At 38.7% G+C, this 120,240-nt stretch overlaps 5 protein-coding genes across 7 annotated transcripts; 3 read left to right on the forward strand and 2 right to left on the reverse strand.

Moving 5' to 3' along the window:
- Positions 1-7,480: 7,480 nt before the first annotated feature.
- On the reverse strand, positions 7,481-12,540 carry ogg1 (8-oxoguanine DNA glycosylase). The gene is made up of 8 exons (XM_060882087.1): positions 12,360-12,540; positions 11,671-11,807; positions 10,393-10,754; positions 8,991-9,170; positions 8,724-8,902; positions 8,358-8,505; positions 8,087-8,136; positions 7,481-7,846 (listed from the first exon to the last, which is right to left on the reverse strand). The coding sequence occupies exons 2-8, from the start codon at positions 11,778-11,780 to the stop codon at positions 7,700-7,702; spliced, it is 1,176 nt and encodes a 391-aa protein (XP_060738070.1). The 5' UTR covers positions 11,781-11,807; positions 12,360-12,540; the 3' UTR covers positions 7,481-7,699.
- Positions 12,541-12,961: 421 nt separating this feature from the next.
- Positions 12,962-23,457, forward strand: qars1 (glutaminyl-tRNA synthetase 1). Its single transcript, XM_060881902.1, has 23 exons — positions 12,962-13,125; positions 13,725-13,875; positions 14,825-14,934; positions 15,725-15,800; positions 15,895-15,959; positions 16,040-16,093; positions 16,195-16,255; positions 17,454-17,522; positions 17,701-17,786; positions 17,889-17,975; positions 18,064-18,163; positions 18,418-18,496; positions 19,021-19,260; positions 19,350-19,442; positions 19,659-19,796; positions 20,281-20,368; positions 20,468-20,614; positions 20,700-20,801; positions 20,887-20,979; positions 21,642-21,769; positions 21,941-22,007; positions 22,127-22,252; positions 23,198-23,457. Exons 1-23 carry the CDS (start codon positions 13,015-13,017, stop codon positions 23,246-23,248), a joined length of 2,322 nt encoding a protein of 773 aa, XP_060737885.1. The 5' UTR covers positions 12,962-13,014; the 3' UTR covers positions 23,249-23,457.
- Positions 23,458-23,831: 374 nt separating this feature from the next.
- mtor (mechanistic target of rapamycin kinase) lies at positions 23,832-102,988 on the forward strand. 2 transcript variants are annotated; one of them, XM_060881901.1, is made up of 59 exons: positions 23,832-23,957; positions 24,459-24,543; positions 24,808-24,959; positions 25,513-25,621; positions 25,952-26,184; positions 26,644-26,844; positions 27,373-27,507; positions 27,654-27,929; positions 28,348-28,456; positions 28,736-28,919; positions 29,068-29,196; positions 29,753-29,997; positions 30,175-30,390; positions 31,058-31,263; positions 31,680-31,802; positions 32,092-32,175; positions 32,602-32,694; positions 33,595-33,729; positions 34,667-34,796; positions 38,489-38,739; positions 39,126-39,209; positions 40,418-40,585; positions 44,084-44,196; positions 45,505-45,667; positions 46,167-46,259; positions 46,695-46,841; positions 47,992-48,134; positions 48,440-48,602; positions 49,705-49,850; positions 71,451-71,526; positions 73,725-73,864; positions 76,404-76,504; positions 76,838-76,953; positions 78,750-78,827; positions 79,658-79,765; positions 81,432-81,557; positions 83,465-83,596; positions 85,048-85,163; positions 89,701-89,818; positions 90,328-90,525; positions 91,796-91,896; positions 92,076-92,172; positions 92,259-92,357; positions 92,746-92,868; positions 93,465-93,647; positions 93,767-93,901; positions 95,170-95,344; positions 96,751-96,886; positions 97,144-97,291; positions 97,410-97,532; positions 97,723-97,805; positions 98,014-98,086; positions 98,173-98,247; positions 100,846-100,981; positions 101,514-101,579; positions 101,727-101,813; positions 102,007-102,087; positions 102,453-102,558; positions 102,714-102,988. In XM_060881901.1, exons 3-59 carry the CDS (start codon positions 24,840-24,842, stop codon positions 102,727-102,729), a joined length of 7,551 nt encoding a protein of 2,516 aa, XP_060737884.1. In that variant the 5' UTR covers positions 23,832-23,957; positions 24,459-24,543; positions 24,808-24,839; the 3' UTR covers positions 102,730-102,988. The 2 variants fall into 2 exon arrangements, with proteins under 2 accessions (XP_060737884.1, XP_060737883.1); XM_060881900.1 differs by having other exon boundaries at positions 24,459-24,526.
- Positions 54,775-57,499, reverse strand: angptl7 (angiopoietin-like 7). Its single transcript, XM_060882387.1, has 5 exons — positions 56,948-57,499; positions 55,883-55,983; positions 55,601-55,795; positions 55,315-55,510; positions 54,775-55,239 (listed from the first exon to the last, which is right to left on the reverse strand). The coding sequence occupies exons 1-5, from the start codon at positions 57,315-57,317 to the stop codon at positions 55,070-55,072; spliced, it is 1,032 nt and encodes a 343-aa protein (XP_060738370.1). The 5' UTR covers positions 57,318-57,499; the 3' UTR covers positions 54,775-55,069.
- Positions 102,989-104,988: 2,000 nt separating the features above from the next.
- On the forward strand, positions 104,989-119,021 carry exosc10 (exosome component 10). Of its 2 annotated transcripts, none has more exons than XM_060881824.1 (25): positions 104,989-105,118; positions 106,763-106,899; positions 107,183-107,306; positions 107,517-107,618; positions 107,774-107,927; positions 108,181-108,289; positions 108,405-108,480; positions 108,593-108,703; positions 108,854-108,997; positions 109,694-109,884; positions 109,958-110,114; positions 111,290-111,438; positions 111,995-112,045; positions 112,644-112,755; positions 113,216-113,263; positions 113,373-113,448; positions 115,366-115,478; positions 116,309-116,401; positions 116,495-116,563; positions 117,104-117,197; positions 117,282-117,355; positions 117,759-117,981; positions 118,473-118,534; positions 118,616-118,689; positions 118,807-119,021. In XM_060881824.1, exons 1-25 carry the CDS (start codon positions 104,999-105,001, stop codon positions 118,835-118,837), a joined length of 2,694 nt encoding a protein of 897 aa, XP_060737807.1. In that variant the 5' UTR covers positions 104,989-104,998; the 3' UTR covers positions 118,838-119,021. The 2 variants fall into 2 exon arrangements, with proteins under 2 accessions (XP_060737807.1, XP_060737808.1); XM_060881825.1 differs by having other exon boundaries at positions 115,369-115,478.
- Positions 119,022-120,240: the final 1,219 nt, after the last annotated feature.

Consider the following 120,240-nt stretch of genomic DNA (forward strand, 5'->3'; position numbering starts at 1 on the left):
AAGGTGCAAAGTTTTTAAATTTTTTTAACTTTTTATTCTTGTAAATATTTTTTGTAATGTAAGACTATACATGGAATATCATTGGACAATGTACAGTGTTCTCTTGTTAGGAAATATGCATGTGCATATGAGCATGTAGGGAAGGTGAATCGTGTGTGTGTCTATGTCTGTGTGTGTTTGTGTCTATGCGAAAGAGAAAAGAATGGGGTCAATAAAATGAAAAAACCGAGGTATTCATAGACCTACACAAAAAAGCTTAGCAGTCCAAGCCCACCAACAGTGTGTGACACACTCACACACTCACACACACATCTGTTATTATAACCACTGCGAATCTGCCTAGTTAGCGCTAGAGAAAAACAGCTTAAGACAGAACAATCAGACCCACATGGAGACACGCCGTACTCCTACCAGGAATGAACAAGCACACACGCACATACACGCTACTAGCATATCCTAGAAAAAAAGTGGCCATCTGGTAGACAGACAGGGCCTTATTCAGTAATATCTAGCAGGAGGTGCAAGGTTGGCTAGAGCAGAGGCCTCACAAAAAAAAAAAACATGTCTCAATTAGGCTGTTAGAATTTTAACCACAGTCACTACAGGTGGATTTAGTTATTCCATCTCCCTGCTGAAAAACAATCAAAAAAATCCTTTCGAACCACAGTAAAAGGGCTTGCAGACCACCGCAGAACGAAGCACTGGCACTGAAACCCGGTGGCAAGAGTTGAAGAAAAAGTGAGGGCTGAGAACTTCTGAGATATTCCACATGAAAGTACAGTTTTATATTCCTTACGTACTGTGTTTTTCCTTTACATTCAAATCAATGTGCAGTTATTTTAAAGTGCAGATTTGAAAACTAAGGCCTTGGATTGTTAAGCCTAGGTGGACTTTTGAAAGATAACACTGAGAAGTCTTGCATTAGATTATTACTCATATTAAAGTTTAACATACTGTAATGTATATTAATCTCCCGATTTTCAAATCCATCACCAGTTTATTTTTCTTTATTTTTATTTTAGTTTGTATCTACTGAGATGTCAAAAATCATGGAAAGAGGAGAGATGGAAAGTCTCAGTAATGGAAGACTATAGTAGTCACAAACTATTTTTCTAAACTTCACCAAAGGCAAAGAATGGTAACCCTTATCTCGTAACAAACTACATTTGAACATTATATAAAGTTAACATTTAAAATTAAATTACTTTTTAGTGGGTTGCCACCTCACTGCTTCAAGCCCAAGTATGAGCATAAGCTCAGTTTACAGTCTGTGTCCTTGTGGGTTTTCTCCAAGTTTTCTATTTTTTTCTTCCATCTCACAAGTTGGTGGACTGGGGGTGATAAATTGCCCCAAGATGTGAAAGAGTGTGTGTATGATGCCCTGAGATGTTCTGGTGTGCCATACAGAGTGTACTCGCAAGCATTAGCATAAAACCATTACTAAAATTGAGGGTTAATAGTATAGCAGGCAGTCAAATAATTTTCAATCTAAGGGATCTTTTTCCATCCATCCATCCATCCATCCATCCATCCATCCAGCCATCCATCTAGCCATCCATCCATTTTCTCTACAGGATCACAGGGAACATGGAACCTACCCAATAAACTCAAGGCACAAGGTAGGGTGCTAATTCACCCCAGGGTGAACAGGGTGCTAATTCACTGCAGGGCACAATCTCACACACACACTCACACACCCATTCTCACACTACGGACAATTTAAAGATGCCATTCAACCTATAGCACATGTCTTTGGACTGGGGAGTACACTGGAGTACCTGGTGCCAACCCTGGAGATGCAAAGCAAACATGCTGACCACTAAGCCCCAGATAGCACATAGTAATAATGTTAAATAATTATTAATATATATAAAAATAATATTAATATTCTACTCCCTGTAGATTCTACTCCCTGTAGAACATCCTATAAGCATGTTAAATGATGGTGCCAATACGTCACTTTATATATACTGTATATTTATTCAATCAACAAGAATAGAGAGCCCTAACGCATTATATTTCATGCTCTATTTAATTCAAATAAAAGGACAGCTAAAACAATATAAATTTTTCCAATATATAACAATTTCTGCTTTGGTGAGGCAATTTTGAAAAGAAAAAACATGCAAGATTGCAGCTGTAAACGATTGAAAGAAAGATGGAAAGAAAGACTAGCAGACAAGAGTATAAATTGCATGCCAATCTAATGTGATTCTAAAATAAAGTACAAACCCTTTCATGCCTTTTCATGCTCAGTTGTGGCTCTGTTTGTCTGCCTGTGTTAGTGCTAGTGTGTTTAATTATGTCTCTTTGCTATTTTGCACTTGCTTCTGGTCAAGTGGTGGAAAGTCCTGAGGTACTTGCACAGCTAAATTACAAACCAAGAGAAAGGATTCTGTCCTTGGCCAGGAGACACAGACAGCTCAAGTATCTGGGAAATATCTTTGATTACTGTCTCCTTTCAAGCTCATTTCTGCAACATGAGCTAGCTGGACACTGGCAAAGGGTGTTGTTTATTTTAGCACCACTAAAGCCTTGTATGGGCTCAGCCTTACATAACTGAGTGACCAGACTCTGCTCTACCAATATACGAATGTCAAAAACATGTTTATACAATATTGTGCAAGAGTCTTAATACATTTTGTCCTTGAAGTTTATTTTGTCTTCTGCATTAAGTGTTCCAGTGGAACAGATCAACATTTACAAGTCCAAACATTTATCTTCCAATTTTTTTGTATGCTGCTGAAGAAACAGAAGAACCAGAAGTAAGACTGGTAATCGGTAAAGAAGAATGGTGGCAGGTTCTCACAGAAGCAACCAGTCAATTTCCATATAAACATGTATGACAGTGTGTGAGTAAAGCAGTGCAATTTTAAAGACAATTGTTTATCATGATATTGATCATTTATCAGTATTATTGAGGGTAATTTATTCCACAATGGTGAATATTTTGAAATTATTTTAATATGCATTTCACAGATTTATTTTTTTTTTTTTTTTACAAGAACCTAAGACCTTATGCACCATACTGTGTTTGTGTGCAGGCTTCCGTGTTAATTCAGTCTCCAAGCCATGTTCTATTCTTATTTTCATTCCAAGTCTCTCTCTGCCCTATAGTCAATTTTGGTCTCATGCCAGATTCAACTAGACTGAAGCTGAGTCACTACTTTATACAAATGACTACACACACACACACACACACGCACACACACACACACAGCTATTTATATACTGTATTCACATTGTCACACTAAGCAAATGCAAAGGAGTCATAAATAAAATTAACACTAATTAAACTCACCCTGTCCAGGTATTAGGTGTGACGGCTATTTCCACCCGTTGCAGTATTATACTTCTTCTATTACAGCGTAATAGCGTGTGTAATCACCATGGTATCTGAAATGGCTAAACATCACAGTGACACAAACACAGCTACTTGTTAAGATAAACACCCTGCCAGCTTCTAAGGCCAATATATACAGACTTGAGCTGTGTGACAAGCTTTTAAATGATTGTAAAACTCAAATCAAGAGCTTTCAAACCAGCACACATACACACCCACACACAATAAACAACATGTGCAAGCAATAGAAATTTTATGTAGCTTGTGGTGAAAAAAGAAAAAATTAGCATAGTATCCTAATTCCTTTCTTTCACTTTGCATGTACTGATTTATTATACATCACTAACACTTAGTGGTTAAGGTGTCGGGCTACCAATCGAAAGGTTGTGAGTTTGATTCCTACATCCATCAAGCTGCCACTGCTGGGTCCCTGAGTAAGCCTTAACCCTTAACCCTCAATTGCTCAGTTGTATATATATATATATATATATATATATATATATATATATATATATATATATATATATATATATAAAAAAAGAGATAAAAATGTAAGTCGCTCTGGATAAGGGTGTCTGCTAAATGCTGTAAATGTAAATGTAACACTTCAGTTTTGATTTTGTAGCCCACTTTGCACCTGGTTTTATTAAGTTAAAAGGCAGAATATATTTTTAAAGATCTATAGCCAGTTTTTTCTGATGACTATGGAATACTTTCATTTCATTAGATGTTTCTATATACTTTTTCAGGTTTATTTATTTATATCTCCTGCTCACACGAGTCATGATTCAATGGACTAGGGTAAATATTATTCAGGAGGGGAGGAGGGGTCTCAAAATCAGTGCAGTCCATTGCAGATGGAAAAAAAACAATATTTAAAAAAGTACTACCTGGTCTAATTGTTCTCATATTGGGGTTTGGGGATCCTCGAGTCAACTATCCTTCAACATGTCGTCTGTGATATTTACATTTACAGCATTTAGCAGACGCCCTTATCCAGAGCGACTTACATTTTTATCTCATTTTTATACAACTGAGCAATTGAGGGTTAAGGGCCTTGCTCAGGGGCCCAGCAGTGGCAACCTGGTGGACATGGGAATCAAACTCACAACCTTCCGATTGGTAGTCCAGCACCTTAACCACTATATGCATTGTAATGCATTTGATATGCATTTACTGTCCACTTTATTAGAAAGTCCTATAATCTATATAGTTCTAGACTGACAGGAGTGAAACTTTGTGTGTTCTTCTGCTGTTGTAGCCCATCCTCCTTAAGGTTTGATGTTTTGTGCATGCTGAGACCAGTAGTTATATAAGTTGGCATAACCTTACAGTTACATTTATGGCAATTGGCAGACACCCTTATATTACATTTTATCTTATTTACACAAATGAGCAGTTGAGGTTTAAGGGCCAGAAGTGGCAGCTTTGTGGTCCTGGGATTTGAACTAGCAAACTTTGTATCAGTAGTCCAACAGGATTAATCATTGTGTCAGCTTTAACCAGTCTAGCCATTCTCTTCTGACCTCTCTCATCAACAGCAAGCTACAAACCTGTACTTATTTGTCTAGTTTAGACTCCTGAGAAGAGCTCATATGACACCAACATCTAAACCATGGCCAAAGTAACTGTTTGATTAAATGGTGTTTAATCTAAATGTCAGCAACTTAAAAAAGCAACTAGGACTATAAACATATTGACCCTAATGTGTTGGTGGAGAATCGAGGAATAAAAAAGTTCTATGGTACCAACTGAAGAACCCCACACCTGAGACAGTTGTTTTGAATGACAACTTGGTACTTTGAAGCTTTTCTACTTTTATATGCAAGGGATAGAAGAGCATAAAATATTTTGTCTGTAAAATGATCCACTTTTAGACACAAATTACACATCTTGGATTTGAAGCATTAGTAGAATATCCTGATTATCCCACTATTTTCACTGGATTGTTGATGTAGGAATATGATTCTTGCTTATGGTTCCAGCTTAGCAGTTAGGATACAGTTCTGACAAGTTCAGCCGAAAAAGTTTAAGAATGGGAACAAGTTTGTTTGGGCAGGTGGTGGCTCAGTGGTTGAGCTCTCAGCTTGTGAATGGAAGATTGTTAGTTCGGGTCCAAGGACTTCCCAGCGTGTTGCTCGTGGGCTATCGATCAAAGTTTTCAACCCTCAAATATTCAGCTGTGCTCTGGATTGTATCATGTATTCATTTGATCACATTGGATAAGTATTTCTGAAATGAATAAAGGTAAATTGACAGAGGAGGCAACAAATGAATCTTGTTTGCTTCCTGACCTCGGTGTACAAGCCAGTTGCTATGTTGCAAAAATATTTGAACTGAGGTAATGTTTGAACAGTAATCAGTCAAGAGAGCCGACTGCATCCAAGCATGATGGTGTAAAATGTGAGTAGAGAAAAACTCAGAGGACAAGGCCGAGTCTTTGATCTTTAGTGCCTCATAGTGGACTTTGCGGGTATACACAAGCATTCAAAAGTTTTTCTAGCCAGAAATATTTGACGCCAAACCAAATTACAGGCCTTGATACAAAGGAGGCAAAAAAAATTTAAAAAAAACTTTTGTGCGAATGGAATTCAGTCTGGGACAAGTGTGCTGTTGTTGTTGTTACTTTACTTAAAATAATTCGGATTGAAAGTATGTAGATCATTAACTGATCCATATATGCGTGCACACATACAACAAACAAGAAATCAGCTCTCTAGCTCCCTAGCTGGTGAATCCGTCTACACGATACACTGATTCACCAGGTAGCGATCTAGAGAACTGAATGAGACACAGCCAGAGTGTATTCCGGTAGACTTAATCCCTCTTTACTCACATACTCATCCGTCATTTTAGTAGAAACTCGTTTACCGACAGTATTGGAAGTCACTGTTGTGCGTATTGATGCACATTCGTTATCATAGTTCTTTGTAGTGTAATTTTATACACATTTATGGTGTAACTGCATGTTGACTCCATTGGGTGCTACTGTACCTTGGTATTATCACTATGGGCTATGGAGAGTATTGAGTTAGTGAGCGTCATGAGCGGCTGGTGTGTTCCACAATAAATATAACAAGCATTTGTAGAAATAGAATCTATAGAATTTGAAGAAGACAGAATTCATGTGTATGAACGAGAGTGAGGGAAGTAGAACAGTGAGGTTACAGGGGGCCGAGGTGCAGGAGTTTAAGTATTTTGGGTCAACCATCCAGTGAGATGGGGAGTGCAGAAAAGAGGTGAAGAGGCGAGTGCAGGTGGGTTGGAGTGGGTGGAGAAAAGTGTCAGGGTGTTGTGTGACAAAAAAGTGTCAGCAAGACTCAAAGGAAAGGTGTACAAGACAGTAGTGAGACCAGCTATGCTGTATGGGTTAAAGACTGTAGCAGTGAGGTAAAGACATGAGGCAGAGATGGAGGTAACAGAAATGAGGATGGTGAGATTCTCTTTAGGAGTGACGAGCATGGACAGGATTAGCAACGAGCACATCAGAGGGACAGATCAGGTTGGCTGTTTTGGGACAAGGTCAGAGAGGCAAGATTGAGATGGTTTGGACATGTACAGAGAAGGGAGATGGTTATATTGGTAGAAGGATGTTGGAGATGGAGCTGCCAGGTAAGAGGTCAAGAGCAAGGCCAAAGAGGAGATATATGGATGTGTTAAAAGAGAACATGAAGGCAATTAGTGCGAGAGTAGAGGATACTGAGGATAGAGTTAGGTAGAGACGTCTCTTTGGGTGTTTACAAAGGACATTTTTACAAAGGGCCTCACTACATTTGCAACAAAATAAGAGTAAAAGAATAGGAAGGTCGGATAAGCGGTAGAAAATGAGTGAGTGAAAGTGAGAGAATAGGAAAGTAAAAGTGCAGTCACAGCATATTATTTTTGTTTTATCGCTCTAAAGACAGAGGCTAGTGCATTTACCAGGTAAAATGCCATAAATCACATCAGCACATTTATGAATATGCTTTTCTGTTGAACAAACTTGATTATTTTTCAAGTGTAGTTTTCTGGTTTCTCCAAAATTGCCATAGCGAAGACTCATAACCTGTAAAAGCTACAGAAAAACTGTAGATGTCGGCATTGTCTGCGACACGCATATACGCTCTGCAACGAATAATGCTGACACAAAACACATGCTGGTTTTAGATCATTTTTATACAAAATCATTTTCCCCACATACAACAATAGCTGTATTATACATAGAGTTTCCTCAAACACCAAAATTCAGTACAAAGAATATGTGCTTTTTGGCAGCACAAGCAGTCATTTAGACTAAGAACTGACTTCATGCCAGGGTTTTCCTTCCAGTCATTTAGTAATAACTGTTTAAAAGACAGGTAAACTAGACTGCTGATCTTAGTCTCCTTTCTTTTTCACATTCCCTGCCTTTTGACAGATTGTATTCTTTTTCTTTACTACCTGCTTTGCTTGATTCTTTTCTTCTTTTATGGTTGGGATTTCTTTCAGCTGCTGGAACTTTTTTAGATCGGCACAGAACAAAACCTGAGAGAGAGAGAGAGAAAGACAGAGACTGAGTCAATACAGAGAAACAGAGAAAGAGCGTGTGTGTGTGTGTGTGTGTGTGTGAGAGAGAGATTGACAACACAAAGTAGCTCAAATAAAAGCCAATAAATGATTAAAAGGACAAAGCGAAATAAAACGATACACATGTATTCAAAGGAACAGCACAAACCAATACAGAAAAAGTTAAGGCAGTTGGAAGATTTTTTTTTTTTTACTTACTGAGTGAGCCCAGCCAGCATATGAGCCCCAAAGCTTTCTGAAAAAATCCCCTGCAAAATATAAAAATATATGCAAGGATTTTCACTGAAATTAAAAAGATAGCCATTGTAGACAGATGCTGTAGTTTCAGTCAGATGCTGGTATAGAATGTTATTGAGTACACTATAATTTAAGTTGAATTATACTGCCCATAGTAACATCAACATCATTTCAGTATTCAGTTAGACACTGAAAATAGCAGTAAAGCTAATGTGACTGTTGTTTTACTCACCGATTTCTTTGTAGACTTTATTGGTCAGCGTCTTCTGTTTAGTTCCTGCAGCACAGCTGTAGTCACGCCTTACAATCTGCCACACATGAGTATCTACAGGAACGGCTTCAGACTTGTCCAGGGACATTAAACACACACAGTCGGCTACCTAGACGTCACACATCCATACACACAAAGTTTGTAGTATAATAGTTATACTGCAGAAACATGGACATTCACAGATAAAGAGAAATATCAGTAGTCTAGCAAACAGCTGCTTTTTTTTTATCACATTTAATTTGCGATTCCTGTTTCTTTATTCAGTGATCTCAGCAAAGATATTTGCCTAGTTCTGGCAAACATTACAACACGTAAATGAATAGCTACCTTTGGGCCAACACCAGGGAGTGTAAGGAGAGCAGCTCTGGCCTCCAGATAGGGGATGTTACGGAGATCATGAAGCCACTTAGGACCATGAGAGCTCATAATCAGGTGTGCACTTCCCTGTAGGAAACGAGCTCGGTAGCCAAAGCCCAAATCCCGTAGCTGTGCCTCTACACTTCTCTCTGTCTCACACACACAACTCAATCAAATATGTACATACTACTGACCAGAAAAAGGGCATTAATGTATGCGGTAATGAAAGCGTGTTACCTGCTAAAGCCTCTATGGAGGGGAAGTCGTGATACTGTGTGCCATCGAGCTGGCAGAGTGCAGTCCCAAGTGTGCCACACAAACGCTCGACCATCCCCTGAATCCGAGAGATGTGATTATTCGAGCTGCAGATGAACGAGAAGAGACACTCCACAGGATCCTGTCGCAACATGCGCACTCCTACCACAAATACATGTTCTTATCAGCCATAAACCAATGACAGGTGATGTGAATAATATTGATTACCATGTTACCATGGTACCAGTCATGAGGTGGGTAAAATTAGACAGCAAGCAAGCAGTCTTTGAATAGGGCCAAATTGTGGTTGCATCAGAGCATCTCCAAAACAGCAGGTCTTGTGGGGTGTTCCTAAAAGTGGTTCAATGAAGGACAACTGAAGCTCTGCAGTCGCAAGACTCATTAATGCACATGGAGAGCAAAGGCTAGCCTACAGTATGCATGGGGAACTTACCTCATGAGGAGATGGCACCAGGATGTAATATGGGAAGAAGGCTAACTGGTGGAGGCAGAGTGATTGTCAGGACTCAGCCCGGACTTTTTGGCCATGTGCATTTGTTATTGTTTCTTGTCACGTGTCTGCCCCGCCTTCGTCTGCTCCTCCCTGTCGTCACACCTGATCCATATTGTGTCATCATTGTCTTTTATATTTAAGTGAACCATTATTAGTTACGTTTACCCTTCGTTATGTCTAGTCATTGTTAAGTGTCGTCATTTGTATTGTTTCAGTGATCGTCTTTTCTGTCTTTGTCTTCTTTATTTATTAAACCCCTTTCATTTGAAGCTATCCTGCGTACGGGTCTGTCTCCTTCCTTCCTGGTTGTGACAGTGATGCTCTGGGCAATGTTCTCCTGCGAAACCTCTGATGTTTCTTTTAAACATACAACCTACCTAAGCATAGTTTCAGACCAAGTATCCCCTACTGGCCTCTTTCAGCAGGATAAAGCTCCCTGCCACGCAGCAAGAAATGTTCAGCAACAGTTTGAGTACCTTAACAAAAGAGTTCAAGGTGTTGTCTTGACCTCCAAATTCCATATATCTCAGTTTGATCAAGCATCTGTGGGATGTGCTGGAAAAACAACATGCAAGACTTAAAGGATCTGTGGCTAAAGTCTTGATGCCAGATATCAAAGCACACCTTTCAAAGTCTTTCAACCTTTCATGGAGTCCATGCCTTGATGGGTCAGAGCTGTTTTGGTGGTACAATGGGGGTGTTCATTTATTATTAAGCAAGTGGATTTAATGTTATGGCTGATTGGTGTAAATGAATATTGAGATCCTCATAGAACATGGAGCAAATTTTAGTCTTGTAGGTGACTGTCAAATGTTATCAATCATAGTATGTTGTGGTATGAACCTAATGCAATCAGTATGCACAGCTTACCTGAGAAGATGTTGCCTATGAGCCTGAAGTGTCGATCTGCATCACCCCATTCTTTATACAAATCTTCCAGGTTAACACTTAGCTGGAAATAGTCTCTTAACATCTCCTCGTCTTTGGCATCCTGCTCGGAGTTCGACACGCAAAGGCTCTTTTCATTCTCTTCCACCTTTACCTTAGTCATTTCTTTAAACCTCTTTCCTGACTCTTGGGAGTTCTCTGCTTTCCTTTTCCGTCCATCAGCGTTACCCGGATCCTCCTGGCGTCTGTACACATGGTACCATAAAGTGTCGTTGGTCTGAGTTAGCGTCCACACTCGTCCTCCCATCACTCCTGTCCAGTGGCCTTCGCCTGTCTCATGCCATCTGGGAGAATTAACAGTTCACACAAAGTTGCACTATTTTTAACATAACACAGGGTTGTTTTCAGTAGGAACACATTGGCAGAGAGAACAACGCAGTACATTTCCTAAGCTATGTTGTTTCATACTCAGACTTAATACAGATTCATATCAGCTTTCTGACTTGCTAGGATGTAATTAAGTGTCATCAGTTATAGATGAAATATTTAGTGCCATTTGAAATGTATAACATGTATAACATGTTATTTGAGTGAAGAATTATTTCTTTTTTGCTTCTTACTGCTAATTATTATGTAAGAATATAATGTAATAAAACATGTCAAGGTGTAAATTTCCGTTTACATTCCAGTAATGTTGTACAATAGCAGCTGTATTCATCTCTTCCCTTAACAACCTAAAATGTTACATAAACATCTCCTTACAGGAAACTTCACATATCAAAAATATACTGTTTTTATCTTTGTAAAGCAGCAATATGTTCATTATTATAATTAGATTTGGAAAAAAAACGGTCTGTCTCTGTGAATGAGCTTTAACTGAAAAACAAAAACAAAAAACAACAACTATTATTTTTTAACAAGTGCATTAATGAAAACCTGTGATTTAGATTACAGTGGTCAATACTCTCTCTCTGTATCTATCTATCTATATACATACATACATATACTGTATATATATATATATATATATATATATATATATATATATATATATATATATATATATATATATATATATACACGCTACTAAAATGTCAGATGATGTATGTGAGTAAAGAGGGATTAAGTCTGATGTGGATATGTATTCACTATATGTGTGTGTGTGTATATATATATATATATATATATATATATATATATATATATATATATATATATATGCATAGTGAATACATATCCACTTTGTGATACATATTTTACCTGAAAGTTTGTCCACATCCCAGTGTCAGGTCCAGGCGAAGTTCAGACTTGGGGCAGGAAAGACAGCGCCATGCTGTGGCCCCCAAAGAGAGCAAAGCATGCTGGGACATCTTTCTGTTCCACCTTAATGGAGTGCCCTAAATCCAGTTCAAATAGTCTCAGTTAAAGGTTTTGGATTATTATTTTTCCTCTTTCAAACCACCGACAACATGCGATCAATATGATTCACGACAATAGTCACAAGTGCAGTCGCTGTACATTTTCCGTTTCTTAAAAATCACTTATGAGCCCTAAGTTGCGGTATTAGAATATTAGGAAGGGTGTAAGGGAGCGTCTATAAAGTGACTGATACGATGTCAATGTAAACACAAACATGCATTGAGTACCGTAAAGGCAGTTATCCCCAAAGGAGTTTTCTCACCCATGTAATACTTTTCTCCTAAGGTTACGGCTTAAACCATCGGGTTTTTTTTTTATCTATCTCTTTTCCAACTTTGTCGAATTATTAATAAGGTCATAAATCGTCCTACTGCGCCTTTAATCTTCTTTCATTCTTGACTCGAGCCCCATTGTTAATAAACTGCCTAGAAACGTTAAAGAATTATCAGCAAACACTTAGATGAAGTGTTGACTAGCCGTTGAAAAAGCGTATTTCTGACAAATAATATCAAGATTTAGATTTTACTCACGTGTGTGATTTGTGTTCAAACCTTATGAATGAGTTTGGACGAAACATTAATAAACCCTGCGAAATCTCCGAATTAATTTTATTTATTTTATAGCAGCCCACAACATGATTTTTGTACTTTCTATGATTTGTTTTTATCTTCACTAGCCATCGTAAAGTAACTGATGTAACTCTGGTGTAAGATTTGGTATAGCTGGTAAACATTGCTGTAAAATTCCTTGTGATTGGACAAGCTTTGTAGAAAATAATTCATGATTGGCTCTTTTGTCCCTTCCTGAATACTGTGGCTTGTGTCTTTCCCACCCGCATTCCGAAAAACCGTACCGTCTACCAATAACCAAAGGACAATATACGAATCGGTGGAGTTAGTTGAATTTTATTTTGGGGGAATTGTCACCTTGTAAACACTGTTTTTTATTTACTTTTGAGAGTCACAAACAGCTGGAACCAAATTTCTTGTGTGCGTCAACACACTTAAATAAACCTAATTCTGATTCTAATACTGATACTGATTCTGAGACTGATTGGTTTAACAGCCAATCAGATTGCAGGTCTGAGCACAGGAGGCGGGACTTGACAGAAAGTACGTGGGAAAAGAAAACGAATTATTTCTCTCGCATTTTCAGTTTTTCTTGACGGTGGCGTGCGTGTGCAACATGGAGGATTTGGTGGCTCTTTTTACCTCAGTCGGGCTCAGTGAGCAGAAAGCCAAGGAGACGATAAAAAATGAGCAACTTAGTTCAGCTCTCAGAGACGCTATTATACAGGTAAGTTTGAGAAACACACCGGCACGAGGTTGGACCTCGCGCGCGTGGGCATTGCGCGCGTGGGCATAGCCCGGCTGCAGAGCTAGCTAGTTAGGCTAACATCTGTTCTGTCAGCTGTCACTATGCATCATGATTTCAATAGAACCAATATTAATAAAACTTATGTAAATTCTAGTCATTATTGTCCGTCTTAGGTTTTTGTTGTTGTGGTGGTTGGTTTTTATGTACATAATGAATATTGTTATGATATAATTAAACAATGAAAACAAATGTAACTTTTACTTTCAGTTTTTTACCCTGATGAATATTGTAGCTAGTTTTTTTTTTTCCCAGAGTCTTGGGTTAATTTCAAGTGTTTTACAAAAAAAGTGCTCTTTTATGATAATTAGTTCTCTTTAGTTTAATTTCAGGAATATATTTCATTGATCAGAATCAGGTTTAATGACACACACCAGGAGTTTGGTTCCAGCAGCTGTTAAACAAAATAAAATTATTTTCTTAATGAATATCAGTGATTTGAATTTGTTGGCAATTCAATGAAATGTGTGTCATCGATCAGTACGAGGAAAACTTATTTTAAAGCTTTGTTTTTCCTATAGGCCCAGAAGCTGTTGGGATCCAAAGAAGTGGACAAAGCCATTGGGAACCTACTTTACAGCTTATCATCCCGTCTACGAGACACCGGGCGCTTGAATTTCTTGACCGGTTATATTGTCGAGCGCAAGATCACAACAGACCTGCAGTTGTCAGGTGTGCATATAGTTCTCAATCACTCTCAAAGCTGTTAATGGTGGACTGGTATTGTTAGTACTTATCACATCGCTGTTATAAACAGGATGACAAAGTGGTGCCAGGACGTTCTGTGATTCTTATGGCAGATAACATGTCAGAGGTGACAGCAGAGGTAGTAATGGAACGTGTTTTCAACAGGAGCAGACAGCGCAGCCAAAGGATTTTAAGTCCACTGTGTCTCTTGTATGGAGAAACTATGGTTGCTGTCAATATGAGTCATTATGAAGAGGATTGTGAATTACTGGGTTGTCACAGGTAGCAACAAAAGAAACGAGAACCACCGTAGCAAGGACTGAATTAAACGTAGACGTTAAAAGTAAACGTTTAACTGTCCAATCGTTCGTTGTTACTGCTCCTGAAATCATTATGCCGTAACAAACCTGGTGCAGTTTTGTGGGACAATGATGATGCATTTATTTTATTCCTGTTAGAAGTTTGTGGCTTCACAGCCATACTGATATTATAGGAGGGACATTACTAGTACAGTTACAGTGGTGTTTAATAGAAAGGGGAAAAAAATCATTGTTCTCAAAAATGTTCCCACAAAAGAGCAAGTAATTTTTTTTCTTTCTCACTATTTTCCAGTGACCATTACTATATTAAAGAAATACAGCATAAATGTATTAGGCTCTGTTACAGCAGAAATGTGGCTTGGCTGGATGGCAATCTATGCCATGATAAACTTTGTAAGCTATTTGAGATCAGCTTATATGAGGAAGTAAGGGTTAGGAATGGTACAGAATAAAGGAATAAAGCATCGCTGCATCGCCCTTTTAAGGGAGATATCAGAGCAACATCTTGGATGCCACTGAAGATGGATGGCATGTTGATGATAAAGAATATTAACACTGAAAACACTGATACAACAGTGCCAGCTGTTTAACTTTGTTCTTCTGTCTGTTTGCAGCTGCATTAGACTTTGTGAAGGGCCACCCTGAGAATCCTCTGGACCAGAAGGCATTTGAGACTTCCTGTGGAGTGGGAGTTGTTGTCACGCCAGAGCAGATTGAAGATGAGGTTAGTTAGCTCACATTCAGCGTTATGTACGTGTTCGGGTGCTGCAGTCTATCTGACTGCTTTTGCATGAGCATTTTGGTGTTTCCTGAATTCACCACACAACCTACCAGTCAGAGGCCTCTGTCAGTTCTGACAGTGTTGAGTCTTTATTATTCAGAGCTGTTATAAATCTTCAGTTATAAGCCGATAAGGGAAATTCCCAGTGATTTAAAGAAAAGTCAAGTAATATGACTGGCTTGATATCACCATTAATTAGCTATTAAGCAGTAATATATCATGGAAACCAGGAAATCAAAAGGACACAAAAGTTTTTCTGTTTAGAGTTTAGCTTCGAGCCCTAAACATAGAATTGATTTACTGTGTGAGCTTTTATGTACTTAGTCCATATTAAAGTTGTCTACGGGATAATTGAATTTTTTTTTTAATCCCAGACGTAGCTGGAATTCTGAACAATCCCACTCCGGTTATTGGGTTGTGCAACACTGCAGCCCGTATGCTCCCATGTTAATATATGTATGTTCCACCTCCTTTATAGTAATAACTCTCTCCTCTGACTGAGCTAGGTTCCTTCCAACACCCAACTCTGCTTTAGTTTTAAATTATATTTGAAGTGGTGGTTAAAAATGCATCTAATTCCGACTTGCCTACAATTTACCAGCAATGTTAAAGACAGTTTATTGACATGATTCCCTCGTAAAATGAAACAGCTCCTCTGTGTTTAATACATACTGTACACAGAATATTTCACTCTGTCTGGGGATTCATTCGTGCTTGTTTACTGTTTCCTCAGGTTGAGTTGATCATCAGAAAGCACAAACAGCAGCTGTTGGCGGAGCGATATCGCTTCAACATGGGACTCCTCATTGGTGAAAACCTCTATATTTTTCTTTCCATTCATACAGCTATCATCAATCGAGATAGAAGTACAACTGTAACTGATTCTGATTGCTGATCCTCTAGGTGAAGCAAGAGCTGCTCTTAAATGGGCAGATGGGAAGATCCTAAAAAATGAAGTCGATATGCAGGTGAGCATTTACACTATTCGAGTCCAAAATGCTGAGCTCAGCAGATGTTTTGTTTTCATCATGCTTTCTTCTCTATGCAGGTCTTGCACCTCCTGGGTCCTAAAACTGTGGCAGACCTGGAGAAAAAACCCAAGGTACATGTCACGGTCATAAAAAATTATGCATGATGCATTTGTAACTTTCAAAATAGATTTAATGTTGTTTGTGTGTCTGTGTGTGTTTTTGTGTTGAATAGGCAGCAAAAGCCAAACCAGTAGAGGAGAAGAAGAAGGTTGAGAATGATGTGTGTGTGAACGGTGAGTCACTGGAGTTGTTTCTCCAAATGGTGCAAAGCCATAACAAAGGAAATATTGTGTTTATATTTGATATGTTTATAAAGTTAAAGATATGAGAAAATGTGCCCCAACTTTATTTTTATGTGTAAGGTGAAATCTTGTCTTAAGCATATTCTACATGCATCTTGTAATTACATACATCTCTGTTTGTCGAAGAAGGTCTTTCTTTAAATATGCAATAGTTCATAAACGTTGAGAGAAAATGTTTGCTCTATTTCCTGCTCTTTTTGTTTTCACTGCAGCAATCCAGGCATTTTGCTGTGCTTTGTTTGTTAAAAAATGACACTAATTTAGCGTTAATTTAAATTTAGCCCTCTCTGATTAAATCATGATAGCGCTCTCATAATAAAAGGTGTCTGGAGAATGGTTCTTCACTAGCGTTTTGGATAACGTTTACTGTTCACTGGATGTGTGCTAGGAATTGCATTCTATATAGTCTATTTCAGTAAAGAAAAGCTTCCGGGTTCATTTGGTACAAAATGTTCGTGCATCGTTGATGTGCTGGTATGGTAGAAATGTACCACAACAAGTACCTAGTCACGTATGTTGTGTAAAAAGAAGCTGGATTTTAATACTTGGTTTACAGCCAAAATTCGGGTTAATAATGTTAAAGGTGGGGTGTACGATGTTTGAAAGCCAATGTTGACATTTGAAATCCCCAAAACAAACACGCCTTTAACCCAAATGGGTGTCACCCCTGTTTTGATAGCTCCGCCCACACATAAATAAGCAACCCAGGCAACTATTATGGCGGAACCTGCTGGGGCTGCTGGCCGAGGGGATATTTTTATCAGTAAATGAACTCGATGAGTAATACTATGGTAATACAGGTCAAATGTGTTTTTGTAGTACCGTGTGTTGTACCGTGAAAGGTTTAGCTCTGTTTCACATGGAAGAAGACTTTCAACACCTAGAACCCGAGGCAGAGGTAACGGCAGGTATCTGCCATGTCAATGTATCAATCGCTTTCGGTTAATGTCATACATGCGCACTGAACACTCTCTCCGCTGCATATTGACAAGACACGCCCCTTTCTTCTCATTGGCTACACGTTTGTTTTGTTAGTCGTCCCGACTCAGTTTTCTGAAGCATTTTTTCAAACATCGTGCACCCCACCTTTAATGGCAAATGAATTGATGTGGTGTGTATTTGTTCACAGGTGTTAAAGTAGAGGGGAAATCTCTGATGGAGCAGCTCAGAGGAGAAGCTCTCAAGTTCCATAAACCAGGTGTCTGAAAGCTTCAGCTCATTCCTTAAACACCCGTTTCCAAAAAACTACACTGATATATCTAAAGCATATAATGTGTTTATTTATTAAAGATTAGATTGGACATGTTGGAGCCTTGTGCTGCATATATGAGTAAACACAGAAAAGTGAAGTTGAATGTCCTGCTGTGTATTTTTAGGTGAGAATTACAAAACTGAAGGTTATGTTGTGACACCAAACACCATGAACCTGCTGAAGAAGCACCTGGAAGAAACTGGAGGACAGGTGTGTGTGTGTGTGTGGCTGACTGGGTATAGGACGTTTTATAGGAAAAATGCTTCACTGTTCCTTATCTGTTTGCTGTGTTTTTTTTTTTTTTATGTATAGATTCGGACCCGGTTCCCTCCTGAACCTAATGGCATTCTTCACATCGGCCATGCCAAAGCTATTAACTTCAACTTTGGTTATGCTGCGGTACTGCTTTACAAATATATGTATACACACACACACACAATGTGTCAGTATTTTATATTTATTTATGTTTTTTTACTTGTTTCTGCAGGCAAATAATGGCATCTGCTTCCTACGCTATGATGACACAAACCCAGAGAAAGAAGAGGAGAAATATTTCACTGCCATTAAAGAGATGGTGGAGTGGCTGGGTGTGTTTCTCAAGCTCCTTTCAGTTTTGCAATAAATATGTCAGTTATGGCATCCTAAAGCCAACAAACATTTACTGGTTTGCGTGCATGAAATCTTTGGAGCATTTGACATTCTCACACACCCATGTTTCCTGTATCAGATCCAATAGTTTCAGATACGATGAAGAGTTTAGCAAATTAGGTTTATAGTATTGTATTAAGTCGAATTCAAGCTCAAGCAGTTTATTTTTTTGTCTGTGTCTGTTGTTTTCCAGGCTATAAGCCTTATGATATTACTTATGCCTCTGATCACTTCGGGAAGCTATACGAACTCGGTGTGGACCTTATACGCAGGTGAACAAAACCACCACACACACGCACACACACACTCCAGTAAAAGGCTGCCAAAGAATACAGACGACTACTTTATATATTCTTTAATGGAAATAAAATGAACTTGATAAGAAACTTTTACTATTTAATAATTAAAGGAAACAAAATTCAGCAAATACTTTGTTGAATATGTTCATATCCCTGTTCAGTATGAAGTAGAACCATGTCTGGCTGTAATTACAGCTAAATTATAACTTTATACGTCTGGATCCTTAAGAGCTTGTCTTTAATTGAACCATTTGAACATATTCAGCTTCTTTGTGTAGAGACACTCCAGTGTAGCCTTGGCAGAGTCTTTGTGGAGATTGGATCAGGTTTTGCCTGTTTGGCCTTCAAAGAATTTCTCAATTACAGATAAACAAAACATCTCCAAAACATGATGCAACCACCATCATGTTTTTCTGGATGATGAGCATTTTTTTTTAGATGGTTTTAGATGTTTTGGCAAAATTGATGTTAATAGGTAACGTATGTGTCCTTGTCAGGGGTCATGCATATGTGTGCCACCAGCGCACCGAGGAGCTGAAGGGCCACAATGCGCCGCTCTCACCATGGCGGGATCGACCTGTGGAGGAATCCATCGTTCTCTTTGAGAGAATGAAGAAGGGCCTGTTTGCAGAGGGCGAGGCCACACTCCGCATGAAGATGGTCATGGAGGATGGCAAAATGGACCCAGTGGCTTTCCGCATCAAATACACACCACACCACAGAACAGGAGACACCTGGTACAAACATGGGAACCTCATGCACATTTGGATTTTTTTAATAAATGAAACAATCTGTGATTCACCTTCTCACATTCTTATCTCTCCAGGTGTATTTATCCTACATATGACTACACCCACTGCCTGTGCGACTCATTTGAAAACATCACACACTCGCTGTGCACCAAAGAGTTTCAGGCTAGGTAAGTGCAGCAGTGAAGGAGGACATAATAGTGGATTTAAAAATATAGCGACTTGGAGTTTCTGAAACATACAGTGGGGTCCAAAATTCTGACAGCACTAGTGAAATATAGTGAAATCCCAGCATTACGTTATTACGTCTACAATGATAATGCCTCTGGCCTACAGTATAAAGGGAATGTAACTGACATGTTGTGTATGTTCTTTCTCATTCTCAGGCGCTCATCATATTTCTGGCTGTGCAATGCTCTGGACTTGTACTGTCCTGTGCAGTGGGAATACGGCAGACTTAACTTTACCTACACGGTCGTCTCTAAGAGGAAGATCATCAGACTGGTGGAGACTGGGGTTGTCAGGTAAGATAAGTCCCCATTGTTGGCTGTTCTCATGTTCTTTTACTGATTTCTTCATTTGTTTTTTTTTCTTGAATACATTTAACTTTCACAGGTAATGGCTATATTTAGCATTAGACAAAACTCCATGCTCAGAATAATCAAAGCTATGTAGTATTACTGATGTTACATAACATTACTTTTATGGCATTTTGTAGATGCCTTTATTCAGAGCGACTTAAAATTTTATATTATTTTTATACAACTGAACAATTATGGGTTAAGGGCCTTGATTAATGGCCCAGCAGCGGACACTTGGTTTTTGGACCTGGGATTTGAACTTCCAACCTTCCTCTCAGTGGTCCAACGCTAGCCGCTAAGCTATCACATCCCACATAATGTGGTGCCTTTGGACTTTTGTTATCTTGGCTATTGCATAATCTCTATTAATTAATGAAAGCGAGTTGAGTTTCATCTTCAGGTCATATATCATTTGGTGTTTCTGTAGAGACTGGGATGACCCACGCCTCTTCACACTCACTGCCCTCAGGAGACGAGGGTTTCCCCCAGAGGCCATCAACAACTTCTGTGCCCGTGTAAGAGAGCAAATAAACCGTTTTTTCTGATTAGTGAATTCACATATACCATTGGATGGTAAAAATATATATTTTCTTCATACCTCATTTTTCATTTAGGTGGGTGTGACTGTTGCTCAGACAACCACCGAGCCCCACATGTTAGAAGCATGTGTGAGAGATGTTCTTAATGACACTGCACCGAGAGTCATGGCTGTCCTAGATCCTCTCAAAGTGACCATCACCAATCTGCCTGCTGCCGCAAAGGTCTATATATACAAAGCATGATGTCTGTGAGTGAGATGCTTCACATACAGTATTATTGTAACCTAATCCTATTTTTGGCTCACAGACTGAGATCCGTGTTCCAGACTTCCCTGCAGATGAGAGTAAGGGTAGCCATGTGGTTCCCTTCTCCAAAACAATCTTCATTGAGCAGAGCGATTTCAGAGAGGTGAGAGTGAGCGAGAATTGAGGTAGAAATGAGGAAAACATAGACTTTTTGCTGTATGTGTTGAAGTATATTTGTTTCCTGTTAGGTAATGGAGAAGGGCTATAAGCGTCTGACTCCCGAACAGCCAGTAGGTCTGAGGCATGCCGGCTATGTCATCTCCGTGCAGCGTGTCATCAAGGTGAACCATGACTTACAGAACATATCCGATATGTTTCCTTTATTTAGACTTCAGAGTGGTTGAATGTAAGAATATTTTGTACATATTTTTTTTTTTAGATGTGATTCTCTAATGAAGCCCAAATATTGACTCTCATTAACAGTTTAGTATGTTTTTAGTTAGTCCAGAAGGCAAAGCCTAATTGTGCATGAATCCTTATTGTATCACTCATAGTTTGATTATCTGTTTATCTGTAACAACACCACAGAACATGATTGCTTTGTTACATTTACTTAAACTCTGTTGAACTATACAAAGTGATTTCCCCACAACTTACTTTTGTTTGCACGTTTCTTGCTCAGAAAGTGCAAAATCCTCATTCACTGAAGAGCACTCACACTCAAATGTTTTTGTATAAAATATCATATATATCAGCCTGACTGCACTAATCTAAATTTATTTAGCACTTTGGTCTGAGCTGCTGTTCTAGAAAATGTATTCATAGGTGCTGACCAATCAGATTTGAGAATTCAGCTTCTCTGCGGTGCAAATAAAATCAGGAAGACTATTCAGCAATAAATCAATTTGACATGTATGAGAAGGCTTTGGGAATGTTTTTTCTGTACAAGCATGATTTGTGCATCACTTATACAAAATGTTGTGGTGATCTGTTTTGTTGACAGGATGACAATGGTAAAGTGGTGGAGCTGGAGGTGACGTGCACCAGCACAGACACTACCGACAAACCCAAAGCCTTCATCCACTGGGTCTGCGATCCCCTGACATGCGAAGTGCGCCTTTATGAGCGTCTGTAAGTGTGTGACTCGGTGTGACCCATGGGCTGATGATTTGCTCATACAAATCATGATAATATAATATACACCCCATGTGTAGAACCTTGTATCACTTTATGTTCCTGTTACCAAATCTTTTCTCATGTGAGTCAGTGTGTGTTTTTTTTTTTTTTCTTTTTTCTTGTTAGCTTCCTTCATAAAAACCCAGAGGACACATCTGAAGTGCCTAACGGCTTTCTGAGTGACATCAATCCTGTGAGTGTTGATCCTAAATCCACTGATTTTGATTCAGCACTGCTGTCCAAATAAAGCTATGTACTTTTTACAGTCATCTATTAATAATTTCTTATTTGCATTTATTTCTTTTATTACAGAATTCACTGCATGTGATTGAAAGTGCCTTAATTGACCGCTCAGTAAGCAAGGCTAAAGTCTTAGATAAATTCCAATTCGAGAGAGTGGGTTATTTCTCCCTGGACCCAGATAGCACAGCCGATAAGGTAAGACTAAGCAACGCACAGAAAAGTAGAACAAGAACAATAGAAATGTAAAACTTGATTTAAAGCAGCACTACACTGTTATTAAAGCACTTGTATTGATACCTGATCTTTCCTGATACCTCCATAAACGTCTGATCATGGCTTAGTTCCACACACAGCCTTTCACTCAGGCATTTTACAACTTGAATCAAAAGAAATGCTGCTTTCAATGTGGTTTTCAGTATCTGTTGTATCCCTAGCATTTGTCTAAACCGGGTTCTTAAATAATTTGCATGCAGAAGCTTTTAACTAAAAAAACCCCACAAACTCTTACAATACAATAATATTTTAGCTTTTTATTTATTGACATTACTTAAAGACTGACTTATGACTTTTTGCATGATTAGGGTTAAAAAAAAAAACCATTCAATTCAAGTGACCAGTCCAACTGACTAAATCAAGTAAAGTAGTAATAGTAGATTTCCGTCCATGTAATAAATGAAAAAAAATCCTGAACACCAACCATGCTTCCCAGACTTTATGAACCATAGACTCAAGGATGTTACCAAAGCAGGTTCACACTAAATACCATGAAATATCTTCTTGAGTCATTTTACAGTAGCCATATTTTTAGATTGAATTCGGTTTGACATACTTAACACGTGACGATGTCAACCTGCGATCACTGGCTCTGATAGTGATGAAATATTTATTTTAGATATGTAATATTCGTGAATACCTCGGGGTGTAAGTAATACACCAAAACGACCTTCTCTGGAAGAAAACAATGTTTATTAGCTGTGGTTTAAGACCAAGCTGTAACACGTATTGGAACCGTACATCTCAGTAGGTGTTTATCATTTGAACCACAAGGTTATGCTACTCTATGTACACAATGATAGTGTTGTCATTAGTCAGGTCTCTAAAAGAACATACTCGGGATTTTTGTCTGTTTTGTTTCCTCAGCTGGTTTTCAACAGGACGGTTACGCTCAAGGAGGATCCTGGGAAAATCTGATCGCTCCTCAGGACCAAAGAGCAACGTTTTATGTATGCTGGACTACTTCACTGTGCAGAAGCAGCATATCAATTGTATTAGTAGTGTTTAACTGGAACTAGCCTGGTTTTGTACAGTGTTGGCAATGACACTTACATATGCAATGTTCTTGTCTATCAGGTTGAACTCCTTTCATATGTATGGGGAAAAGAACTTTGGAATAAACTATATTTAATAATATTAAAAAAAAAAAAAAAACACTTTGTGTATGTATTTTGTGTGCAAATCCATGTGAGTCAATTGTTAAGGAAAAATGAATGAATGAAAGAATGAATGAGGATTTGATTGAGCTCTATGTTCTTGTATACATTCCTAACAATTCTGCTCGAATATTCTAGGTGTATTAAAATCTTTAACTTTAGTAGTATTTTCAGGCAGAAAAACGAGGTGTTTATTTGCAGTATTTGACTACTTTTTTGAATAACTGAATAACCTTCATGTTTTCAGACGACGGTCATTGGACAAATCCACCGCTAAGTCAACACTGTTCTCTAACGACTTCCTTCGTCGTTTTTCGGGTTCACACAAGTTTATTGGTTGACCCGGCTGTCAATCATTCTCAAACTTTCAGCCCATTAGTCAATTCAGTGTTGCTGCTTAACCCCGCCCCGGTATTCCTCTGCAGGCTTCCCCTGCGAGGAGAATATCTCCAGAGGAAAACATAATAAAAGTAAGATATGCAACTTATTCCGTTGTCGCTTTTCATATGTCATTGATTCAGACACAAATACATTTATACACGCCGTGTTAACCTCGCTGAAAGGGTTTCTACATAACCAGCAGTCAATGTGCATCCTCTTGCTAACCGCGAATTACGCTAAGCTAGTTAGCATACATGTTTGTGGCTAGTCTTTGCTCAGGTTTATAAAAACGCCGGTGATGAATTTGACGCTTAGAGATTCCTCTACACGTCCTTTTGCATATATACGTGTTTTACTGTTTTGTAAATACTCTGTGTAACGCTGCTGCACAGTTTAGCTGAGCCTAGCTAGCATCTGAACTAATAACAATATGAGAATGACAGCGTGATGCATAAGAAAGTTGCAGCTACACTGGCAGTGTTTACATTTAGCAACAATGCAAACTTAACACGAAGGTGTAACTGTTGTATCTGTATATAACATGCTTTTAAGAGCACCACGTTATTAGAGTAACATTTCTTGCTTTGCAGAAATCTTTCAAACCTTCCCAGTGACGTGTCAACTGAACCATAACAAGAATATAATAATCACATATAAGGTACAGAGTCATTCAAGGTTTGTGGTTAGTTTCCTTCTGAAGGTTCTCTCAATATAATATTAATATATATATATATATATATATATATCAATATATAATCAATAGAAAATATCAATTCCATTTATTCTTAGTCTAGAATTAAGCATGGATGTCAGATATTATTGCCACAATACAAAATTTCTTTCTGTTGGCTTGTTGAACGAAGTGCTTTTATCATTAGTCGTTTGATTATGAGGTGGATCTTTGGTGAGAGTGAATAAAAATGTCTGCATGGGTTGCAGAGGCTGCGGCTCGTGGCACCGCTGTCCCCAGGATGTCCGGCACAGGTACAGTGCTGCAGCAATTCGTGAGTGGTCTTAAGAGCCGGAATGAGGACACGCGTGCCAAAGCTGCTAAGGACCTTCAGCATTATGTGACCACAGAACTGAGAGAAGTATTCAACGTCATACAGCTTTATCTCACTTACTCACTCACTCACTCACACTCACTCTCAAACTCACTCTGTCACTCACTCACACTCTCACTCTCAAACTCACTCTGTCACTCACTCACACTCTCAAACTCACTCATTCACTCACTCACACTCTCACTCTCAAACTCATTCATTCACTCACTCACTCACTCATTCTCAAACTCACCCTGTCACTCACTCACTCTCACTCACTAAGTGCTACAGAAAAGTTCTTGTCTTAGATGATTATATGATGTTTTTTGCATTATTGAATCAAAAAAGATCACAAGTTTTTTGTGTAAAAAAAAAAATTTCACAAAAAAACTTGAAAGCAAATTACCAAAGCGTTTTGTTTCATGCTGCTGACCTTTGTGTAGTACTGTATATCTTATCTCCATATATCTCCACAGTATGTTATTTTAAATGTTTTTTTTTCTATGAAATATCATATATGTATCTTATTTTCCAACATTTTTGTGTTTAATGTGGACTTGAGCGCACACTAATTCTTGCATGTATATTGTTTCCCTTAAAGCTGAGCCAAGAAGAAGCCACCACTTTTTACGATGAGTTAAACCACCACATATTCGAGCTGGTCTCCAGCTCGGATGTGAATGAGAAAAAAGGAGGTATTCTTGCCATAGGTATGTCGAGCTTACCTGAATTATTTTTTTAATGACTATAGGTAGATTGTCAAGCAAATCTTAGGTTCCTTATGAAATCATTTTGTCTTGTAACAGTAACATTTAATGGAACTATAACTTAGCAATTGTTTGTTAACTCTTGTACATTAAGATTTATTACATTTGCACAGAATAGGGCATTATTATTATTATTATTATTAATATTATTATTATTAATATTATTACACGTAGGCCTCTTATTCACATGATAACCAAATTTGAACATTTTGAGCATGAACCATTACCAGTGCAGTTCTAATAATTTCTTTGTCAATGTACCATCCTGTTCAGTGAGCTTGATCGGAGTGGAAGGAGGCAATGCCACCCGGATCAGCCGATTTGCCAACTACCTGCGTAACCTCCTGCCTTCCAGTGACTCGGTAGTCATGGAGATGGCCTCCAAAGCCATGGGGCACCTATCTATGGCAGGAGACACCTTCACTGCAGAGTACGTGGAGTTTGAGGTGAAGCGGGCTCTGGAGTGGCTTGGAGCGGACAGGAACGAGGGCCGGCGCCACGCAGCGGTAGGTGAAAAATACTGGACTGACCCAATCTCGAATGTTTATTTATGCATGTTCACAAGGAGTAACTGATCAACTAGTATATTAACATTTAGAATTAAAATGTGACCTTTATTAGCTTACAAGAAAGATCAATTTCTTTCATCATATTTTCACTTTATTTATACTTCACATTACTCACAATGTCATTTGACTAACTGTTAATAATTGTGGCAGTGGCATTTAGCCCATGCTTTGAGCTGTGCATCATTAATCTTCGTAAGATACACAACACTGGTCTCAGCACAATCGTTTGAGTAGGTAGTGACACACTGAGCTGTACACCAAATGCTCAGTTTGTACACCCATGGCCCTCAAAAGCTAGCACACCAACATAGTGCGGCTTCACATCACTCTTACAGCTTAGCTCTCGTTACGTGATGGAACGAGAACCTCATATTAACTTTGTTTTTTCATTTGCAGGTGCTAGTGTTGCGGGAACTGGCCGTCAGTGCACCCACGTTCTTCTTTCAACAAGTTCAACCGTTCTTTGACAACATCTTCTATGCAGTGTGGGACTCTAAGCAGGCTATACGTGAGGGAGCAGTGTCCGCTCTCAGAGCCTGTCTCATCCTCACCACACAGAGAGAGACCAAGGAAATGCAGAAACCTCAGTGGTACAAGGTGAGCTCTCACCACTCCACAGGGCATGGTGGAAGAGTACATTTCTATAATACACTGCTTGGATTTTTGGGGGTGTGACTTTATAGAGACCACTAAAGTGATAAGGTGGATTTGTTTGGAATTGCGTTTCAGCTAATTCCAGTCCATTTAAAGATTGAATGAGAATTTTCCCCATTTGTATCTAAGGACTGTTGCTCTTGCTGTTTATTTTATAATGTTTGTTTTCTTTCTTTAAACCTGTCTCCTGCTCTGTTTCCACTTTCATTGACTTGCAACTTTAAATAAAGCACATTGAAATAAATGAACTAGGATTAAGGGTGTGAAATATTGAGCAAGCTAATAAAGCACCTGCCATTTGGTTTCAACAGCAAACCTAATAATAAAAGGAAGCTAAAATAGGTTTGGTAAATGATTTTACCAAGAAAATGCAAACATTTACACTGTAAAGTGTATACATGGTTGTATGTTAACTCTTTAGATTTTACAGGTGTTTAAATAAATTCCGTTTCGGATAATTCTGGTCCATAGCAAACCTTCGAAGAAGCAGAGAAAGGGTTTGATGAGACGTTGGCTAAAGAGAAAGGCATGAACAAGGATGACAGATGCCATGGTGCCCTGCTGATTCTGAATGAGCTGGTTCGCATCAGCAGCATGGAGGGCGAGGTATTTGTCTGAAATTCCTCTTAGTTATATTACAAATCATAGTTTAGTATTGTGCATAAAAGTCCATGTCTGTCATCTTATGTCATCTACTCTTCATTTCTAACTCACCGTTCTCACACACTGCGAATTTTACCTCTCTTCTTTAGCGTTTGCGGGAAGACATGGATGAAATCACGCAGCAGCAGCTGGTTCATGATAAGTACTGCAAAGAGTTGATGGCCTTTGGGGCCAAGCCACGTCATATCACACCCTTCACCAGCTTCCAGTCGGTGCAGCCTCCCCAATCCAATGCCTTGCTTGGGCTCCTGGGTTACAGCAGCCAACAGTGTTTCCTCAGCTTCGGTGCTGTGCCCGTTCCCTCTAAGAGCACGCTGGTGGAGAGCCGTTACTGTCGTGAGCTGATGGAGGAGCGCTTTGATCAAGTGCGTTCACGTTCACACAGAAATCACCTTGTCACGTTGCCATAACATTAAGCATCAGCATCCCATCACCAATCTCTCTATTCTGTCTCTTAAAGTGAATCAGACACTGTTTGTCATACTGTTTAGAAACTGCTAAATAAAACCTCGTCTCTCCTGAAGACTTTATTTGGCGATAATTTTGGCGATGGTTAATATAAACCTATGCTATGAATAACAGCTGGAACTATTGTCCGAGCCATTCTGTTACCAATCATAATTGCAAATTCATCAATGAGTGAATAAAAGAGCCTTAACTATGTACGCCGAATGATTATTATCCAGATTCTGCCCCTTCTCGTCTTATTTTCTGCATTTTGTCCTCAAAGACAGACTTTCCTGTATGTCACTTGTTTTACATGCTCACTTGCTGTTTTATCAGGTGTGCCGTTGGGTGCTGAAGTACAGGACCACTAAAAATCCTCTCATCCAGATGACTATCCTCAATCTATTGCCTCGTCTCGCAGCCTTCCAGCCCCATACCTTCACAGGTATTGAACTTGATTACTCTAAGAAATCTCTCTAATGTTATGTTTTATTATTCAAAACAGTGACTAGCACTGGTTTACAATTAGGATTAAGTTGGAAGTATCTGATACCAAAGCTTCCTTTCTGTGAGTGTATAAAGCAGAGCTGTAATTCTAAATCCATGTCCATAAAGTTTACAGGGCGTCCTGCAATATATATTGATCTGGTGCCAATGACGATGGATGTTAAGGCTGTCAGTAGAGTTAGCTTTTAGTATCATATCTTTAAATCTCTGGTTTTAGATCAGTATTTGTCCGACACGATGAGTCACCTGCTGGGCTGTCTGAAAAAAGAGAAAGAGCGCACAGCAGCATTCCAGGCCCTCGGGCTATTAGTGGTGGCCGTGAGGACTGAGATTCAGCCCTACCTTTCCAAGATCCTCGAGATTATTAAAGCAGCCCTGCCACCGAAGGACTTTGCACATAAGTAAGAACTGTTAAACTCCCCTCTACGATGTCTACTTTTTAAGGATTTTATTTTTATTTGACTTTTCTGCTTAGGCTAGGAAAGAGTAAATGACATTATATTGTGAAAACGGCATATGCGAACCCTTACCCTTGTCTTATTCTTTCAGGAGACAGAAGACCATGCAAGTAGACGCCACCGTCTTCACCTGTATCAGCATGCTGTCTAGAGCTATGGGACCCAGTATTCATCAAGATATCAAGGAGCTTCTAGAGCCGATGTTAGCTGTTGGACTTAGGTAATAATCACAGTGAATCGCCATAAAATCAACTTATGCAGTCCATCATGCAAGAATCCCTAATGACCAAGAATAGTCAATGTCTCTCTCACACTGACTGTTGGTTGGCACATGCATGGATGAAAGTTTTATTTCTGTCTAGTTAGTATTAGCTAGTTGCTAGTAAACACATTTGGATACTTTGGCTGTTTTAGAACTACACTACAGTGTTATAATCACTTACAGATGATTACGGCTGTATTTGTGATCTGAACAAAGTAGATTTTATTGTTCTAGTTTTGTAAGTGATACCTGATGAAAAATTATCAAAGCCCAAAAAAACAAAGACATAAATCTTTGATTTTTAAACGATATTGTATGACATTACAATGACACTAGAAAACTTTACTGAAATAAATAATTTTTTAATTAATTATGACACTCATAACTCATGATGTGTAAATGATGACGTTTTTCTGAACATCATACTTTAAACATGTATTAATGCTATTTGTCCTCAACTGAGTATTATGTACTGTATGATGCTGACTGCAGTTCTCTCTGTCCTCTGTCCTAGCCCTGCTCTGACAGCCGTACTGTACGACCTGAGCCGACAAATCCCTCAACTTAAGAAAGATATCCAGGACGGATTGCTTAAGATGCTGTCACTGGTGCTGATGCACAAGCCACTACGGCACCCTGGCATGCCCAAAGGCCTTGCACACCAGCTGGCCTCACCCAGCCTCACCAACATCCCTGAGGCCAGTGATGTGGGCAGCATTACACTAGCTCTGCGCACCCTGGGCAGCTTTGAGTTTGAGGGTAGAACATGTTTCTCATATCCATTAAACCATAAATGTTCTCACAATAGTAGTCAGAAGGAAATGATGCAACTTTGGTAGTACATTACCATAGTCCACTGAAAATAAACCACATGAAAAAGGCTTAATTTGTGAAATCAGCCAGCATTAACTTATCTTATCTCTTGCTTTGTTTTAGGTCATTCATTAACACAGTTTGTGCGGCACTGTGCCGACCATTTTCTGAACAGCGAGCACAAAGAAATCCGCATGGAGGCAGCACGAACTTGCTCACGTCTCCTCACTCCTTCCATCCACCTTATCAGTGGGCACGGCCACGTGGTCAGCCAGACGGCTGTGCAGGTGGTAGCTGACGTCCTCAGCAAACTGCTGGTAGTAGGCATCACAGATCCAGGTGGGAAAGGCTTTAATTGTAGCTGTAGGTTACTCTGTTGTTAACAGCAGAGTTGTAGGGCAAAGTAAATTTCTTTTTTTTTTTTTAAATTAGATCATTATACCTAATGTATGCCCAGATTAAGAAAGAAAGGACAGACATGCCACTTTACTGCTCCAGACTTAGGGTCATACGCCTGAATACTCTTGTTTAAAAAGAAAAGGTCTGAATTAAATTAGATTTGAAGATTTAAAAATAGAGTGGAAAAAGGAACTACAACAGGAAATTAAGAAATGCCTTAGTGGTAATCAGGAATGTGACAGTATACGGAAATCTAAAATTCCTGTAGTTGTTGTAGTTTCTATGATGAATTTAATGTCACGAAAACATCCAGTAAAATGATTTTTATACTGTTGGCTTCGAATGGTTCTGTTAGCACAACTTTCGATCCTACTGGTCTTTTTTTTTTTCTTCAGTGCCCAAAAATTTAGTAATGTCTTACTAAAGCTTTTTTCTGTCATTAATCCTTTTAGTTTTGAAAATTTGGCTGTATTTGCAGTGTATTAAGGAGGCGTGTTACTCCTCTTTGAAAATGAGTTTTCAGCATATGACCGTTCTACCCTGGAATTTTCAGTGCTTCATTTCTGGCTTATCACTTACTCTGTTTCCCATTTCACAATTTTTCCAGATCCCGACATTCGTTACTGTGTGTTGGCGTCCCTGGACGAACGCTTCGACGCCCACCTGGCACAAGCCGAGAACCTGCAGGCTCTTTTTGTGGCACTGAATGATGAAGTGTTTGAGATTCGAGAGCTGGCCATCTGTACAATCGGCCGCCTCAGCAGCATGAACCCAGCCTTTGTCATGCCCTTTCTGCGGAAGATGCTCATTCAGGTAGCGAATCTTGTTTTAAATAAACCCTACTTTGTGTGATTCTGTCTTTCACTGTTCTGAAATGAGGTACTAACACGTTAACGCATTCATTTAAACACCACTCATACTTTGCGGAAGGCATGTTGAAAAGTTTTTGTTATTGGTGTGTAGTTTTTTGAGCTGCCAGCAGATGGGGTTATGGTTCAACTAACTTTATGCCAGCGACGAATATTATGGCAACTTAGTTGCGGTAACATAGTGTGCTTCTTTTTCATTTCCCCATACTGACTTAGGTGGTATTATGCCCTCGACCTGTAAGGTAATCATGATATGAATTAGGAGCATACTTCACATATGGATAATGCTTATAGTAACACAGACATTTGGATTATTGTCATGGTAACATACTGTCCTCCTTTCTCATTGCTCTTTTTCAGATCTTGACTGAGCTGGAGCACAGCGGTGTTGGCCGGAACAAAGAGCAGAGCGCTCGCATGCTCGGCCATCTCGTGTCCAATGCCCCCCGGCTCATCAGGCCCTACATGGAGCCCATTCTCAAAGTATAATCATTTAACATGTACCACACTATACCAATATTGTGATAACTGTTTATTTATGTATATTTTTCTAGCTATTATACTGGACTGGTTTAAACATTAATGTGATATAATTTCTTGCCTTTCACCATGAAGGTTATACTAAGTGAGTGTGTGTGTGTCTGTGTGTATTTTCCATATTTTTTGTATAGTTAGATATAGATCAAAGTATTGCTCACTGAAACTTTCTGTTGTTCGATTTGATATTATTTATGAATGAGCTAACTCAATTTTACGATTGCTTTCCATATAGGCACTCATCCTAAAGCTGAAGGATCCAGACCCTAACCCTGGTGTAGTCATTAGCGTCCTCGCTACCATTGGGGAGTTGGCTCAGGTATGGACCTTTCACTGCTTGCTGACCCTGTGACCTGTCACGCTATGTAAATGATCCCATATGCTGTACTGATCAGGTGAGCTACTGTATGTAGCAGGGGCACGAGGACATCAGGATTAGAGTTGTAATTGTACAGATGATTCAGACAGACATGTAGGAGAGTAACGGTGAGGAAGAGGAGGTTTAAGAGAATTGGGAGAGTAGTCCTTGTTTGTGGTTGACAAAACAATATGTAATGTCTGCAATCTAAGGGTTTGAGGAGTAAACATGTATTAAGTAAAGTAATTTCTCCTGAATTCCATTATGATTTTTAAACCTGTTGAAGGCATAGTTTTTTGGAAAAATTTTAAAAGTAATCTCTTGCTTGTAACTGACCGAGTGTGTATGTGTGTGTGTGTGTGTGTGTGTGCTCCTTTATGGTGGCAGGTGAGTGGTCTGGAGATGAGAAAGTGGATGGATGAGCTTTTCCCCATCATCATGGACATGCTTCAGGACTCATCCTCCTTGGCCAAAAGACAGGTATGCTTAGGGTTTGGAACAGTTTTAAACCGATGATACAGCAGAATCTGCCATTTGTTTCAGAATGACATTAAACAGTGGGAAATCAGTTTCAGGTTCATTCACTTTTTTTCTTTGTAATTGTTTCATTTGTGCTGTGAAGCTATTTATATACGCAGGTCGACATATTCTTAATTCGCACTAAATTAAACAGTGCTGTTAGTCACGGCATGCTTATTATGAGTGGTATATTGCTTTCCCCCACTTCTCACCTCTCCGTGGCAGAGCTCCCATTGTAAAGCTTGGCCAAATAACTAAACCGCATTTAGCTGTTGCTTGGCACCAACTTCAGAGCAGGGAAACTGTAGCAGTTAACATAACTATGATAAGGTCCAGTTCCCACATTAATAACTTTCTCTACTAAAGCAGTCACAGGCGTCATAAAGCCAAGGTGATTTAAGTGAGTTTGGGTTTTTTGAAGGAAAACACAAGCCAAAGAGAAAAAAAAAAAAACCCTCACTTCTTACTTACGTCTTTTGGTTTCTCTGTGAGTTTCTTTGTATAAACAAAAAACGATCATAAATACTCACCTAATAGTTCTTTCTAGAATTTATTTGCTTGTTGTCTGGTGTGTGCTTTAAGAAATAAAAGGTATTGAGGCATGCAGGTAAAGGAAAATCAATGCTGTTTTTGCTACCACATCCTAAAGTGATTTTATTCCTCTTAAAGCACATTTTTGTAGCAAAGTCATCATGTTCTGCTTTTAATCCACTTATGGTTACATATAATGCTGTATGTTCGTGAGGCAGTTTTGTTCCCTTTGTCACTTTTGTTGTAACTGTTTTTTTCCTCTCACTTGAAAGTAATCAGCTTCTCACATAACCATGCAGTAATCTTCATCACATTTTTGTTACCCACCAGGTGGCGCTGTGGACACTGGGCCAGCAGGTGGCCAGTACGGGCTATGTGGTGGAACCTTACAGGAAGTATCCCTCTTTGCTGGAGGTGCTACTCAACTTCCTAAAAACAGAGCAGAACCAGGGCATCAGGCGAGAGGTGAGAAATGCATGCGAGAAATGGCAATTACTGAAAACCAGCGACCTTGAAAAAGTAGCTTCTTGTGAAAATATCCTGGGGGTTTTTCTGATACTGATCTAATTGATCTGCTACAACTGGATTAATATCTGTTTTGAAATTATTTATACTGGTATCGTATTAAAAAAAAGGTCTACAGTGCTGAATGTGCTTGTGAACACACACACACACACACACACACACACACACACACACACTCACACATACCTCTCCCAGTGTGTTAATCAGTCCAAACATCCATTGTAAACAAGACCTTTTTACCTTTATAAAATTCCACCTAGCAACTCTGTTAGAACCCTTGATGACCCTCATTAACGTTTTTTTGCCACTCTGGTGGTGGGACAAACTGCTCGAGATTCTGATTGGTGTCAAAAAACATGTTGCGTTATTAGTACACTTAACTTTTACGTTAATATCTAAGATGAAGCTTTAAGACGATACTTTAATTAAACAATACATACAATAACACTGTTATTACAATAGCACTTTCCTTTCACTATTTCACCTAACACTTTTATTTCATTATCCAAAATAACAGTCTATTTTTACTTAAGTATATCTCTAGAATGCTCTTTGTTGATAATCTAGTATATATATCTAGAATATATTGTATACTGTTATCTAGAATAACCCAACAGGAGTTCGCTTAACTTTTACTTCTCATGTCTTAACTATGATTATGTATTTATACCACTCAAGCAGAATCCTTCTCCCATTCTTCACTTTGTAGCAATCCCTCATTACTAAAATAAAGTGCTGTATGTCAGCATTATACATTACATATACCTGAAACTCCTGATTCGTAGTGTAACACGAGTAGAACGAGTAGTTCAGATACAGCACGTTGTAATGTCGAGGGAAATCGGCTTTGTTTTGAAACGCTGCTTTTCTTTCCCAGGCCATCCGTGTGCTAGGCCTTCTCGGCGCCCTGGACCCCTATAAGCATAAGGTCAACATTGGCATGATTGACCAATCACGCGATGCTTCTGCTGTGAGTCTGTCAGAATCAAAGTCCAGTCAAGACTCAGGTAAACACAGCTTTAGGTACAGCTTAAGCTGCATTTAAAAAAGCCCAATTCCATAGGAATGCTGTTCTTAATAGTTAACACAAGCTAGTAGTTGATTTGATCGGGCATCTTAGTGGTGCTTTCCCAACACTGTAGGCTCCTGTATTGGTATTGTGCGTAATCCGGTCATGTTCGTATCCTGAAAAGCTTACGTGTGCTTGTAACAACATTTTGTAAACTATGCACCTTTATATTGACACAATAATAGAATAATACACACTGATTACTCTCTTCGCTGTTTTAAGCTCTTTTTTATGTAGGCCTTAGGTACATTCATTCATTTAGGTGGCTAGGTTCTTGTTCGAAGCTTAAGAAAATTCTACGCATTGTCACTTCACCAGGTGCAGAACATGACACGCACGCAACCAACATGTCCCAACATCTATACCACAAATCATTGTAATTCAGCTAACTGGCATCTTAGCTCTTTGGTCTTTAACAAGAAACTTCAGGTTCTTTCCCCCCAGAACATTTCAAAAAGCCGGACCACAGAAGTGTGGAGTTAAAAGCTTTTTCTGAAAGCCGTTATGTAAATACTAGTGAAGGGCTACATTAATCAACTGCGCTGTAGATTTGCAGAAAACTACGCAAATGTTTTCCATGTTTTGTGATGGAACATTCAGTTTATCGCTTGTCAGACGAGGAGCATAGCTTAGAGCTTACACACGATGGGTGACACTAGACATTGCTGTGGTTGGCAAGTTGCTCTTTAAGGGCCAGATTTAGAGTTGATAAATTAAGTTTGAAAGCTATGTCAATATTTACACAGGGAAGATTTTCCTGATCCAGATCCAGACTTGCACATGTGCTGTAGTTAATTGGTTGAGTGCCCCATTAAAATCATGAAAATGACCTTTGTGTAGTTCACACGTTTTCTTGAGTTGAGGCATAAAAATCACGTCTAGACCACACAACCACATTTTTCAAGCAAAAAAACAGTTGGGGTTAAACCTGAAAATAATTATGTAGATAGATAATTGTACTGACTTCAAGTATCTGTGGTTTGAAGGATAAGCTGAGCTCCTCTTATGGCTCAAGTTAATCAATGAAAAAATAAATGTCTTTCTTTAATCCAGATCCAAAAAAATCCAGATCACAGAAGTGCAGAGATACGTTTTAGTGTGTTTACAGAATGAAAATCAACTTCATATTCAAGAAAATAAATACACATAACTGATAGATGACTCGTTTCATACTCCACCCCGCGAGCGCATCTCACGCAACTGTCTTAATACATAGCATATACGTGTCTGTTGTTCTATATGAGGTCTGAATAAAGCTGTGTGCAATCTTTATTCTCTATCACTTCCTTACTACGCGTGCCTAACACAGCTCTGGATACGGCCCAAAGCACTTCACTCTGTCTTCTTGTGGTGTAGAGAGCTAATGGTTTTAACAGTGGGGCTACATAAAGGAGCAGGAAGTAGGAGATATCTCCCCTCAGAGAGATAGGGTTTCAGTAAAGGGCAGTGTCTGGGGCACTCTTTCAGCATGTGCTGCTGCTGCTACTGCCTGGAATACTGCTTTTAAAATGCTCACACTTTTCCCTCATATTTGAAAGTCTGTGCACTGGCTGCTCTCCACATTTCAGAGAGGAGCCATGTGAAATAAGAACGAATGTGAGTTATGTCAGGTCTACTGCTGAGAGAAGGAAGAATGCACTCAGTGATGGCTCTGATGGTTACAGAGCCAAGCTACACCTGGGAAGAAGTGTCTTCTGAAAGATCTTTTAAACGTGCAGGCTTTATATATTGCTCGACTTCATCTGCCCGATCTGAGAAATAAAACTAGATGATTGAATATATTACACTTTTATCTTACTGGTGGTTTAAATATCCAGCCAACAGCACTCAAGATGGGCTAAAGAACATTAAATACACATCTGTTGTAGCTGTTGTATTAATAATCAACTGTAGAGAATTCAAATGAAACAAACAAACAAAAATTATCATTGGGTTTCAAATTAAAAAATGTTTATTTTAGGAATTCAATTTTTTTTTTTTAATTCCCTTACTTAGTAATTTAAATAAAGGCTTGGAAATCTATTTTGTAATATTTTTTAATCAATGTAATTATTTGTAATTGTTCGTTTGTCCCTCATACAAGTGTTTTGCAGTAATTTCAGGACAGAGTACATCGTATGATATTATATCATAGAGAGATATTTCTCTCTTTCTCTTTCTTGTGCTTTATCATATAGTAAGCGCTTAGATCAGTCTCTGCTATTGCTTCAATGTATTGGCTTGATTGGTAGATGTTTGTAGGGCTCTGCTATTTTCTTTGCTTCCATATTGTATTTCATTGCCTTTTGTCATCATCCTTCTGTTTCCACCATTTCATTGGCCACATCAAACTTTCTTCCACCGTTTTTTTGGCACCCTGGAGTCTAATATTCTAACCTCAGTGAAAACTGAGCACCTGCGATCCTCTAACTCCAATTTTACTAACTTTCCCATCAGCCAGACACAACACTGTTCACGCCAACATCAAACGCCTCAGTGATTTTTAAAGGGCACTGTGTGTTGTGTGTGGGAAATGCATGAGGAGATGAAGTCATAGAAGCATACAAGCACTTATTTAACGTGCACACGAGGCCAGGCTGACATTTATACAACCGCAGGAAGCATCAGCCGCAAACCGCACCACCTCTTGGGTTGCACCGTCGTGAAGGCGCAAACCCCTTCTCAGCGTCCACTTTATCCCCCATGCAAGAGCAGGAGCATTCACAGATCGCTCAGAGCGCACAGCCTGTGCAGATTTATTACTGCCTTAGCTGAAGGTAATGAGGTTTAGGGTAACATTTATTGCAGTGCCTAAGGCTGCCACTCACAAGCCATTGAGCTGAAGTGTCTCCATCACGTCAGACGCGCGAATGTTTAACGGGGCAACGGCAGTGAGAAGGAAAAAATTTGCCTTAACGTCATCGATCTGTTGTTCCTCAAGGTTCTGCAGAGCTTTAATAATCTCTAACGTTAAACATTCTGATTTTGAACAGTTGTGGAATTTTAGAAATGAAGTTAAGCCTTTCATTAAACATTAAACAACATTTAACCAGTGAAAGAACAGAAATACTTCGGTGCTGCTTGTTTCACGTTACACCATAAAGTGCCTTTGACAGGTGTGGGCTCATGGGGGAGATTTCAAGCAGAAGTTCTTGTCCAGCTGCTTTGTTTGACTTTATGCTGTAAAATGAAAGAAGAGTGAAAGAGAGAGAGAGAGCAGATAGTTCATGACTCTCACTGTGTGCTGAGGCAACCATTTTATAACTCAGATATACAAAATATTTCTGTCTGCTTGGCTCCTCACATCCGAAGACGATTAATTCAATAAAGCCAAAAAAAAAAAAAAAGAGAGAGAAATCCATTTCAGACGTTTCTATACTGTAGGCTTTCTGCAAAGATCAGTCCTGTGTCATAAAATCTGAGAGCTATAATGGTGTAACTCATATAGATTCTCGAGATGTGCTACTTCCTTAACATCACAAGACACCTGTATGTACTTGAGTGTATTAACACTAAACAAATGCCTACAAATGACTAGCATGATGTAAATTGTTCTTTCCGTGTGTTTCATTCTGTGTCACACTCAAGACTGGTCAGCCGATTAAACTTACTCATGTGCATGTTTTTGTGTCTGCGTGTTCACCTCTTTAGCCGACTACAGCACCAGCGAAATGCTGGTAAACATGGGCAATTTACCTCTGGACGAGTTTTACCCGGCTGTTGCCATAGTGACGCTAATGCGCATCCTGCGCGACCCGTCGCTGTCCAACCACCACACCATGGTGGTGCAGGCTGTTACCTTCATTTTTAAGTCACTGGGCCTGAAGTGTGTACAGTTCTTGCCTCAGGTCATGCCCACGTTCCTCAACGTCATTCGAGTGTGTGACACCAGCATAAAAGAAGTAAGCATCCAGTTTACACGGTCACAGAACAGGTGCAGTGTATTCGGAATTATTTAAAACCGTTCTTTGAATTTCAGTTTAATTATGTACTTGATGTATATTTCATCATCTTTTTTTAACTCCCAGTGAAATATGAATGCAAGTGTAACATTTATCAATGCTTTTTTTGTAAGACCGTTTCAGGCTGAAAACATTTCTGACCTTTGTTAGTCATCTGTCTTATTCCTTTTTTTTTTTTATGTAAAGTGGTTGTTAAATTTCTTTTAAAAAAAAAATTGTAGACCCATTTTTGTATGCATCAGAGAACCATGTGTTATTTCTGAAATCATTAGAACTGAGATCTGAGTCTCTATATTTAATTACACCTGTTCTTTGCCCCCTCTTAGTTAGTTCCTCTCCTGGGTATGGTGGTGTGCTTCGTCAAGATCCACATCCGCCCGTACATGGACGACATTGTCACCCTGATTCGAGTAAGTGACTCATCACCTTAACATCTTTGATTTGTCTTCTAAGGTACATGTGCAGTTTTTTTTCCCAAATGAGACGAGGCACCAGACACTACTAAGCTTTCATGCATGTGTGACTATAAAAACGAAATGCCTCTGTTCTTCTTGTTCCGTTTCCTAGTGCTCTTTGTCGGGGGTCTCACTTAACACCTTTATACAGCTCTACAGTAACAGATTAAAAAGCTTAGATGGTTCCTTTTTTTTATTTACTCATCCAGATGCAGAAAGCAGGAATTGCTATTGCAGATTTGCAATAAAAATTATGCTGGGGGTTTAGAGGTTTCTAACAGCAGCCAGCAGTCGCCTGGCCAAAGATTTTGACAGTTTTATAAGGCGTATGACTCACTGTTTCCACCCCTCATCTGTTCTTTGCTTTTTTCAAAAGGATCATTTACGCTTTTGGTTAATAAAGTGGCATCAGGTGTAAAAGTAAAGCTAACCTATATTACTGAACACCTGGCCTGGCCCTCACTGTCAGTGACCTAAAAATGTTCAGTGCAGATATTACCTTTATTCCAGTCTGACCGTGATCCTTCACACCTATTCATTTTCCAACTTCTGTATGTGGATCAGAGAGAATTTGAAATGGTTGACTGAGGGACATGTACTTGTAAAAGCACTCTTACTCATTGGTCAGATATATAACAGTTGAGAACATTAAAAGTACCTTTGTCAAGTGGAGATCAAGATGAAAGATGTCACCCAACCGTGGTCCAGATGTATCCAGAACATCTTAGACTTTTCCACAGTGCTATTGGTCTGTCCATGGTGCCCATTTTAGTGACTTACTGTACAGATAAAATTAGCTCATATCTATAGAAAACTGGTCCACCAACCTAAAACACACCGCATGTTTGATTTACGTCCTGCAGTTGAGTTGAATCACCAGAGTTTGTGTAGAAGAACAGACCAGGACCACTTTATAATCTGACGTTTGTTTAGCTCTGTGCCTCAGTGTTGTCAATTCACCCAACTACTAATTTTGTTCTAAACACGAGAAAGAACATGAAAATGAGCTGAATCACATTTCCAGGTTCCTTTTACCCAAGTTTTTCAATATAATTGGCTATAATAACTGCAGTAACTCAGCATTTCATCTGTTAGAACCAGATAACTGTTAGTTTTTAAAAGAGTGCACACAGTCTTCTTTTCCTCATCTTTTGTACCTGCAGGAATACTGGACCCCCAACAACCCAATGCAGAACACAATCATCCTGCTGATCGAACAGATAGTCGTGGCTCTGGGAGGAGAGTTCAAGCTGTACTTGCCACAGCTGATCCCACACATGCTGCGCGTCTTCATGCACGACGGCAGTCCCGGGCGGAGCGTCACCATGAAGGTAAAGATTTGCACAAACATATACACAAGCATAAATTAAAGCACATATAGGGTTAAACATTTATAACTCCAGCTGGACAACATGCTCCTGGTCATCATTTACAACTGAAATAACAACTGAACCCTGCTGCTTCAGGCTTTCAGCTGCATGATTCTTCTCTTCCTATGAACTGGCTAATTGATAGAACACTTCTGACATGTAAATGCAAATAATAGGATGGTTTATAGTCCTTCTAGTGTACTGGGAAAATAAAACAGCATTTAGACAAATGCTTGGATTTCTCAAAGAAGTTCTGCTTAACAGCCATGTGGACTCATTTTGTTTTACAATCTAAATGTTTCATCAGCAGATAAAGCATTTATTACAGTCCTAGATGAATATTTATTTTCTGTCACTACCTCAGTGGCTTGCTTATTGAAACGATAAGCTTCTGGCCACCGACTGCAATCTGATCGTACTGTATATCCTCACGTGCTGGTTTCCACTGAAAAAAGATCTCAGCATCCTGCCTAAAAAAGATTTCCTAAAGTCTTGTTTGATACATTTAAAGGGTTAAAGAGATAAGCTCATGAGAGGTACGTCAAGACCACTTTAGTTGTCTGCATCTTCCGAGTAGGAGGTTATTGGAAAGGTAAAAAAAAAAAAGGTACGTGTGCAGCTGAGGTATTAGTGTGGTATAAGCAAAGGTTAGAAGTCTGGCATGCGAGATGAACTGGCAGTAACAGGTCAGTATTCCTGTTTCAGCTTGATTTTACAACCTAGAAATGTACTCTTGGTTACGTAGCTAGCTGAACATCTAGCTAGCTTATTGGGTATTCTGCATGTTGTTTTTTTTGCTGAGTGATTTGAAAATATCTATATATTTGATTTGTCCAATTATATTCTTACTCTACACAGGCTGAGCTCGAGAGATTTTGTCACATAAATTTTAATAATGGCATCAAAACATTGGCGTAAGGCAGAATCAATGTCGAATACATCTGGGAACTGTAAATGACATAAACACTACATTCACCTAAAACCAGGTGAACTCAGTGCACCGTGTTCCCCAAACTCATATTCTGTTGCCAAACTCAATAAACGTATTTTATTTTGATGGTCTGCTACCTTATTTCCATATTACAGATATTCTGTTCTGATAATGTTGTTTTTTTTTGGAATACCGTAACCTCAGTATCGAGAACACATGGTCCTTTTTTCTTATGTATCTATTCAAATATTTGTAGCCCTTTTACCGCAGACAATGTAACAGGCAGATTTTATTTTTTATATATCTTACTGTATTTCCAGACTAGCTCTCCTTGGTTCCTGATGCGCATTCGCTATGGCCATTACGGACAGACAGATGAGTGGTTTATAATGGAAATCTGGAATAGTTTTGTGCAATTGATGCAATTTTTTTAGTACTTTGACTCCCACATGTGAAACCTCACGGAGATCGTGTGCTTTTTCTAGGGTGACTGGTGCACTGATGTCATGGATGCCATTAGATTCTTAAAGCTCTTCTAATACAGCAAACATAAATATTCTGCATTAAATCACTGTTGTTTTGGTTATTGTCTAGTGAAAGCTGTACTGTCCAGGGATGAACTCAGTGTTCAGAAATACAGACCACTGATTGTTTAAATCTGCATTCAGTCATTGATAGCAAATATTACAAATATCTATCAAATTTTTCCAAAGTCAGCTAATCAATTTTACTGGACCAACCGTAAGGACCTTTTTTCTCTTTGACTATAGAATTACATTTTTGGCTGTTTTTCTTCCCTCTTGTTTAATTTTTAGTCTCTCCTTGATGAGCATCAGCAGTCTGCTAAGATTAGCTTTCTGCTGTTTCGTGCCAATATGTAAGCTGCTAACCGAATAAACATTTGTGTCAGCTAGCTAGCTAGAAAATCATTCAAACAAAACTTCATACTTTCAGTTTATTCAGATTTTTTATAAATTACACCAACAGCAGGCTCCAGTAGATTTCAAGATAAAGTGTGAGTACGTCTAAATTTTGCGTGTGAGTTATGTTCATTTCCGAGACTGTGGAAAAGATTATCAAAATTTTATCAAATGATCAGTTAAGTGTTACAGTGAGACATTTGATCCTTTGTTTTGATAAAACATTAAATTTGAGCAGGAATTGGTAAAAAATTCATTGTTGTATTTTAATGAAGTTTTAGAGCAAGCCAGACTTCTGTGTAACCTTAAAGCACCTGTAACGCAAGCTTACAAAATTTATAGAATTCTCCTTATATATTTGCGTTTAGCTTTCAATCATGAGGTGACTGAAGAAGTTTTGAACAAGCACAAACCTCCAGAACAGCTTCACAGCTTCAAGGTCTCTTACACGGTACAGGAGGGACGAACACTCTTCTTCCAGAAATATTCCCTCAGTTGGTGTTTTGATAATGGTGATGGAGAGCACTGTCTAATGGAGCTTATTATTTAGATCATTTTCATCCTCATCAAACAAACATTCAGTAAGCTTTAATGCTCTGTGGATGGGTCATCTTGAAGGTGTTCAGTGAGAATAACTTGATTAGAAGTGGCACTCATTGGCCACTGATTGGACAATCAACTTCACACTTGAGATCACAGATTTAAGATGTTGGGATGTCGTGCCAGAAGAGCACAAAAAAAAAAAAATTAACAACGTGGCTTGCAGAAAAAAAGACTTCAAAGCAGCAGGGAGAATATCATAGGCTCCAAGTGCTCCGTAATCAGCAGGCGTCTAGAGAAGATCTACACCCCACCACTGCTCAGATAGAATATCAGCCACACACGGGACATAGACACGCAAGACTGCAGGCCAATTCAACAAACCCAGTGTCTACAATTATTTAACCTCACATGTATACAGAATGTCCCCTGACATGACACTTAATACAATAGAGTGTGTACAGTGGCAGGGCTTCTTGTCTGGACAGGACAGTGGTCTGGCAGGGAGCTCCTGCATCACAGGGAATGTCTGGGCCACCTTGAAACACGCTTGGAGTTACGCACAAGTTGATGTGCAGGGAAAAAAAAAACAGCTGAGGTTGTGGCATGTGACCTTTCTTTGTTCTCTGATCTTTTCCAGAAAAGACTAAAGGGGTGGCCGTTGTGAAAAAAAAACCAGGATCACCTGTTTTTTTTTCCTTAATGCAGTTTGGATCATTCTGTCCTGTCAGCACAGCATTGTAAAGGTTCAAGGTGGAATTTTAGAGAAGAGCTGGAAGTTATAATTCCACATTTTAAAATGCATTTATTTCAATAATTTGTTTATTTACCGTAACATTGTATAGATTTAGATATCTTTATAGAACAAATTTGGGGTGAAAGATCATAACCTGTCAGCCATGAGCTCCAGTGATTATGAATACGTCTTGGCTGAAGTGAGCATGAAATTGTGTAAATTTGATTCTTCACTGATTAATTCTTTTAAGGCTAGATGTTCTCTCAAAGCACAAATTCTTTTCGTTCAGCAGCCCATTGATGTATTTTTTTTTTTTTTTGTCTGCTTTGCAGCTGCTCTTGGCCATCCAGCTGTTTGGTGCCAACCTGGATGATTACCTCCACCTGCTGCTCCCTCCTATAGTCAAACTGTTTGATGCCCCTGATGTCCCGTTGCAAACCCGCAAGTCAGTATACTCACCGACTTGTTCATCTTTCCCTCGTTGTATATTTGCATTGTGGTATTTTACATAGCACTCGATGTACAATATTATACCACACCTCTGTTCTCGTGTCTGATCGATCAGGAAGGATTGATTTGTTTCTAGTTCAGGCTGTTTACATTAATGCGGTCGATCTAATAAGTTTTAAATTGACTTCTAATAGTAACAACTAACTTCCAGGGGCTTTTATGGCACTAAACATAATCTAATCCTACTAAAGAGCAGGTAAAAAGTGTTTATTGAACATATGTGGAAGGAGATACTGGGCTCCCCGGAGACTCCCGTTTTCTGCACTGGGAAAGAGGTCTTTGCCCTTTCTGGCTTCTCACTAACATGATAAGTTGTGAGAGAAACAAAGAGAGGCTGATGAGACGAGGACTGATTCGTGCTGTGTAATAATTGATGACATGGACTACTTTGCCTTGTGGTCCAAAAAAACTATAAATATAAGATTGATAAGAAGGAATTTATTAGAATATAGGAAAATATTTAAATTCGGGTGAAAAGAGTAACTTTACTTCACATGTGACTGCAGCACACCACATTCATCGATTTATGTACCTAAAATGTTAGTTTTTTTTTTCTTATAGGTTTAATGTCTAAACTAAACATACATTATAGCACAAAAAGTTTGGTAGCTGTTCTTCCAGACCAAAATCTATAGAGGGGATGGCTTCACCCATCAGTAAAAATGGGTTACCCGATGGTTTAAGCATTTAGCAGTTAGCTCTGATTCTGAGGGAGCTATAGCAAGTAGTCAAATTCTCCTGAAAATTGGCTTAGCAAAGATGTTGAGAATGGATGTGAATCGGGTGACTGCGGTCTCCTGTGGATCAGAGGGATCAAGTTATTGAAACTCTTTGATTGAAACACCAGAGCGGTTTGGCCTGTCATCTTGTGTCGCCTTCGATATATCCTCATCACCCTTGCGAACCATTTTGTGCCAAAGGGGAAACACATTTGGGTTTTGATTTTTTTCTTTTTTTTTCCTTTTCTTTTTATTTGTCAATGAATATATTTGCCCTTGTTTAACTGGAAACATTTTCATACACAGGATTATATGCGTATTTGCTAAAGAATTGTAAATCCTTTTCCCCTAATTGTTAGAAATATAAATTTATGATGTTTTTCCTAACTTTCATTGATTGCTTATTTAAGTGTTGTGATGTCATCTCATAAGATTTAAAGGGCAAATGTTCTAGCATTCCCAGTGCCGCTGGTAATTTTTTACATGGCTTTCAAGTTAAAGTATTCACTCTGTTTTGACTGCAGGGTTGCTTTGGAAACCTTAGACCGTTTGACCGAGTCCTTAGACTTCACCGACTACGCTTCCAGAATCATCCACCCCATCGTGCGCACGTTGGACGGAACACCCGAATTGCGAAGCACAGCAATGGACACCTTGTCCTCTTTGGTCTTCCAGCTTGGTAAAAAGGTGCTTGCAAACGCCTAGTGCCAGTGTATGCTTCTAGTTAAGGAGCCCTGCGTAATGAAAGCCCAATGTCAGAGTTTCCAATGCTACACTGTCCAGTGGAAAGCACTTAATGCTGATTTGATTCACGTTGGATTGTGTTCTTAAGTGACAAGATCAATTTGTCTTTGAAATAAATCTGTGAGCTTTCACAAGTAGCCCAACAATGACGCTTCCCATTCTTTTGGAGTTCACAGTGCGGCTGCTAATAAGCCTGGGATGATGTCACTTTCCTTTTTATCACCCCTCCCTAACTCCCCAGAGACCACCAGGGCAGCATGTGGTCACCATGTGCACCTTTTGATCATGAAGGCGGGCAGTAGCTTGTTATTTGCGTATATGGTAGCGGAATTTGCTTTTTAGAACCGTGTGCATCCAATAAACTTCACCTGCATCAAATAAATTTCATGGCAACTGTAACACTTTTAGAAAACTTCCTGTCTTCTTCTTTTTTTAAACACAGTACCAGATCTTTATTCCCATGGTGAACAAAGTGATGTTAAAACACCGGATCAACCACCAGCGATATGACGTACTCATCTGCCGCATCGTTAAGGTCAGTGTCCCTCTCCCTCTACCACATTTTTACCATGACTTCATATCATTCCCAGCTCCACCCTCGAGTGCGAATGGTGTTGATTTCATTTAGAGAGTGATGTACTCAAAGCAGAACAAACAGCTTGTTGTTTTAGCTGGAGGATGTTCCCTTCCTTTCTTGGAATCAACCCACACCCTTTTTTTTTTTTTTTTTTTTTTTTTTTTTTGTGAGACACTCCTTACCACTGAACCCAGACAATCCTCCATCTTCCTCTAATAATTGGTGCCCGGCCATCTTAAAACAATTTAACAGTCTTCCTGCTGATGTTACAAAAAAAACATATTGGAATATCCAGTGCAACTTCGAGGACTTCCTTGATTAGGGCAGTGTATTATGTCCAGACAGAAATATTTCGTTTTTGTGTATGTATTGATTGTTTTTTCTGTTTCCCAGGGTTACACTTTGGCTGAAGAGGAAGAAGACTCTCAGATTTTCCAGCACCGCCAATCACGTAGTAGCCAAAGCGACACACTGGAGAGTGGCCCGGTCGAATCCGGTCCGATGAAGAAGTTGCATGTCAGCACAACTGCACTTCAGAAGGTCAATATGAACAAATTTATAATAATGAAAAATGAATTACAAACTTAAAGATGAATTTGTCCTTACACAAAAGTTAACTCGACTGCATTAGGTATACAGATTTCAGCACTAGGCAAGACTTTCCGTATTTAAGAACTCTTTGTTCTGTACAAAATATTCCTCCATGTTCTCTTTGCTACCCTGAAGCCTGCCCTCTCAATCATCCGGTAGCTTAATTGCTGTTCAGTCAATGTTTTCATACAGAGCACAGCAAAACACTTTGGCAAAGCTTCTGGCAATTGAACTTGTCCTATTAAGAGCTTAAGACCGCTTTTCTTTGAAACCTTATCTCTAGTATCGGCATTTGTGTGTGTTCTGGAATAAATGATGAAAGGCACGCAACTTGCTGGAGCTCTGCAACAGTTGCAGTTCTCCAAAAAATAAAACAATAAAGCTTGGAATAGCAGACAAATATCAATTGAAACCCGTCTCAAGGTCTCGAACTAGTGAGCTGTGTCATAGTTGTTTTCTTTATCTGCACTACTCTGTCTATCATGAATCATGCTCGGTCATACATTTTTAGTATTTTGACAGAGTTAGGAATATTACAGTGAGGCTTTTACAACGCATGGTGTTTTAGCTTACTGGAAAAAGGTGACGAGGCATAAGAGCATTAAAGTGCCGACAGAGATCCGGCCAAGAAGCACATTCAACTCTTTCGTTTGTTGGCCAGTGCGTTACAGTGATTCAAAGCTGTCGCTTAAAGAATGAGCAGGTCTTTCCAGCTTTATTTGTCACTCAAAATCAGCCGGCTCTTAACGTGAAAAGAAACAGACCTGTTTGGGCTGCAGCCTGTGCCACCTCCTCTTGCATAAACTCATGAAAGCTTCCCATATTTGCGGACACAGGTTCGGTTTTCTGTTGTGAAATTTTGAAATTCCTTCAAAGGTCTGCCACCACGGGCCCGTCGGCTGTAAAATAAATTCTGTTGACCCCTCAGAACAAATTTTTGTGCTCCAGTGTAACAAAAACAAAACTCCACATCTTAATACCTATGCTTCATGGACCACTTTGGGAACCTCTACCTTAAAACAAATACTGTAGAGATTATGTGCTGAGATGCTTTTTAAACGTTCAGATCGTGTCTCTGAGTGTTTTGTGTGTTTTGTAGGCATGGGGTGCTGCCAGAAAGGTGTCTAAAGATGACTGGCTTGAGTGGTTGCGGCGTCTCAGCGTTGTCCTGCTGAAAGAGTCTCCTTCTCCTGCCCTGCGCTCTTGTTGGTCCCTCGCCCAGACCTACATTCCACTTGCCAGGTGAATTCTACAGGCCTTAGATTTGTTCAACACTTTTCCCTTATAGATTTATTGCCGAACACGTGTCTGCCCATCTTTATGCAAGATAGTTGCAGAATGATTTAATTAATGTAAGTAAAAATCTGTCATTGTATTTTTAAATGAGTTAATATTAGACAAGTGTATAGTTAGCATCATAGATACCCCTGAAAATGGACAGAAATGACACTTCTTCAACCAAAGAGTCCAGCTTCACTGTCTCTGTTCTGTTTTTCCCTTCCTAAACGCCCCGAGTGACTAATGCCTCTTGCATTTTGTGGTTACAGAGATCTTTTTAATGCCGCATTCCTGTCATGCTGGTCTGAGCTAAGTGAGGACCAACAGGATGAGCTGATCCGCAGCATTGAGCTAGCACTGACATCACAGGACATTGCTGAAGTCACACAAACTCTGCTCAACCTGGCTGAATTCATGGAGCACAGCGACAAGGTCAGTTTCTTCAAAAACACTGCGATCTTGTTATCCTTTTATGCCGGAATATTCCTGCTCTTGCTCAGCATTTCTAATAGCGTTAAATATGCACACAAACAAGACACAGGTATTCACCTGAAATGATTAAATCTGCTCCTATTCCAATTTTTAATCAGTATCATGTGTGCTTTATCAGAAGCATGTAAAAATGCCCTGCTAGACAGACCTGATTCTCATTTTCAGCAGGGAGCATCCAAAAGCAAATTATTAGCAGAGACCATAATCACCAAAAAGCACCAGACTAAACTCTTACTAATGAGACACACACAAAGCCCATGCTATTTGTCCAAGGACATACAGTAATAATGCGAACCGCTTAAGTGCTGTTTTGTATTAGAATATTAATAGAAACTATACAACATATTTTTGTATTTAAATAATATTCTAAACAGCGATCTCTGGACAGGAAGGTAGACTGACAAAAAGTGATTGTAGATCATTTGTTTAATATTCTTTAAATGTCCAGTCTGGGTGAGCCCGTTCCCATTGTACATGGTCTTCTGATGTTATAACGCATCCATGTCAAGTTTCAGTGTGTTGTCCGTTCTGAGATGATTTTCTGTTCACCATGGTAGTAAAGAGTGATTATTCGAGTAAATGGAGCCTTTTTGTTCGGTCTGAATGTTAACTCGCTGACTGGATAGTGGACAGGTGTTCCTATTAAAGTGTTCTGTCACTATAGTTGTGAACTGATACAGTAGGTCGCTATTTATGGGAACAAATTATTGTACGAGTTAACCTGTACGATTGAGATCTGTTTGATGTGAGACCGAAAATTAAGCACGCTGAACCTCCCAGTTGAAAAGAGACCTGAAATGTCCCTGTCCACGGTAACTGCCTCATGATTTGAATATGTCTAGGAAAAAAGTCCCATGCTAGAATTTAAGAGCTTTAAGTTTTCTCTTTAGCGTTCAGTTGATAAGTTTGTATAATATATTGTTTTTGGATAAAAAAGATGTATAGCGATTTTATTTGATTTTGCTCTACAACACTTCTTTTTATTTATTATTTATTTTTATTTTTTTAACATTTATTTTACATATACTGTTTGTCGTTACAGGGTCCACTTCCGCTGAGGGACGATAATGGAATTGTGCTACTGGGTGAGAGGGCTGCTAAATGCCGTGCCTACGCCAAAGCTCTGCATTATAAAGAACTCGAGTTTCAGAAAGGCCCGAGTCCCCTTATACTGGAATCTCTTATTAGGTAGGAAAACAGATTATTTTCACTTTAAGGTTTTAGTGGAACCAAAACACACACAGACACACACACACAGTGCCCTTTAGAACACTTCACTTGCAGTCATTATACTTTTCTAATCGACATTTATTTCATTTACCTGTTTTTTTAAAGCTTGCTAGACCCTTTGAGTCAAGTTTCTGCTTAAGTTGTATACTCAAATTCTAAATGTTCGAGTTTCACAAGCCTCTCAGACTGTTCTACAAATACCGTTTATGTTTTCGACACGCTAACGTGAAGCAATTGAAGAGCTGAACTAAAGAATGTCTCGGATTTTTACAGTGTTCTGCCAAGGCTTGCTTTTTTTCTTCGGGCTGTTCAAAAGTTTCATTGTGTTTTTGGTCTTTGAATTTGTCCAGATAGCTTTTACCAGAAAATGTAGCAGAGTAAAGAAATCTCCCATGATTCATTTTGCGAATGTGGTGGATTAAGCCAGGTATTCTGTAACTCATGATATGACAACCAATAAATCTAGGCGCACACAATGAACAATACATACATATATCATACACACACACACACACACACATGTGTATATATATATATATATATATATATATATATATATATATATATATATATATATATATATATATATATATATATATATATATATATACACATATATATTATACTACTTCCAGAATATACAGAATATGTATAAGTAGAACGTACAAGACCATCCATTAACTAACACAGTGACCATATTGCTCAAGTTGCTCAAGTTACTCTAATAAATTTCAGGTTTTGAGGGAAAAAAATAAACAATTGGAAAATAGGTTACACTGAACACAGCACTTCTAAAACTATGCCCTTTCAAATGAATACCTGCTCTCTAACATTATACTGTTATGCATGGCTGCTGGTTTAAATTACATCAGCTAGCAGATAAAAGTTATAGCCTATAGCCTTTACAGCAATGGCAGACACATGGAAAATATATTACATACACAAGTTCTGTGAGAAACAAATCGTCCATGGATTGATGTTAAAAATTGGTCAAAATTACAAAACAATAAGAATATGTAAAGTGACTAATGCAGTTATAGCCATTGTAACTTATAAATATCGGTTTTCGGAACGTTTAGGCATGACCCAGGTCCATGTGTAGGAATTCAACAAGGTACTAGCTACAGGGTCGAGTTTCGAGTTTATTTGTGTACAAGTCGTTGTTTTATAACATAGTTTAACAGCTAAGGCATTCCATAAGTTTCTCGGGTCTGCTGGATTGGAAATTTAGAGATATTTGAAGCAGGATATTTATTTGTTTGTTTGTTTGTTGTTTGGCATTGTCATATATATATATATATATATATATATATATATATATATATATATATATATATATAAAATAATACAAGATGTGGGCGGGGCACGGTGGCTTAGTGGTTAGCACGTTCTCCTCACACCTCCAGGATTGGGGATCGATTCCCGCCTCCACCTTGTGTGTGTGGAGTTTGCATGTTCTCCCCGTGCCTCGGGGGTTTCCTCCGGGTACTCCGGTTTCCTCCCCCGTCCAAAGACATGCATGGTAGGTTGATTGGCATCTCTGGAAAATTGTCCCTAGTGTGTGATTGTGTGAGTGAATGAGTGTGTGTGTGTGTGTGTGTGCTCTGCGATGGGTTGGCACTCCATCCATGGTGTGTCCTGCCTTGATGCCCAATGATGCCTGAGATAGGCACAGGCTCCCCGTGACCCAAGGTAGTTCGGATAAGCGGTAGAAAATGAATGAATGAATGAATACAAGATGCGCGACATTATTATAATGCGAGATACGTGTCGTCTCACATATATTATATGATTAGTGTTATTTACAATCTTTGAGTAATGTATTATTTTGGCAATAATTCAGTATTTAATGATGCTATAAGCAGCATTAGGATATGCTGAACTGATCTTAAACTATACATTTATATCCACTAACTTTATTTTTGACAGATGGTTTTTATTTGAAGAAACTGAGCTTGGTAAGTTGTGGTAGTGAAAACATGCAACAGCGGATATTGGCGATTTATTTTAATCTCAAGAAAGCTTACTTATTGTGTTGAGGTTCATAAAGTGGAGACAGAAATAAAGCTATGAAGGAGACATAAAATGACAGAAAACTTGCATTAAGTCGTAAAACAATATACAAGTGGTTCCATTAGTCCATATTTCAAAAGCATCCAGTGTAACAAGAATATCCACTTTCATGGTTCACTGGAATTTGTTCCAGATGTGAATAACCCTCAAGCACATCACGTCTGGGCATTATATATAAATGGAGGCAAATAATGAAGAGTGGCTATATAAAGAAACGGACTCCAAAGAGCATCTGAAAGATAAATCGCAGAAAAAGGGCTTTACATCTATAAATTACGTGACCATAATAAGAACCACGGAAAACAGCAATCTTTTTGCTACAGGATTAGAATTGTATCTGTCTAAGAGTTTTTTATTAAGCCATTATTTAGCCATTTATTAAGTGCTAGTTTGTGTTTACACGGACCGTCTTTCAGGAAATAATACTTAATAATATCCGGTGTCCCTTCACTCATCCCTGTCTCCACATCCTCTCTATCAAGCACACGATGGAGGCAGATCATTATTCTGTAAGCAAAAAAACCAAAACAAACATTTGTTACTTTTAATACCATGTGTCTGAGTGCCTTTGAATGGATTGATGACAGAGAATGACTTTTGTTTTAATAATTCGCCATTTTCAAAGAGCTCACCAAAGTGCTCAGCATCCAAACCGAATAAAAATACTTAAACAAATTGGATCTTAGGACAAACCTGATATTTGCTGGATGGGAATTAGGTTGTCTGTACATCTCATCATATTCTTCTGTTCAGAGCCACAAAGAGGCCAAGGTTTGTTAGTTATGTATCAACTAGCCTTCATTGTAGTGAATTAGTCATCGCTGTATTGTGTACCCAGAAATCCGGCTTCTTAAATTACAGGCATTTTATGATTCATTTCCATTCTGAAAACGTTTCTTTGCGAATGCTTCTGTATGAGTAAGTCATGAGACACGGTTCCGGATCAGGCATCTGAGGTCTTTACACAAAACGAAGCTGCAGTAACTTGGATCGAGCCAGAATAGACTGAGAAACCTAATAGAGATGGACTAAAGATAGTGTATATGTTCATATCAGCTCAAGCTGATCAGATCATTCATCTTTCACTACTTTAGCATTTTTATACTACATTCTTATTACATTCATTATTGTATCATATCCTTTGGCACTTCAATCTTGTGGCAGTTAATGTATATTGTTAGCTAGTTCTCGTTATATATTGATATGTAATTTTTTTCTTGTTATATTTAATAGCTAAATTTTAGGAGTATTATTTTCTATATGTTATTCGTTTATCAGAACTTTTATCTAGTGAACAGGATTGCTTTTTTTTTTTTTTTTTTTTGCTTAGAAATATATATGCATTGCTACCTTCACCTCCAGACAAAAGGTTTGCCCATGAATGCAGTCTACCTAATATTCTATTCAGGCAGCAGCTGTTGGGTTAGTCATATTTTGAAAGCACAGTTCTCTGTAAGGTCAAGGCACTGTATTTCATATTAAACGGCACTGGTAGAATATAAAATAATTTTTGTAGTAATTGTTATTGGTCTGAAATTTACGGTGGAATAAAAAACTTTTTTTTAGATATAACAATTAGTTCAATTTGAATTTAACTAAAAATATAACAAGAAAAAAATACATATAAATATATAACTACAATATATATAAAATGTTTAATGCTTAAAACTGCTTGTAGGTGGACAGTATAATGTTTTTGGAACTTCACTGACTTAATAAGTTAGCGAATACTTTTAAACCTGACTTTAAGCTAAACCAAAATAACAGCTTTTCTCTAGAACCTAATTAGTGACTAAGGTTGAGTCGAGGCTTCCTTGTGGTTCACAATTAAAGGAGCAAACCTCAGCAGCCTTTTGAAGACTTTGTGAAATATAGTGCAACCACCAGGAAACTGCACAGATGCCGGTAAAAGGTCAAGCCAGGCCACACAGTTCTTGTTGCTTTGACCTCCCAGGATTCCTCAAGACCTCCATCAGCTGTACTGGGAGTCAAACATGTTTGTAGAACTCTGTGTATGTATAAGTGGAATGACTGAAGGCCATTTGTTGTTTGTGTCAGTTGTCTTTTGCGCTCTTTCCACGGTTTACTTTCACTTGTTTTGCCTGTGCTGCCTTTGTCATGTCTTTGTCTGTGACTTTTTTTTTTTGTGTTACCGAACACCTCATTCCCTGTTGTTAGTATTTTTGACAGATAAATTGTTTGGGAATATCGTTAGATCTTTTTTGCAGCTCATTACATCACAACAGAGAGACGGCTAAGCGGAACATACTGTCAGGAATTTGGCTGCTAGTGAACCTAACACATGGGTTTTATGGTTCTTAATAAAAATGAATGGCTTGGCTAGTTACGTTCAAGACAGAGGCTCACACAGTTTGCTCAGTTTTCATCCTGTTTGTGGCAAACTGGTGACAACCGGACTGTTTATCTTAGATACAGGGACTCAGCAAACAGGTCATGTTTGAACATGGCGATGTGAAGCGTAACTATGTGGTCTAGTGCAATACAGTGAGATATGTAGTAGTTCTGCTTCTGCATCTTGGATTTTGTGTTTGTTTATTTGTTTGAAGCCCAGGTGAAATTGTAGTTTATTGTCAATGTCAGAATGACAGCGTGAGAAACACAATTTTTAAAAATACAATTTAATTCATCATTCAGTCATATATGGAACTGTACACATTTTACATTTTACACAATTCAGTGTAATATATCAGTCAATTTACTACAGGTAAATTAAAAAAAGAAAATTTTGTATCTATCAAAGGTTTTTTTTTCCCAATCTAAAGTAATACCGTAAAGACATGACTTAATCTGATGAAACAGGCCTTCTTTATTCAACCATAAGCCTAATATGAGGCAGAATCTTTGCTCATTGTTCAATAGGACAATCCAGGAAGAAAAGCTTAAAGAAAATAAAAAGAAATCTGAGATAAATATCAAAACAGCACTTTACAATCATACATCACTCATCACACATTCAATCCAGAAACATTCTGTAAGAAAAATGCATAGAGATTTTTTTTACCCAGGTAAAGGCAGAAGGCATTTGTGTGTATTGTATATGGTTTGCATGTGGTTATTGGAAGCAAAGGGCACTTAATTTAACTTTAAGGACTGAAGCTCTGGGGTCGGATCTTCATCTCAACCCGTTTGAGGGAGTAGTTTGGTCCATGCCAGCCGTACCAAGTGATGCCATCGGAGTTCCTGGTGTGCATCCCGTGGCGATAGAACACACCATTCAGGTTTGAGTCTGTGCAGCAGTTGTACCAGTAGCCACCTGCAGAAAAGATCTCTGGTTTAAAAAAGCTTTATTTTTACCAGTTAACCTATAGTCGGTGTCATGGTGTCTTACCTTTGCGGAGTTGAGCACAGTCGTCCACACACTTGTCATTGTCCTTGTTCTTGGTGCTGAAGTTGGTGTTATTGTGGTAGCGAAGTGAGTCCCCAGCGTTCCCACTGTAGTTGGCGATGAAGAGCTTGTAGCTGTTCAGCTCATTGCTCACCGTGAAGAAACCATACTGAGCGTAGCGTGTAGCTCCCTCCCAGTCCTGAAATAATTGACCAATAAAATGAACATCCAGACATCAGTAAAGTAAGCCGTGCATTATTGTTACCATGCATTATCAAGCAACTCTTACCTCCAGCTCTATCCGGAGCACTGTGGGCTGCCGGGTCAGGCGATAGATGTTCTCATTGCCAAGCCAGAAGTCCCCATTGATTGTACCAAAGCCATTCTTGTACTGCTTCCAATCCCGGTCAAAGCTGGTCAGACCTACTCTACGTCTCTGGATGACTGTCCATCCACCTCCATTTTTCTCCATATCACAGAACACCTGAACACAACATTAACAAATTATTGATAATTAAAATTTGTTATTAAAAGTAACATACTGTTAAGTGTAGATTTACTAATAACTTACCTCCAGTTCAGGTGTGCCCAAAAATTCATCTTTGGGCAATTTGTAAAGCCCTGAAATTCTGTAGTTCCTGTTGTACAGTGACGCACAGTCATAGATTGCATCTAGAAGACATTAAGTCAAAGGGTTCAGTTCTGATATTTTAAATGTCTAAAAGTAATCATGAGTTTACATCTTTTATCTTTCAATTCCCCATGGAACTGTCTGGCCTTTATAACTTAATAGCATGTTATTCACTAAATCTGAAGGTTGCGGCTTAAGGTTGCAGCTTAGAAACTAATCTAGCCAGTTGAAGAGGAAAATTTATCGGGTCCACATGGAGCCATACAGTGGTTTGTGCTCATGTGAATTTTTTCTTTTTTTTTTTTTTTTTCTTTTTTTTTGAAACAGCCTGTGTATTTTGCAGATTTTTAACAAAGCTCTACTGTTCTCACTGAACTAATGGAAGTAGGAAATATAGTTAAGTTCCAAATAACTGGGGTATAATAATATAGGTTACATCACAGTTATGCTTAAGGTCTGCTTCTGAATTGAAGGATTAACAGTGCAGAAGACTAAACCTCATTTATGAGACACATTTTTGAGTTCTTTTTATTGCCATTCTTGTAAGTCTAAGGTTACGGACACAAATTGCGAGCATTTCATGGTTACATTTAAGCACCCAAAAGTTTTTGTATGCTCAGTTTGATCACTACCTCGTTTCATAATCTAGACATCCCAATCTTATAAATCCTAAAATTTGTTATCTACTGATTTGGTTATTGTGTGTATCAGTCTATAAAGGAGTTTTTCTTTTTCTGCGATTGTTAATGCAGTCGTGTGTGCCTTTGGATAAAGGAAATTGTGTCTAGTATTTCCAATGGCCAGCAATTGCTTTTATGTAGTGATATTAGCTGTTTTCAGTGAAAACCTGTGAAGCTTCCAAATAAGCATTATTTTATCCGTTCAGCCTGTAGCCTTTGAGGTGTATTTTTTGCTCCATATAACTGAAGAGGTCAAATAGTGGCAAATGATAGCATCCTGTTCAATGAGTGCTTGCATAAAATATTTCATTATTATTTTCCTTACCTAAGGTAGTTTGAGGGGCACCCTGCATGGCTTGAAACTGCATAATGTCCACACGGTTGTTGATCTCTGAATACTTGCTTTCTGCTTCAGTTACTCTGGCTTCTTGTTGCTGGTTCAGTTTTTCTAGCTCCATCACTTGCTTCACCAAGGTGATCCGATCTGACTCCTGCTTCTTGCTCAGCTCCTCCAGCAGGCTGGTGAGGTTTGCCACCTGCACCTTCAAGGCTCGTACATCATCGCAGCACTGCATCTTTGTCGCTTTCGGTGGAACCGCATGCTTCTTTAACGGGTTCTGAGCCCATGTCAGATCTAGCACCAAAAGAAAAAGGGCAGCTGAGATGACCGGTGTCCTCATTGTAGCTCTTCTCATGGATTCAGCTTAAGAAAGTGGTTTTGGTGTAATAAAGATGTGAGTTGCTCCTGTGTGGCTAATCAGGGTCTAGGCTTGCAAGTGAAAACTGTGGATACTGCTTCAGTCTTTGTCTCGTGCACTATTTTTTGCCTCAGCTGTTCTTCCAGGCCCTTTGCTCTCTCCTCTAACTCAAGGTCTGCTGTGGCCACATCTTAAATATCTTTACATTTGTGCCCTCCCCTTTTGGCTGGACCCACAGTCACTGACATCCCACCACCACCACTACCTACACCACCCCCTGGGCTTGAATCCTGTCCGCCTTCTCACCACTCTCTCACTCTTGCAGACACATGGTGACACACGCACACATGCGCACACACACACACACACACACACACACACACACACACACACACACACACACACACACACACACACACAGAGTCTCTTATTCAATTCACTCTGTCTCTCTTTCTCTCTTTCTTGTTCTGTCCTCCACCCCCTCCTTCTTCCTCATGGTTCCACCCAGGTTCCAGCTCAGTTTTCATCAGGTGTGCTGTTTTCCTGAGCACCTTAGTCTCTTTAAAAGGGAACTTGTCTTTTGTTTAATCCATTTTTATCATAAATGGAGAAACTCTTGGAGGTCACTTCGGTTCAGTTCTTTTTTACTTCAGGTATTTTTTGCAAGTTGAATCGATTCCAGTAGTACTATTAGTGTTAAATTCATTTTCCCTGTAATATGATCAATCATGATACATGATCATGAAGTAGAAAACATGAGCTGACGATTGTATTTTGTACACACTGTCCCATGTGGCAGAGTTATGGTAGGCTACTGAACAGAATTAAATTAAACTACATGCAGAACATTCCAGTGACATCACTGCTTTCTGTACCTCCTGAGTGTTATGTATTATACATAGTGCAGACAACAAAAGAAAACAGATGTGAGCTTGGTAGCCGGCTCCAGAAAACCGCTTAGGGGTGATATATGCTCTAATAATAGTAATGATAATAACTCACTTGCAGGAAAATCACAGTGTCCAAAGAGGGAAGTAGAATAGCTTAGCACGGACGTGTGTGTGCATGCGGGCAAATGATTGCTAAGGTGTCTGAGGCAGGAAACACCCGCCCTAAGGTCTTAACCTAGTGCTTTATTATTGGTGTCCAGAAAGACAAAACAGCTTCTGTATACATTTTTTTTTCTTTTTTCTTTGCTTTATTCCTTTGTTTCTCACTTACTTTCTTCTCACTTTCTTCCCATTAATACCTTTCACTTTTCACACCAGTACCGACCGTTATTTTCAACTAAGAAACAAACGAATACATTAAATCGTTTAAAAAGAAGTAATTGAAGATTAATGAAATTATTAGAATGGGTAATTTTTTTTATTTGTTTTAAATTTGGTCAGTTGTCTAAATAGATCTGTTTAGACATTAGAATAGAAAAATATGCTTCCAGATTTTCTCCATTGTGCATTTAAGTCTAGATAGCAAAACCTCCTTTTAGGCAAGATATTTCTGAAAACAAATTTAATGACTTTATGTATATAAAGTCATATATAATGACTTTGTTGCCATAATGACTCATTAATGGTGTGTAGTCTGTATGTGTGGGCAATCTACATGTCTGTCATCACTCGGTGTTGAGGTTGGTATGCACTAGTTTACCCAGGTTAATATCTTTTTAAAGCAATCTTATTGATGTAAATGATAAGGTCTATATCTAAAATGCTGCATAGAGAGTTTTCTCCCTTGATTTATTTTTTTAAAACATCATTTGGAACAGAATAGGCCTTCTGTTACCATGCAAGTCTGCAGTATATGGTTTTAAGGTAACAAATACTTTTCCCTCTGTGCTCATGCTGTGCTTCAGACATGTATTTTATGTGGTTCCTGGCATAGTTATTTTCCCTGTATGTCAGATTTTAATAAGTATGCTTATCCCCCAGTGGATCCAGAGCTTATGTACTTTGGTGAACCTCAGAGATATGTCACCATGCTTCTAATAGGGCCACCCTTGGTACAAAAAAAGACTAAGTGTACCCTCCCGGAATTAGTTACCAAGATCCATCCTGGGATCCAGGCCCCTGGTTGTGTCCCCAGATGAGTGCCTGGTGACTGGGCAGCTGCAATGCCAGTCAGGAGACAGGCATATGATGGACAGTCTTAGCTCAACTGCTTCTTTTTAATGGAAACTGACTTTGGGAATGCGGGATTTTACTACAGTTTTGGAGAAAGAGCCTGAGTAAAGGTATGAAATGGAAAGCTATGGACTAGATATAGTCCATGGCTGGGAGGCGTGATTGGGTGGAATGACACTCTGGATTTGTCTCACAGTGGTGATTTCTGTTCAGGTCAGATTTGTAATAATAAACTCTTTTGGGTGATCACTCACACGGGTGATCAAAGATTCCACAGTTGGGTGAAAAGAGGTCAACTGATCAATATTTAGTGGTAACTTAGATTCCTTGCATAGGATGTTGGTCAGTAATACTTGGTAAACCTAGGAGAAACTGCAGAAACTCCGAGATTAATTTTAACACCGTGAGGTCAGAGACATAGATCCTGAATTCACATCTTCCATCACAGAGGCAGCCGGAAGAAGCTGCCACCAAAAGCCTGTCAGTGCCTTTCATGGCAGTCACACTAGTATGCACTGGTGGACATTAGATAAAGGAGCTGTAATTCTAAAGGAGACATTCTGAATACTGCTCAAGTAGGGGTCTCAATTTTCTTGTTAAAAGATATAGGAGATCGAGAAAGGCTGGAGCAAAAGTGGTCATGGACATGCTCTGTAGGACATGCCCAACTTGCTTTACATCTCTGTTGTTTTGTCTGGTTTTTCCATCTCTGAGTTTAACAGACCATGGTAGTTAGAAGCCTTCATAGTGGCAAGAGTGCAGGGCTGGATGCGATTTGGCTGGAGATATGGAAAGTACTGGACATGGTTAGAGTTTACCTCTTCATTGTTGACTAGAAGTCTGGGGCAGTGTTCATTTAACAACCTTAAGAATGGAGTATTTTCAAGGGAATATGCTAATACTCTACATGTGTAGAGTATGATTGTGTGCTTAGAGTACCTGATTATCTGAATGTTACTTCATGGGTTCCATTCTCGCTATGTATGCGGTCATAGTTGCCTGCGTTCTTGGTCTTATGTTGAAACCATCTAAGGGTGGATCCTGGAGTCTGTCATGGGTTTGTTTTGTCTCTATGACTGTTTGTAGTTTCCATGGACAGGCTATCAAGATGTTTCCAAGGTTGCATAGATGTATAGCATGGGCAGCCAGTGAAAGTATCCTTATTATTTGCAGTTGATGTTATGCTGTTGGCACCAACTAAAGCAGACTTCTCAAAGTGGACCACTTGAATATTTCACGAACCAGTTTGAAGTGGCTAGGATGGAAAATGGTGAGGGGAGAGACCTTGCACCTGTTGTAGGGACTCTTACTCTTTTAAGTCATAGCAGTTGATGGATCTCTGTAACGCTGCTGTTTTCTGAATTGAGAGGAGCTTGTTGAGATTAGGTAGAATTTCCTTTATTGGTCAAGCTTTTAAATCTAACCACAACTGGATAGCATCTGTATATCTGTAGCATACTGGCAATAATGTGAATTCAAATCATTTACATCTGGTCTGAATGTTGAAGAAGTCAACCCGTTTTGTAATCACAACAACGCGGTTCCTGCTGTCAGCCTTAAGGAATGGATTTTTTCCTTTTGAGGAAACCTAATAGTCGAAACAGTCACATCATGACTCATTGCTTGTCATAGCATGAGTAACTGTGTAGTAGTATTCTGCTCGGAAATATTATTGTATGTTATACCAGAGTCAACTCAGTTTTCTTGACCTAGATGTTGGTGACTCATATCTGTTATGTAATCTATGAACTACCTTCATCACTGTCATTTTTTTACTTTTATCTTCTATCATTTTATCTTAACTCTAACCATTGGGCTACAGCGTATACTGACTAAAACCGTTTAATGCAACATTTCTGTGTAACCCAGTTTCATGCATCTTTTCAAAAAAGTGTGTGTTTTTTTTTTTGTTTTTTTTTTTATTATTATTCTTAGTATCATGTCTCTAGAGTATCATTTTAGTTTATGTGCCTAATTAAATTATGAAAACATCTGAGCACCATTAGCACCAGTCATTCATGACGACTGTTGTTGCCTGCTGTTTTTATATGTCATCTCCTGAGTAAAATCAGTCAGATCTTGTCTACATCCAGAGGCATGCATAAATAGTTGCATCTAGGGGGATCCAAAGTATCTGGAAAACAGCCATGCCCACTGAATCTAATAAGTAAATCTATTCTTGCTATGTTGGGAAACATAACACCTTAAGGAAATGATACAGTATATAAAATACTTGCCTGCGAGATCTAAATTTTCAGGGCTGCTTAAAAAAACCCTAAATGACTAACAGTCCCTGAGTGCATTCCTGTAAATGATTGCTAAAATAGTAGCACTAAGAATGTAATAATGGCAAAGCACGATGATGTATATTATGGTCCTCGAGCAGTTGCACACTTATTCATGAAATGATTCTTTTTATTTTCTCAGAAAACCTGATTATATAATAGATTTTCCCCCTGTGGCATTTGTGTTCACAACTGTTTCATGTTAGAAAAAGCTAATGCCAGATGTCTCCTGTTAAAAAAAAAAAAAAAAAGTAAACTGCATGGAATCAAAATATTCTGTAATAAGAGCACTGTATGAGTGTGAACAGAGGACCAAATGTGACACTCCCCGCTCAGACCATTCATGAGTTCAGTTAGGAGGAAAGAGAGCGAAAGCCAATGCATTTCTGTCTTCCTCCCACTTTTGGAATTATATAATGGTTATTAACATTGCCATCTTTGTGCCTGAGGTTAGTAAGTGAAAGTGCTTTTATCTTTTATCTGAGGCCATGAAAAATGCAGTAAAAATGCTTTTCTTGAGCTCATGGAACGTTTGGTTGTGTTTTCATTTATTCTGTTGCAGCCTGACTATGCATCTGTCTTTTTTTTTTTTTTTTTTCCTTCTTGTTTGTAAACTTTACACATATGGTGGAAATGCAGACCATTTTCGATGGCAAGAATGAATTCAAATCAGAACCATTCTCTCCAAAATACAGCACAAATAAAGTCATTCTATGTGGCATTCGGTGGTGATTCAGTCAGATTGCAGCTTTAAGGAGGAGCTGATGTCAGAAGCTTTACTTCCAGCAGATCATTGGGTTGTTTAATAGCCACGATGCCAAAGCTAGCCTGGCATTTAGTAATAGCAATTTAGACAACGTTGACAGAGGCCTACAATTTGTCTGTGTGGTCTCCATCTGGCTTTAAGACATTTTGGATATTCTTTCAACCACAGGGAACTTCAGTCACTTGGGAAACGTCTGTTTTCACTGAAAACCGGGAAGGCGATGTTATGACACCCTGGACAGATCGGTACATTTGTGGTGATTTTTTTAGACCAAATTTTTTTGCATTTTTAACCATACAGAATGATGTCATCCTTCACATCAATTGTCTGTCTGTAAATATCGTAAGGATTGTGATCATTTATGTCCATGCATAAAGCATAATTAGGTCATCTTACAGTTATACAGTTGTACGTTTCAAAAGACATGACATGGTGATTGTAAAATTGTTGTAGATAATAAATTAAAAGGACAAGAGCTAGAAGAGTTGTACAACCCGTTGCAAATTGGGTTTGGATTGTCCTTGAGCAGCAGACTATTCAGTGCAAACTCATTCTTTACATGCATAATTGACATTGATTTAAAAAAAAATAAAAAATCTCAATAAATGCTGTTTCACGTACTCAATGGCCACACTAATAGGAACACACATACTCCTGTCTCTAGCGTTTATTTAGAATGGTGAAAACAATGACTTTTTAACGTGAGAGGTCCGCGGAGAACAGCTACACTGGATCAAGTTGACAGGAAGGCTATAGTATATAAAATAAGCACTCTTTACACCTGTGGTGTGCAGAAAAGCATCTCAGAGCATAGTACAACACCAGAATACAATATCAGTTTCCACTCCTGTCAGCCATGAATAGGAAGCTGGGCCACACTTGGCACAGGTTCACTGAAGTGCGGTTCAGAAACGTCTTTTGAAAAGCACTCTTAAAGTTTGGTTCTTTGCTTTTTTTGTGTGCATGTGTCTAGATATTTGGAGAAAAAATAAATCTGCTGGGAATGGAAATTGAAATGGTGCTGCATTGATGTTCAGATCATCGTTTTCACGATGTTTTGATTTGACATGATGGACATTTGGCGCTTTTTATCTAAGCAGAAGGTGCCATGTGGTGCTCATTACGTGGGACGGACTCCAGGAAGGACCAGATTGTTGGTCATCCAGTGATTTGTACAGAGCATTAGGAGCATATGAAGAGAAAAATAGACAAATATTTCCTGAGCCATTTCTCGCTCTGTTTATTCTGATGCGGTTTCCTGAATAGCGTGTGACAACAGTCTCAACGGAATGAAGGGATTTGTGTAAAATATCCCTGTCTTTAGCCTGTTGAGTATCAAGTGCCTGTGGCTGTTTGCTGTCCTTTTGATGGAGATTGATTACGTAAGGAACGGTGCAGATTGTTTTGTTTTGTGGACCAACATTTCATAACACTGTTCCTGCCATTGTGGGTACTTTTTTAACTTCCTTTCGTTTGGTGAAACCATTTAGTACAATGCATTATAACAGTCTTATGAAAGGTTCTTTCAGAAGCTAGTTGTAGTGCGTAGCCACCGAATTAAGACAAGCAGTTTAAAAAAATTGTGAGAGTTGACAGCAAACATGCTCTGCCTTTTTTCCTGATAGAAATGTTGCTCCCAGCGATCTGTTGTTTAGAGAAAGTGTCTTTGTGCGAATAATCTCTCATACAAATAGACCTGAGCACAATAAACACAGATGGCTGTTAGTCTTGCAAATTCAGTTAATATGTGCAAATCTGCCCCATCCAATATTTCTGCATCGTTCCCACTTTGAGTTTTTAATGAAGATTTGGAACTCAGTTTTATGCTGTTTGTTCCTGCAAGCAATTACTTGCGTTCAACATTTAAGTAGGATCTAATGACCTTAAAAAAAAACAAAAAAATAAAAAATGGGGACATTGTTCGTCTTTCATACTATCACTTCACACCATCACTGTACATCTTCTCATAATTCAATTAATGTTTATTGCAAAGCTGGTGTTGAGGAACAGTTTTGAATTTTCAAGGTTGAACATGAGCCACTCTTTTCCTTTCTTCTTGACTTTATATTGCTATGGGGGAATAAGGTTACCCCAGAAACCTCAGTGGCCCCCAGTACTAAGAATGGGTTTAAGATACTGCCTTAAGATGCAGCCTTTAATTTTCAACCCAAGTAAGGATTCTGAACCGACCAGTTCTCAGTTGCTCATCTGCGCTGATATTAATTCTTGTTGAATTGTGTTGTTGTCTAAAAAAAAAGGGTTCGGAAATTGACATTAACCCAGATATCGAATTCCTCAGTTTTTCTCAGCTGGTCTTCCCATCATTTGGTGATTGGGTTCATATAGGGCCTTTTTACACCTGGTCACTTCATGTGTTTTCTCTCATCCGATAGCTATCTGATTTGTTAAAACTGTTCCATTTACATTAGGCCACATAAATGCGTCTTGGCGAATCGGATATCAATCCGATCTTTCTACTCCCGCCCAAAATGCAAATATATTTTCCCTCATTTCCAGGGTAATTGAAATGGAACACGCTTTGGTGTATGCGGTTTTCAGAATATAATCAAAAAGAAGAGGGAAAACCTTGTTACGACGGTTATGCTACAAAAAACAGCATTTACTGTCGCTGGCGGCAGCAGTGCATTTTAAGTCCCAACGAGACACCTGGGTGAAAGATCACTTGCGAGTGAGGTACTTCTGTTTGGGAGGAGTATAGCGTTGACGTATGTGGCTTGAACAACCACATTCATTACACCTCCAGTTTCATCTGTAATGCGTCCCAGACTACCTCCTAAAGTGGTTTGAACGATCGGATTTATATCCGTCTCGAAAACGTTCTGGAGGGCATTTAGACCTGGTCTTTTTATGATCGGATAGATATCCGATCACAGAAAATGCATGTAGTGACCAGATGTAAAAAGCCCCATAAGCTAGTGCAAGATAACAGTGTGTGAATTATGTAAAAGAGCTTCTTGTTAGTAAGATATTCAGCTCTGTGACTTTGGATCAGCCACGGTAACGTAATCACTGTGCTCGATTAATCGTTAATTAGTAATCCAACAGTTGGAATACAACACTCATTAGTGCAAACAACGAGCATAAATATCAACAGATTTTTTTTTTTAACCATTCTGGGCCTAAAACCAGGCAGGAAATACAAAACTTTTACGAGGCAACCTCATTGTTTTGCAAAGGAAGCATTTCATCAAAAATATCTCCTCAGCCTGTTTCGTTAGAGCTACAAAACAGAGGCTTGATTGTCCCATGACCTTTGATTCATGCTGTAGACATTTGAGCTGTCATTTAATTTAATGAGCACATTCGGTAATCCAGACCCTGTCACATTCCCAGCTAATAGGCAGCAGCTTGATGGCTCGAGACTCTGTGTTGGACACTGATATTTTGAACCATGCTGAAGTTAAACAGGAAAATTGTCTCATGTTGATGGGATTCGTTTAGGACACATTCTTGAAGGAAGCAGCCATTATATGATGGTTACATTGTGGGTGATTGGTTGATTGTTATTAATGGGCCTAACATTTGTGTCAGCACCAAATTCATTTACATAAATATGAATGTTTCATTGGTTGTTTAAAACTTTTTGTCAGAGATAGCATATTAATAAATACGTTTTTTTTTTGTTTTTTTTTTGAGGATTGAATATTCGTATAGTTTAAAAGATCTATCATCAGTACCTGACAGGAAACTTATGTGCGTGCATTAATCCCAGAATGCACACTTTTACTGGAATAAATCGCTTCTTATTACAGCTAAATTTTGGAATGTCATTGATTGCAATCTGGCGCCATTTCCATTTTTTTTTTTTTTCCAATCAACAGTTCCTAGCATGAGAACTTTTACAAAATATAAGACGTGTTTTTGTTTTAACCTGCTCACAAAAAAGAGATGGGAACTGAGAGTCCTCTGTACTGCCTCTCACAATCTAACATTACTTTCACAGGCAGACAAGAAACACGAGAACAGTCATTTTTTAAGAAATATCCAGGAGACCATCTACTGACCTCCCGGGCAGATTATAATAAAAACAATCTGATATCTGATGTCTTGCATACCTGCAGCTAGGCTTGTCTCAGTATGCACACCTGTGTCTTTCAGGCTAAAATGATTTCTTTATTCCAGCTTATTGAACCCAAATGTAATGACTGTGAAGGACAGCAAAAGCATGATAGAAAAAATAATGAGGAAGGTATTATAATTTCAGGAATGATGTTGGGTTGCAAATCACTTCACGTTCATGATTCAGTAAGCTTTTCACCACCTTACCAGGGAGGCCAAGATCCATCTACTGTTGAAAAAGCTTGTCACAAAATGAAAATAATTACAAAAACAAAAGTAAAACATTTGTATACTTGGCATTAGGATGAGAACTAAGGACTGATGAGTCATATATTCCATCTGCTGGACATTAAGGTTTTGTTTTGGTGGCACATGGAATAGCTCGCCTAAGCTTATCCCATTGTGAACATATGGAAGCATTTTCACCTCCTTCTTTGTTTTTTTTTTTTTAGTTCTACAAAACACACTTACCAGCCCGTTAATAATATACCACATACTAACACTCGGTAGAACCCTGTTTTGTCCTCGGAATAGCTTCAGGTGTTCATGGTATGGCTTCCACAAAGTGTTAAAAAGATTGTTTGGAGGTTTTCTTTCTTGTTGCCATTAGTGTAATCTCCTGTTCTTCCACATTTAAAATTTGCTCTGTTGGATTCAGTTCTGGTCAGTGGAGAGGTCAGTGAAGTACATTAAATTCATTGTCATGCTTATAGAACTGATTTGAGATGACTTGTGCTTTGTGACTTATTGTAAATTGGGGAAAAAGATGCATATGGTCTGCAACAATACTCTGATAGGTTACACCTATGTAAATTAGGTCTATTTGGCATTTAAAGGCCCAGTGTGTGCCAAGAACACATTCCCAACACCATCACACCGTCACCATCACCAGGCTGAACTGTCAACAGGTTGATTCCATAAATTTATATACCAATTCTTTTGGTGCCAAACTCTGACCCTGCCATAGACATGCATGATGCCCGTCTTCGGCTGAACAGTCTTCGGTTCTCAGCTGACAGGAGTGGGACGTGATGTGGTATATTGCTGTTATAGTCTCATTTCTCCTCACCATAGTTGAAGAGTGGTTAGTTTAGTTCCTATAGTTTTTCTGCCGACTTGAATAGCTCTAACCAATCTCCTTTGACCGTTCATCAATACTCAATTTCCAACTGCACACTAGATTTTTGTTGTTGTTGTTTTTCACAGCAATCTGCTTCAGCAATTGCTCAATTACTTAAAACAGCCCATTCTATTTGTATTCAGTTTTTACTGATTTTTTTTTGAGTATATACCGTGTTTAAAGCTGCTCTCTCATGATTTTTACAGGATTATAATTTTTTTTCCAGCGATGTTTATAATCTGTTATTAACAGTGCACAATTGCTTTGCTAGAATGAGTATATTAACCAGTCTAATATGCTGAATGAGTTCTACCATTAAACTGCTCCTGACATTTCTGCCGCTCACATTTCTACTTCACAAGCTCATGCTGGATTGTTACAGTCCCACTAACGTTCATTCGCTTTTCTGAGCTTTAAGTAAAGGCTGTTGCCCACTCTCACCTTACTGGCATTTTTAATATCTCCTTAGCCCTCGTGTTTTATGTCTGTAACATTAATCATAGATGGGATTATGGGTGAAATAAAAAGCTCCTGTTAAAAAAAAGAAATCAATTCAGAAACTCAGCTTATCATGTTAGTGTACTCTAGCTTGTCCAGAATCAGGTGGTGTTATTTTTCCCCCCCATTTCCTGGTATAATGGGTCCAAAATGGTTATGGACTATTGGCAAAAAACAAAATCCTTTGTAAAAACGACTAAAAACATACAATACAAATGTGTATTGTGTAACCTAAGGGTTTGCCAGACAGCAGTTTCTGGCACTTAGTGGAGCTTTAAGAACAGCTGTGCTAATGCAAAAAAACTGTAAAAAAAAAAAATAATTTTTTTAAACTGTAAAAAAAATATAAAAAAGGGGGACTCTTAGCATTCCTGCATGAGCATTCACTCAGTGTCTCTTACTGTATTTGATTAAGTTGTCTCCAAGGGTAGTCATGATTGCTTGGCAAGATGATATAGCTAACAAATCTTTCTACAGAGTCAGAAAGGCACAGATAGTCAGCTTTCTGCACTGAACTGCAACACAACTCCAGGGGCTATTCTCAGCAGGGTATTTTTCATCCCTGTCTGTCTTCACTTAGTCAATTGTCACAGTTTAGCCATTAGATTATCTACAAAGTAAAATTTTTCCACATGCTAACACTCCCACTAGAGGTCCTGTGTTATTGACTTCTGTCTAATTGCAAGTATTGCACCGATAAAACAGATAGCTGAGCTTCTTCTCCATATCTGTTAGATTTTTGTTTTAGGAATTCAAAGGAAATGAAAGTGTGAAAATCTAATTCAATGCTGCAATTGAATTCCTTATCCTTACCTATAGGACATGAAATCTTTGTCTGTGATGTGTGTTGTCGGTCCTTGTTAGTATACGAGAGTCTTTTCGGGTTGCTGTTAATGACGTAGGAGCAGCTGTTAAATGATTAATTATAGAATTGTTATATATCATATTGTCTGTTCTTTTATACAGGAATATATGTTTATACATGTATGACCAAGACTTACAGCATTTAACCAAATTGTCCTCACCAAATTTTAAGCAAATAAACACAGCATTTACAAAAATGTTTGTGCTGTTTTCTAATGTCCAGTTATTTAGCTCTTAAAATATTGACTTGCTCCTTCAGTATGTCTACAGCAGAGACGGTTCATTGGAAGCACGTCACTGGTGTTGCCCTGAGGTCAAAAGCAGGAAGGAGGCACCATTTGCAGTGTTCCAAGAACGAGAGATGTAGTTTCGTTGCATAGATCATTGCACTAGCCATGTGCACCTCATTGACACGTCATAGTTTTGGTTTATTGGCAGGAATGTGCAAGAAACAGTAAACGAATCCTCTCTAAACGAAAAGGCCCATGTCACTGGGGATGGAATATTTGCTGAAGCAGCACACTAGGTCTTTGTTTAGGACTTTTTAAAGCCACAGAGCCTGACTGGTGTAATGTATCATAAAACTCACAGTCTTATGTGAGTGGTGCTTATTTCTATTTAAAGAGTTGGTCTGTTCTTGCTTTATTGAGTTTATATTGCATGTAGATTGTATCGAATGTTTCTATAACACTGTTGTGTACTAATTTGATGACACTTTCATGCAATTATCCAAACAGACAGTCATTTGGCAGCAGAGCGGTGCATAAAATCATTTAATTGTTTATATTAAACATCAGACTGGGGGGAAAAATTGATTTCAGGGACCATAGCAGGATTCTTGCTGTCAGGTGTGCTGCTTTGTGTATTTCAGAAACTGCTGATCTACTGGGATTGACTCTAGTGTTTACACCGAATGGTGTGAAAAACAAATACATCAAATGGTACGAGCTGAAAGGAAGTCTTCAACAAACGAAATAACCACTTGTGCGAGGTGAAAAGCATCTCAAAGTGCAAAACATCAAACCTTGATGAGGTTCAATGGTCTGTCTCAAAAATAGAGCATGGATCTGAGGCACTGCTTTGCCGGTTCAAAATTGTAAAAAAAAAAAAAAAAAAAAAATCTTCAACACTGACAGTTCTTAAAAACTTTAAATAAATAAATAATAACTGCAGTTTTATTAAAAAACTTAGAAAATGGCACAGTTATTTAGTCAAAACTTCTTAGACTGAGCAAAGTGTGGACGGTTCTGACTGGTAAGAAAAATGTGTAATTTTTAATATGGTGAGAATTATCATGTGGAATATTTACCAATTAAATATGAATGTATTTTACTTCTATTAACACTAACCCTAAAAAGCTGGCCTCTCCTTGCCACAAGTTTTTTTTTCTCCCTTTTGGCAATGTGCCTTCTGCTGTGACATTTCTCATCTTTTGTTCATGTACATTTTAATTTGATTCATTCGGATGATAGTCACGTCCACAGTTACCCAGAAGCGAATGAAAATCCTTTTCCACGTGTAGACCTGAGCAGGGTTTTCTCGAGTTTTTTAGGCAGTTCAAAAGTTTGAGCTCACAACCTAACAGTCACGAGCGCTATGCAGCCACTGCCTATGTTCTGATATAACCTTCAGATTTGTTAAATGCTACAATTTCACAGAAGTACTGGCAAGTATGGTGTTTGCTATTGAGGAAAAGCACAGTCTTACATTACACATGAGTAGTTCCAGATGGAGAGACATCAAATAGGCATTAGAAGGTTCTCAGACATGACAGAAAAATAGACGATGGTTCCTTCTTTGAATAAACCTGGCAGACTGAATTTTCAAATTCTCATATCTTGTACAGGAAGACTAAAGAGAAAATTATTAGTTCCAGTAGAGATTAAAAGCATTAACTTTGTGGCCACAATGACAAGTGACAAATGGAAACATGGATGTGTAATGTGTATAGATGTCTATTACAAAGATATCTGGTTAAACAGCTATCTATAAAAGAGCACAGTGCTTTATTATTTAAGCTGTTTAACAACTTTTTCAGTGGCCCTCCAAGTTTTGTGCTTGTGCATATTATTATTAACAGACTTGAATTCACCATATTGGTATAATTATTCGGTCAATAATAATGGGCTACTGTAATGCATGCATAGCCACAGTTCCCTGAAATGATCTTTCACTGTACGCTGTTCCTTTTACTCTTAGCATAAGCATCTAACAGCATCACTCACACATCTGTCTGGAACGCATACCTAACATACCATGTGTTTTGATTGTTGTGTATGAGTGAACTCAGCTATCATCCATCACACATAACAGCTCCTCAGTTGCTTCCCGGAATAGTTACCCTATGCTAAAGTACTTCTCTCTTTCTCTTTCTTTTTTTTTCTCCATACACAGTATCAACAACAAGCTGCAGCAACCCGAGGCCGCATCAGGGGTTCTGGAGTATGCTATGAAACATTTTGGTGAATTGGTGAGCAGCTCTTTCCTCTATATACGTTTTGTTTCCTTATTTTAAAACAGTCTTAAAAGCGGCTTTCTTCGGTGACCAAGAGCAAAGATTTTTATTTATTTTGCTTTATTAAAATAAATCTTAATCAAGTTTTCACATCAGAAGTGTATAAACAGTGGAGAAAAACTATTCAACCCAAGCCCTATTAAATAGACGTCACTGGCTATAGTTATAATCAGCATTCGTCTTGTGAGCATAAATATCCTTGCTGAGAAGTAATAAGAGACATGGACAAGGAGTAGTTAATGACAAGGATTAATGTAATTTCACATGCTTTCATATGTTTCTTTAGCTGGAACCACAAAGCCAGACCACTCAAACCTAAATCCTGTCTTCTCATGTGTCTCATGCTGATCATTGGGAAAGGGTCCAGATAAGAAATCACATCCATAAACAAGGATGTTCCTAGGAAGACTGCAGATGCTTTCCCACATCTGCTGCATAACCTACTGGACAGGCTCTTTTTGTTAGACTTGATTGTACCTAATTGTTCCAAGATACGATTACGTGGCTCGTCTGATTTTCCTCCCTAGTTACATCTTCACGGGTCATGTGTGACGATAACAAAGTGAGAACTGCTCCGGACAGCAGATAGCATGACAGAACCCTGATTAAACGTGTATAAGGATGTCAGACGAGCATAGTATAAAACAAGAAGTGTTATCAGAGAATCTGATATTTTTATAGTTTTCTTTATTATTATTGAAGTCTGGTTTCACGTTTTTACAGAGAATCTCTTTTTCTCATTAGTTGTCTTGGCAGCCAAGACCGTCTTTGTTATTTCTCTTATAGAGAACAGACTAGAGTCTGGTACAGAGCAGGAATGGAAGAAAGTGGGATTGTCTAGGAGAAAGTGACAGCTAAGCTAGACTGTTTGATCGAAGTGCCTTAAATGTGACTTTCTTTAAATTATCTAAGTGGACATTTTCATGGGGCGATTCATGATGAACGGTTAGCTGGAGACCCCATCATGCCAAATGTTTACTTTTCTCCTGGAGTCTTCTGAATCGACAATATTCAGACTGAAGCAAGTTGCATGAAAATAGCATGTCATATCAGGCTGGTTTCCTGAGAGTCTGAGAATGTAATATTATAGTTTGGAGAAATTGTATAGACTGACATGTAGTTTGTTTTTATGGGGTTTCGATTTCTTATGTTTTATTCTGATACCAATACCGGGTATAGTGTAGTGCTACTTCAGCATAAACAACCTACAGACTGCCCACAAAAATGCACTGAACTCCCAATATTTTAAATTCAAAGCTTTTGATTTTATATATATATATATATATATATATAAGTGAACGGAGTAACCAATTGGGACTTATAAAAACACGTACATGTTTTAAACATCGATACCTTTCGACACACAAGCTCGCCCTGCCTTTAAGAATTTCTTAAGCTTATTTGATGGAAAGCACCCTTAGCTTACCTTTATTTAATTTTAGTGTATTATATAACATTAAAAGTTAAAGTAGTCAGTGAAAAAAACAAGTCAAATCAAATATTGCCTTTTAATTTAAAACTGGATAAATTCTGGTGCAGTTTTCTAAGGAAATTAGCTGGTAAGAAGAGATCTCACTACAGTTCTCCTGTATCTGCTAGTAAAATCCCAAACAGTGTTTGGATGTTTTTTTCTACTGACACACTCATGTCATAGGAATAAAAGAATTTATTTTATTTATTTTTAAAACTGTTATTTGTGTGTGTTTATTTTGTCTGGATTGGCCTTTTGACACCATCACAAACCCAAAATGGCAGGTTTGATACTTTCAAACTGAAGACCTACCAGCGAGAGTTTGTCTGCTTTTCTTTGAGAAGTAATAACAAGACAGCTTCGGATTTCAGGCTGATTTACGCATTGACCCATCTGCTGCGTCGAGATGCTGTGTAATTGGCCTAAAATCAGACCTGTATACTATGTATATACTGTATACCCTGCATAGAAAAAAAACATTCACAGGCTATTCAGTCATCATTTTTCATTATGCTTTCTAATCAATTTGTTTCAGTTTAAGGTCTGGTAGAGAAATGGATTGTTCTTAAATGAATTACTTTGCTTATGCCCAGAATGTTTTTTTTTTTGTTTTTGTTGCTTTTAATAAATTGGTGAACCTTATTGGATGTATTTTTTTTCCACTATGTTTCCACTTTTATAGGAGATTCAAGCCACCTGGTACGAGAAACTGCATGAGTGGGAAGATGCCCTAGTGGCCTATGATAAGAAGATTGACATGAATAAAGGCGACCCGGAGCTTATTCTGGGCCGCATGCGCTGTTTAGAGGCACTGGGTGAATGGTGAGTCCACAGTCCTTTAGAGGCACAAAGTCTTTGTATTGACTTTTTCATTTATCAGAAAGATCAGAGCAGTTTGCAGTTTCTTGCTCTGAAATATTTTTTGTGAAATACTACCACGCTTTCCTCGCTTAAAGCCTTTTTTCCCCCCAAAAAAAGTCTTTTAGAGCTGCCCTCTATTTGATTATGTTCAGACCAGGTTTGATTATTAGAAATGGCAACAGATAAATAGAAACGTGAATCGAATATTCCCAGGAGAAGGGTGTGAACCCGAGCTTCGACTGCTCACACTTCGTCTGTGCTTACCAGGTCTTTAATACCGCTGATGGGATCTGACAGAGTCACTGGGCAAGAAGAAAGGAAAATGCAGAGTATTTCCTGTAACTGGAACAGTGCACATTTGCTGGGAAGGGCTAGCAGGACACTGTGTACGGTGGAGTCATAAGCTTGGATGCTCTTTTCGTTTGCGAGGTAGCTGCTGAACCAATTTGAGAAACCTGCCTCAGGGTGGTGTGCTGAGCGAGTACAGATGAGTAGGATGCTCCTAGAATGACTTCAATGTGAATGAAGCCAATTACCCGATGAGTTGATAAGTCTTATTTATAAATAATGTCCAGCTTCTTAAGTATGGAATAAAACACAGAACATGCTGAAGAACAGAGAATCGAAATGCACATTAAAAAATAGACATAAAATGAGCTTCATGCAGAGTTGACCGTTTTCAAGTGTTTTATTCCTCTTATATCGCAATAGGTTGCTGAGCGAGATGTAGATTTAATACTGCTGATTATCCCTGAAACAAATCATGATCATTTATATTGTACACTGTACATTTGTATATAAATATATAAGTCTACACACAACTGTTTAAATGGAAGGTTTTGAAAAAATAATGAAAAATAATTTTCACAAAATTCAAATGAAAGGTTTAGGGGCAAAAAAGTAGCACCCCTAAAGGTAGAAGTAAAATTAGCACCCCTAATCCTTTATTAAAGCCCATTTTGCTTGTAATACAGAAGTCAATCTTTTTGTGAAAGAGTCTTTGTGCCTTCTGATTTTGGTAAATTTATTTCACTTTTCTTCAAAAATGTTCCACTGCTATTAAACTGTGAAGCGATCTCCAGTGCACATTCTACAGGTTTACGAAAGGATTTAGATGTGAGCTCTGACTGGGCCGATTCAAAACGTAGCTTTTGTTGTGCTTTGGTTAGTTTTCGTTTTGTGCCTACATAGATGGGTGTTTGGAGTTATCCATAATTCCTGTATCTTTAATAGAGCCTGAGTCCCAGCTGAAGAGAAGCAAGTCCATAGCATGATGCTCCCTCCACCATGTTTCACAATTGGTTGGGTTATCCTTGGGTGATAAGCTGGCTTGGATTTGCGTGCAAAATTGAAATATTATTTACCTGAATGTTGTTCTACCTTGGTCTTATAAGACTATAACACATTTTTCCAAATGATTGCTGTCATTAAAAAAAAAAAAAAAAAGAATCACCATCAGAGTCTCTCTCGCTCTCTCTTTCTTTTTCTTCTTCTTCTTGTTTTTTTTTTTCTTTTGTATTTTTTGTTTCACTGCTTTTAACTTATATCATGTTTGGCTTAGAAAAGTAGTACAGAAACTGTTTATTCTTGTAGTCTGTAATCAAAACAACATTCATTCAAAGCTAATGTGCATTTCAAGTGCTATTCTGAGCATTTAACATCAATGCCTTGTAGGGATAATTAAGCCCATAAGTGTCCTAATTTCACTTTACACATTGTTTTTCAATAAAATTTGCCCACATCATCTCCAGGGAACCTTATTGCAGCAAGAGTTCATTCTCATGAATGATTTTGCTTGACAAGATGGTAACCTAACTCCTATTTCTGTTCTTCCTGCGTAAGTGTGTATGTGCCTTTCTGTGTGTGTGTTAGACAGACAGACGTACAGCGTAAACTCCTAGTGTTATTATAGCTCATATAATAAGTGCTTCAGCCAGCTGGGAAAGCGTTTAATTCACCCTCTCCCCCAAAAGCCGTCTGAGTACCGACACACACTACTAATCGTGGGGCCCTCTTTGTGCAGTGACCCTTTTTGCCCCTCCTCCCCCCCAACAGACAAACACAGTCATCCGCAACTTTTACAGATTCTTCCCACAGAGCTCCGGGAAAGCCTATATCAAACTCAGGCCTCAGAGGGCTTATTTGTTTCACAGCTTCATGCCTCCTGGTTGTGACATGATGTCATGGTGTTTTCTGGTCTATCACAGTCGGATTCGCACAAATCAGTGAAAGTCATTAACTTTATGGTGAAAGACTATTGATAAAACACAGACAAGTGCTTGACCGTGCTTGATTGCCTTGTCTGGTTGATTTTTTTTCTTCCAGCAGCAGGTCAAATGTGGCTCAGTGGTGAATGAATTATTCAAGTCTTTTAAATCAGAGTTTGGAGTTTAATTTCTCATTTAAAAAATTAATGGGAGATTGCCAAAGAGAGTGCAGGTTCAGTAATGGTGCCTTACCTAATGCTTGGTCTGTCACTTTCTGTCTCTCTTTCTCTCAGGGGTCAGCTACACCAGCAGTGTTGTGAGGAATGGACTCTGGTTAGCGAGGAGACACAGGCCAAGATGGCACGCATGGCAGCTGCTGCAGCCTGGGGCCTGGGTAAAGACACACGCACACTTTATTTTTGTTATTCTAAAACAGCTTATGAAAGCTACTGACATTCCCCACTTAGATTTTATATCCGAGATCCCCGATTGTAATAAACATTTATTTATATTCCATTTAAGACTGGGCAATAATACAGTGTAAACACATTGCAGCAATGACCAACACCAAATCTGCCAGTAATTGGCCAGTATAATTGTTCAAAATAATTTAGATTTTAAAATCTTTATTTCTGATAGCCATGATGTTAACAGACTTGCTTGAAAGAGGGGAAGCATTCTGAAATGGTTTGTTATAATATTTTCCATGTGTGTTTGTGTATTAAAGGGCACTGGGACAGTATGGAAGAATACACCTGTATGATCCCTAGAGACACCCATGATGGTGCCTTTTACAGGGCAGTGCTCGCTTTGCATCAGGACCTCTTCTCATTGGCCCAACAAGTGAGTGACAGTTCTTAACTTTCTATGTACAATATTATATAGTATATACATTCACCAGCCGCTTTAATAAAAAAAATCTGTACCCCTCAGATGCTCACCTAAAACGGACGGTTAATGTTGGCTCCAAATAGGCAATCGATTGTTGGGTACATTAGACCTGTCATAATGAACATTCTAGAAAACCTAGAAGTAGCTTTATAAAAAAGTGCCTTAAAAATGTTCTATACAGAGAGAAATTAATTAGAATGAATGAACGAATGTGTGTTTGCTATAAATCTCTTGGATAAAAGAAGACAATCCTTCAGCACCACAGGTGTTCAACATCACGATCACAGCATTCCTGTCAGAAGAGGTATCCCAAAGGTCATCCTGCATCTATGATTCTGTCTGCTCGCCTTTATATGTCCTCCTCCGTTCTCTCATCCTCATAATTAAAGACAGACCCCAACCCGCTCCATTTTTCAGCCGAAAAGAAAGACAGCCGTCTAAAGATGAACCAATTTTTGTCAAAAAACCAAACAGGATCCAGATGTGATTGTACCGGGAAATTTTAGGGGTCTCAAGACAGATTTTTCTGATAGCCGGTAATCCTCCATTGGTACCATTTTGCAGACAGAATTAAAAGGAAAATAGAATAACCTTGAACTGCAAAAGATAACATGCCTAAGTTGAAAAAGAAACTTTGTCTGACTAGCCTCTTTTCCTCACAGGTTTGATTTGAGCTATTGTGCATAAAGAGCCCGATAAAAGAAAAGAGGTTTTTATCACAGCTCTGATCTCATCACCTGTTAGCTTGTTCAGAGCATTGGAAGTATTACAGGTAACCTTTTCTGTCCCTTTGGCTTCCTCTTGAAATCCAAATAAAGTAACCCAAATAAACCCCAATAACCCAAAGAAATGGCCATTCAATTTTGATCTGCCGCAGATCCGTCTTGGGCTTTAGATAAGCTCATACAGTAAGCACCGTACTCTTTCCTTACTCACGCACAGACGTATACACACACTGTGTGTGTTCTGTTCTCTGACATTTAATCAGACTGAGCCATAATTACTGGTCAGGATGCCAAAACGGCAGCTCACACCCTCAGCTGGAGAAAAGCTCTTTCTTTATGTCATGCTCTCCTTTTATTTGGTGTTTCTCTCGCTCATTCCCGTCAGTTTCTCCGGATGGGTTAATTACCACATGGGGAATGCAGGTGTTGACCAGACGCCTGTAAACCTTGTAGTGGCTACGGACTTTTCCGTAGCCGCTACACTTGGGCGTTGCCCGTTCTGGTGTTTAGTAATTCCGTTTTATTTTGTTATTTAGTTTGATAATGACGGGAATGTTTGATGTTTCATTATAGGTATTTCTTATAGTGGCGTCTGGCTGCATGTGCCACATGGTTATGAAGTGTTGAAGGCTTTGAATCCAGCCACAGTGCTACAGGTGCTAGAACTGGCTGGCTTTTAGAGCATTTGTCTATCTAACGAGTTGTTAAGGAGAAATTGGATGGGAGAATTGTGATTGAGGAGAAATTTGAAAAATAGCCATAACGGACGAGTCATATAAATCAGTGCAGCTTTCAGTAGTACCATGCAGAGGGAAAGTAAGTGGATTAGCTTGACTTAAAGGACTTAAAGTTACACCATGTGTTTTATTATTCCTTGTACTGTGGATCTGAGTGATGAGACAAAAGAAGTCAGCAGCTGGAGGATGGATATTAAATTATTAGTCTCAAACCTGTGTTTCATTACCTGAGTGCACATGCCAAGCCCAGAACGTGTACGCCTTAATGTGTGTGTGTGTGTTTCAGTGCATCGACAAGGCAAGAGACCTGCTGGATGCTGAGTTGACTGCAATGGCTGGAGAGAGCTACAGCAGAGCATACGGGGTGAGGCTTCACTGCTTATTTAACCGGCGTCTTGTGAAGAACCTGACCTCATTAACACTGCAGATGAACTCCAGAAGAGTAGCAGCATTGACTAGCACCACTAATGAGCAGTGGGAATGATTTGCATTTGTTTTTTTGTTTTTTGTTTTTTGTTTTTTTTAAACCCCTTTCATAATAGAAGGTGTAGTCTTAGGTAACATCCTTGAGATCAAACCAAATCTGTGCCTGTTAGTAGTCTTTGTGTTTATACTTTCCACAATTTCTTGCATGTCAGCAAGTGAAATAAGTGGTTTATATAACAATGGCCATAAATTTCCATGGGTAGAATGACGTCATAGTTTATCTTATACAGATGTGGGGCTTGATGAGTTGGGCATGTTTATTTGTATATACACCCTTGTTCTAATGAGAGTAAGTCAAACTGTCTGCAATTTGGGGATTTTGATCTATCCAAAACACACAGTCGGAATATTTTGTTGAACCTGTTTGTCTTTTTGGAAAAACAGTTCACTAATAAATCAATGTTCTCTGAATGATTATCTGCTGTGGTGGATCGTAATGACATTTAGTGATTTATTTATTTATTTACTTACTTTTTTTTTTTTTTTTTTTTGTTCAGATTAATTTGGTGTATCCTTTTCCTACATGGAAACCCACTTGCAGGTTTAGACATAATCTGGATTGTCTAGCAGGGCACAGATTGGCATCACAAATTTCTTACTGATGCCTTATGAACTAACATTTAAATTACTTTTAAATGTAAAAGTAAGCTATGCTATTATGATCTTTTACAGTGTCCTTCACTGTCTCGTTTTGTCTCTCAATCTTAGGCCATGGTATCATGTCAGATGCTGTCAGAACTGGAGGAGGTGATCCAGTATAAACTGGTTCCAGAAAGGAGGGACATCATCCGGGAGACATGGTGGGAACGATTGCAGGTAACCGCATAACAGCGGGTCACCTATGATTGTCTGCATTTTGTCTGGTCAGAAAGTGGTTCAGGAAAATGAGGTAATTTTAGAGGGGATGTCTTCCAGATGTCCCGAATTGAAGTAGGTTACTAAGATATAGAAAGAAAAGTGGTGATGATGTGGTGTGATACGGCGTGACGCAAGAGGAATTTCGTTTGATTTCAGTCTCGCTTTATAGTGGTTTATAGTTACGTTGAAACGTCTGAGAAACGTTTGTTAATGTTGTTGCTTACATCATACCATCTATAAAAAGCATTCCATTCTCTGACCTCTCTGTATAAATGAATAGTACAAAGATACAGCTTTATGTAAACAGTAAAGCCTTCTTTCCTGAAGCATATTCTGTGGTAAAAATCTTTGTTAGATTTTTAATAGAAATAACACAATTATATAAAAATCTAATTCAGAACATTATTTAACCAATCACAACTGAGAATTGAACAGAGATGTGCTGCAACACATAATCATGGGTCGTTGTTGTTGTGGAAAACGATAGGGCATTTTAGCCAACTGTGTTCCATTTTGCTGTTTATCTGCGGTATATATTTCTTGTGTTGTTGGATCCGTATATAGCTGCAGTTGTTAACTTTCACTCGACTTGTAGAGACACGTCCCTGCTGGAGAACTGAGGATTTGTGATGATGTATGGTAAAGGAGCATCATGCAAGATCAGCTAATATGAAAGGAACATTCGTATGCTTCCATTTTGGATAAATATGGTGGAATTGCATGTTTAAGACGATCATACAGGCCGTTATGTTTCTGATGGTTCCTTCACTTGTAAATAACGTCAACCTTATGCCTAAAAAAGTATACAAAACACATTACTAAATTAAAGTTTCACTTTCTTTTATAGTACAAAAATTCTTGCTACCTCATTGCATTACTAATGAAAAGTCATCTGCACACTTATTTACATTGTGTACCGATTTACATATATATTTATTTGTCCCGTGGAGATGAGATGAAATACCTTTTGCAGTTTAACGTCAAAACTTTCAACCATCAAGATTGTAGGTAAAAAGAGATGTCCCGGAGAGATCAATTCAGACCATGCAGAATGTGTTGGCAGAGGGCACATGGAATATTCATGGAAGTGATTTACTAGCAAATAAAGCTGAGCATCTGTAGGCCTTTGCTCTGGTAGAGACATGGCACTTCTTTGAATTGCAGGATGCGAGACTTGAATACGATGTCAACTCCTGTGCTTTTGCCAGCATGAATGAATAAAACATTATGTCAGGCAACACTATCGAGAATGTCACACTTTATAATTGTACACGGTGCTTTAAAACTGAAGCATTTACGTGTATGAAACTAGGCAGGTTCGACACTATTCACAAGTTTGAGCTTATCAAAGTGTTTTACTGGGAAATAAATCTAAAATCAGTAACTGGGAGCTTTAGAAATTTCAAGCACATACTGTATATGGAATATATATATATATATATATATATATATATATATATATATATATATATATAAACTAAAATATAATTATATAACTATAACTTGAAAATACAGGACCCACATTTACACAGCATACACACAAGATGCTATCTATATTCCACCAACTTTCACCAGTAAAACAATGTAATGTAATATCTTCACTAAAGCAAAGTGTTGTGTGCAGGGCTGCCAGCGAATAGTGGAGGACTGGCAAAGGATCCTGATGGTACGTTCTCTGGTCATCAATCCCCACGAGGACATGAGGACATGGCTGAAGTATGCCAGCCTGTGTGGAAAGAGTGGCCGTCTGGTGAGAAAGCGTCCTTTAGATCCATTTCAGTTTTTTTTTAGTTTTTCCATTTTTTCCCCGGATTACTCAAGTTTACTCATGATTATTTGCACAAAAGAAGCCTTTGTCAAAAATCTGTGGTTTGTTACCTTAATTTCAGACCCGTTAATTGATATTTATACTAAGTATATAAACGTGTATTTTTTTTTTAAAAAACATATTACATAGTACTGAAGATAATGTAACTCAAGTCAGTTAAGATTTAGCTAATATTTTATTAATATTATATCTCTTATTTTTTTATGGCCAGATTAATTAACATCTTGGAATCTTTATCCAGTGTGCCAACAATTCGGGAGCTGTTTGTAAACGGCGCCGATGGCCTTGTACAGATGCTACGGATTTCTAGCTCAGATTTGCTCTTTCTGAGCTGATATTGATCAGTACAGCTCATTCCAGTTTTGCCATTACAGACTATCATTCAAAAGCCTTATGAGGGTTAATATCGTTTAATACCATATGCTGTTCATTTTGCTCAGCACACTTCGCTGCGGTGATGTCTCCGTCCCTACCAATTATAACAGACCCAGTTAGTTCCAGGAAGAACGAAGCAAGGAACATTTAACGAGAGGAACTTTCATCATGCTTCTTTTACCAATAGCTGCATTCAAAAAATGACCTTTTAAAAGTGACAGTTGATTTAAAAATGCTACTTCAAACGTGGGGCTGTGTTTATGTTTATGCTGTCATACTCTGTCTCCAGTGTGAGTAAATATTATTCTAAACTATTAGGCTAAATCTACAGTGAGTTCAAGCTTTGGCCACTGTTTTAAGTTGGAGCTCGGCGGATGTGGGTGACCGGGAAAAAGTCGTGACCTCACAGCTTAGGCCTGCAGTGCTGATCGCAAGAGGAAGATGAAAAGTCAGTGAATGATTACGATGGACAGGGCGATGAAAGAGGCAAAGAATGAACACAGTTGTTTTTCAGGACATGTCACCGTCTGTGAGGGGATCGAGGTGGTTGTCTTGTAGAGCTGTTTATTTGTAGAAGACCTGCAGTTTCTCTGTTGGGACCTCAGTGCCATGACTTTTGATAGATTCTGTCATTGTTTGTTATGTCAGTGTCACAGAGGTTTTACCCTGCACATGCCCTTTACCAAGAGGAGGTCTCAATGATTTTAGGGTTAGTTTAGCTGATAAATCTATTGTAGAGATTGAAATTACAATAGATGTTACAATAAATTACATGTTACAAGAGATGTTACAAGAAATTACATTAAATGTTAATAAATCATACTAATTACTGAATGTCACACGGACAAAGTTTTGAAAAACAGCACGTTTCTGCAGACCGAACCGAGTGTTTGCAAATGTGCTTCATCAGTGGATGAAAAAAAGCTGCTTTAGTTTCCTACACATTAACCAACGCAGCTTCTGTAGCAGATCATCTGTTGCAAAAACAGATGCAAGCATTTATGTAAATTACTTGGCTAAAGGCAGCTCAGTGGACCAGAGTTTAACTACAGCATTAGGAACATTAGGTCAGTAATGGGACGGTGTTCTTAGATTTTTTATTTATTTATTTATTTTTACCTGCTACAGTCTGATTTGCAAGCTGCAGACAGGGTTTATGTAAAGAACTTCATCCAGGAAAACAAAATATTTAAAGAGATTTAGAATTAGTCAAAAATTGTTATTTGTAAATAGCACAAGTTGCCTTATATAAAGCCATAAATTATTCATTAAAGGTTCATTAAAAGATTGACGTCACTCTAGTTGCTTATCCTGATCATCTTAAACAAGGAATTTTATTTTTATTTGGTCTTAACAAATTTTAGCAATAGACGACAACATATTAATAAAACAGAAGTAGTTGTGCTAAGAAGCAAAAGCTAGCTTAACCTAACCACATTACTTTTTGTGCTCAGGCTCTGGCTCACAAGACTTTGGTCCTGCTCCTCGGTGTTGACCCGTCCAAACAGCTGGACCAGCCTCTGCCCACAGCCCACCCACACGTGACATACGCTTACATGAAGTACATGTGGAAGAGTACACGTAAGGTACGTGAAACCGAATCAAGATTTCCTTGGGTTTGTTTACAAGCAAACAGTGAAGACCGAAGGCAAAGCATAACATTTTTGTTCCTTTTTAACGGTTCTTGACTTCTTTCTACTGTCCAGAACGTAGCAAACTCATTTCAAAGCTCCAAACATGTGCCTGGGTTATTCCAAACCTCAAACATATATACACTCCTTAATACATGGCCATCTGTCTTTTAGCACAAGACACAATTTGGAACTTCATGGCGGTGTGGTGAGGAGTTTGTTTGTGCATTCTTTCCTTTTCTATTGTAATACGTTCATGATGTGTACAAATGAGAGAGCTTCAAAAAGTTATCGGTTGAGCATCAGAAGAAAGGTACTGCTGGAATGAAAGTGATGAATCTCTCCTCCTTAGACCAGATGTGTGAGTTGTGTGACTCAGGGTGATGATAAACAAATACTTTCACTTCATTTCACTCCTCACTCTTCATCTTCACTAGGGATGAGAGATGAGGTAGAGAAATGTCATTCCCCGTAACTATTCCTGCAAGTCCATTGCCTTTGACTCTGAGTGACTGGGTGAGTGTGTGTGTGAGTGAGTGACTGAGTGTGTGAGTGAGTGACTGAGTGTGTGAGTGAGTGAGTGACTGAGTGTGAGTGACTGAGTGAGTGTGTGAGTGACTGAGTGAGTGTGTGTGAGTGAATGAGTGTGTGAGTGAATGAGTGTTTGAGTGCGTGCCTGAGCGCGTGTGTGTGAGTGAATGAGTGTGTGAGTGAATGAGTATTTGAGTGCGTGCCTGAGCGCGTGTGTGTGAGTGAATGAGTGTGTGAGTGAATGAGTGTTTGAGTGCGTGCCTGAGCGCGTGTGTGTGAGTGAATGAGTGAGTGCGTGCCTGAGCGCGTGCGAGTGAGTGAGTGCGTGAAATTGATTATAAATAATTTTTCTCTATATATTTGCACTATGTAATCCAAAAGTGCTTGAGTATGTGCATCATATTAGTTTTTTCTAGTGGAGGAGGCTGGAGTATAAACTGTTCTAAGCAATTGCAGTTCAAAGGCTACCCAAGGATTTCTTTGTGATTAAAGGAAAGTATGTAAATTAGATGAGAAATAATGTACAGATTTATAAATCAAATAAAAAGACAAAAGGTTTTTCTTTAGGTTGCCAAATACGGTAAAAGAAATCCCTTAATAAATGTAATACACTGCTTCTGCATAATAAACTAAAGATTTTTACTAAGGAAGCATGTTTCTTGTTGTGCAAGAATGATTCTACATGAGATGTCTAGTTGTGTAGTTTATCATTTATCCCATTGTCATTCTCTCATTAAGTTTAGTATCTCATTCTCCTTATATACCCCTCTCTCTCTCTCTCTCTCTCTCTCTCTCTATCTATCTATCTATCTATCTATCCATCCATACATACATACCTCTGTCTCTTTGTTTCTCTCTCTCTCTCATTCTCTCAGATTGATGCTTTCCAGCACATGCAGCACTTTGTACAGGCCATGCAGCAGAAGGCACAGCATGCCATCGCAGCCGAGGACCAACAGCAAAAGCAGGAGCTTCATAAGCTCATGGCCAGGTCTGGACAGCCCACCACACACACACACACACACACACACACACACACACACACACACACACACACACACACACACCACACAGTAGTTCAGTGTTCTTTTTTTTTTTTTTTTTTTTTATAAAAATCCATATCTCTGATGCAAGGCACAGAGGAACATCAGGTGGTGTTGGCTCCTTATAAGCTCCACTGACTCCTCAGAACTGAGGTTTACTTTGTGCTCCATGCTTTCACATTTTCTTCTTCTTGGTTTCTTCTGGGTTTTCTGGTTGTCTCCATCCTCCCAAAACCACACTGGTAAGCCACAAATTGCCACTAGTGAATGTGTGTGTATGCATGGTGTCCTGCAATGAACTAGTTTCCCATTTCATGGTGTAGTGTCCAAAGGTCCACCACAACCCTTCAACTCCATCACAACTCTGACCAAGCGGTAACTGATGCATATTACATATCTTACATATTTAAACATTTCTGTACAGCTTCTGTTAAACTCTGGGGGCTTTTTTTATATTACAACATCGTCACAGAACTGAAAATCTCAGTGAAGTTTTTTAGCAAATAATAAGCACCGGTGGTCACTGGAAATCCACTTGTGCTGATGATTGTTCAGAACTTTCTGATGTTATTATGCACCATGCCAAGAATTTGTGCCAAATAGTGATGAAGTCTAAGTGTGTATTGCCTAGAACATAATAATTGAAAACCTTTTATTTGAACAGAACAGAATGTTCTGCAGCCTATCATCACAGCAAAAGCTTTCTCTCTCTCTTTCTCTGTCTCGCTCACTCTCTCTCGCTCTCTCTCTCTCTCTCTCTCTCTCTCTCTCTCTCTCTCTCTCTCTCTCTCTCTCTCTCTCTCTCTCTCTCTCTCTCTCTCTCTCTCTCTCTTTCTTTTTTTATCTTAAGAACTTGTCCTGGAAATATCAGGTAGCTTCCATCTCACTCACCTGCCCTGTTCTTAAGGTATTAGCATTTTAAAGACTTATCCCTTATTAACACGCTCTGGCAAGACTTTTTTCTTTTTATGTTGTTCTCTGGGTGCAGGCCCAGAAAAAAGGAATTAATCTGTTCTTTTTACTTGAGCGTGTTTTAATGAAGTATGCTTGTAAAGACATGATATTTGTAGAGCGTAGAGCCATTTTTTTGTCCAATGTTTAGGGCAAGGAGTTATTAAAGACCATTTATTTTCATTTATATGCAACCGTGATATCTGGTATCCATGTACACTGCTACATGACTCGGTAATAACAAATAATTGGTCCAATGATAAGTCAGAGATCACTATAAAATACTGCGCTATATGATGAATACGGAATGAATTCATTGTAAAACCAGTAAAGCAGTTTACTCTCTAAAACTAAGGACACTTTCAAAATTGTAATTTTTTTTCCCTGTGTGCAGTTGGAAATGGTTTCTAGTCCACTGTCATCTGCTTCAAGTGAACTTGGGTGTGGACAACACCGTGAGAGAAAGCAATCCGTTCTCAGGGCCTGGCGTCAATTACGGTGATTGGTTGAACTGGTGCTGTTTTAAGTTTCACAGTAATAGGGCAATGGATATTGTAGACTACAGAGGAGACAGAGTACCTTCTTGATTGTCTATTGTCAAAACAAACCTATGATGATGACTTCCCCATCCAAACCCAGAATCCGTCCTGAGTATGGACTCCCTAAGAGATGGACCCTGGACAGCTTTAAGGGAGGAATAAAACATGACAAGGTATGCGGTTATAGGACCGTAATCAATAGCAGGGCGGTGTTGCGTGGCCCGATTCACAGTCGAGTATCTGTTGCCCCGATCAAGTTGATTATTTTCCACTTTCAATTCTATAGTTGCATCAGTTTTATGATCAGATTGTATTTAGTTTTTGCTATTATTTATATTTTTGTCAAAAGCTTCATTAATAAATGTTAACTAAACATCTCTGTACAGTCCCAGTGAACAATGTTTTTAAATAATGATATTTACTAAGTTTATTTGTAGTTGGATTATGCAGGGTGCAAAATACAAGTCGGTGTGAATTAGTTTTTACTATAGAAACAAGAATGAATTTCAACAAGCTCATTAATATAATTCTGTGATCTACATTATAGCTAAAACTTTTGTCAGAGCTGTAGTCATAGTTCATTAATCACCTTCTAACCAATCAGATTCAAGGCGATGTAACTGCGTTGCGCCTCTTCTCAGAGAAAGCACATACAGACTGTGCTGTTTCCATTCCCTCTTCTAAATAAAGTGCTTTAAGCTGACAACTCCTTTTGTCACATTAGCACCAACCACATCCCCTCATACAGTATGATTAAGGTCATGCAGGGCGGCTGTTGAAAATGTGGCTAGGAGTCCTCGGTCATGTCGTAACTGTAGCTTGGAGCCTTTGCAGCATTTGTGGAATTTAACTGCGTCTAAACATTTGTCTGATAAGGCTGCGCACCTTTCCCTCTTCAGACGCTCTGGCATACTTTCACCCCAAAATAATTCGCCAATGATGGGTTGCGCGTGAGTGCTGCACACCTGGTTCCAACCGAATGGCCTTCTCTGGAATTTTCTGCCGTCTCTCTTAGCTATTTGTAATAGACAGGTGTCTGGAGGTAAATAAGTTCTTCTTAAACCTTTCTCTTCAGTCAGAGAGGAGGACAAGGATAGCAATTTCCTCACTCGACTCTTTAGTAGTTTGTTTTGGGTTTCCTTGTAAAGTCTGTAAACATGTTCTTTTATACTTTCACACTTTTACAACTGATATTACTTTTAGACAGTTCTTGACTGAAGCTGAATCCTGAACCACTCAGCAATGACAATAACATTTGTTTAGGAATTAAAATGAAGCCAGGATTGCCTCCTAATCCAGATCTTGTTACATTGAAATCGGTTTACCCGTTCTGATTTTCTAAATATGATGGGTGGTCATCACACAAGTGGTTTTTCATTCCCTGCTTGTTCTCGGTATTTGGGAACCTTAAATCGGTTCACGTTGTAAGGAATATGTTTTTCCAGACTATATTCAGGAGCTGGGTTCAGTGTTTTCAGCAATAATATATCCATATCAGAAATAAATAAATAAATGAATAGTGCAATAATCTCTACATAATCTATAATCTATACATATCTATCTATCTATCTATCTATCTATCTATCTATCTATCTATCTATCTATCTATCTATCTATCTATCTATCTGTGTCATTTAGTACAATTTTGATATTAAATTTAAATTTTGTTGCAACAAAGCTGGTGTATAAATACACAATACACACAATATTCTAGATATTTATTATAAATATTCTGAGATATTTGCTCATCTTGCTACATCAACTCTGCTACAGTTTAAACCACTGAGGTCACAGTTTCTCCTGATCCTGATGTTTGATGTGTAGGTGTGGGATCATTAGGCTATTTTTATCTCCAGTCAATCGCCCTGGTAACCAGATAAGTAGTCTATCCAAATTAAGCATAGATTGCTTTGCAATGGAAATTTTGACAAAATGTAGGATTATGTACAATTTGCTGAGATGTACTGTGCTGTCTACTTGACAGGATAAATGCAAGCTTTGTTTAACCCGAGGACCTGAAAAGTATTTGATCCTACGAAGAAACTGGCAGCATAAATTGCTCATTGAGCTATTGCATTAGCCTGCTGAGATTTGTTATTGCTGAGACTTGTTGGCCGTCATTCACAGCCTCTCTTACTCAGGCTTAAAGTGCGGTAGCATTGCCTGATGAGCCGTATATGACTAAACGAAACTTCATAACTCAGTTTGCTGTACTGTTTACTGTGCCAAACCACAGTTAGTGAATGTAGACGTCTAGCTGGCTCTGCCTTGCACAAGCGAGAGCCGCTTCGTAAGAAGAGCAGGCAGGTCTTACCTCTGGCCCACATTCTCATAAACACTCCTGAGTTCTTTGAGCCTCTCCCAGCACATACAGGATTTATGGCAAAAGAAGGACAAATGGAATAGAGTTTGGCTTGAAGGTAATCATTGCACATGTGAGTGAAAACAGCATCTCCAGTGTGTCCAGAAAATTCCACTCCGTCACTTCAAAAATGACATCCAAAGAATGCAAATTAAACTTATTAAAACCCATCTGACACTGTTTCCTTCTCTCAGCCAATGCATCATTCTTCATCTTTCCTACATACCTCATTTTGGTTAATTATCTTGTTGGAAAATACATTTTTGGTCAGATCAGAATGTGAGCTTTTGAATAACAAGGGAATGAAATAAGACTAGGAATTATTAATGTGTGATTTCGACCTTCGAACTGGAATCCTACACTGTTATGTAGGTGGGATGACATCCTGCTGGTTGCCAGTAGGGATTTGTAAGTATAGTAGGACTATTCTATCAAGTAAGAGATACTGCAGAACCAAGAAAGAATCATATAAATGATGAAAGTCCTGAAGGACTTCAGTTCACAGCTGGATTATTTTAAATAAATTCCTTTATTTTGTGATGCAGATGTTTTGACGCTCACAAGAGGCTTCACATCCCATTGCCCAATTTTTTCCACTCTTTGACTCATTGATTTTCTCGTACTTCTGCGCAGGTGTTTCTTAAAGTTAGGTGAATGGCAGCTGAGTCTTCAAGGCATCAACGAAAGCACAATACCCAAAGTGCTTCAGTACTACAGTCACTCCACAGAGCATGACCGCAACTGGTACAAGGTGAGAGCTTTCATACTTCTCAGGATGGCCTGGGCTAATGTTTCCACAATGAGACCAGAGTTGAAGTCATTTTCTGAATCATCACCAGTGTTTTTTTTCCTTGTTTTCATATCCCATATGAAATGAACCACCTTTTGTGGTTAGAAAAATTGACAAAACAGATTTTGTTTGTTTCGTTCAAGTTAGAGAATGAATCAGAGCCGGCTTCTCTGTGACTGCAGCAGTCGACTATCGGTTCCTGTTATTGTATACATCAATGTCAACACCTCCAAACTTATTTGTCAGCTTTCGATTTTATTACCCATTATGTAATATTGTCAAAAAGTAGTTAAGTACATGCTACAGTTTGTACTGGGGCAAGTTCACAGTTCTGTGTAATGCTTTTTGAATGGAACATTTTGAAGATGTTTTTAAAGATCCTGTGAATGTAAGATTTTACAGTAATAATACTACTAATAAGTAGTAGTACTTATTAGTCAAAGCAAATAAATTGACTGTAATCCATACAGGCTTGGCACGCCTGGGCTGTAATGAACTTTGAGGCCGTACTGCATTACAAGCATCAAAACCAAGGCCGGGACGAGAAGAAAAAACTCCGGCACGCGAGCGGTGCCAGCGCAAACAGTGAAGCCAGCAACAGTGACAGTGAAGCTGACAGCACAGATCACAGCCCTGTACCTTCACCTGGCCAGAAAAAAGTCAACGAGGTGAGTTTCAAGTAGAGTGCATTCACTCACGGTCACTTTAATAGGAACATTTATGGGAGTAATGCAGTGCATAAAATCGTGCACATACAGGCCAAGAGCTTTAATTAATGTTTATGTCAAACATCAGAGTTGGGGTCTGGATGACATGGAAGTTGGTGCCAGATGGTTTGAGTATGATTGAATTTTCACAATCAGCCAGCTCTAGGGTTACACAGAGGAAAAAAACATCCAGTGTGAGCCAGACTGGTTGAAGTTGACAGGTAGGCTATTATATTTCAAATAACCGGTGAACAAATACGCATCTCGGAACCTTGAGGTGGATGGACTAGAGCAGCAGCAGACCACATCAAGTTCCTTCTACTATCAGGTTAAAGAATTCCAAGGCCATAGTTTAAATGAGTCTGCTCACTCTATTCTGAGATGCTTTTCTGTTCACTCCGGTTGGAAAAGTGTTTTTCGGAGTTACTGTAGCCTTTCTGATATCTGGAACCCGCCGACCGTACGGCTCTGTACTTCTCACCCACAAGCTATTTCTACCTGCAGGATTGTCCCTATTCTTTTTTTATTCTTGTGCATGAAAATCGCACGCGATGAGGACTTTTGAGCCACCGAGACCATATTTTTCTCCTTCATTCTGACGTTTGATATAAGTATTAAGTGAAGCTTTTGCGTGGTTTTATGCACGGTGCTGTCGCCACATGATTGGCTGATTGGATAATTGCACGAATGAACAGGGGTACAGCTGGTCCAAACCCAGTGAATGGTGAGTGCATACTATGAATAAGTAATATTTCAGCTAAGGGTACTGGTGCAAGTGACTATAAGAACATTTTGTAATTGTGGACCAACATTCTGATTACTGTGGTTAGTATAGTGATTAATTGGCACTGTTTCTTTTTTGGCACTGTTTCTTTTTTGGAAAATGTCTTGTACAGTTCCTAAGGGGGTCAATTGCTCATTTTTGTTTGTGGTTTTTGCTTGATTGAGGTATGAACACGCGATCTTTTAATCATGATCCCGTGTCAGCTTTAATGGTTTCTTCATTAGGGTCTGGTATGTTTTTGGCTGTATTTCTGTCAACACCCTTTTTCAGACATAAACAAAATATTAATCCACTACAAATAACTACCACAGGTGAGCGCAGATAGTTTTTGAAAAGCTTTTTTTACAAGCTTATCTCTTCAGCAGTAAGGAATTATGGTGATTCTAGTTAATTGTGAAATTCGGTGCTTTCATGTGTTGAACGGACATTTTTGTGTCTGTTGGATAGGATTTGTCCAAGACGCTGCTGATGTACACGGTTCCTGCTGTGCAGGGATTTTTCCGATCTATATCCCTATCTCGTGGAAACAACCTGCAGGACACACTGAGGTGAGCGAACACATAATACACACGTGTTGATGATTTACATTGCATATTGTGTGGAAAGGGTGCCCTCTTGTGCTAGCGCCAGTCTTGATTGAAAGTCGTTGTTTTAATTGCGTTTTGTATTTCATGGTCATCATCGTTCAGTCCTATTTTTTTTTCTCTAATCACTCTCCTTGCTTCAGAGTTTTGACTTTGTGGTTCGATTATGGCCATTGGCCTGAAGTGAATGAAGCTCTAGTGGAAGGAATCAAAACAATACAGATAGATACGTGGTTACAGGTAAGATCAAGCACCTATCTGTAGTCATTTTTCTACCTTCACATATCATCTTTTCTTCATGACCATTGCCTTTCTCTTTGGATCAGGTTATTCCTCAGCTGATCGCTCGCATCGATACTCCTCGCCCTCTGGTGGGACGCCTCATTCATCAGTTACTCACTGACATCGGCCGCTACCATCCTCAGGTAACTCCCAGATCTTACCAGAACGTTGCTTTCATACTTTGCAGCATCTCTTAATGTGGTCAAGTGAAAGCTTGAAAGCTTCTGAAGGTTTTTCTTTCCATACATAACTTACCTTATATAAATGTCTGTTAATTTGCATTTAAAATATTGGCGAAGGAATGCTAAAATATCTGTAAAGCGTTATCCATTTTTACACACCGCTTTTCTGAAGTAAAAGTCTTTTTTATCCTTTTTTTTTTGTGTGAACATATGAAGTTAACAACCGTGTTATTCAGTGTAGCTTTCTTTGCGTTTTTTTTATTTATTTATTTTATTTTTAAGAAACTTTAATACATATTTAAATATGCTTCTGACCTACAAATCATGAGTTCTTGGTTAACATTTGCAGGCTTTGATTTACCCCCTGACTGTGGCCTCCAAGTCCACTACTACAGCTCGTCACAATGCTGCCAATAAAATCCTGAAGAACATGTGTGAGCACTGTAACACACTGGTTCAGCAAGCCATCATGGTATGGTCATACACACATGCTAGGAAAAGAAGTAAAGATCAGTTAATGAATTAAAAAAAAAACAAAAAAACTAAAGTTTCAGCTTTTTCCCAGGAAACATCTGAAGGTTCTCTTGTGAAAATGAACTTAATAAACATTACATAGCACTGACTATGGAGACTCCTTCCATAAATGTCAAACATCACCATATAAAAAAAAAAAATCTTTGTTTTTAACTCATTTATTATTACACTTAAGTTATAGGAACCATGCAGGTAAACGCCTCTATGAAAGAGCTGTTAGAATGACGTATTAAAAATAGTGCTGTGAGAGATGAAGCCTCATGAATGTCTTTGCAGCTAGCTCAAGTCTCAGAGCTGCTATTATAAAAATTCATAAATATCTTAACGCCTTTTTTTTTATTTAAATGTCTGTCTGAACAAGGTTAATTCTTTGGAAATTTGTTAAATGACTAAACATGAATATATATATATATATATATATATATATATATATATATATATATATATATATATATATATATATATATATATATATATACATACTGCCCCAGACTCAATAGTGCTCAATGATTTATTCATTTATTTTTTGCGCAGGTGAGTGAGGAGCTGATCAGAGTAGCCATCTTGTGGCATGAGATGTGGCACGAGGGTTTGGAGGAGGCCTCCCGCTTGTATTTTGGCGAAAGGAACGTCAAGGGCATGTTTGCTGTGCTGGAGCCTTTACATGCAATGATGGAGAGAGGACCTCAGACCCTGAAAGAAACCTCTTTTAATCAGGTATGCAGTTTTTATTTCAGTCAGTGAGCGCAGGTCTATGAAGAAATTTCTCTTGTATATTAGCATTCGCTCAAATGCTATGATATCGCGCTGTTGTAAGCAGGCCCGTGTTTTATCAGGCATACGGTCGTGATCTGATGGAGGCGCAGGACTGGTGCAGGAAGTACATGCGCTCGGGTAACGTGAAGGACCTGACTCAAGCCTGGGATCTTTATTATCATGTGTTCCGCAGAATCGCCAAACAGCTTCCACAGGTGAGCTGAAAGATTACCAGTGGAAATGAGAAACTGGGGAAAATCAAGATGCTGTCTCTGTTAGGAGCAGCTTGTATTAACACATTAGCACAGCTAATCACACCGGTATTGTAGAGGGGGAAAAAAGGCATGACTATTGATATGGTGAATGATATGAAGAAGCTAAGTTTGGTGCTGAGTTCATTCTGGGACAAACTGTAGCTTTATCTCTTTCGGGTCTGACTTTATCTCTTCTGAAATCACGTCATCATGTGATAAAGAAGGTGCATGTGAAATATCATCCCAGGTGTAACAGATTGAAGTGAGGTAGATTAGTTACTCTATTGTTCTTTTTCCCCTTTGAGAAATCAAACTAAACACATGTTGTCCAGTCAAATACAAATGACACAAAAGGACAGATAACAGACCTGTAAGTTTTTGTTTTTTTTTATGGTTTGAACGGGAAATGAACCCAGTCAGGCATTAGATACTTGAAACTTTGACATTTTTTAAAATCACAAATGCAGCTGCTTGTCTTTCTTTAAGTGTGTGTGTCTGTGTGTGTGTGTGTCTGTGTGTATCTGTGTAAGTAATAGTTTTCCCATAACATTCTTATTGTGTAATCAATGAGACCTCATGATGTGATGTGTTACTCCACCCTGATAGTCGCATTACTGAGCTGTTGTTAGTTTTTTTCTTTTTTTTATTGATAGATTTTAGCTCTAATATCACGCCCAGCTGTCACTGGTCTCTATTATAGTTAAATACCGACTACAAAGGCAAGTAATACAAAACTGCTGCACCGTTAATAAAATCATTTTGAAGGTTTTTATCAAATATTACAAAAACACAGTGTATAAACACATCCATCTCAATCAGTACTCTTTTCTCTTTTGTTTTCAATCAATATCTATAATCTTTCTCTCTCTTGCTTTTTCGAAACATTTTGATTTGCCCTAATCAGTTCAAGTCTGTAGCCTAACTACCGCTTTTTATATTAACAGTGATTTTATTTTCCAGGATTTCTTTTCTCTGCTTTTCTGTGTCGAGTGACAAGAAACTGGGATTCCTAAGAAAAGGATCCTGTTGTTGTTTTTTAAGATGTTATTACAGGTGGTGTGACTTTCAGTGCTTTACCTTCTGTGTTGTTCTATTTTATTACTGGATCCAGCCAAGATAAACAGCTCTGTAGCAGACCCCAAGACTTAAAGAAATAAAAAAGAAAGTGTAACAGACGGAGAGAGATAACCTGTGTTAACCTGTCTGCTTGCATATCTGTTTGTCCTCAGCTCACTTCTCTGGAGTTACAGTACGTCTCGCCCAAACTGCTCATGTGTCGCGACCTGGAGCTTGCTGTGCCCGGCACGTATGACCCCAACCAGCCAATCATACGCATCCAGTCTATCACACCTTCGCTACAGGTCATCACCTCCAAACAGAGGCCGCGCAAGCTGACCACCATGGGTAAGAAGAAGCAAAGAGCGAATTTACTTAAAATGCGGCAAAACCTACATTTTATGAATGATGATTTTTAAGGAAGAAAAATTGGGGCGTGAAAGATGTGTGGAGCATCTAGTATTACACTAGGGTTTGCATGCAATAGTCAAAAAAAAAATCAGAATACAAAAAAAATTGTAGATGTTTTTTTTATTTTATTTTTATTCTGTTTTTAAAATATTTTGTTTGATATCACTTTGTATGAAGTGTTGAATTATGTGCCAGATTTATCCCCAACTCCCACTTGCTCCTGAAGGAAGTCTTCTCACACTTAATCTTGCATTTAAAGCTAATAAAATTGATAAAAAAATAAATAAGTAAAACGTGAATTACGTCATGACCAGCAACTGTGCAAGCGAGCACATTCTGCAGAGGCAAGCAGTCTTGAGAGGCCAGACCACACTCACTCTCCCTCTCTCTCTCTCTCTCTCTCTCTCTCTGTCTGTCTGTCTGTCTCTCTCACTCTGTCTCTCTCTCTCTCTCTCTTTTTTGTTTTAACTTTGGAAGAGACGATGCTGGTCAGCTTGTAAAAATGATAAGTCGTGTAATCTTTGGGATATAATCAATCCAAATCACAATTATTTTTTTGTCACAATATTTGACCTATGATGTCCCAGGGGGTCATTTTAGAACCTGCCTCTGTTGAGAAGACTACTGTTGTCTTAACATTCCTTGTTTCAGCAGTCTGACCTCCAGAATCTTCTCACCCACCAACTGGGAGAACACACCATGATGTGCACAGCAGCAGCCTGAAGTTCAGGCCTACACACATTCTCTCATGCTCCCTGCTGATCCAGCAGACCAAGTTCTTTCTCTGAACTGAGTTTTTCTTTTGTGCCAGAGAGAACATTTATCTGCCTGCGATTTTCATCGGGTGCTGACAGCTCCGTCTGTCTGCCTCTTTCGGGCCGTCTCCCTCCATCGGTTGTTTTCCATTACGCGTGCTCTCCTGCTTTAGCTTTTAACTGCTGCTCTGAACACCTCCGTCGCCTCTGCTAGCCCACAGGGAGCAGTAACTTAAACAGTTACAGTAATACAAAAAAAAATTCACAGAAAGCCTAGACAAGCGGCTGCTGAATAAATACAGACTGTTCGCTGTTTGTTTTATTGAGTCCTTCAATATGCCGTAAGTAAGTTTTATTCGGGATCTTACTGTACTGTACTGCAGTCTTTCAGCACAAATCGTTTCATTTGTCCTCACTGAACTCTGTGAAGCGCTCGACTTAGATTTGATGTGTAATACAATTCAGAACTTATGGTAAGGACATCTGGGTTTAGTGTTTCTGAGTAGCGTGCTTTATGGTTATTACTCTGCCAGTTCAGTGTATGAGAGATCATATCTTTTGGACTTGTTTCTCTACCGCTCCCTTCAGGCAGCAACGGGCACGAGTTCATGTTCCTGCTCAAGGGTCACGAGGACTTACGGCAAGACGAGAGGGTCATGCAACTCTTTGGGCTTGTCAACACCCTGCTGGCTAATGATCCAGCATCTCTCCGCAAGAACCTGAGGCATGCCAAAGCCTTTTATTTCTGTCACTTTTAATACTTGGTTAATCTACTGCTGATACTTCAGTCACATCTGCTCAGTGTGTCCTGGTGGTTTTAATATTTATATTTAAATATGAAATATTTGACCTCTTTAAAGGAATCAGATTTCAGACTCACTCACCAGTTTATTCAGTTTTGTGCCTTAACAGCTTGAGCAGATCATTTGATCATGCTTACACAAATCATGCATGTTTAAAAAAATGTGTGTGTGTGTGTAGTATCCAGCGGTATGCAGTGATTCCCTTGTCCACAAACTCTGGCCTGATTGGTTGGGTTCCTCACTGCGACACGCTTCACGCTCTGATTCGAGATTACCGCGAGAAGAAGAAGATCTTACTGAACATCGAGCACCGCATTATGCTCAGGGTAAACCAAACCACAATGATGTTCAAATCTAACATAGTGTTGAATCTGTAACCCAGTGAAGATCACCTCTTCACTCTTAAATATTTATATTGAAAACTCTGTGCCTTTTTCCACCCAGATGGCTCCAGACTATGACCACTTGACGCTTATGGAGAAAGTCGAGGTGTTTGAGCATGCAGTGAACAACACAGCAGGAGATGATCTTGCCAAGCTGCTATGGCTTAAGAGTCCCAGCTCAGAGGTCTGTTCTTCTCTCCTTACACTCATCCCTTGTAAATACTAAGAAATGTCTATCAATTTACGCTCCCTCAAAGTATTTCTAGCATGTTGTAATAATAATAAAATCATGTTTTTGTTTTTTTCAGTCCATATTGCATATCATTACCTGAGATAAAAAAAAGTCAGACCCCTAATGATTTCTCTCTCTGTAGGTTTGGTTTGACAGAAGAACCAATTACACTCGCTCTCTCGCTGTGATGTCCATGGTTGGATATATATTAGGACTTGGAGACAGGTACAGACAGTCACACTTATTACAGTGTGTACCACAAAGCTGTTAAAATCTCCATTCTTATTGGTCAGAAGGTGTTGATTAAATTTCATAAATAAACAAGCTGCACTGACGATAACTTTCACAGGTTTATATCAAAGTGATTGTTCTAATACAGTAAGTTACGTTTAAAGAACAGGCTGTAAGTTATGGTCTTTTCTTGCGTACACAGACATCCTTCTAATCTGATGCTGGACAGACTGAGTGGAAAGATCCTTCACATTGACTTTGGAGACTGCTTTGAAGTAAAAAAAAATGTTTCCCAGGTTTTATAACACGACGGTATAAGTCGTGATTTTGCCAACAAATAACCCTTTTATTTGGATTTTAGGTTGCCATGACCAGAGAGAAATTCCCAGAGAAAATCCCCTTCAGGTTGACTAGGATGCTGACAAATGCCATGGAGGTGAGAGACTCGTGCACACACAGGGTTAAATGGTGGTCCAGTATCACTGCTACAGTACAGTATAGTAACTGCAAATTTACAGCCATTTTTCTTTCAAAACAAAAGACATTAAATGCCAGAACTGCAGTTTTTATAAGTATACAGGTGTAGCATAAATATAGTGCTACAACTTTGAAGTGTTCTGCACAAGGTATAGATGCCTTTATTTTGTCACTTACTGTATACATTGCGGCACATGAAATTCTTTCTTCCCATATCCCGGCTTTAGAGGTTGGGGTCATAGCGCAGGGTCAGCCATGATAAGATAAGGGCCTTGCTCAAGGGCCCAACAGTGGCAGCTTGGCAGAGCTGGGGCTTGAACTCTGATTCTCTAATCAACAAACCAGAGCCTTAACCACTTGAGCCACCACTGAAGTATAAATGCACAGCACCTGATATTCGCAGTTGGTCTCCCATCCAAGTAATTCGATTCAAATGTATTTGTATAGCGCTCTTTACAATTGACATAGTCTCAAAGCAGCTTCACAGAACATAAACATGAAGCAAAGGTTAATATAAAGAATAATATAAAGATTTTATATAGTACAAACATTCAAGATTAATATTAGATATATTTAAATGTGTTTCTATTTATCCCCAATAGCAAGTCTGAGTGAAAGTGTGTCTGAGCCCCGAACACTATCAGGAAGACTATTCCAAAGTTTGGGAGCTAAATACGAAAACGCTCTATCGCCTTTAGTAGATTTTGATATTCTGGAATCTACCAGAAGTCCTGAGTTTTTTTATCTCAGAGAGCGCAAAAGGACTGTGACGTGTTAGGAGACTAGTTAGATACATGGGAGCTAAACCATTAAGAGCCTTGTACGTAAGTAGCAGCAGTTTGTAATCAATTCTAAACTTAACAGGTAGCCAGTGTAGAGATGATAATATTGGGGTTATATGATCATATTTTCTTGTCCTATTGAGAACTCTGGCAGCTGCATTTTTTACTAACTGTAGCCTATTTATTAGACACAGGACAGCCACCTAGTAATGCATTACACTAGTCCAGTCTAGAGGTCATGAAAGCATGAACTAGCTTCTCAGCATCAGATACAGACAGGATGTTTCTCAGCTTGGCAATATTTCTAAGGTGGAAGAAGGCTGTTTTTGTAGTATGGGCGATGTGATTTACAAAAGACAAGTTGCTGTCTAATACAACACCCAGGTCTTTCACTGTTGAGCTACTAGTAACAGTTGAAGTTGAAGTGTGAGAGCTACTGTGTATTGGTTTTTGGACCGATAAGTAGTATTTCTGTCTTATCAGAGTTTAACAACAGAAAATTGCAGCTCATCCAATCTTTTATCTCTATAACGCACTGAGTTACTTTGGACAATTTAGCTTTTTCATCTGGTTTTGATGAGATATATAACTGGGTATCGTCAGCATAACAGTGGGAACTAATCCCATGCCCTCTAATGATGTTCCCTAAGGGAAGCATGTATACAGTATTGAGAAAAGCAGGGGTCCTAGAACTGATCCTTGAGGGACCCCATAATTAACTGGTAATAAACTGGAGGATTCACCATTTAATTCTACAAAACGGTATTGATCAGACAGGTAGGATCTAAACCAACTTAAAGCCTGTCCCTGAATACCTGTGTAATTTTGTATCGATCCAGGAGAATGTTGTGATCTATAGTGTCGAATGCAGCACTAAGGTCAAGTAGAACTAATAGTGATGTGCAGTCTTGTTCCAAAGCTAAGAACAAGTCATTTGTAACTGGGGCCTGAAACCTGACTGAAACTCTTCAAAGATATTGTTCTCCTGTAAGAAGGAGCACAGTTGAACAGACAAGTAAATACTTTTCTAGTATTTAGACATAAATGAAAGGTGTGAAATAAGTATTTAATTTGATAGTTCATTAGGATCTAAATTAGGTTTCTTAATGAGTGGCCTAATAACTACCAACTTGAAGGATTTCTCAGGGGTTGAATAGCAACTATTTTGTTCCTGATACTTTAAATTTTATCAGTGAAGAATCTCATAAAGTCCTTACTACTGAACTGTGATGGAATAGTGTGTTCAGATCTCTGGTTTCTTGTTCATCTAGCCACTGTGCTAAATAAGAACCTGGGATTGTTTTGGTTATTTTCTATGAGTTTGCTCAGGTGCTCAGCCCTTGTAGCTTTTAGAGCCTGTCTGTAGTTGGACATACTGTCCTTATACGCAATTCTAAAAACCTCTAATTTAGTTTTTCAGTTAAATTAGGTTACGGGTTGCTCTCTTGGAGGGTGTGAATATGACTATTATACCATGGTGCAGGTGTTTTGTCTTTAACTTTCTTTAATCGGATTGGGGCAACAGTGTCTAATGTGCTAGTGAAGATAGCGCCTATGCTGTTAGTCATTACATCTAGATCATTTGCGTTTAAGGGTACATTAAGAAGTTGAGACAGATCAGGCAGTTTATTTGTGAATCTGTCTTTAGTGGTCGGAATAATAGTTCTACCAAGTCGATAACGTGGTGAGACACAGTACAGTACTAACCAGGCTTGACTCTGCTTAGCTTCTGTAAGACACAGATGTCTTGATTCATCTCTTCTTTGCGTTCTCAGGTGACCGGGTTAGATGGAAACTACCGGATTACGTGCCACACTGTGATGGAGGTGCTGCGAGAGCACAGAGACAGCGTCATGGCCGTGCTGGAGGCCTTTGTTTACGACCCCTTACTCAACTGGAGGCTTATGGACAGTGAGTGAGCTCCTCTGGTTTCATTACTTCATTACTACAGTACACAGTGCTGAAGGAACATTTTGTCCATTCATGATCAGAAGATTTCTAAAGTGCTGACTTTGAGACAGTGGACTAAAAGTGTGCGAGGGCAAACGTGCATATGTACAGAAATGAGAACAGTCTGATGAACATACGGAAACATGCAGCAAGCTTTATATTCATTATATAATACAGACTGTGTGTGAGAAATGTGATCAAGAAAAGGTAATGAATCATTTATACAATAAATGAAAGTAATACAAAGGATCCTTAAAGGAGACAAGGAGACATTTTGCAAGCAAATAAATTAGATAGCAAAGAAAAGCTTTTTAAGCTTTTATGTAAGAAATAAAGGAATTTTCACAAAAAGAAAAAATATATGATATGAAAGGTTTATTATTGAGTTTCAGAATATCTGAAATAACTAAAGTAGTTCAGCAAAATAATGAGAAAACCTTAACATACTCATGGGATATCTGGGATTTCTGTAATGTTATCACATTTCTTTTAGCTAACACTAAAGGAACAAAGCGATCCAGGACCAGAACTGACTCCTATACTGCTGGACAATCTGTCGGTGAGTCTGTTGCCATGACCACCATCAATCCACAGCAAAGAGGAAAGTCATTTTCAGAGCTTGCTCATGTGAAATAATTCCTCTGTGATGAAAATGAGATGCTGTTTTGCTTATTGTAACCACATGCTTAATGTCTGTCAATGGCAGAAACAATAGAGGGGATTGGAGGGGACCTGGGAGAAACCACTCACAAAAAGCCAGGAACCACCGTGCCTGAGTCGATTCACTCGTTCAGTAAGTCTGCTCTCACCTAATCTTTATGCTGCTGTCGAGCGAATCACAGAATCACAAAAAAATTAATGTTTTTAAGATTTTTGAAGATATTTTTTTATGTCCAAACTATTACCATAATTACCATCTGTTTATTCTAACACATGAAGTCAGTCATTTGAAATATTTTTTTTTCCATCACTTTTTCTTTAACCAGTCGGCGACGGCATTGTCCAACCTGAAGCCTTGAACAAGAAAGCCATCCAGATTATCAACAGGGTGAGAGACAAACTGACAGGTGAGTCGTCCTAGGTGCCGCATCATACCACGGCTGTAGTTTTTTTCTGTTTTGCTCCTAATCCAGAGGTTTTAACATCTAAGGTTTTGCTGTAGTTTTCAGGTTGTATTACCAGTCAAAACCCATAACAGCTACAGCAAAACCTTAGATGTTAAAACCTTTGGATTAGGGGCAAAGTGCCAAATTTGTTTACAGTGTATACGAACTAAGGTTATAACAATATACCAAGAGAATTAATTAAAGCATTAGGTTAGGATTAAAACGTGTGACTCTGTTGTACAGGAATCACACTCAGAGCACACACACACACACACTTCCACACACACACACTTCCAGCTCTTACAACAGTTTCTTTCTCACTGTAGGACGGGACTTCTCCCATGATGAGACCCTTGATGTCCCGACACAAGTAGAGCTGCTGATTAAACAAGCCACTTCACACGAGAACCTGTGCCAATGTTACATCGGCTGGTATGTGTCCATCACTTCTCCTCAGTACAGACTACATGATTATACAACAAACAAACACAGTTGTTTTTGCATGCACTCTAAATACGCTGAGTAATTGATATATCACCTTGTATCTCGCACCGCTAACGAATAACTGATTTCTTTTCTCTTCTCAGGTGTCCATTTTGGTAGAGCTGCTGCCAAGCCTTGTTTTTTTTGCTATCTGTGTTATTTAATGATACCCTCGTGTTCTGTACTGCCACGTTGGAGACAAAACGGCCGATCGGATTAAAAAGAGCTGCATGATTTAGACATTATGTATGTCTTGCCTTTTTATTAATTTAATGGCGTACCACATGAAATTATGTATAAGGAAGCTAAATACTTGATTGAAAGTGTTAATCCGGAGATTTATCAGCTTTTCTTTGCCAATAAATTTTAAATAAGTGTTTTTATGTCTTCTGTTTGTCCTGCATTTTGTTTATGGTGTCCAATTGCAGCATTCCAGATTCCAGATACAAAACTGTACACCTTAACACATTTTTCAGTTTTGTCTTGTATGCTCATGATGAATTTCTGAAACATGGCAAGATCCAGTGCTAGAAGAAACGTCTCCGTTTGTGTGGCTCTGCAGGAACTGAAGGCTTCTTTGGAAACGTCAGGCGTCTCTGCTAGTGTTTTGTTTCTTTTCAGTACAAACCGGAGATGATGTATATTCAATCGCTTCTTTGTATCTTCAGCATCAGGATCTGAAGATACAAGGAAGTATTTTGTGAGTTCTGCGAGACAAACCATCCACGCCAAACCATCACATAGCACCATGCACATATGCAGTCAAATCAAATCTTTTCTGTCATCACAGCCATATACAATATGCAGTACACAGTGAGATGAAATAACATATTTCCTGGAGTGAAGATGCCAGATACAGGTATAATATACACAGTACTGACAGGACATAAATAAAGTGCACACCCCATCATGGCTACATGCAATTTACCGGAGCCTGTCCACCTACTGGCATGTTTTATACAGGTTTGGAGGAAACCCAAAGAGAACTCGCACCAACACGGGGAGAACAGGTGAAAGATAAACTGACATCAGGAACAAACCAGGATAGACAATGTCACCCATTCCACCCAAATACAAATCCCCCACAAAACGAAGTCGTTTTAAACACACACCCGAAGCTGGAACAGTTTAGAAATTCTCTTATAGCTGAAAGGAAATTAAAACTGGGAAAAAAGTCATCACTGATTATTGAATAAATTACTTGAAACCTTTAATCATCTGCTTTTACTCACTTAGGTCTGAAATATTTGGCAACCCATATATAATTACATATTTCAGAAAACAGTACGTTTTAAATTAATTTATAAAAGTTAAAAATGAATAAATAAAAAGAAATAAAAGCTGCTAATTAAGTATCAATGAAAAAAAAGAGCATGAATTATGAGGTGTTGATCTGCAGCATCCTGACAAATACAAGGCATTAAATAAGGGGTTTGGTGTTGGACCGCTTATTGCCCAGCAGGTGTCAGTGTAGAGCTCAGGGTCAAACCATTTCACTGGAGTAAATTTAATCAGTTGTTATTGAAGATTGAAGATTTTTTTGAAGAGCATATTTAACAATGTATTAAAATACTTTAATTGCATTGTCTATGGATTTAATATAAAAATGACTTCACAGTAAGATTGGATGATCTTTATTGTGTAAATAACATTTTGAAATATCCCTTTTATACAGGATTAAATAGTGCTTTCTGGCACCAGATATTGTGACTATGAAGGGCAATTAGTACAAAATACCACAGTAAAACACTGCTTTCTGGATAAATTATATTATATTACAGATTACATGTGCTAATTCTACAGTAAAAGGAATTTATCATTTTTTCTGGTTTAATACAATTGTATTCCTTATTTAACCCTTATTTTCCTCATTATTAAAATGAGAAGGGTTATATATTTAAAAAAAAAAAAAAAAAAAAAAAAAAAGCTTAGTACTAAATTCTCCTTAATTGCAGCTATATTATAGCTTATATATTATTAAAATAAATAAATAAATAAGCTCTGCTGTGTTGACTGCAGTTAATTTTCTGAAAAAACTCTCAAAAAAACCCCAGATTTTTCTCACATGAACTGGTCTTATCTTGAGTGACAGATGTATCGTCCAATCAGCAGTAAGACTTCCATTCTATACCCACCTCTTCCGGTTTGTCTGAAATGTTGTGTTTTCTGATTTGTTATTTTGTTTTCTAATTTCTTATCTTGTTTTCGAATGTGTTTGTTTTGTCTTCTGATTTGTAATTTGACTCTTGACTTGTTATTTTGTTGCGCACTTCTCGGCCACCGTCAGCAGATGGCGCTATCGTGTTTACACTAAACTGTCCCTTCTTTATCCGTAGAAGAAGAAGCTAAAATCTCTGTGGCTGTTCTCGCGATATTTATATTTGTCAGCATGGACGCGTCCATGAGCCGTGGTGGTGCTCGTGAAAGAGAAAACAGCACAAATAAAGATGCAGATTCAGACACAGCGGAGTTTTGCCCAGGTTTTAAAGACGTGGATGCTTTTGTTAAGGTTAGTGGGCATTTAAATGTCCTTTTGTTCGATTTCCGGCCTTATTAAAGCGTTCCTTTCGTAATATTCTTATATAAAGCTCTGTATATTTATAATATAAGATAATATACTATTTTGGGGTGTGCTGTTAAAGGGAAAAGAGAAATAACGGATTTAGTGTTTGCTGCGTTCCTTCTGCCTACGGAAGCCCCAATAGGCCAAACGCGTTCATTTGGTTCCTTCGACTTTTCCTTTGATCAGGATTTACATTTGACTTGCTCTCCACAGAACATATTTATTTGTCATCTCGACTTCTGCGTCCTCTGGAACAATAATAAACCTCTTATGCTGAAGTATGTTGAGCAACATTTATGTGTATATCAGGGAAAAAAATATTGCAATGACACTCCTTTATTCTGAAGACCATCCAAAGGTGTTAAATTCATGTGTCATTCAGATTAATGTGGAACAAAGATTTCATACAGCACACTGTGGACTAAGTGGCCTTGCGACACATACTATATATATATCGCAGAAAGTTTTGGGACGTCTGCCTTTACATGCACATGAACGTGAATGACTGTTAATCTTTAGGGTTTAATATAGAGTCGGCCACCATTAACAGCTATAACAGCTTCACCTCTTCTGGGAAGGCTTTCCACAAGGTTTAGGAGTGTATTTGTCCATTCCTCTAGAAGCACATTTGTGATCAGGCACTGATGTTGGCTGAGAAGGCCTGGCTCATCGTCTTCGCTCTAATTCATCCCAAAGGTTTCTATCGGGTGCAGGCCAGTCATGTTCCTCCACACCAAACTCACTCATTCATCTCTTTATGGACCTTTATGAATCAGTCAAGTTCCTCCACACCAAACTCACTCATTCATCTCTTTATGGACCTTTATGAATCTGTACTAAGTATGGAATATTTATTCATTCATTCATTCATTCATTCATCTTCTACCGCTTATCCGAACTACCTCGGGTCACGGGGAGCCTGTGCCTATCTCAGGTGTCATCGGGCATCAAGGCAGGATACACCCTGGATGGAGTGCCAACCCATCGCAGGGCACACACACTCATTCACTCACGCACTGGGGACAATTTTCCAGAGATGCCAATCAACCTACCATGCATGTCTTTGGACTGGGGGAGGAAACCGGAGTACCCGGAGGAAACCCCCGAGGCACGGGGAGAACATGCAAACTCCACACACACAAGGCGGAGGCGGGAATCGAACCCCAACCCAGGAGGTGTGAGGCGAACGTGCTAACCACTAAGCCACCGTGCCACCGTGCCCCCATGGAATATTTAGTAGTGAGGAAATTTCACGAATGGACTTATCATGGTACATGCTTGAATTTACTGAGCTCCTGAGAGTGACCCATTCTTTCACAAATGTTTGTAGAAGCAGTCTGCATACCAATGGGCTTGATTTTATACACCTTTGGCCATGAACACCTGAATTCAATGATTTGGAGAGGTGTGCCAAAACTTATGGCAATGCAGTGTATATAAGATAATATTTCAAAATGCCCATTTTGATGTGTAGATATTATTTAATGTTACTTTTCTTACTTGCGTTGCTGTGTCAACTTGAATTTGACCTAACAATGGATTAGTAAAGGTACACCTCATCATATCGTCTCATCTACTTTCTCCTCACAGTATGGCCTCGGTACCGTCATGACTGGGACTAAAGCGTCTGCCAGTTTGCCACAAGCAGGAGACGAATATGACTTTTACCGGAGCTTTCCGGGCTTCCGGGAATTCTGCTCGGCGCAAGGAGACCGACTTTTACACTGGTATGAGGGAACGTTTGAGGGAGTCATTTTCTCCTAACAACATCCGTATGCATGTAACGATCTAGGGTTAGATAGTTAATTATCACATGGATAATAAAATAAAACGTCATCCTATTAAAGTAGTTTTGGCAGAATAAAAGTCCTTGGCCGAATGCATCTTAGATGCTGGTTCTAATCATACGTAGTCTTCACAAATGAGATGTCATGACCCGAAGGTTTGGCATCCGTTTTATGAGTGCTCACGATTTTTATGATTTTTTTTGTGCTGTTTGTTTTTGTTCAGTATGAGTCAGTTGATGCAGAACCATGGCTGCAGACCTCACCTGAGAGACCGGAGCAAGCTGACTGGCCTGGAGGAGCACTTTGACACTGTGGTAGATGCAAACGACGTCATTCTGGAGAAAGTGGTATGAGCAGCTAATCTCTCCATCTCTCTTTCTCTCTGTTCTCCACTTGCATGCAGCATGGTGAAACATGGCCATCACTGTGATTGAGCTGTGGACCCACCCAGAGTAATGCAGCTGTGTTGAACATGCCTTGTGAGAGCTGTTTTGTCTGTTCTTGTGTTTTTGTGAACATATTTATAAATATAACCTACTAATTCTGCCTTCTATCAGGGGATCTTGCTGGACGAGGCGTCCGGAGTGACCCGGTCGCAGCCTGTTATGCCTGCAGGTTATCAGCCTCCCAAAATTGTCGTGTCTAGTTGGAATCGAAAGGTGAATGTGATGTTTTTTTACTCTGTGCTAATAATAAACAGAATTGTACAACATAAATGATACATAAATTCTGTTGGATTCGTTGTCTCTTCACCTTACTTGAGGTTTCTGGGGTAATCGTAACGTAACTGTTGTCCAATGTCGCTTCTGTACAGGGAGGTGACCGCAGTGCCGAGACGTTCCGCCTGCTTCACGCCAAGAACGTTCAGCGGCCGCAGCTAAAGTTTAAGGATAAAGTCGACAACAGCAACACACCCTTCATCTCAAGAATCTTCATCAAGCCCAACGCGTTAAAGCCACTGGCTCCATGTGAGTTTGACCTTTAAAAAAAAAAAAAAAACTCCTGATGTTCTTCTGCAGCAAATACAACCAACAATTTTCAACCAATACAACATCTTTGAAATCCAGAAACGTGCAGACGCGTTTGATTGGTCATTTCTGCTATAAATACTGCCAAAGTGCCTCATAAGCCACCATAACAAAAGTGGGATAGAAAATGAGGCTGTGGGAGAGTGTGGTTGTGTTTTCTGTGTGAGGGTGAAGGTGTTCATGTTCTGGACAGATTTTAGCAACAAACACCTGAGGAAGGAGAGGCCCGAGGACTCGGACGTACCCGTAGCACTAGCTGACTTCATCCACCAGCTGAGAAACCAAGAGCACAATGAAGACATGTAAGTGTCTCTGACTTCACATCTCAACGATTATGATTTTTTTTTTTTATTTAGGACATATCAATATCTTTACTAATGACTGTTCTGTCCTTTCTGATATTATGGAATCTTTTAGGTTTTCTCATCCCTACCAGTATGAGCTGGACCACCTGGTCATGCCAGAGAGTCTCCAGAGTAAACCTGAGCCACAGGTCTCCGTCTCGTCTCATCATGTCTCACCTCTCATCTGTCTCAATAGTTTTATTACCGTTTCAACCAAACCAATCCAAAACTAACATAAAAAAAAAAACAATCCACTTGCAGATGTATAAAGCTCTATCAGAGACGAGTTGCCAGCTCATCAACACCTTAGAGGATCTGGCTGCTTTAAACGAGACGCTGAATAAGACGACAGAGTTTGCAGTGGACTTGGAGGTACGAATGAGTGTAAAGTGTTTGATAAGATTTCTTTGCACGTACAGATTCGATGCAATACACACACAGTGTTGCCCCAAAAAAAAAGTGCCACACTGAAAAGCAAATCTTTTCTTATTTATTGTTTTGCTCTTCTTTCTCCTCTCCCAGCACCATTCCTACAGAAGTTTTTTGGGAATCACGTGCTTGATGCAGATCTCCACCAGAGAAGAGGATTTCATCATCGACACCCTTGAGCTGCGCAGCGAGATGTACGTTCTGAACGAGAGCTTCACTAATCCCAGCATTGTGAAGGTGAGTTTTTGCCAATTTGTCTCTAAGACGTGCGTCACAAATCGCTTATTTATGACAATTCCGACATAGACAAATGCACGCTACAAACCCATCACTGGTGCACTTATTCAACCAAAAACAAGAAGTGTGGAATGTCGGACAATTTATGCACTTAACTCTTACAGCTTTGCTTATGTAGCACAAGGAGAATAAAATGTCTTGTCCACCAGATTGGCGACAGCCATCTTGGAAACGTCTTTTAAATTGGCTTAATGCTGAAAAAACAAATCAAAAGTTTTGTTAAAGCTAGCGACTTCGCATTCCGTGTGTTGGACGTCATTTTCTCATCAACAAGGAAACAGCGTATACTTCTGATTAGTTCTCTTGTGGCCCATTTTTTAGATGGTGCTCTTCTTCTAAACTGTGTAGTGTAATAGTACATCGTTTGGGACACTGCTCGTGTTTTCAGTGGAGCATCCTCTTTGGACACAGTCATCGCTTTGGGCTCTAGATGCTTTTTTTTTTTTTTTCAGGATCTTCTAAGTAAAGCAGACGAAAGTTGAGTGAGCAGTGATAATGCCGCTAGATGGTTTCACAGACCGATCAGATACGAGTGCGAGGCTTGAAGCGCTTGCTTTGCTCTGCTGAAGCTAGTCATTTGTTTATCTCTGTGCTTTATTTTTTTTCCCCCCTGAACATTTGCTCCTGTTCTTGAAGGTCTTCCATGGCGCCGATTCGGATATCGAATGGCTGCAGAAAGACTTCGGCCTCTACGTGGTCAACATGTTTGACACTCACCAAGCTGCTCGATCACTCAACCTCGGCAGAAACTCGTTAGATCACCTCCTCAAAGTCTTCTGCAACGTGGACTCAAATAAACGCTACCAGCTCGCCGACTGGAGAATACGGTAATGCGGAAACGACTATGAGGAATCTTACATTTTTAATGCATTCACATTTTGATGATGTGATGCCTCTCAGACCCTTACCACAGGAGATGCTCGAGTATGCTCAGGCTGACACGCATTACTTGCTCTACGTGTACGATCGTCTAAGAGCAGACTTGTTTGACGCGGCTAACGGACAGCCTTCGCTCATACAGCTCGTCTGGTCCAAAAGCAAAGATCTCTGCCTAAAGGTACAACTGTAGTAGTATAATGATGTTTTTTTTTTTTAGATACTACGTACAGTCATGGCCAAGTGTTGGCAGCCGTGAAGTATTTCTCACAGAAAAGTATTGCAATTACAAAAGTTTTGCTATACACATGTTTATTTCCTTTGTGTATATTGAAACAACACAAAAAAAACGGGAAAAAAAGTAAATACTTCATTTTCTGGAAAAATTGCAGGGGTGCCAACACTTTTGGCCATGACCGTATAAAGAAAGCATGTTTATTTCTTTTCTGAAACCAAAAATGGGATATAAAGATATTGATACCAGCTGAAAAAAACATTCATGCCCCTTTTCCACCAAAAAGAACCAGGTGCTGGTTCAGAGCTAGTGCTGGTGCTGGTTCAAAGTTGGTTCCACTGGTGAACCTTATAAGAACCGGTTTGCCTTTCCATCAGTTAGAGAGCCATCACAGAGCCGAGTCTGACGTCACTGTATACGTGTCACGTTTCGCAGCAACGTTAGCGCAACAGCGGCAAACACAATCACATCAATGGTGGATGTTGCTTTACTGTTAATGCTCATGGCTTTGTGAACCTACATTAGCATCCAAACACGGCGAATCCAACGTGTACGTGCAGCTCGAAGGTTGTAATCGAGAAAGTGCATAAGGTTATTTTATCATGAACACAGAAAAAAAAGTTAGCCTTATCATGTAGCTACCTACTATCATGTGTGCTGATAATTGATCATATTACGGTAAAGTAAAAGTGTATTAAACATTAGTATACTTAAGGTACATTATCAAATGCTAATTATTTATTTATTTGTTTGTTTGTTTGTTTGTTTTATCCTGGTCCAGAGCCGGTGCTTTGGCTGTCGAAAAAGAAAGAACTGGCTCTAAATTAGGCTCTGGCTCCGAACCAGCACTCAAACTGCCTCTGTGGAAAAGTGGCATAAGTGCTCACTATGGTGATAGGCCATGAAGGAGCTTTGTGGAATTGTGCTGCTATAAATAAATAAAATAAAATACTATAGATATAATATATATAAGTTACTATAGAACTAAAGTTTTTGGCTAGACTTGAAATCTGGAAACGCTGAGTTGAAAATCCAGATTTTGCATTTTTGTGGCAATGGTTTGTTTCTTTATCTATAACCATATTTCATTTTGTATTAAAATATTTTCCTTTTTTCCCCAGAAATACCTGAAGCCCATCTTCACTGAGGAATCATATATGGAGCTGTACAAAAGGCAGAAGAAGAGCTTTAACAGCCAGCAGATAACCGCCTTCCGTCTCCTGTATGCCTGGAGAGATAAACTGGCAAGAGTGGAAGACGAGAGCACCGGGTGAGAACACACACACACACCCACACACACACCCCTCCTCAGTATACAAGGGAAATTCGATGTATTTAATTGAATCAGTGAAATCCTAGATCACTTCTTTCTTGTATAATCGTACATCAGATATACCAGGACAATGTACGACTCTGTACACAACAGATTTGTTAAAGATCTTCCAGTTCGATTCATTACATCTGGTCTTTAGTCAATACACAGTTGTCGGATTGTTTACGACTGTAGAAAGGACATTATACAGTACATAATAAAACTCTCCGGTGTTTATAACGGTTTATAATCACACCCTCCAGTGTCACCCAAATGAATAGGAGGTTCACGTTTGGGTCTGGTTTCTCTCAAGGTTTCTTCCTCTTCCATCTAAGGGAGTGTTTTTCTCACCTCAGTCAATATAATTAGGTCTAATATTGATCTTGAACTTCTTGTTCTATATTTATTATGTCCTGAAAAGCTGCTTTGAGACAACATTCATTGTTAAAAGCACTATTCAAATCGAATCGAGTTGATCTGATGTGATAATAGTGCTTCTCTTTTAACTTTGCAGATATGTCCTGCCCAACCACATGATGGTGAAAATTGCTGAGGAGTTGCCCAAGTAAGTTCTGCCCCTGGCTTTGAGGGAGTTCTTTTAGACAAACGGTCCCCAAACTTTTGTGGACCTCGGACCGGTTTCGTGTAAGACATAATTTCACGGACCGGTGGCGGGTGTAGTTGGTGGTGTTGGGGTTATGTTTACAAATGGATTGTGGATCCATGTGATATTTTCTATTGAATATAGTTTTCTTTTTCTTGTCAGTCGTAGACTCTTCTTCTGTCTCATCCTTCGGCCTTTTCTCCCATTTTAGCTAGTTACGGGTTAACAGGTACACGTCAAACGTGTCAAGAGGAACAGACAAATGTTGTAAAAAGAACTTATTGTTTTTTTCCAAATAAAACAAAAATAAAATAACACATTTTTTCTGTGTGGCTCACAACTATATGACCCACGGTGGTTAGGGACTACTGTTTTAGATTAGAGCGTTAGCAAACAACATTCCATCATGTTCAGGGAGAATGTCAGCGCCACAGACACGAGTCAGCCGTATTACATTAGCACATGAAGGATTAGCACAGGTTTTGTAGAACATTTGGTATAGTACTGGCATCCTGGCCTGTGGAGCGGCTGTAGTTTGACATGCTGTGTTTGGTTAAAGGGAGCCGCAGGGCATCATCGCTTGCTGTAACCCCACTCCGCCACTAGTTCGCCAGCAGATCAACGAACTCCATCAACTCATCAAGCAAGCCAGGGAAATCCCACTGCTGAAGGTGAGCCCCAGTCTGGATACACATTTAAAAAGCATGTTATTGTTGTCCTGTTCAGTCAGAATAAAAATGGTCTCTAAATTACTAGCTAAACAATGACGCCTGATCAAAAGTGCTTTCATTGTTCTGCATTTTTTTGGTGGGAAAATTGTGAGCACACGATTCTTCTTTTAAACTATTACCACTGGAGACTCGTATGTAATTGCTTCCTGTGAAAACTGTACTTGTGTTTGACGTACGTGAGTCAAAGAGGGCTTGAGATGAACGTGTGGTGTGATGTCACACGACACATCCTGGCCTAAATCTGCAGAAAATCTGCAGTAATTTTGGAAACTAAAGTTCTTCTGAAACTCTAGTGTTTGCTTGATATTAGGTATTAGGTTCAGTTCTACAATTATCCTGGAGTGTCTGCTTAGTAAAGGAACTTGTAATGAATCTTGTAACGATCTTGGTTTCTTCTCAGGCGGAGCTCGCGGCAGAAAAGAAAAAAACACTGACACCTAAACGAAAGGTTTGGCGAACTTTTTTTTTTTTTTTTTAAGCCTATGCGTGTGCAATTTAAAAATGAATGGACATGAGGAAATCTGGACAGAGCTGTAATAATGTGGTGTTTTTTGCAGTCTGAGTCGACATTGTTTGGGCCCCATGACATCTGCCGTACGTCTGAAAGTGACCTTATGGAGCTCTCGTCTCACGGTACGTCCTGTTCTTGCAGACTAAAATTTATGTAACTTATTTACATATTTATTTACATATGAATAATGGAAATACCAGTAAGTGAACGATAGTCCTCAGTGCCGCTGGGTCTTGTAGGATTTGTTGTCTCCGGCACACTTGCGCTTGTTTGTCCGTCTTCGATGTTCTTGTTGCTTGGTTCATGTGTGCTGGGAACTCGACGACAGTACAACATCCCTGAGGACCGTGATATGAGACACCGGTGTAGATGTGCTTGTGTTTTAGTATCCTAAGGCACCGGAGTTGAAAGTGGATTAAACATAAATGTTAGCTTCTGGGTTTTTACAGCTTGGTTCTCCCTGAAGAAGAATCTGTTATTTATTTATTTATTTTATTTTTTTAATTGTTATTTTTTTTTAATGTTGCTTTATTTGTTTTGCTAAAGAGCAGGCAATGTTTTTTTTATTTTTTTTTTTTATAATAATTATTATTATTAAATATTATTAAAATGGCCAGAGTCACAACTGTGAGTTTTTAGCTGATTTCAATTTTCAAAATAAAGTAAATAAAAAGAATGAAATAGAATTATAACAGTAAAGGCAGACATTTGAATAATGTCGTCTTGGACCTAATGTGTTGCCAATTATCAATCTTTTATATTGTCTGCATTTAATAATGTAAGAGAAATATTTCATATTTGAATCAGTTATGGTTCTAAAATAAAAAAGGCAAGGCAAGTTTATTTGTATAGCACATTTCATACTCGGAGGTCATTCAAAGTGCTTTACATAGAAATTAGAAAACAGTTTATAAGAGAGAAAAAAAAAAAATGTAAAAATAAGAGACACACAATAAAATCATAATAAAAACAAAGAACAATTAAAGAAAATAAATTTGATTTTGATAAAAACAGTTTAAAATATGTTAAAAAGATTAAAACAGGAGTAAAAGTGATTTGGATAAAAAGTGCAGTCAGTGTGAAGCAGCACAGTGCTCATTTAGTAAATGCAGAGTTAAACAGATGTGTTTTTAATCTTGATTTGAAAGTGTCTACTGTTGAAGCACATCTGATCTCTTCTGGAAGCTGATTCCAGCTATAGGTGGCATAATAACTAAATGCTGACGCACCTTGTTTTGAGTGAACCCTTGATATCTCTAACTGACCTGATCCTAATGATCTGAGTAGTCTGCTTGGTTTATATTCAGTTAGCATATCTGTAATGTATTTCGGTCCTAAGCCATGAAGTGATTTATAAACGAGTAACAATACTTTAAAATCTATTCTAAATGTAACTGGAAGCCAGTGTAAGGACCTGAGGACTGGAGTGATGTGCTGAGATTTTTTGGTTCTGGTCAGAATTCTGGCAGCAGCGTTCTGTATGAGCTGCAGCTGTCTAATGGTCTTTTTGGGGATCCCAGTAAGGAGTCCATTGCAATAATCCACCCTGCTGGTGATGAAAGCATGAACAAGTTTCTCTAAGTCCTGTCTTGAGACAAAACATCTAATTCTGGCTATATTTCTGAGATGGTAGTAAGCTGATTTGTTTATCGCTTTCACATGACTACTGAAATTAAGGTCAGACTCTAAAATTACACCAAGATTTCTGACTTTATTTTGTGTCTTTAGACCCAAAGAAAGTCTTTAAAGAAACCTATGTTGGTTCTTGAGATTTATTTCGGTTCAGTGGAGTCTCTGGCTGTAAAAGGGTTGAGAACCTCAGATTTCTAAAATGCAGACCTGTTTTTTCGTTTATGCCTCAAAGCAACTTGATCTGAATCAACATCTGGATATCAGTAAAAAAAAAATAAAAAATAAGCAGTGACACCAGAGAGCGGGATTATAAATCATTGTGTACACAGATGAGTGTCACTCTGAAGGTGTATTTCCAAGCAGCAGTTCATTTTACACCAACTGAACTTGTAACTTCTTTTCGGTAGAAGCCCCGACCAAACGTGGAGTCCTTTTCTCAGAGGAAGATGATTCACACCTTACCGATGACCTGACGTCTCTGAACGGACTTGTAGCTTGTGCAAAAATCCCCCTCTTCTCGGTAAGACCTTTATAAATACACTCGCCTTCTCGTTCATGCAATTATGAGCTCGAACGATCATGTGGGAGCAGCATAATGCATAAAATCCTCAAGGTCTACAGCTTCGTTTACTGCTCACATCAATACAACTGTGTTTTCAGTGAAGTTTATGGCATGGTTGCTGGAGTCAGACCGCATGTTATTTTAGAAACTAATATGAATCTTAACTTCAATATGCCCACATTTCTAAGACTTTTCTAAAAGTCTGTACCGAGCTCATTAAATCGGACAGTTGAAGACCAGGGAGAAAAAGACATGGCTGTCATTGTCAAATTTAGATCTATTTAAAGATTTCGTCCTGAAACTACATGATATAATTTTATTTATTTCCTTTTTTTTTAAACACACGACTGACTGGTTGCAGAAATAAACGAGTGTGTTTGGTATTTTGTGAGTGACTCGACCCAGACTCATCATCGGTCATGATTTCTAGCACCAAAAACACACGTTTGTGGGATCTGAGTGAAAGTTCAGAAGCACTTCTAGGGCTATTAAAAGTACTAAGAACCTTAACAGATATGTCACTGCACTTGGGTTTATTTGTAGAAGGAAAATTCATATCAGCAACAAAACTGCAAACCAACAAATAGGAGAATCTTTAAGGTTGATGTTTTTTTTTACACTAACCCCAAGTCTTAGATCTACAGCATTCTCAGGTGACCATCACCTTTAAAAAAAAAAGAAAATAAAATCGTGGTTTTGCAACTTGCTTTTATTATTTTTTTTCTATTTTTTTTTTCCATTTGAAAGACCAAAACATACAAGTCTCATTATTGCCGCTTGTGTTACAGGAGGAAGAGGAAATCCCTGAACCCACAACCCTTACCGTGGCCCAGCAGAAAGCACGGAGCATCATGGAGTCTTTTGAGAATCCTTTCAGAATGGTGCGATGCATGTGGAATTGACATGAGCTGGCCATGATTAGATTCCTATTAAACTGTAATGTATTTCCTGATATTTATATCCTTCTCTTATAGTATTTACCTTCAAAGGATATACACATCTCCAAAAACGCAAAATACGACCCTTCGACCAAGATTTATGAGGTAAATATCAACCGTATGGAACAAAGATCTACATTGTATAAGCCACCGATTAAAACAGATTTTTTTAAAAACGCACAGGTGATAAAACCCAGTCAGATTTTGTAAAATGGATTCAAAACGTGGCCTGTACAAAAAAGCTGTCTGTACAAACAAGACCACAGAAGACTGTTTAAAGAATGACATCATTGCTAAACGCCTTCTGGAACTTCAGTCGTGTTTAGGAAATGGGCAAGACCTTTTAATGTGCAAATTTTTAGGGAGAGAAACTATTGTGAAAGAAAAACAGGTCTAAATAGCAGTCCTGAATGGTGTGATTCCACCTCGCCTTCAGATCGACTCATCAGGCTTTTAGTCATATCCAGCAAAGAAAAGAATCATTTAATTATAATCTGAATCTCAATGAATTCTTTATGCAAAAATGATAATAGCAGAAAAGAGCCATTCAAGATTAATATTTAGGATGCACTAAATGTAAGAGAGTTTACTGTACTTTGTCCTATGAACATTTGATCCTTTTTCCTTCCTGCTTGTCTAAAACAGATCAGAAACCGGTGGAAGCTGCAGAGTGTTGAACAGCATCAGAAGGAGGCTCAGGCTAAACAGCAAGCGAAAGAGCGGGCCAAGAAAGCCAAAAGTATTATACAGTGTTTTTGTTTCATCTTAACCACTCTGCAGTAGCGTGTCCTCTGTGCTGAATGTTCTTCTGAATTTCTTTCAGAGGAGCGTAAAAAAGCCAAGCAGAGCTATCAGGAGTCCCTGCAGAATGTCTCTACAGTCAGGCAACAGGTCCAGGTGAGGAGCTCTGAAATCTGTCTGTCGGCCCGCCCGTCTGTCTGTCTGTCGGCCCGCCCGTCTGTCTGTCTGTCGGCCCGCCCGTCTGTCTGTCTGTCGGCCCGCCCGTCTGTCTGTCTGTCGGCCCGCCCGTCTGTCTGTCTGTCGGCCCGCCCGTCTGTCTGTCTGTCGGCCCGCCCGTCTGTCTGTCTGTCGGCCCGCCCGTCTGTCTGTCTGTCGGCCCGCCTGTCCGTCCGCCCGTCACTTTCTCTATCTATCTTTTTCTCTCTCTGTATCTATCTACCTCTCTTTTTATTTTTCCATCTAATATCTCTCGTTTGCTTTATCTGTCTGTCTAGAAAGGAAAATTTTTTTCCTGGTTTTCCTCCTCTAATCCTTTCCATCTTGCTCACTCTGTCATTAGGAAGCTAAGCAAGGAGGACAGAAAAGGGAGCGGGTTACAAGTGAACCAAGTGATCAAACATGCAAACCGAAAAAGAAAGCGATGAAAACTCAGAAGTCTGCCACCGCTTCTCCTGCAACATCTGAAGCGAGCCAGAAACAAGAGCTTGAAGATCCTCAACAGGCCTCGGCTGCTGCCTTCACACCTTACGATTACAGCCAGACCGATTTCAAACTCTTTGCAGGTATGATGGATTTCCGGGCCTGGGCCTTGTTATAAACTTCCCCTTTACTACATGACCGTCAGAGCCACTTGCAGTATAAAGGGAAGATCCTGAATTATGAGTGGCTTACATCATGTTGCTCTTTTTAAAGGAAAGTGTGTGTGAGAGATGCCATGGTAGGGGTGGGGCTTCCAGGCAATGTTGGTTAATATTGTTCAAACATTCACATATCAGTCTGGATTTATATGTAGTTTGGATCAACTGCCATTTTACTGAGTGAGAAACAGACCTCACTTTTAGCTTATTTTTGAGTGATAGTGTACCACAGTTAAATTGTAGAACTCTTTATAGAGAAGATAAAATTATATTGCAAAAGATTTGGTTTCGCAGTGAGCACAGCTACACATTTTTAGCTCATTTATTTGTATATCTGACCCACAGTCGTCTGGTTGCTGTGCGGGATTTTGCTAATTCATGTTCTTCTTGTCACAAATGTTTATTCTGTTGTTTAGGTAAACCCAAAGACTCCACACAGTTCGATCCAAACAAACAGGCTAACGAGCCCAGACGCAAGGTAAAAATAAATGGTACATTATAGATGATCTGTAGTCCGTCAGTTGATGATCCCTGATAAATATATTTATTTATTTTTCAGAAAAACCTTAGAGGAAATAAGCAAAGTGCCGCTGGAGGCCGAAGCATGTCTTACCTGCCTGCAAAATCTGACAGGTATTGAAATCTATGTCTTTTTGTTTAAAAGCCTTTCTTCAGTTTCTTGTAATGAGTTGTGTAACTTAGAAGTAGCTCTGTCTCTTTATTTTTACATTTTTTTTCTATGTTTTTCAGGGGATTTCGTCATAACTGGCCCAAAAGATAATCTCCACAGGACAACATGCCTCCTTTTTTTTGGTTTTGTTTCATTTAATTTTTTTTTGTTTTGTTTTTTAATGTGGGTCTTTTTATCTATATATTTTATATATAGTACATTTGGGGGAAATGATGCACAATGTTGTATTAAAATTGTGGAAGACCTTTCATTAAAATTAACCTTATAAATATTATTTCTTTTCTGAGACTTTTTATAAGCTATTTTTTGCTACAAAACATCTGGACATGTCTTAATAAACAAACAGGGACCAAATTTCATGTTAACTGATTAATGGTGCATTTTATTGAATTATTTCTAAAATAAAACATTGCAGCAAGAAAATGTGGTGAAATTAATTAATTATTAGTTGGATGCGAGTTAGGGCTTACCACCTCTATTAAAACAGCTAAAGCATTTCAATTTTACTGGATTATCTATACATTTACAGCATTTAGCAGATGCCCTTATCCATAGTGACTTACAATTTATACAAGTGAGAGTTAAGGGCCTTACTCAGGGGCCCAGAAGTGGTAATTTGGTGGAGCTGGGATTCAAACTCACAACCTTCCACTCAGTAGTCCAACACCTTAACCACTAGACTACCATATCCCACATCTATAGTTGTATCGGTCTTAAGGTGAAATATTAGGCTGTTTTATATGCATTTCAAATAACTAATATACATTTCTCTAAATAGCATTAAGTTTAATCCCACATTTTTCATTTGGAGCTTCTCACTCTTTTTGCACACAAAAGTACTTAACGTTCCCCTTGTGACTTAAGCATATTAATTTTATAGTTTCATCAAGCTCCTGTATAAAGTACCAGGCTTATTGTGAATCGATTTATTGGAGCAATCTTACTTTTTAGCCCTTAATGTTGAATTTAATGTGAATGACATCCTGTTTTCGTACTCTGTCAAGTAAGATATTATATGGAACTAGACTCTATGGTACTGGACTAACTATAACTGAGTAAATAGTGTAATATTGATGGTAGTTATTCCAAAGAGTTATTTCAGAATCAGAATTAGGTTTATTGGCACACACAAGGAATTTAGTTCCAGCTGATTGTGACTCTCAAAAGTACAGACATAAATAACACTATACTGTACTATACAAGACAATACAGACTATACAAGACAATACAGACGATGTGATACAGTATAGACAGTATGAGTATTAAATATGAATACAGTATATGCAGTATGACTGATCAGTTATGTACATAAAGTGTGAGAGGTGCATGGTAGTGCAAATAACAGTATTGTGTAATATTATGCTTTATGTACAATATACAGCAGCAGTAGTGTGTGTAACGTACGGATGATGTGATGACTGACAGTTCTGATAATGCAGTACTTCTAGATATTTTTATTCATTATTTTAATTACATTTTTTTTTTAATTGTTC

Source organism: Tachysurus vachellii, chromosome 11 (assembly GCF_030014155.1).
Source record: "Tachysurus vachellii isolate PV-2020 chromosome 11, HZAU_Pvac_v1, whole genome shotgun sequence".
NCBI classification, from domain to species: Eukaryota; Metazoa; Chordata; class Actinopteri; order Siluriformes; family Bagridae; genus Tachysurus; species Tachysurus vachellii.

What these genes read in the sequence shown, in the direction of transcription:
- angptl7 (XM_060882387.1), bottom strand. Translation starts at nt 57,317, where the DNA reads ATGAGAAGAGCTACAATGAGGACACCGGTCATCTCAGCTGCCCTTTTT. An exon ending in TGCCCCTCAAACTACCTTAG is followed by an intron (nt 55,984 to 56,947) that starts GTAAGGAAAATA and finishes AATGTCTTCTAG; the next exon opens with ATGCAATCTATGACTGTGCG. An exon ending in TGCTCCGGATAGAGCTGGAG is followed by an intron (nt 55,511 to 55,600) that starts GTAAGAGTTGCT and finishes CAATTATTTCAG; the next exon opens with GACTGGGAGGGAGCTACACG.
- qars1 (XM_060881902.1), top strand. Translation starts at nt 13,015, where the DNA reads ATGGAGGATTTGGTGGCTCTTTTTACCTCAGTCGGGCTCAGTGAGCAG. An exon ending in GAATGATGTGTGTGTGAACG is followed by an intron (nt 16,256 to 17,453) that starts GTGAGTCACTGG and finishes ATTTGTTCACAG; the next exon opens with GTGTTAAAGTAGAGGGGAAA. An exon ending in TTCTGAGTGACATCAATCCT is followed by an intron (nt 22,008 to 22,126) that starts GTGAGTGTTGAT and finishes CTTTTATTACAG; the next exon opens with AATTCACTGCATGTGATTGA.
- exosc10 (XM_060881824.1), top strand. Translation starts at nt 104,999, where the DNA reads ATGGACGCGTCCATGAGCCGTGGTGGTGCTCGTGAAAGAGAAAACAGC. An exon ending in ATTGCTGAGGAGTTGCCCAA is followed by an intron (nt 112,046 to 112,643) that starts GTAAGTTCTGCC and finishes GTTTGGTTAAAG; the next exon opens with GGAGCCGCAGGGCATCATCG. An exon ending in CGATTTCAAACTCTTTGCAG is followed by an intron (nt 117,982 to 118,472) that starts GTATGATGGATT and finishes TCTGTTGTTTAG; the next exon opens with GTAAACCCAAAGACTCCACA.
- ogg1 (XM_060882087.1), bottom strand. Translation starts at nt 11,780, where the DNA reads ATGTCCCAGCATGCTTTGCTCTCTTTGGGGGCCACAGCATGGCGCTGT. An exon ending in GGATGTGGACAAACTTTCAG is followed by an intron (nt 10,755 to 11,670) that starts GTAAAATATGTA and finishes TAATTCTCCCAG; the next exon opens with ATGGCATGAGACAGGCGAAG. An exon ending in TAAAGTCTACAAAGAAATCG is followed by an intron (nt 8,137 to 8,357) that starts GTGAGTAAAACA and finishes TATATTTTGCAG; the next exon opens with GGGATTTTTTCAGAAAGCTT.
- mtor (XM_060881901.1), top strand. Translation starts at nt 24,840, where the DNA reads ATGTCCGGCACAGGTACAGTGCTGCAGCAATTCGTGAGTGGTCTTAAG. An exon ending in CCAGCCCCATACCTTCACAG is followed by an intron (nt 28,457 to 28,735) that starts GTATTGAACTTG and finishes CTCTGGTTTTAG; the next exon opens with ATCAGTATTTGTCCGACACG. An exon ending in ATGTTAGCTGTTGGACTTAG is followed by an intron (nt 29,197 to 29,752) that starts GTAATAATCACA and finishes CCTCTGTCCTAG; the next exon opens with CCCTGCTCTGACAGCCGTAC.